This window comes from Cottoperca gobio, chromosome 7, assembly GCF_900634415.1.
Source record: "Cottoperca gobio chromosome 7, fCotGob3.1, whole genome shotgun sequence".
In the NCBI taxonomy this organism is placed as follows: Eukaryota; Metazoa; Chordata; class Actinopteri; order Perciformes; family Bovichtidae; genus Cottoperca; species Cottoperca gobio.
In genome coordinates, this window is record NC_041361.1 from 11,776,678 (window position 1) to 11,919,274 (window position 142,597).

Below are 142,597 nucleotides of genomic sequence, written 5' to 3' on the forward strand. Positions count from 1 at the left end.
GACCAAAAAATATTTTAGATTTCTACCTAAAACAACGAGGTGTTGAGCAAAACTGTTTTCATTAATAACCACTTTCCGTTGAATAAATAGTCTCTATGAAACCTGCTTTGTGGATTGTTCCGAATAATGTAATTCACTTTTATTGTATTAGGGCTGAAGAAAAAATGAAAAGGATATTTTAAAACCTGGCGAAAAAATTTCCTGTCTGCATGACTACCTGTTGAGGGGAGAGAAGATTGGTGAGGTGAGAATATAAGTCACTGTCCCTTGAAATCCTATTGTTGAATGAAAAAGAGCATCCTCCTGTCATCGCCCTGCTTCCATCTGACCAATCAGTATCACAGTCCACATTTAGCTTCTGTATGAACACATGGTGTCTCCTTTCATATTCATGCAACCTTGATGGCTGAGACTCACCTATGACATCTTTCCCCCCTCACCCTTCTTCGCCACAGTGCACTGCACAATACATCCCTGAACATCAAAACGTTCCTCATGAGCAACAACGAGAGAGAGAGAGAGAGAGAGAGAGAGAGAGAGAGAGAGAGAGAGAGAGAGAGGTGTTTCTTTGCCTGTGAAAGACAGGGGGAGGGGGAGACGGAGGCAGCCGAGCAGTAATTAGTGTTGCCTGTCATCCCAATCTCCATGGAGATGTGTTCTGCATGCCATCTACACCTTCGGTACATAATGATGGAGGCACAGGAAAGCAGGAGGCACGGCTGTGACTGCCATTACACCACTTTGAGCAAGCACAAGATCAACCACTAGACACTTGTGTCACCTCTATAAATAGCCGTACAGTAGGTGACACAGCAGCAGCAGAGATCCAACTGTGCAGTTAATGAAAAAAAAAATTGCAGATTCCATATTGCAAGCTTTGAATGAAAATAAAAATGTACAAAGGACACGATTTTATCTTTAACACCAGGAGGGGGAATGGATTTTATTTTTATTTCTGCATAGAAACATGCCTAAATGATACAACATCATGTGCGCACACACATAACATCTGCCAGTTGGACTGTGTAAAAATCCATCACAATTACTTATACAAACCATGATGGGGAGATATGAAACTGATGTGCTGTGTGCTTCTCCATCAAATTTGAGTATAGACACAACAGGGAAATGAGGCTAAAAAAGTGAATTATCAAAGTAATAATCTTTCATTATTGGCTATTTTATGGCGCATGAGCGTGTCCTATACAGAGGCAAAAAGAGTTAAAGGAATGATCCAAAATAATCTACTGTGCTACATACGTACAACTGTGCTTTTTATAATTACAGACCTCAGGGTCAGCGTAGAAATGGAGCAAGAGTCCAATGAAGATGAAATGAACTTTCCCTTTGTTTAATAAACATAAGGCCACTATGGTAGACCAATATAAGTCACGAGTGAAAGAAGCCACTCTCCTCCGCTCTCTGTGGAAACATGTAACAGGGTTCAGACACAGAAGTGTTAAGGAACAAGTCTAATTACATTACTGCACATATTTAAGATCCATTACTCAACATGAGGCACAAGTGGAACTGATGGCTGTATTTATTTTGTAATGATGGTACTAAAAATCTACCATGTAATAGTCTACATTTGGTCCTGCAGTGATGCATTGTATACAGCTGATGTCAAAGGCAGACAATACTGCTCCATTGATTTTTTTTGTTTTGTTTTGTTTAATTATTTTATTGTACAAGGATTTACAAACAATATGTTGCCTGAGCAGCATTCATATCATGCTGTGTTTCGACAAAATATCTGCATGTTGTCGCTGTGGTCAGTGTTAAAAAGCAGTGGCACGACAGAAGGCAGAGACCGGATGATCGACAAAGAATTATGGGTTCATTTTCTAATCCTAGTTCACAGTAACAGTTTTGCTATACAAACCCATATTTACAAGTGTTTGGGTGTTCTTACTTGACAGTTAACAACATTTATGGATTAAAGGTATTAATCCAAATTACAAAGTTGTTCCAAAAACTGACTGTTTATGTACATATATTACTGCAAAGGTGAGATAAAGAAAATCCCGCTAACAAATGCAACATCTCAAGAGCAAACATTTTGCCATATGGTTCAAACAGACTCACTTCAGATTTAAAAAAACAAACAAACATGAAAAGTCGTCCTCTATAACATTAAACATTTATGACTAAATAAGCAACAGTGTTATGACCCACACACTCTGCTAATCTGCTTCATCAGGACTGTGGGATTTGATTGACAGTGACCAAACAACCCACAAACTGTCATCAGACTCAAATGTTGCTAAATGCTGATCGCTGCACGAACATACGTGACATCACATTTTCCCAACTGAGCCCCGCCCACTTCAAACCCATAAGAAAAGTGCAGAGAAGAAAAAAAAAACAGAACTCTGTGATGTGAAATAACCAAAACTGTTCCAACGATGTCAGACAATTGTGTGTTAATGTGCTAATGTCTTTTTACTTTTAGTAAATACTGCAGCTACCCTTACAAAGTACGTACTCTTTCATGCGGTATACATACAATTTAGACATTGCACCTTGAACTTTGACCCTCTTGCTCATATATGTCCTGTGCAAAGGATTGTGGGTCAGAATATCCAGAAAAGCATGCTGGCCTGCATACTACAAAATGCACCAGATTCAGACATCCTGGTATTTTTAGCATACTGCCATTGAGATACTATGTATTGAAACTTACTAAATCTTTTGCCTGGCATACTAAATAGTACAGTAGTATGGGTCATGGAATGCACACTATGTTCTCAGGGCCTTTAACACAGGCTAAGACATGTCCACTACATGATCCACTTCATGATAAGCATATCAAGAACATTATACAATAGTAGATCATGCAACACATGCTAAATGCATTGAAACAATGTGTGTACATACAGTAAATCTGCTATGTAACTGATTTTCTACCACAGGATTTTGGAATGTATGACAGAGACAAAAAAAATCTAATAAAATATTCTGTCTTGAATAAAAAATATCCCCCCTGCAGTTCAATCAGGACGAGAAAGAAGCTCTGCACAGCATGTACTCCACCGAGAGCTCATGCACTTTCTCCTTTTTGTAGCCAATCAGCATCAGGTCAGTGTGGTGACCTCTGGCTGAGCGTAGTTTCCAGTGGCAGCGAGGATGTCTTTACAGCTTTCTGTTAGGAAACACAAAGGACAGGAAAACAATGAAACACAGTGACTTATGATACGAGCATGAAAGACATAGAAAATGGACCTACTGTAGGTCCAATGGAGTATACGAGCTTTTGACGTAGTGTATTTGCATTACAGGCCATTTAGGAGACGCTCTTATCCAGAGCGACTTACAGTGAACTAACTACAGGGACAGTCTCCATGGAGCAACTCAGGTTTAAGTGCCTTGCTCAGGGGCACAATGGTGGCAGCCCTGGTATTGAACTTTAAATATCTCCGATGAATAAAAGCTAATTCTGTCCAGGTTGTGAGCCCGTCACTTTACACTGAAGAATATTCTCCTTATTCAACCTTTTCTTTTTTTAAATTAATTGTTTAATCTATAAAATGTCATGAAATTATATGAAAAAATGCCCACAAAAAGGTGCATCTTAAAATATCCCATTTAAGGAGTGATTCATTACTAATATTTTACCTTCACAGACAGAAATCCTACAGATCTTAACTTCAGAGGCCAGCAGGAGGCTTTTGCTATGACCATCTATGTTGGTAATGGAAACCTATTAGTATCAATCGCCCAGAGGAGTCACTTGGGAATGTGGAGGCTCATCTGAGCTCACAAGCCTTTTCTCTGCTCGTCTGTATATCTGCCTGCTGCTTCCTCTTAGCAGCACACAACGGTTTGCCACACCATTATGCACTCATTGCAAGGAGACGAGCTGGCGGTTGTCACATCGCTGAAGCAATGTGCTTTCCACCAAGATAGTGTTTTCATGTGTAAATTCTGACAACGAGAGCTAACACTGTTGCATGACTACCTGTGACGGCCGTAATCACTTCAAATCCACCAGGCCACTTCAGGCCGGGCGACCATTTCCTGTCGCTGATAAGCATCTGAGCATCTTCAGACCTGCTGCGTGCTCTGGTGAAATATGATCCATACCTTATACCCTGTAACCCTGGAATTAACCGATCACCATCCCCTATGGGCATAGCTATGAAGAGCAGAGCCCCCGTGTCATAATATATCTATCCAGCTCAAAATGGCTGCAATCACAAGGGCAGCCTTTTGCATGTGGAGCAGAAACACTGAGTTTTTGATTTTGAATTCTGCCACAAAAATATTTAACAGCAATAAACAGTAAAAGTCCCCTTTTTGGAGGTAACGTGCATTCAAATGTGTTGTGTACGTGTGATTTCCCCCTGTTATAGACTGGAATATCATTATCCACATACTCACCAGACACAGGGCTCAGGATTGAATTACCCCTCCTCCCTCTCTCAAAGATTAGTTTTGAGGTGTTCTGGCTTTGCTTAGCTTCTCATTGTTTTTTGTCTCAGAGATCAGAAGAAAGCTCACTTGGCAATTTCATGACCTGACCAGATAATTTAGTGTATTATTAGAAAAATCAGCGTGAAAGCAGGCTAGTGACGATTTCTCCGTGTTTGTGTCTTTCCCACTGTGACTGTGAGGGTGTCCCATCTCTATTCTGACAGATTATTGCCTCCCCTGCGCATCACAACATGTCCACAAACATCCCTTCTTCTCCTTTATCTGAAAGATATAACTGAGGCAGTTTATTTTTTCATCTGCATATGACAACATGCTATTAGCCCACACCAATCCACAACACCCAACACATTCAGGGATTCACGAGGCTCTCAACAAACACGCTCAAATACAATTTGCTTGTAATGTGCTGTCAAAAAGAATGGGGGTAGTATAAAGTCTCATAGGAGCAAAGCTACAGTCTCAGAGGAGCAAAGCTACAGTAAGTGCCCCATTTATGTGTTGTTTTTTACCTCGACAGTGATGTGCTAATGAGCTTTGCTAGAAAAATGCATCTCGGTAAAGTGCAGTTTTGCAGGAAAACACCTTCAGTGTCGTTGGGCTGTTTGCAGACAAGAGTCAGGATGTTGACCTGGTGGCATGTGTGCTCAGGATGTCATCAATGAATCCATGACCGCCAAATATAGAGCCTCTTCTCACAAGGGGCTTTCAGGTACTTTGGGAAGCTGAGATGTGAGATCCAGGAGTCATTCAAGCAGAGAGAGATGGCAGACTGACAGTGGATGTCAATTGAGAGACTCAAAAGGAGCTTCTTTGTACCCATGTTACCTGTTTCAGACAGCTTTTTCAAGAGTCAGAATTACAGAAAATTGGTGTTACATGTTAAAAATGTGTAGTTTACGTCGGTATCAAAGGTATATCAATGCAATCTGGATGTCTATTAAATCTAACTTGCACCTGAAGGCATGTAGTATATATGGCCTATTCTTACATATTTAGAAACTGTTTTGCGACTATGACAATCTTTATGCCTCTATCTCTTTAGTATATAGGGCTTTACGTACACATTTAAACACAACAGGTTGTTTGGTACCAAAGTGTAAAAACTACAAGTGTGTCATGTTTTGAACTTCCCTATTTGTAGGAATTGAACAAACGAGATATAAAATGTTAACTGGTGAACTTGACTGGTGCTGGTCGGCAGATTTCTTGTTTTATCTTTGGACAACTAGCTAGGCTAACTGTGCCCTCGCTGTAGCTTCATGTTTAGCAAACGGACATGAGAGTGGCATCAATCTTCTCATCTAAGTCTCTGCAAAGAAAGTAAATAAGTTGATTTCCCAAAAAGTCAATATATCCCTTTAAGTACTTGTAATCTAACTGTCAGGAACTAGGTGCCTCTATGGCTTCATCTGACCTGGTCATGAAAACAATGTTCAATTCCCGCAGAGTAGTGTAATGAAACCACAGTACAGATACAAGCTTGCAGTACAAAGTGCAACGCTACATACAGTTAATGTGAATATTCAGATGTGTACTGTAACTTACCAGTATGGACGTTGGAGTCGCCAGAGGTCAGGAGGAAGCAGGTGACCTCCTTCTTAGTCTTGTCTCGCCCTCGGGAGCACCGCAGAGTCCACTTTTCACTGGGGGACAGCGGCTGGGTCAGGCTGCAGCCTTCCTCCTCTGAAAGGGCCACATTTGCATCTCCATTCTGTTTGGAGTCTGACAGGAAGACAAAAAAACGAGGCGATGTGAATGCCAAAGCTTTTACTGAGACGGCCCCAAGTGCCCAGACAAAGGCAGAGGTGTATAGCATAAAATCCGTATTTTTCTGTGACGAAATTCAATTTGTCTGAGATTTTATAAGGAGTAATTTGATCCTGTTGTGTTACTGTCTATATGACTAATCGTGGTTCATCCGTCAGACAAACTCTGAAAAGCCTCAGGAACTATAAAAGTAGAAAGACAGTGGCTGCTATTTGCTATTAGGCTCAAATATTTCTCATCGGTTAAAGTACAGGATAACTAATAATCTTTTAATTGAATAACTTAATGAATCAATTCAAAGAACAGTAACATTAGCTTAAAAGGTCACTTTAAGGGACACCCAAATGACAAAGAAAGCATTTTCTAACTTACCTCTAATGGTATTTAGCCGTGCAGATTGTTGTGTTGTTAGATTTCTACCTAAGTACAATTAAGGTAAATGGAATTCTGTTTGTGCTGCTAACATACTGAAATTTAAATAATAATTTAAACATGCAAACATCTCTTTCCAGCAACAATGTCCTCATTGCTCTAACAATTTTAAAAGAGAATATTTATGTGGTAAAAATGAAAGCTGTCTGTGAATTATTCCTAGAACACCATTTCTAGAAGGAGACAACCGAACTAACAGGTCGTTTCTCAATGATTGTGAGCACCACAAATATCAACCGGAGAATTCAAACTTGAGCAAATAAAACCAAAACTATCTTCACGGCTAGATAACACAAAAGGTTAGAAAATTATTTTCTGCAATTTGGGTGAACTGACCCTTTAATATTGCATTGCGGGCTGACCTGTGCGGTTCCTGCTGACGCTCTCCTCAGCAGCCAGTGGACACGTGTCACTCTGAGTACTGTCTCTGTGCGAGTTTGTTTCCGACTTCACGAACGAGGCAGAGTCAGTCGGTGCGTCCGGGTTCGGGTTGTGCTTCTTCTTCTTTTTCGGCAGCTTCTGTTTGGCCATAGCCAGCGAGTAGTACATCCCAAAGTTATTGACGATGACTGGGACGGGCATGGCGATGGTCAACACCCCGGCCAGCGCGCACAGCGCCCCGACCATCATGCCGAGCCACGTCTGTGGGTACATGTCTCCGTAGCCCAGCGTCGTCATGGTGACCACCGCCCACCAGAAGCTGATGGGGATGTTCTTGAAGTGTGTATGGTTGGAGCCTGTGGGGTCGTCGGGCTTGGCTCCGATGCGCTCAGCGTAGTATATCATGGTGGCGAAGATGAGTACACCCAGTGCCAAGAAGATGATGAGAAGGAGGAATTCATTGACGCTGGCCCTCAGCGTGTGGCCCAGCACGCGCAGGCCTACGAAGTGCCGTGTCAGCTTGAAGATCCGGAGGATCCGAACAAACCGCACCACGCGGAGGAAGCCCAGCACGTCGTTGGCAGCTTTGGATGACAGACCCTTCAGGCCCATCTCCAGGTAGAAGGGCAGGATGGCCACAAAGTCAATGATGTTGAGCGTGTTCTTGATGAAGATCACTTTGTTTGGGCAGCAGACGATGCGCACCAGGAATTCAAATGTGAACCAGACCACACAGACACCCTCCACCACGGTGAGGATGGGCTTGGTCACCATCTCCCGCCTCTCCACTGTGTGTGTGACGTTGCCCGTGACAACCAGATCTGTCCGGTTCTTTAGTTCATTGAAGGCTTCATGCGTCTCCAGGCAGAAGGTGGTGATGGACACCAGGATGAAAAAGAGAGAGGCAAACGCCACTCCCTGGACAAGACAGATGAAACAATAAATCAACACAATTTAATGCCTTCCCACAAATTAACAAGTAACCAACACTGTGTTTATTATATCATGTGTATATGTATATATAATTATGAAGTATTGTTTTGTGCAAAGTTCTCCATTAAAACCTAAAACCTGCATGGCGTTTCCCTCTGTAAAACCTTTTTACAATTCATGACATTTGCAATTATATTATAAGACTTCTTTTTATCAAACGTTTACAGTATCATCAATAAAAAGATACGGATGTGCCAATCAAGTCTGTAAAACTGCATGTTTTGAGGGATTATTTCCCGTCGGAGGCAGTGAGTGTCAGGTGATTGACAGTAAGCAAAGACTAAAATAATGAACACACTGATATTAGAGCATTTAAGTCAGACACAAAGAAATATGATAAGACACAAACATCGAAGTAGGGACATAAATTCATTGTGATGAATTATTGCCTGTGAAGTTAGTTTTGCACGTATAAGAATGAATAGCTGCTAAAAGCTTCATCTGAAGAGAAATTTGCCCTGATGTCTAACTATGCTGTGACTGTGTGCAGAAACCAGCAGGAATACAGTATAAATATACCAAATAGTAATTATCCAAAAGAGAAGGACCACTGTGACAAACCTTTAGCCACCTACCTGTGACAAATACCAGTATTCCCTGAGTGGGAAAGATAAAATATATATATACCTTCATTTGACTGTGAGGAAATCTAATCAGATAAAAAATGGTGCTCACCAAAGTTCCAATTCATCTTGAATAGTAATAATGTCTAAACAAAATTTCATGGCAATCAAAGTAATATTTGTTCAGAGAGTTCAGTCTGGACCAAAGAGGAGGTCAACTGACAAAGTTCACAATGAGTACAAAGATTAATTGATAATTAAGCAGCTACAAGGCAATTATTTGATAATGTCATTTTATATCCATCATGTGTCCAATGTTGAACCCCCTCATAACATACCTGCCAGGACAACATTATTTGAGAAAACAGACCACTTTCAAACCAATCGCTCCCATGAACACGTAGCCTGAGTCATGAGAAAACGTGATTCCTTTAACATATCGACCCCTGCCAGGCTCGGACAACAGGGGGCACACAAATGGTGCAAACACTTACTAAACCAACCATGGGGCTACTGTGTGAGGTGAGGTGTGTTTCACATATATCACAGCCTCGTGGTTCGAAGGAGGTTTTTGGTCTCCATTCACAAGTGGAGGAGAGGGAAGCGTAGAGACGAGCAGAGCCTGCTGATACGAGACCTACTGTCATCTTCAGTCCTGTTGTTGGGTTTATGTGGGTGAAACACTGCTGTAAGTGTGTCGAACAATAGACAACTATTTATATAATCAATTAATCGTTAAAGTAATTTTTCATGCAACAATGGCAGAAAATGCTATTTTTAGCGTCTCAAATATGACGATGTTCTACTTTTCTCTGTTTTATATATTCATATTAAACTGAATCACAATGGCGAGCGAGTCAAACCACTTTTACAACTCATAGGAGGTAAATGGGACGATGTGGCTGCATGGCTTCCACCTGATCCAGCACAATGGCCATGTCTGTCTGTGTTTGTGTTTACATTGTGTGCTAACTCATACCCGATCTGTCTTCATTGTTTACTAAAGCCCAGACAAATTGCAATGCCTCTCCAACCTTTATCCAATATTTCAGCTGGATAAATATGTACCTGTGCTTTGCATGCACTTTCTACCTCCGGGGGCCTCTCAAATATCAATCTTCTTTATAGTGTTTGGGTCTGTGATTAGAAAAGAAAAAATAATAAAGCATGTGATGTCCAACACTAACTCGCTGTGAAACAAATTAAATATTGTTCGGTACACAGACCTTCATCAGGTTATTTTTGAATTAATCTAAAATAACCTGTTGAAGATCTGTGTACCGAAACGATATTTAATATATCTGACTGCGAGTGAAGAGGACAGTGTGCGGGGCCTTTTGTTCTGTATACTCTCATACGCACCTGTTGATCTACAGTCCTGCTCTTCACTGTGGAACAAATTAAATAAATAAGAACGGGACAGTTTAGAGCAGTGGTCTTCACTATTTTTTACGTGAGAGCCACATTGATAGGACAAAGTCAATAGGAGAGCCACTTTTACAAAGTATGAAAAGCTACATCCAGTCATAAAAAGCCTGTCTGCTTATTAATCTGTCATCTCACCCAGAACATACAATATGCAATATGCAATGCAGCCAACCAATACATTCAATAAAAACAGGATTATCTTAATACTGGGATGATGTTGTCAAACTCTGCTAAGGGTTGTGATGGCCTAGTGGTCTGCCTTCCAAACAAAACACTAGAAGGTCGGGAGTTCAATACCAGGCTCCATTGTACCCCTGAGCAAGGTACTTAACCCTGAGTTGCTCCAGGGAGACTTACATTGAACTAAGTACAATCTACTTAGTTCAATGAATGTCGCTCTTGATAAGAGCGTCTGCTAAATGACCTGTATACACTTGTATGGCTCGTACCTTTCTTTATAACGGGAGCAGCTGCTGTCTGTCCACAAACTCCATCTCCAGCATCTTCCTCTCGAATTGCGGTGGTTGGATGCTCCAAAACCAAATCTTAATTTTCCTCGTTTGTCACGCTTGGTTTCTGTCCACCTGGTGTGCAACCTTTTTAAATAAGAAATCAATCCATTTTATGTCTGTAGAAAGACATGCAAACTAGCATGAAATGGTGAAACGAGTAAACCGGAGCCAAGCTAACGCGAGTATAAAGTGCCAGGTTGGCCGTAGTATCCTCCAATTTAAATGTTCGAATGTAGCGATATAAATTATTTAACATATTTTTAATGAGCTTAAGTTTATTTATTTCTATACTAGTCCACCATGTATCTACCCATCCAAGAGTGCATTCGCCATGTAGTACTGGATAGACTATCTATCTTGTTTCCAGTCTATATTTTAATCTTTTAGCAATTATTTGTATTATTTGCAGGCTAATAAAGCACACACTTTCAGTGTTTTAATGGGTTATATGTAATAGCCCTGCTTGTTTTTAGTGTTTTTATAAAATATCTGTATTGACTGCATAATCATATCTATCACCCCTTTATTTAGCCTACTGTCACGCGAGCCACCAAATAAAGCTTGGCGAGCCGCAGGAGGCTCGCGAGCCGCGCAGTGAGTAACACTGGTTTAGAGAGTTGGAAGCATCTCAGCCCATATTTGAAACTACTGCACACATGTACACATACACTATAAGACATATCTCTGTTGTGCACCCAGATAATGTGCAGCTTTCTACCATGACAACCTTCTTCAGCTTTGTCCCTGCAGAGCTCCGCGGCGTTTACTGTTCTGTTCCCCCGAGAAGATGAGGGCTAAGCCGCAGGACAAGAAGGAAGGCGGTGAAGCGTTGACTCTGCCCCAGGAGGAGCTCACACTTCCCCCGGTCGCATGGACACAGTTTCCCTGAACATCACCGTGGCTGACAGTGGGGCCGAGTCTCAAGGAATATCACAACAAGCCAAACAGTATAAACTAACATAAACAGAAGCACACAGCTGGCTTAGTTACTAATTCAGCACATTACAGTGGCTGACGTTGAGGATTGCAACCAAGTGAAAGTTTTCTATATTTCTTTACCAGTTTACAATCAGCAAATAATCAGTTTTTCTCCTCTGCTAGTGTATTTCAGTCAACTTCTGAGAAGAAATACTTAGATACTTTACTTAAGTATAAACTTAGTTATAACTATTCATTATACAGCAGAATTGTAGTATTATATTAACATATACTGTATTATATTGTATCTGTGACTTTAACGCGCACGTGGGAAACGATGGAGACACCTGGAGAGGCGTGATTGGGAGGAACGGCCTCCCTGATCTAAACCTGAACGGTCATTTGTTGTTGGACTTCTGTGCCAGTCATGGAATGGCCATAACAAACACCATGTTCGAACATAAGGATGCTCATAAGTGTACGTGGTACCAGAACACCCGAGGCCAAAGGTCAATGATCGATTTTGTGATCGTATCATCTGATCTGAGGCCGCATGTTTTGGACACTTGGGTGAAGAGAGGGGCGGCGCTGTCAACTTATCACCATCTGGTGGTGAGTTGGATCAAGGGGTGGGGGAAGACTCTGGACCCAAAACGGGTAGTGCGGGTGAACTGGGAACGTCTGGAGGAAGACCCTGTCCGGGAGATCTTCAACTCACACCTCCAGCGCAGCTTTTCAGACATCCCTGTGGAGGTTGGGGGCATTGAACCTGAGTGAGCGATGTTCAAAACCTCTATTGCTGAAGCTGCGGTGAGGAGCTGTGGTCTCAAGGTCTTAGGTGCCTCAAGGGGCGGTAACCCTCAAACACCGTGGTGGACCCCGGTGGTCAGGGAAGCCGTTCGACTGAAGAAGGAGTCCTTCCGGGTTATGTTATCCGGGAGGACTCTGGAAACAGTTGCAGGGTACCGACGGACTCGAAGGGCGGCAGCTTCTGCCGTGGCATAGGCAAAGCAGCGGGTGTGGGAGAAGTTCGGAGAAGCTATGGAGAAGGACTTTGACCATCGTCAATTTCCATGTTGGAAGTCACTGAGGTAGTCAAACAACTCCACAGTGGCAAAGCCGCAGGGGTTGATGAGATCCGTCCAGAAATGCTGAAGGCTTTGGGTGTTGAGGGGCTGTCTAAGTTGACACGCCTCGTCAACATTGAGTGGAAGGGACGTGGGACAGTGCCTAGGGGGTGGCAGACTAGGGTGGTGGTTCCCCTATTCAAAAAGGGGGACCAAAGAGTGTGTGCCAACTACAGGGGTATCACACTTCTCAGCCTCCCCGGTAAAGTCTACTCCAAGGTGCTGGAAAGGAGGGTTCGGCCGATCGTCGAACCTCTGATTGAAGAGGAACAATGCGGATTCCATCCTGGTCGTGGAACAACGGACCAACTCTTCACTCTCGCAAGGATCCTGGAGGGGGAGTACGTCCAAGCGGTCTACATGTGTTTTGTGGATCTGGAGAAGGCGTATGACCGGGTCCCCCGGGTATTACTGTGGGAGGTGCTGCGGGAGTATGGGGTGAGGGGGTCACTTCTGAGGGCCATCCAAACCCTGTACGCCCAAAGTGAGAGTGAGTAAGTCGGACTCGTTCCCAGTGAATGTTGGCCTCCGCCAGGGCTGCGCTTTATCACCAATCCAGTTTGTAATTTTCATGGACAGGATATCAAGGCGTAGTCGTGGAGGATAGGGGTTTCAGTTCGATGGCCTGAGGATCTCATCGCTGCTCTTTGCATATGATGTGATCCTGATGGCGTCATCGGTCTGTGACCTTCAGCAGTCACTGGATCGGTTCACAGCCAAGTGTGAAGCGGTTGGGATGAGGATCAGCACCTCAAAATCTGAGGCCATGGCTCTCAGCAGTGGATTGCCTACTCCGAGTAGGGAATGAGCCCTTACCCCAAGTGAAGGAGTTCAAGTACCTTGGGGTCTTGTTCGCGAGTGAGGGATTGGCTGGAGAATCAGAGCAGCGGGGGCGGTATTGCATTCGCTTTATCGCACCGTTTTGACGAAAAGAGAGCTGAGCCAGAAGGCAAAGCTCTCGATCTTCCGGGCGATCTTCGTTCCTACCCTCACCTATGGTCATGAAGGCTGGGTCATGACCGAAAGAACGAGATCACGGGTACAAGCGGCCAAAATGGGTTTTCTCAGACGGGTGGCTGGCGTCTCCCTTAGAGATAGGTTGAGAAGCTCAGCCATCCGTGAGAGACTCGGAGTAGAGGCGCTGCTCCTTTGCGTTGAAAGGAGCCAGTTGAGGTGGTTTGGGCATCTAGTAAGGATGCTACCTGGACGCTTCCCTAGGGAGGTGTTCCAGGCACGTCCAGCTGGGAAGAGCCCCCGGGGAAGACCCAGGACTCGGTGGAGAGATTATATCTACTTAGTGGCCTGGGAACGCCTCGGGATCTCCCAGTTGGAGCTGGCGGATGTGGCCCTGACAAGGGAAGTTTGGGGTTCCTTACTGGAGCTGCTGCCCCCGCGACCCGACCCCGAATAAGCGGTAGACGATGGATGGATGGATGGATTATAATGGAATATTTTTACCTGTTCATTAACATTTAATGTTGTAACTGGTCAACCAGACTTAATCTTAACTACTTTGTATGTACTGTTGGGTTGTATAGTCTGTGACAATACATAATTTACTTTATAGGATGATCATGTATTTACATAAAATCTTAATCTACAAGTTAAATAGCTGTCAGATTAATGAGGAGTAAAAAAATATTTGTAGTGGAGTAGAAGTATAAAGTATCAGAAAATTAAAATACTCAAGTAAAGTGACTCAAAATTGTAAATGAGGAGATATAATTGCTCAACACTGCTCAGTTGTCCACATACACATTTAAATTTCATGTATTTTTTGAAACTATTCATTAAGTCTTATTGAATCTTTAAATCCTGCATTACTGAAACAAACAACTGCATTTTTTACCTGCCTCATCTGAAAATTGTATGTGTTTCAGTAAAGCTGAATGTGTTTTAACAGCCGTTATTCAATGAAAATTAATTACTAATTTACATGCACTCACAGTTTCTCCAACACACACTGATGCACAAGATGTTTTCATTGTGTCCATTTATCCAGGATTTCCTGTTGAAAAGCTGCCCAGACAAAAGAGCCAGATATAAAGTCAGCGGCAGATAATTAAAGTGGGCTCCACCAAACGAGAGGGTTCAGCCTCTGTGGAAGCACCTCCGCAAAACAATTTCCAAAATCAATTAATAAAAACATTGCCCCAGCTTTTCATCAATCCTCTCTGAACTTCAAAGTCTTACTGTGGGTTCTTCACTTGTTGCAAAATAGACCTGAATAATAACCTGAATAGTGGAGCCCTGTGTAAACATTAGTAGAAGAAGTGTGAAAAGAGCTTGCAGGAATAAGTTACAGGTGAAATTGACAAATTTAATAATTTTTTTGCAGATTTTCTCCAAATTTGTGCACAATTCCCTGAAGGCACTACAGTCCTTGGCACTGCTATCGTTCTTGGGGACCGTGTAGACAGACAAACACAGCGGTGTAAGCAGCCACACCATGCAACACGTGGGATGTTCATGATACCTTGAACGGGTAATGAGGCCCCGGGTCACTTTCCCACTTGCAAACGCAGCGGATTGTGTTTGATGGAACGCACAACTGTAGGTTCAGTTCACACAAAAGCCTATATAAATGTGTCTATTGTGTCGTTTCTCAAAACTGTCCAGCTGTTTCATTATCGATCAGATCTCGGTTTTGGTTTCATGCATCTATTCATTCCAAGTGACATTAATAATTGTGGAGAGTATAAATGAACATCTTCTTGCAGCTGACAAAAACACATCACACAGAAAGGACTCTTTCGATATGACAACAAACAAGCAGCAACCCAAATAAAAACTGTGAGTCCTGTTGTTCAAATGCTTGTGATGAGCCCAACAGGCCCGGACAGCGTTCAGTTTATTCAAATGCCAAAATGGTTTATGCCAGATGTAAACAGAGCTGGGTATCTGCAGCCATGGGCAGCTCTGCAGGGACGAAGCTGGAGGTCCTGGAACACACAAGGACATTGCTCTGCTCATAAAAGGCTCAATAAGAAGGTCTAACAATAACACAACACCATTTGTTTTTTAAGTGAAATGTCTCAGGCTGTTCGTATTCTTATTATTTGTATGTGTCCAAGTCTGCAAGTCTTGTTCAATAAATCCTGCCGCATTTAGATGTGTCTGTAAGGTTTATTTAAGGCCCGACTCAAAGGGATACCACAACATCATGTTTACCGCTGAATGGTGGAAACTTGAAATACAGTCAGCGTTGGAGTGATTGCCGTAATGTCAATTTGCCATCAGAGAGTGTTTCCATGTTGCTGCTGAGCCTGCTTATGTTTTGATGATTATGTTAGTACAGAGTCTTTTATTTTTCAACCTACAACCTTCCTGAGGTTTAAAGCTGTGTATATATAACATTATCTAATGTGTGTACTGTACATCTTTTTTACTTCCGTTATGTTTGCTGTAATGGTAAATGTCCCTCCTGGGGATTAATAGTTATATTTTATATTTTCTCACAGTTACTTATTACATTTACTGTAATTTTGAGCATTTTTGAGGTGAATGAACTTCACTATGTCTTTGAGTGTTTGCATGTTTTGCTGCTCCACTACATGTCAGTGGATACATTTGTTTGACAGCTATAGCTGAGCATCAGACTGAGTTGCCTTCTCGTTTCACTTTATACTTTCTATTTGAACGTGAGAAGTGGGGGGCGAGGATCGGACGGTCATGTGACTGAACTATCTACATCTGCTGATGAAAACCATGAGATCTGATTGAAAGCTCCAGAAAAAGGGACTTGTAATAAATACTGTTGCTCCACTAACACAAACAACAACAATAAGCTGCTACTGTGTATTAGTAATAATAGCATAAATCAAATCTAATTTATTTATATAGCCCAATATCACAAATTACACATTTGTCTCAGGACAAGAGATCGATTTGGTCGCAGATATAATTACAACGCCATTTTCAAGACAAACTTTTCAAGAAAAGCTAGACATTGTGAGAAGAGAACAGCCAACCCCGATGCTAGCGAGACTATCACAGGGTTTGTCCGCCACTTTCAAATCACTAACTACGAGCGGTACCCCCGGCTCACAGCCTCCGAGAGGCACTGCACATTGTACTGCTGGGAATGCCTGCTATTTACAACTGATCGATTTGGTGTTTGGAGCCACACAGGGTTTGGGAACTTGAGTTGTCTAACCAAGGCAGCAGCGAGACACCAAAGCACGGCTGGGCACTTACAAGCAACGGTGCTTTTGAAAACCTTTGGGACACCCAAGTGGATCTACAGCACAACGAACAAGTGCGCAGGGAAACGGAGCTCCACAACGAAAGGGTGAACCAAAATAGGGAAATGCGGATTTATTGATTAGAAATGCTTCCGAAATATAAATATAACTCTGTTGTACTTAACTATGTTAAGGTGATGCAACGCCCGGTTATACATGGCGTCATAATGATGGTATTAAGAGGTGGAATAATTCAGGTAGGACTGTGTAGGACATCACTGAAGGCCTAGGTGGGAAATGCACGGCCCGCCACTACATAAATGCATACAGATAGAGAGGGAGAGGAGGGGAGAGGGAGGGGAGGAGAGAGGAAGAGAAGGAGGAAAGCAGAGAGGTGTCTCCCGGCAGTCTAAGCCTATAGCAGCATAACTAGGGGCTGATCCCAGGTAAACCTGAGCCAGCCCTAACTATAAGCTTTATCAAAAAGGAAAGTCTTTAGCCTGCTCTTAAATGTGGAGAGGGTGTCTGCCTCCCGTACACAAACTGGAAGCTGGTTCCACTGGAGAGGAGCTTGATAGCTGAAGGCTCTGGCTCCCATTATACATAACTGTCACCAAAGTCCTTTTCTATACATAATAAATACTTTTAATTTTCCTACTTCAAGTAAAGTTTTGCTGATAAAACAGCTTTACTTTTACTTTACTTTGAACACAACACAGACATTTGATCATCTTATATAGTTGTTATGGCGAACTTGTTAGCATACAGCCATCTATTTACACATTCAGCGGACTAAGAGTAAAATCTGCATAAATATGGAATCGTGTTTATTTAGCCAATGTAAGTTCATTATTCACTGCTAAATGGTCCATTACGATCCCCAACTGTGTCTGTCTGCAGGTGTAAAGTAGGGTTTTACAGCTTTACAAGAGTAGAGTCAACCAAAACAGCAAAGTTGTGGACCGGACAATTAAATAAAGAGTTAAAAGATGCTATAAAGCTCTGTAGAGCTGATGGAAACTGCCGAGTTGGTGATAATTATCTGTGAGTTTGTTACTATGACACTTTTCATGGAAATATTTGACCCATTGTTAAAACAAGTATATTGATTTTAGCAGCTTTAAGTAAAAAGGTATGAACACTTCTTCCCTAAATTGCATTCCAATTACATTTCCAGGGAAACGTGTTTTCTCCCGAATAACGGTCGCAGTTTTAAACACGTGGTTGACATTGTAATTGAAACAAAACAAAAATGCAACAAAACTACTTGGTTATGTTTAGGCAACAAAGTTATTTGTTGAGTTTAGTAAAACATCATGGTTTGGCTTAAAATAAATCTTTCTTTAAGATAAGGATTATATTTATTATATTGCCTTATTTATTTAAAATAAGGCAATATTGACTTTTGGTATCACACGGGACACAAACACGACTCTCCTGAGAGAAAGTCCTGTGTGTGGTTTACCAACCATCCACCCCTGCCTTCACAGACAGAATAATTCGGGAGAAAATATAAAGGCTACTCAAACCTAACATACAAACATAATTGACAATGCAGTTTCGTTTTATGGGAATTTAATTTTTAGGAGACCAGGCTGAATAATAAATTATCAACATGAATGATGATACAGATGATGAAGTCTCTGAGCACCTACAGCAGTAATGTATCGTGGAGCCTCTGATAATGCCAAACACTGGTGCCCAAAAGACATCAAATCAAGGTCATCAGGTGTCAGCTCACAGAAAGAGGTTCCCCCGAGGGGACTGACGCACCGGTCCCAGCTGGGAAAATCAGAGCTGGTAGGGAGTGAGACAGGTCGGGCAGCAGGCTGTGCGTCAGCGTGCAGCAGCTGGGGTGTCCCATCACAGCCAACACCTCCAGCTGTTCAGTATTACGCTCTGTTACTAACACTGACACGCAAGAACCACAACAATGAGTCTTCTGAGCAGTCAGCAGCTGCAAAGCCAATAAGAGCAGCCGCTTATGACGTCTTAGAATTCATGTCACACTGATCCACCACCTGAGGATGGAGGAGAATTAATGTCCACTATTGCCTGTTAGCTGTGCTTCCCATGGGTATCTGTTAGGGGGCGTCACTCTCTAGTGGTGTTTACGATGTTTCAAAAATGAATATTGATATCATATTAATATTGCACAAATAATAATATTGTGTAAATAATCCAGCGGCTCTTTAATAATTTCTCTTTCTTTCCATTCTCAATTTGTCTGCCTTCCCCAAAGCCCCACACACAAATGAGTGCAATTCAGAGACATAATACAACATTTAAAATAATTATTTTGACCACGATAATGGTGTAGTTAAAATCTGATATAGTGCAGCCCTAGTATCTGAAGAGAAGTCCTTCATTGTCACACGTTTATATTTCATGGAACAAGAACCAAAAAATGTGTAGGGATGATCTAAACCAGGGGTGAGGAACCTTTTTCCTATCAAGGGCCATTTTCTTTTTACAACATCCTTCGAGGGCCATACTAATTATTGAACTCATAACCTCTGCAAAAAAATTTTTTAAGACACAGCCCATTAATTTCACTTTTCTTTTATGCTTTTCAAAAAAGCAACTTTTTTTATCCATGTATATTTCTGTTTTATCAGAAATCAGCAATCCTTTATTAGTCCCACAACGGGGAAATGTATCTTGTCACAGCAAAATAACATATGAAGTAAAAAGGCAGTACACAATAATTAAATAGAATAAAAAATAATATAAGTACCAAGAGGTTGGTAGAAAATAAAGTGGGTATTGCAGATGGCAGTGATAATTGCACAGCAGTGGTGGAACAGTCTGTTCTTGGTGTGGTGGTCTACCTCTCTATCTCTCCATGTTTGTATGTTACGCTCTGGAGAGAGCCGCTTGTTGGGCCAAACTCCGCCGAAGAGCGTTAACTTTATCCAAACGCACTCGTCCTTTCAGCTCGTGCAGTTCGGTATGTTTCGTGCAGTAATGAGATTATTTTTCATCACCGCAAGTACGTCCACACAAACTACAGGACTGAATATTAGAATATTGTGATAAAGTTCTTTATTTTCTGTAATGCAATTAAAAAAACAAAAATGTCATGCATTCTGGATTCATTACAAATCAACTGAAATATTGCAAGCCTTTTATTATTTTAATATTGCTGATTATGGCTTACAGCTTAAGAAAACTCAAAAATCCTATCTCAAAAAATTAGAATAGTTCCTCAGACCAAGTAAAAAAAAAAGATTTATAACAGCAAAACAAAATCAAACATTTGAAAATGTCCATTAATGCACTCAGTACTTGGTTGGGAATCCTTTTGCACGGATTACTGCATCAATGCGGCGTGGCATGGAGGCAATCAGCCTGTGGCATTGCTGAGGTGTTATGGATGCCCAGGATGCTTCAATAGCGGCCTTTAGCTCATTAGCATTGTTGGGTCTGGTGTCTTTCAGCTTCTTCTTCACAATACCCCACATATTCTCTATGGGGTTCAGGTCAGGGGAATTGGCAGGCCAATCAAGGACAGTAATGCCATGGTCAGTACACCAGTTACTGGTGGTTTTGGCACTGTGGGCAGGTGCCAGATCATGCTGGAAAATGAATTCCTCATCTCCATAGAGCTTTTCAGCAGACGGAAGCATGTAGTGCTCTAAAATCTCTTGGTACACAGCTGCATTTACTCTGGGCTTGATGAAACACAGTGGACCAACACCAGCAGCTGACATGGCTCCCCAAACCATCGCTGACTGTGGGAACTTCACACTGGATTTCAAGCAACTTGGATTTTGCTCCTCTCCAGCCTTTCTCCAGACTCTGGCGCCTTGACTTCCAAATGAAATACAAAACTTGCTTTCGTCTGAAAAGAGGACTTTGGACCACTCTGCAACTGTCCAGTGCTTCTTTTCCATAGCCCAAGTCAGACGCTTCTTCCGTTGTCTTGAGTTCAGAAGTGGCTTGACCATGGGAATACGGCTATTGTAGCCCATTTCCCGGACACGTCTGTGAACAGTGGCTTTTGATACCTGGACTCCAGCTTCAGTCCACTGTCTTTGAAGCTCCCCCAAATTCTGGAAGCGACTCTTCTTCACAATGCTGTTAAGGCTGCGGTCATCTCTCTTGGTTGTGCAGCGTTTCCTGCCACATTTCCCCCTTCCAACAGACTTTTTGTGGATGTGCTTTGAAACTGCACTCTGTGAACAGCTTGCTCTTTGAGACATTTCTTTTTGTGTCTTACCCTCCTGATGGAGGGTGTCAATGATGGTCCTCTGGACAGCAGTCAGATCAGCAGTCTTCCCCATACTTGTGATTTAGTTTACTGAACCAAGCTGAGTGTTGTTCAAGGTTCAGGAAACCCTTGCAGGTGTTTCGAGTTAGACGATTCAAGTGATTCGTTGAACACCCTACTAGTATACTTTTTCAGGATATTCTAATATTTAGAGATAGGATATTTGAGTTTTCTTAAGCTGTATGCCATAATCAGCAATATTAAAATAATAAAAGGCTTGCAATATTTCAGTTGATTTGTAATGAATCCAGAATGCATGACATTTTTGTTTTTTTAATTGCATTACAGAAAATAAAGAACTTTATCACAATATTCTAATTTTCTGAGACAGTCCTGTAGGCTCACTGGCCTTTTACTTCCACAAAGAAATAATCGTTTGTCCAATTTCTCCTGGAAAGTGTGATATTCCACATCCACCTTTATCTGTTCTACACTCGCCACGCTGCGTTCACTGATGTCAACGACTCGTTTAATATTGAAGTTTTTTTACATGACGTGACCACGTGATGCCACGTTCCGCTCGTGTTGTGTTCAAGGACCCTGACCTTGGCCAGGAAAAACAGTTAGTCACCCGTTTTGTTTGCGTGCGTTTTACGAATTACCTCGAGGGCCGGATCAAATGGTCTCGCGGGCCGTATACGGCCCGGAGGCCGGAGGTTCCCCACCCCTGATCTAAACTGAGATACAAACAAGACAACATGCTTGAGGTAAAAACACACTTTTGAAAACACAGGTTTTGACTCCCTGCTATTGAAAGGCTATGAGTCATTTTCAGATTTAACCAGCCGCCATTATCCATCAATGACCTGCAGTAGGCACATGCCAAATCCCAAAACTACCACTTATAACAAAGATCAGAGGTGAAGACCTTCCTACACAGAGCAGAACATCTCATTCATGAGGAGGAGGAACGCTTGAGGGCGACCAGGGAAGGCACTGCTACATCACCGGGGGGGAAACAGAAACATGTCAGTAGGACTCTCTTATGTGGCTTTAACACATAAAGACCTCTGCTGCTACGCTCCAATGAGAGGACTCCCCCTGAGAGGAAGACTGGAGTGGTGTTTGACATCACATGCAACATCAAAGAAACGAGGAGGACTCTGGACAAGAGACAACGTCAGCTGTCTGTGAACACAAGAACAGAGTCTGGCGCATGTTAGACTTTAAAGGTCAAAGGTCATCGACCAGGAGACCATTTTTGAACACGATTTCCCTGCCATATACAACCATGTGTTATGATGTGACTTAAGTTTTATACTTGAGAAGACTTGAGCGTACGCTATCCTAAAGAAGACTGTCAGATTTATTGTAGTATTGCAGAAAATGACTCCAGAGCTGTAACTTTATTTTGTCAAAATCAAAAGTCTACGGTGTGTGTCATGGCTTGCCGAGTCAAAACAAAAGTTGGTTTGTATGTTGACATTTTAACAAGCAGAACATTTTGTCCCAAAAGAAAGTACAGGCTGGAAAGTTTGGCCAGACATCTCAGAATGTAGAAATATAATAATTGACCGTTCAGTATTGATCATCAATCATAGCTGTTCAAATCTATCCGACTACAATCCTGCTGCGGTTATTATGCTGGGCCAATCTTCTACACTGATGAAGAAGATGATATTTGTATATATTATGATGTATTAAATTATTTATTTAAATCAAGGAAAAATCCAAACTTTAAAAAGGGAAAATCACATCGACAGATTGCCAGTTAAATTGCAGCTCAAACAATCCACAACACCGATACAAACTCTCTGGTTTAGTTGGAAGTAAGACGATATTTTCAGTAATGTGTATTTGTTGATTTTATTTTGTCTGCAACTCTGTGTAAACTTTGTGAAGCAGTTGCTGACCTCACAGCAACACAGTGAGCAAATCTATTTTCAGCAAACAGCTTAGAAGCGAGCAGAATAAAAAGACAACATAATCACACAGGATTACTGAGAATTCAGTGTTATAAGAGTCTCCTTGTCGAGGCTGCGCTGCTTTCATGATGTGTGAAAGATCTAATCCTGTGCTCCTCACAGAGCAGCAGAGAAAGGTGTCAGTGCTGTGAAAGCCGAGCCCAGAGGTTCTGCTCAAAAGGCTGCTTTATTATTGCTTTATATACAGGTGGGTGTCGCAATGAGACGAAATGTGGGGTTTAAAGTTTCATATTTAACAATAAGCACTGCAGCTAATTGAAAGATGTCAACCGATAGTTAATATTGATGCGATTCCCTGAAGACAAAGGTGAGATGTCAATATTTAGTTCTTATAGTTGGATCTCCCACCCAATATTATTATTTTACAAATGTATCGATGTCAGTAAAACCTTGGCTCATACGACATGAATACATTTGTATATCGACATCTAATAATGAAACACATATTAATATCTTTAAACATCTCTAATTTGACAATAAATAACTGACAAATTAAAAATCATGCGGTTAATAAATCTGAATGTAAATGCCAATCAATAATAAATGTGCAAAAACTGAACAATTGAAAAGAAACACAGCATTTTATATTGCCAAATAGATCATCAGACCTCAACCACATCAATTAATCTCTTGGTCTCAAAACAAAGACAAATTGATTTCATTCTCTACGTGGGATAAAACACGTTGCTCTTTTCTGTGGGAAAGGCAGTTTTAATTGCTCACCGCTGATAACAAGATGCAGCCCATTACCACAGCGGTGATAAATTACAGGCAGCAGCGCCCTGGAATTAATGAAATATTACATCTGGGAAGATTGAAGTTATCTCTTCTGGGCTTAATGTTAATGTCAAGTCTAATTGTCACATGTAACTAAACTGAGATTACAAAGCCTGGTACTATACCAGTGTCATTTAAACTGAACTAACATGTTTATTAGTATTAGAACAATGATGTGTTTTTTATTGCTTTGGCTCTGTGCTGCAGTAATTAGATTTAAAATTAAAATAGTCACTGAGGTTAATGTTCTTTCATCTTAAAAAGGAGTCTTTACACTGTATGTATCTTACCAACATTTAAAACACATATTGTTACATACATAACGTGAGTGGTTTACTTGTCATTGTCACCTTCTTAGTACTGATGGGACTTTCATTAGTTTTGGAATAATTAAAAGTTTGACTGTTTACCGTTTACTGTTTCTATACTATGTAAAGTAAAATGTTGAGTATTTGCCTATTTTAATTTCATGCTACTTTATACTTCTACAAATGTTGTTAAATAACTGTTACCTGTTACTTAAGTAAAAAGCAGCATTTTAGTCAAATAAATAATAATGATTTAAAAAAGGTTTGACCTGATGATGGCGCTACATGAAAATATAAATGTCAGTTATCCACTCATATGTGGCAACGGCAGTTAATTCAAGAGTTGTTGAGACCTTTCACTCAAAACCACAAATAGCGACCTTATGGAGGCGCTAGAGCAGGGGTGTCCAACATACGGCCCGCGGGATGACTTTGCAAAGTGTTGCAAAAAAGTTGTCACACAGTATTATGACAGCATACACAGTTGAAGCTGACTTGGTGGGAGACACTGTGAAGTGGTGACCCTGCTCATTTTCCTGGTCTAAAGGCCCTGTCACACATATCCGTATGACAGAAACATGCCGGCGTATATGAAAATTAGCTCAAAATTGGTCAAGATTTTCACAGACTCAGCATTCAACAACGCACCCCAGCGTAACACAGCGTGCGCGTAACAAATACGTCTTATGCCTTACCTTATATCAACGTACACCAGCGTGTTGCCGATATTTTGTATACGCCATATTTTTGTATATGTTATGCATTCGTTGGGCATTCGTCCGATACATTTTGTATTAGTAAGTGATGCTCTATCAACAGGTTAGACATGGATATCTGTAAATGTTCACTTTTCTGATCCGATGAAAAGTTGGACGTATTTGGAGCTATTTTACATTTCCGACATACGGATATGTGTGACAGGGCCTTAAAAGATGTGTGTGCGACCGGAGTTAATGCTGAGATGAAGCGGTACAAAGACATAATTATGGGATTGCTGCGGTAGTTTGAGCAACGGTTTCAGGTCTTTGGTGAACTTGAACAGTTTTTCACTCGCCATTCACAGTCAAGGCTTCTGATCCGCTTGTCGACATCCAAAGTGTGATTCAGATTTGAAAGACAAATTTGCCTTGGCAGGCTTGGACACCTTTTATCAGCATCTCTTGCCCACATTGACAGCCCTCGCTGCAAAGGTTTTGTGCATGTTGGGAACTACCTACCTTTGTGAACAACTTTTCTCTGTAATGAGCATCAATAAAACAAAGCTGTGCTCACACAAAAACCACTTAAATTACATCCTGAAATTGGGTGCTACTCAGGATTCGACGCCTCATATTGATGCACTTGTGAAGGCTAAAAGGTTATTATTTATAGGTTATAGGTTATTATGCTATAATTTTACTGGTTCGGCCCACTTGAGATCAAATTGGGATGAACTGAAATGAGTTTGACGCCCCTGTGCTAGAGGAATTGTCAGGGGATCGCCATGAAATTGCATGGCGCCTAGCATGTCCAACGAGGACTACAATATATACACAACGTTTATCTGATGTGAATGTAAACGCTCTCAAATTATAGCTGGGTCAACACTTTAACCTTACAGTCATTGTACTATGGGTTAGTATAATGTGCTGTAAAGAGCTATTACAGTAGTACCTTTTGTATAAGCAGCTGTGTATTATGATCCTCTCGTGTTTATCTGTGAGTGGTGCAATCATCAGAATAGAATGTGCTGAGTTTCACAGAGCGTGTAGTCTTGGTTGATAGTGAGGAGGATGTGGCTGAGATGATGGATAGATTAACTTCCCTCCGGCTTTCAACTATCATATTACCTGAGACGAACTCAGAGGCCTTGTGAAATAAAAAGGCCATAAAAGGTAACGCGAGTCCCTCAAAATGCACTCTTCATCCTCTCAGAATGCACACAGAGCAAACATACGTGAGTCGGCTGGAGAGGAAATGGACAAAGAACATTATGAGCCGGTCAATATGGACCACCCTCACTCGCTCTTATTACAAACTTCCAGATTCACATCTACACTGCTGCGTAGAACTTCAGAGAGCCTGATTCATTTACAAATATTGGGTGGTGAGAGACAGACGTGATGAACTGGCAGGCAGAGCGCGGTCATCTTCAGATGGCAGCTGTGACTCAGAGATGACGGCTGTTCCACAGTGACAGCCTGCAAATTCCACCTGGACGAGAAGCTAAAATAAACACTATTTGTATTGGGACTGGCATGCAATAAGAACACTACACTTCCACTGCGGGACTCTCTGAATACACCATTCAAAATCCAAAAGCAGGCAAACAGAAATTAGAGAATCAGCCCCTCTCTTTCTGGACAAAATGTATTTTTCTCTTTTTGACAGATGAAAGCTCCTGGCCCTTTGCCTGGAAACTCGTGGTGACACTCGATACTTTCTGTCACAATTACTTTATTAAGCACTCTGCTGCTTTTGTTGCGAAGCCATTAGACATAGCCTTTTATCAAACGCTTACAAATGGCTCATATCCCCTTGTGGAAGAAATGAGAGCAAAATGATTTTAATTTACAACATAGAAACATTTACAGAAGTGTATCTTGTTCATCGTGATTAAAATGAGAAACTAAGATCGATTTTATTTTAGGGGGTTTCTATGTTAAAATCATAAATACATGTCAAACACTTAAATTGTGACATGATCTTTGAATAATTTATTATTCACTTAATGAGCACTTTCTCCACATTGTAGGATTCTTAATAGTGTGATGAATGGATGATTTATTTATTTTTGCCCATACATATATTTGGACCCCGTTCTTCAGTTTAATATACAGCATGATTTACTGTATATGGATTTACACACCTGCAACCTTTTAAACACTCGTGTTTTGAGGACCTTTGAGTGCAAACATTGAACAGTGTGTGGGAGCACTTCAGTTCATCAGCACAGCATTTTCTCTATTTTCAGCATTTTGGTACAATTTCACAACATATGTATAAATGAGAAGTGAAAACAAACTGCTTGACTGAAAGAAACATGTATCGACTTTAACTGGGAGCTGAATAAATAAACTACATTTGTTATGGTTTCTAATTCTTAACAACAAAACCAAAGTGTGGAGTAACAGGTAATAAGCTAAATCAACACAAAGATTCACTACATTAACCTATTTTTGTTGTTCATTATCATATTTGTGAACCGATTACATGATTCATAAGGCCTCCACAGAAACATGGTCAAATCTATTGGATTTTCATGAGCTTGTATTTTGTGATTGGTGTTGACTGTACTTTTTAACACAGCATTACTCATCCCAAACCCCACACTGTACATCTATTTGGATTTCTGTTGTTGTGGCTAAGAGTTTAACAGGGATTTAAACCTCTCTGGAGTGACTACATAGGATGAAAAATACTGTATATTCTGGTTTGTGAGTGAGTTTTTGAGAAGACTAAAAGAGGAAAAATATATTTTAAGAAAAGAAAATTGGTTAATTTTCGCAATTATTATTTTTACTACACATACAGTCGTGGGCTTTGTGGGAGCCCAACAATGAGGAAGTAAAGCCAACATTTAAAACATACCTGAATAGTCCCCTCATATGTGATTGTTGAACATCTCATTACCAAATGACAGGTATTAATAAACTGGATTACCAGTCTCCACTGTTCTAGGGAGGATTTTCACAATGTTTGGAACTGAGGTCCCCCACTCACAGTCGGTGTTCCAGGTCACCCCAAAAGTGTTGGATGGGGTTAAGGTCAGGGCTCTGTGTGCTCCCCAACCAGTACCATTGTATGACTCCCCTTGTCCGAACCAAAAGTATACTAAAGTGTGTGGAGAGGGGTGTTCACATACTTCTTGCCATATGGTGCTCTTGTGTTTTAATTTTAATACGTCAGAATTGATGTTGTAACACAATGAAAATAGTTGGGAAACCACTTTGTGACAGTGGTTGCACAGTTTGGTTATTATAGTATCCGTTTGTATTTAGTTCCTTTTGTTTCAGTTGTGTCATCACTTTTCCCACATGTTGTGTTTTTACTGACTATCTGCTTCCTAACCAACTCAAACAAATCAGCACAAAAGCAGCAGTATGTTTGGGGTTTGTATGATTTTCTGTAAGAGGTTAACTGTTGTTTAAAACATGAGCAAGTCAATGTGATATGGAGGATGTTCAATGTGCTTCTCTTTTTAAGATGTTCGGATTCAAGCCCTGGTTGATGCATAGGTGAGTCTACGTCTGTTCCAGTTAACAGTCAATGAAACAGACCATATGAACTCTGGCCAGAAAGCAGACTTGTCCTAAAAAAAAAAACACATTTTCCATATCAACTACATCAAGCCTAAACTCAACCTGCCAAAAAACATACCAGACTGGTTTCAAACTCCAAGAAATCCAATGTTTACTTAACATTAGAAATCAGTCACACGGATATTAGTGTTACTAGATCCAAATGACGTTGGTCGATTATAGTATAGATATATATAGCAGTATAGTTATTGAGTTAATTATCTTAGAGAAATAAAGCTAATTAAAATGTAATTGAGCTGCTGACCCTTCACACACCAGACCAGAAGTTAGACTACAACATCGTGTTTAAAGAAACCCTAATAGTGAGGGTAAAACATAAAAACATCGACAGGCAAAGTGTCAATACAAACGCAGATAGATCACATACAGCACACTTCATGTTAGGCTACCTGTACCTGTTGTAGGCTGATTGGCTGAACTTATAGGGACAACATGTGCGCTCCCCCCCACCACTTGCTGGTTTTATGGTCTTATGTGCCCATTAAAGCGCACAGTTGAGTACACTCACCCTGGCTGCTCTGGACGAGTACGGATCATCAAACAAGGCCCAGACTTTCGGCTGCAAAACTTCGCAGCAGCTCCTCGACCTGTCGGGACAGTCCTCGATGCCGAACCGTCTCGGCGTCTCTCTGTCGTCGTCGGTCTCCGGATCCGGTGGTTCAAATGTCTCCAAAGCTTCCTCTGCGTCCCGGTGCTGCCGGTAGGTCATCCAGCAGCACGGCTCCACGTCGGTCTCGTCAATCCCCCAAAACGCCAGCTCCTCCTCGAAGAGCGGCCCGCAGACGTCGGCCGGGCAGTGCAGCTTGCCGGTTCGGTAGTAGTTCAGCACGTAGGCGAAGATGCCCGGGTGTCTGTCGAAGAATAACTCGGCACTCGGGGGCGCAGCTCCAGAGTCTGAGCTGACCTGCGGGTCCGGGTCTGCTAGCCATGCCAGGCGGGTCCCCGGTAGGGTCCTGAGGGTGCTCTTGTACGTTTCATGTCGAGTGCCGCCAACGTTGATGCTAATTTTGTCCGAGTCTTCCCCTCTGTACATCTCTTCCTTCAGACATGTTTTAGACGGAGGTTTGTTGCCTGACTTGCGCCCCCGGTAAGACGAAACACACACCGAGCTTATCATTTAGAGACAGGGACCTTCTGGCTGCTCGCCCCTCCGTTACAAACTGTTGTCCACTCGTACAAAAATCAGAAAATTATAGCAAAGTGAGCCCTCATTTCAGACCCCAGTCCTATATTCAATACAATTCAATTCAATTCAATACTGACCTGTGTGTGTGTCAGTTACCCAAAAAATATCAGCCTAATGGAGACAGCGCCAAAGTGAGACGCTCAATAAAAACCACCTGTTACAAAACTCCGTCTGCTGTCGCAACAAAACGCAGGTGGCCAGGCTCTGAAGGCTTTAAATGTCGAATAGATTTCACAAATGGAACTTGATTTAATGCTTCCAGATGTTGCACTTATTTCCCGCTCATTTTGCAATAATTACTAATTACGCACAGTCGCCTATGTGCCTGTAGAATGAAACACTTAGCCTGAAGTATTGTGTCACTCGTCACCGCCGTTTTGACTAATATTATCCAAATTCGGCAACGTGAAAATCCCAAACTATTCCTGATAACTTTTCTCTTCTCCACAAAGGATGACAAGGCTTGACAAATGAGCCAGTCGCGCATTTATTCACGAGCGTTGAGATATTCCTCCAGTTCTTTCTGCTCAGCTCGCGTGCCAGATGTGGGGTTGTTTTCCAGCTGGGGATCTGTTGCTTTCTTCACAAGTAGCCTCTCTTCCCTTAGCGACACAGCCCGGATGGATGGTGCGTTCAACAACAGCCTCGACAGTTTAACTCTTTGGCTGCTGCTGGGGGTTGGTGCATAACTGAACCACTCCCTCAGCTCACGCGCGCGCGTGTGTGCGTGTGCGTGTGTGTGTCAACCCTCAATTAAAATAAATTGTAGGCAATAATTGTTTGCATTGCAATAATGTGAAGGTGAACTGGAAGTATCTTTCAGTTGATTTTGCTGTCATTTTCAGGAGTATTATTATTATTGTTATTATCAGGCCTCCAGTGTGTTTAGAGTCCCATGATGTTTCCGACACATATAAAGACTGCCACCTAGTGGCTCCTTCAGTGAACAACATGCTCAGTGAGCCTGTTGAATGAAATAAATAAAGAATTTTTACCTCAGTAGCTTGCTCCTTATGTCTGCCCGAGGCTATATTAGCAGCTACTAGTATAACACACCTGAATCGCCAGATCAACTGTCGGTGGTCGAGTTGCATTGTGGGTAATCTAGGAACCAGGTTTAGGAGGAAGAAGAATGCTGGGGGGGAAAAAAATCTGGATTTGAAGTAGGTGGAATAGCCTACTTTATTTAAAAACATATTTTCACAAACTTTGACGTTCAGTAACCTGTCGAAAGTAAAATAACATGTTATGCAGAGGACCCTCTCAGTGTTATTTCTTTATAGGGCATTATTGATCGTTACCAGTGGTGATATGTAAAACCTAAGATCCTGCACACCACACAGGTCTTTTCACTTATGTTGCCTAATTAGACATCTTCTCAGGACTGTGTGGGTACAAACAAAGTCATATAGAGTTTGGTGGCATTACATAATTCCCAGCAAAGCGCCACCCAATTTACACCTGCAAGAGGTTTAATCAGCCAGATTATTGAAAACACCTGTGTAGGTGTGCAGAGACTTGCATTTGCAAAGTAACTACAGCTATCAAATACATGTAATGGAGTATAAAGTAAAATATATGTAATACTAGTACAGAGTTATATCAACAAATCAGTGGAGACATTTCAACTATGGGCCAGTGCATGAGAAGATCTAGGTTGCTCAGGAGAAAATGGATATTGTGCAGAAATAATCACTGTCATTTAGAACTAAGGACATTCAGTAAAATCTGTTCAATCAGTTCAGTCCTTGGTGTTCTCCAGAAGCCCACTCAGTTTGTGAAAAAAAAACACAAAATCAACTGTCCTACCACCTTCGTAGATAGGTGTAATGTAAAAGTTTCTCTTTCTCTCGCTCTCTCTCTTCTGGTCACTCAAATGGTGGCTCGCCAGACCAAAACACAGCATGGATGAGCAGCCGTGTTGCAAACAATCTAGAATCTTTCAAAACTCACAAAAAGACCCGACCAAGGGTGTCTTTTAAGAGGTGATGCTCTTGGAAACTTGTGGCAAAGGAAATCACATCAATTATGTTTCCCAAATAATTTATACGCAGCTACCTCTGCTAAGTCTCTTGTCCAAAAGAAAGAACTGCACTGTCACTTCCCGTTAGACACAGACACGGGATTGGGGCTAAACTTGGATTGGCTTGTTTTTAATCAGCATTTTAGATGGACAGGTGATTTAACTAATCACACTAGTTTGAGTGCTATCATGAATCTTGTTCTAAATCCCAATATCTTCTTTATCTATTGTGAATATTTAAGTTACTAATGAGTTATTTAATTATTAATAAAACTAATAAGTATTTATATTTGGTTCTTCTTCAGGTAAGTCAGTGTCATTCACGATGGTGTCGTCTTCAACTTGACTGTCCTGTCGTTTAATAGTATTTCTTTTCAGTGAGTTATCAATCTTGATGACTTCAACTTCAGATTCGGTTGATCTTTCTGTGTTTATGAGGACTCCAGGATGAGGAACATCTACTGTTGCTTGAGGGTCTTGTTCAGCTGAGGATTCAAATGAAAGAATCCCAGTAGGACTGCTTAATCCTTCATCCTCCATGTGGTTATTTCCATTCAGCTTGATTTAGTATGGGTACCAAGCACTTCCCCACACACTGAGTTTGCATTCCAGTACACAGGAACATCTTCATCTGACTCATATTGGTTGGTGTCTTCATCTCCTTCTTGTGCAGTAGGGTTCAAGCAAGTGTTCTGCCGGGTCCTTTTGCGTGGGACTGGCTCAGCCAGAGTTGGATGGTCCTCTGTTGCAGGGAGAAATCCGCAGGGCAATAGGAGATCTCTATATAATGTCCTCAGCGGCCCATCTTGTTTCTCGGGTCTCACTGTGTACACTGGAAGATCACCAGCCTGCTTTATCACCACGCGACTTGTCAGCAAGTGTGTGCTTCCCTCGAAGACGAACACTTCTTACCAGCACACGGTCACCAACTTTGAGTGAAGATTCTGTGATGCGTCGATCAAATCTGGCTTTGTTTCTTGCAGCATTTCTAGCAGCATTGCTGGATGCTAGTTGGTAACTCTCCTCCAGATGAGACTTCAAGTTGCGTACATAGTCTGAGTGAGATGTTTGGGTATGTTCACAGAGTGGGATACCAAATGCCAAGTTGATAGGTAACCTAGGTTGCCTCCTGAACATAAACTCATATAGGCTAAACCCAGAGACATCGTTCTTAGTGCAATTGTAGGCATGCACCAATGGTCGTACAAAATCATGCCAATACGCTTTGTCTCCTTCTTTCAAGGTTCCCAACATGCTTAAAAGCGTCCGGTTGAACCTTTCAACTGGGTTTCCCCTTGGATGGTATGGGGTTGTCCGAACCTTCTGAATCCCTGCCACCTCACAAAGCTCTTTGATTGTCTTTGATTCAAAGTCAATCAGCTCTTTGGGTAAAACCAGTTGGAATGTGGTATTTTCCCCTTCTTTCCTCCTTCGATAAACAATTCCCTCTTTCATCTCCAACCGAGGACATTCTCTCAACAGCAACGGAAGTTCAGGGAGCGCTTGTCGTGCAGTAGCTGGGGTTGTTTGCCCAGTCTCTAGTTGGAATAAGACTTCTCGAATACTGGGGTCAGCTGTCTGCTTTTCTTTTAACTCTGCCCTGGACATATGCTGGATAGTGGAAGTTCCCTCAGCATTTTCGTCCTCAAAGATGGAAGGAATGGAGTCTGCGTACATGGCAAGGGATTCAACGAGTGTGATGCAAGGGTCAAGGGATTGGTTTTGTGGATCATGGCGAAGTAGATGACATCCACAGATTGCTTGGACTACTTCTGGTTCCACTTCAGTGACATTCTAACTATAAGGTAAATGGCGTGAGGTGAACTGGTGGATTTGTTCACATTCCTTTTGTGATTCAAGATCATCCATCAGGTCTCCGTGAGGACGTCTGGATAGGCCATCAGCATCCAGATTGTGTTTCCCTGCACGGTAGTGGAGTGTGAATGAGAAGGGCAGACAGCCATCGATAACTGATAGCATCCAACTTCGCTGAAGTGAGTATGTAGGTTAGTGGATTGCCGTCAGTGACGACAGTGAACTGATTTCCATGCAAATAGTCGCTGAATTTTTCTGTCACACTCCACTTAAGGGCTAAAAACTCCAGCTTATGGGCAGGATAGCGAGCTTCGCTGTGAGACAGTCCTCTGCTGGCAAACGCGATTGGTCGCATCTGTCCATCCTGCTCCTGATAGAGTGCAGCTCCCAAGCCAATGGTGCTAGCATCTGTGTGCAAGGTGTAAGGCAGGATGGGGTTTACGAAACCCAATACTGGGGCAGTGGTAAGTTTTTTCATGACTGTGACAAAAGCATGCTGGCATGCAGTAGTCCAACGATCGTTGAGAGGTTCTTTCGGTTTGTGATACTCCCTGCTCTTCTCTTTTGGGTTCTTGGTCTTTCACAGACGTAGGTAGCCAACTGTTAAATGAGTTAATGGTTTAACTACCTTGGAGCAATCTTGAACAAACCGTCGGTAGTATCCTGAGAACCCCAAAAAGGACCTCAGTTCCTTTAGAGTCTTTGGGCTTGGCCAGGTCTTTAAAGTGCTGATCTTTTCAGGATCTGTCTCGACACCATTCCTGGAAACAATGTGTCCTAAGTACCTCACAGATGTCTGAAAGAACTTGCACTTGTCCACTGATAGCTTTAAGCCGTATTCTTTGAGACGGTTGAGTACTTGAAGCATTCTTTTCTCAAGTTCATCTAGAGTCTCTGAGAATATGATGATGTCATCTAAGAACACAATAGCCTCTTTCAGGTTCATGTCTCCCATACACTTCTCCATGAGCCTCTGAAAAGTACTTGGTGCGTTGGTGATTCCTTGCGGCATCCACTGAAATTCCCAGAATCCTAACGGACACACAAAAGCAGTGTTAGCCTTGTCTCTTTCCTCCATTTCGATTTGGTAATATCCAGACTTGAGATCCAACACAGAGAACCATTTAGATCCATGCAGTGCTTTGAAGGTATCCTTCAAGTTTGGCAAGGCATAGGCATCCTTTACTGTCTGCAGGTTCAACCGGCGGTAATCGATGCAGAGATCACACATCACCATTTTTCTTCCGGACTACTACAATAGGAGAGGAAAAATAATATGCAGACTCTCGAATGATTCCTGCATCCAGCAGCTCTTGGAGGTGTCTGCTGACAGCTTGTACGTCATGCGGATGAATGGGACGAGCTCTTTGCTTGACGGGTCTCATCATGAAGGTTGATGTGGTGTTTCACTTTGTCTGTCTTTCCAAGATCCAAGTCATGTTGTGAGAAGACATCTGGCATAGCTCGTAGCTTCTGTTCCACTCTCTCCCTCCATTCTGCAGCGATTGGAGAGTCTGCAAAGTTGAACGTCTGTCTAGAAACTTTGGATGGGTTCAGCTGATGAGCTGTAGGATTTTTGGTCTCAGTTTTTCCTATTCCAGGGAGCACTTGCTGTATGCCGTTGAGCTCAGCCAAGACACTTCTTGGTGGTAGCTGTATGTCATACTGTGTCTCATTGGTCAGCACTACGGGTACTCTGTAGGGCAGTATACGGCCCGCGAGAACATTTGATCCAGCCCTCGAGGTAATTCATAAACGCACGCAAAAACATCCACTAGAAAAAAACCCAAAAAATCTAGACAGCAATAGAATAAATCGGGCGTCTGACTGTTTTTCCTGACAGGGTTTTTGAACGCAACACGAGCGGAACGTGCCATCACGTGGTCACGTCATGTAAAGAAACTTCAATATTAAACGAGTCGTTGACATCAGTGAACGCAGCATGGCGAGTGTAAAACAGAGAAAGGTGGATGCAGAATGTCGCACTTTCCAGGAGAAATGGACGAACGATTATTTCTTTGTGGAAGTAAAAGGCCAGTGCGCGCATGCGGTGATGAAAGATAATCTTGAGCGTCATTACAGCACGAAACATGCCAAACTGCACGAGCTGAAAGGACTAGTGCGTTTGGATAAAGTTACCGCTCTTCGGAGGAGTTTGGCCCAACAAGCAGCTCTCTCCAGAGCGTAACATACAAACATGGAAAGATAGATAGGTAGACCACCACACCAAGAACAGACTATTCCACCACTGCTGTGCAATTATCACTGCCATTTACAATACTGACTTTTTATAATTTGTGCAATTATCACTGCCATCTGCAATATTCACTTTATTTTCTATCAACCACTTGGTACTTATATTATTTTTTATTCTATTTAATTATTGTGTACTGCCTTTTTACTTCATATGTTCTTTTGCTGTGATAAGATACATTTCCCCGTTGTGGGACTAATAAAGGATTTCTAATTTCTGATAAAACACAAATATACATGGATAAAAAAGTTGCTTCTTTGAACAGCATAAAAGAAAGGTGAAATGAATGGGCTGTGTCTTAAACATTTTTTTGCGGAGGTTATGAGTTCAATAATTAGTACAGCCCTCGAAGGATGTTGTAAAAAAAAATGGCCCTTGATAGGAAAAAGGTTCCTCACCCCTGGTCTAAGGGGTAAATAGTCTTTGAGGCCAACTTCTGTTCTTAGAAGGAATGGGTGACAGTAGTCATCTGTGATCCTGTGTCCAACAAAGAGCTGCACTCCTCCCCAGCAAGGAGAATTTGGTTTATTTTGTGATATTGGTGACCACACAAAGGTATCAAAACGACCATGGATGTCATTAAGTCTGCAAATGTAAAAGTTCAAAATGCTATTATCATTAGTGCGTCCCCTAATGTAGAATCTGACAAAGAATGAGATGAACAACTAAAACAATACGGCTTTATTGCTAAAATGGTTAGCATTGATGCTCCTAATACAAAGTTTCATCAACATGTAATAGTTGAATACACTGATGACACAGTGATGCAGACACTCAAATCCCTGTTGCCAGTCACATTCCAGTCCACTGGTGAAGAGAAAACCTGCTATCACCTGAGAGCACTAGTGGATGTGTATGCTCCTGAACTAAGCAGCACTACTACTGAGAACTACCTTGAGCAGTTGCAAGCAGTAGCACAAGTAACTGGCAAGACACTTGAAGAACTCCTTGCAAAAGAACTTGCCAAACTCAAGGCAGCCACCAGTACTGCTCTACACTTCAGATAACTGATGAAGATCTTAAGATGGATTCCACAGTGTTCTACAGTGCCGTCCAAATCTATTGGAACAGCGAGGCCAATTCCTTTATTTTTGCTGTACACTGAAAACAATTGAGTTTGAGAGAAAAAAGAGATCAGCTTCTATGTCCAGGTATTTACATCTAGATCTGATAAACAACTAAGAAGATAGCACCTTTTATTTGAACCCACCCATTTTTCAAGTGAGCAAAGGTATAGGAATATGTGACTGACAGATGTTTTTCATTTGATTATTCGAACAGTAAATAGCACAGAATGTCTACTCTCAGTTTCAGCTTTGGGTTTTGCCTGCGCAGACTGCATTTATAGTTTTAAAGGTTTAACCAACATGAAGCCCAGAGAGCTGTCTATGGGAGAAAAGCAAGCAATTTTGAAACTGAGAGAAGATGGAAAATCAATCAGAGCCATTGCACAAAAATTGGCCATAGCCAGTACAACCATTTTAAATATATTTAAAATAGACGAGATTCTAAGCTTTCCAAAAATCAAAAAAATGTCCATGTACAGGCTCAATAAAACACCTGCTGGGCCCGCCGGTTGGCCCGCACACTCTAAGAGGTCTCTGTTCCTATACTTTTGCTCACCTAAAGATTTGGTGTTCCGTTAAAAACGATGCTATCTTCTAAGTTGTTTATCAGATCTAGATTTAAATACCTGGAAATAGAAGCTGAAAGACTGATCTTTTTTTTTCTCATATTCATCTTTTGATGTCAAACTGAATTGTTTTCAGTGTACAGCAAAAATAAAGGAATTGACCTTGCTGTTCCAATAGTTTTGGAGGGGACTGTACATCCCTCACCAGACAGTCATTTCCATTTGGCTCGAGCTAACTTGATTGAGACAGCACATCCTGCTATTACCAAGGTGAAGATGATTGAATATTCAAGCTTATATAGTGAAGCAGCTAGGCTCTCAAGCTTCTCCAACTGACTAAATAATGGCTAAATTCATGAATATGTTACAGGATGCTGGGGAGAAAACCTCCCACTATTTGAACAGGCTGCAGCCGATTCTAAGCCAGGCTGTGAGAAGAGGTGATGTGGCACCTGCCCAACAGAATGAATATTTACTTAGGCAGTTTTGCAGAGGTTGCTGGGACAGTGATATGCTTACTTCTCTTCAGTTGCAGCATAGAAGATATGACCCACCATCTTTTCCAGAATTTCTGTTACTCTTGCGTACAGAAGACCGGCAGGCTGCAAAAGCAGTTTGAATGAGACAACACCTTGGAGCCCCCAAGCAACGAGTGTCAGCAAATCTCCAATGTGCCTGTGCCTATGAAGAAGAAAATAACATGTCATCGCAGCAGCATAATCCCACGGTTGACACCCTGTGTGAAAACCAGAACTTGAAAAAACAAGTGGCTGGCCTATTAAGTCAAGTGGCAAGCCTAAATACACAGAAACACCACAACCCAAGATCCCAGAGTATTCCCTTTCAGCTTGATCTCTTTTCCAAAATTTAAAGAGGCAAGTAGCAGAGCTTCAGAGTTTGTTACGGCCTACAAATGGTGAAAGCGGCCCTCACCAGGCTGGCTACCCGGGGGCAGGGCTTGTCTCTTGAGCCTGCCTGGTCCAACAGCCTCCAGTTTCCCTGGGACTCATGGATCCCCATGGTAGTGGTGGGCGGATCGATCTAAAATATCGATACCAACGTTGGTATTTAAATCATTGTGGTTATGCATGTGCAAACACTGCTCCTCTCACTGACTTCGCTCATGCTCACTCTGCCCCCCTCCCTCCTCCCCCCTGCTATACTGTGAGTGTTGCCGGCGTGCAGTCACGTGACATCACTCAGCAGCGCACTGCTGGCTGCATGATGGCAGAGAAGAAGAGGAGCACCGCTTGGTGTTATTTTACAGCTGCAGACCAAAATAATACAAGCTGCAATTGCATTGTCCTGACCTCACGTTATGTCTGCAGACCTCTTACACACACCTGGAGGCCCAAAATCAGCTTCGACAGCACATGTCCATAAGACTCCCCACTGGCAAATTAGGAACAGGAAGTATGCTCCATCATCTGAGCCACAGCAGCACTTACTTTACTCAGCCGGCCTTCTCCAAAAGCTTCATATGTTACGACCCGGCTCGGCAAGGGAAAAGGAGTAACATAAAACCAGATGGTCATGGTTTAAATAAGATACATTTATTAATATAGCTGGACACTTGGCAAACAATTGCTTTTAGACAGACAAATGGAACAAGGAGGGCTCCTGTCATAAAGCCATCTTTTAAGACAGTGTGATGTATGGTTAACCCTTTTTATGACTGTTGCATGTTATATATATTGTTGTGATTTTAATGTTGTTGTGCGCTATTATGGCGACGAACTCTTGTTGTGTATAAATATTTGCATGCTTCCTTTAACCTTTTCCACAAACTGTCATAACAAAGACACACAGACGCGTTGCTAATTGACACACCTGAACCCAGCATTGCTAATTGACACAGCTGAACCCAGCATTGCTAATTGACACACCTGAACCCAGCATTGCTAATTGACACACCTGAACCCAGCTAAAATCAGCGATCTCATTCGCCAGTTGCCGACTCCACTCCCCTATAAATATGCCAGATTAACTGCTGAACCAGAACTGACAGGATGTAGACCGTACAGGCTGGAAGGGTGTAGACCTTACAGGATGTTTCACTCACCGCGCACTGATCCTCCTCAGCTCCTCCTCGTCTGGTGAACCAGACCTTGAAGGATGTTTCCCAGGACAGTTGCTGCCTTGCCTCCCTGCAGATCGGACCGGATCGGATCCCTTTTGCTCCTCACCGCGCACTGATCCTCCTCAGCTCCTCCTCGTCTGGTGAACCAGGCCTTACAGGATGTTTCCCTCGCTGCGCACTGATCCTCCTCGTCTGGTGAACCAGGCCTTACAGGATGTTTCCCTCGCTGCGCACTGATCCTCCTCGTCTGGTGAACCAGACCTTGGAGGATGTTGCCCAGGACAGTTGCTGCCTTGCTTCCCCGCAGATCGGACCGGATCCCTTTTGCTCCTCGCCGCGCACTGACGGGAGGATGTTTCCCAGGACAGTTGCTGCCTTACCTCCCCGCAGATCGGACCGGATCCCTTTTGCTCCTCGCCGCGCACTGACGGGAGGATGTTTCCCAGGACAGTTGCTGCCTTGCCTCCCCGCAGATCGGACCGGATCGGATCCCCCTTGCTCCTTGCCGCACTCTATCGACAGTCCGGCTGGAGCACGCCCTTTCCTTGGAGCAATGGAAAACATGGAGCGGTTGTTCCATATTAACTGGACTGGACTTTTTGTATTTTTAAACCTGAACTATTGCTTGATACATTTAACATTATTTGAACTATTTAATAACGAGGTGTTTTAAAAGTAATGTTGCAATAAAAGTCAATTTTATACGTTTCTTGGTGTCATTTTCGCTGTTTGGGTGTGGCCGGGAATCTGAACCGGTTAGATAAATTTGATGTTAGCGGGCTACTCTAGTCCGTTACGCTCTTACACCAGAGCAATGAGGCGTCAAAGCCAAACAAACAGAACAATAAACCCCAATCTAAAAAATTCAAAACAAAGCTTGGGGTGAAAACTGGATCAATACAAACAGAAGTCCTAAATAGCACTGAAGCACCTAGCGATTCCAACACATTTTCTAACTTAACTGATGACATTAAGATACAACCGAATCTAGGATCCACACATGAGTACAATGCATATGGCTAACAACACCAGCAGCCCCGAGTGTCGAGCTGGACAGGCAGTTGTAGCTTCTGGTCTCTCCAGGGTCCCTTGGATTGGTGGGCCGGAACAGGTACACGCCAATCACAACTCTGTCGTCATCAAGGTGGGAGGAGAGGTATCGTTGCAACCAATCAAGGGCCGGGGATCACACATCCTAATCTGCATACCTAATATGGAAACAAGGTGCAGACCTCCACATAACCCCCACAGATACCTAAAGCAGACGGCAGTGGCCGTAACAGTAGATTACACACTGACTCCAAGAGGAGCCGTTGAAGACAGTGTTCGCCACCTACAACGTCTTTGATAAGTGTGCTCAACTGTACTCCTGGCTGGCTCGCCACTTTTCTGTAACACTAGTACAGAGTTATATCAACAAATCAGTGGAGACATTTCATCTATGGGCCAGTGCATGAGAAGATCTAGGTTGAAAATGGATATTCTGCAGAAATGGTGAACAAGACACACAGCAGGTATGTTTAAATGTAAACACAAATGATTTATTATTTATTCTCTAATTTTAGAAACCAGGACTTGTTTCTTCTCAATGTCTTATTTCACTCTTACAGTGGGGGCGAATTTACCTGAAAATACCTACAAACGACATACCCAAAGTAAATTGTAAGCTATTCTTCAACCATTTGCACCAGCTGCATGGTTTTGGTCTCATTAAAAAGATAACTCTCTTATTGTTCTTCCAAAACAGTGAATAATCACTCCAAGTGCTTCTGGCACTGAGTAATAGTGGTCTGAATATACTGAATTTAAAGAAAATACACTCCGCCTGAATTGTTTTGTTGAAAAAGATGCCTGAAGATGGGTATAGCTGGTAGTCCCGAGCTGGAAAACGCAATAGAAACATAGCACCAAGTGTTATCAAGTTCAGCTTCAAATTTCAGATAAAAGGGATAAAAACTTAACGTATTAGACAGGTTTTTCAAAACCAGTCTAATACGTTAATTGTTTCCTCATATTCTTCCTAATACATTGTTTCCTCTGATTGACTCAGCAGTAAGTCGGACTCGTATCCCAGTGAATATTGGCCTCCGCCAGGGCTGCGCTTTATCACCAATCCTGTTCGTGGATTTTCACGGACAGGATATCGAGGCGTAGTCGTGGAGGAGAGGGGTTGTAGTTCAGCGGCCTGAGAATCTCATCGCTGCTCTTTGCAGATAATGTGGTCCTTATGGCATCATCGGTCTGTGACCTTCAACAGTCACTGGATCGGTTCGCAGCCGAGTGTGAAGCGGTTGGGATGAGGATCAGCACCTCAAAATCTGAGGTCATGGATACGCCAGTCATCTGGAGAATCGGTTGCTATTGGCTCAGTCTGTAAACAAAAGAAGAGGGCTGGCACTTCCTTATCAAGTTGACACTCATTGGCTCATGATAGTTGTAAATAATGTATGGAAGCTCTGATTGGCTCAAATGAAGTGTCAATCTAATGCTAAGAGTCCACTCTACATTCAGTGTGACAGGAGTGGTTTTTTGGATTATCGGTGACTACAGGATTATTATGAGGCTTCATAGGTGAGTGGGCTCAAAATTATGATTTTGATTTTGAGTGTGCTTGCTAGTTTGAGGAGCTGATTGTACCTGCTGTTGTGATTTTAATCTCAAAGTCTAACTAGACGAGATTCTAAGCTTTCTAAAAATATATGACATGGGTACCACATCCAGCATGATGGAATGTACACAACACATGGCAAAATAAAACTCCTGCTGGGCCTGCCGGCGGTCTTGCACACGGTAAGAGGTTAAAATGAAAGAAAACTTATCAAAAATGCATAAAAACACTTCTATAACAATTAGAACTCTTCAACATCAATTCAGCATATATACATACAATCAAATAATCACTGTCATTTAGAACTAAGGACATTCAATAAAATCTGTTCAATCAGTTCAGTCCTTGGTGTTCTCCAGAAGCATAGGCTACCTGGCAACCCTCCCGTATTTCCCGGGATTATCCCGTATTTTTCCTTCTATCCCGTTAAAATATTTTCCAGAAATTATCCCGTATTTTTAACCTTTCAAAAAATAAATAAAGGCGTAATTAAAAAAAGTGTACGGTGGCCTCCGGTAGAGCAGATGGCAGTATTATGTTTAACATGAGCTGAAAAACGTTATCCGCCAGTGAACACACAGAAGAAGAAAACAGTAACAATAACACAGAAGGTGAAGACAGAAAGAGATGGATGAGTCACAGTGAACGGGAGATAGATGGAGAAGTAGTTGTACCTGCCAAAAAGGTTAAAACTTTATGTAAGTACCTCGCCAAATGGGAGGAGACTTTCCCTTATTTAATAAAAAGCAGAGTCAGGCAAACTCATGCTTTTTGTAAAGTGTGCCATTCAGATGTTAGCATTGCACACGACGGAATAAGCGATGTTCACCAGCATGAAAAATCGTCCAAGCACAAGCACGCCAAGAGGCACAAAACATACACTGTCAATGATTTAATTTGTGTCAAGAACTGTGTAGGAGGCAGACCAAGTGACCAAAGCTGAGGCCTTCAGCTTCTGTGATGATTTCAGTCGCAGTGTAGCGGACATGTTTCCCGACTCTGCCATCGCAAGGAAGTCCTCGTGGGGGAAACTCATCAAACATCAAATACATTGATGATAATAACTAATAAATAAAATACATAAATCTTATAAACATGTCTGTACAAGTAATACATAATTTAAATAAACATGTATTTCCTGAATGTATATACATGGGGGCTGAGAGCTATGAAGGTATGGACGGAGTCCACCAAAACATTTGCCTTATTTTGGAATTCCAATGTTGACAGGTATGTCCAGAAGCCCACTCAATTTGTGAAAAAAACACAAAATCAACTGTCCTACCACCGTCGTAGATAGGTGTAATGTAAAAGTCTCTCTTTCTCGCTCTCTCTTGTGGTCACTCAAATGGTTGCGTCGCCAGACCAGCACCACAGTAAGGACGAGCAGCCGTGTTGCAGACAATCCAGAATCTTTCAAAACTCACAAAGAAAACCCGACCAAGGATGTTTTTTAAGAGGCGATGCTCTTGGAAACTTGTGGCAAAGGAAATCACATCAATTATGTTTCCCAAATAATTTACATGCAGCTACCTCTGCTAAGTCTCTTGTCCAAAAGAAAGCACTGCACTGTCACTTCCCGCTAGACGCATTTTACCTAGTTAAAGCTTCCTACTTTTAATTGTATTGTGTGTCTAATGCAGTACACACAATTCTAAATTCTAAAATATATTAGAAAACAAGAAAAAGAAACTCTTTCATTTTTGGAATAGAATAGAGAAAATGCAAGCCCATATATAAAGTTAAAACACTTTTGCTAGTTTCAGATTGGAATAAGCTTCACAGTGGGTCACTATGTGCAAAAATCAAAGTCATATTTCTTTCAAATATTTTTATTTGGATAAGTCAAGAAAATAAATGGTGACATTTCATCATTATTGGTACCAAACAACAGTGATACGGCCAAAGGATTTCTGTAAACAAAATGCTGACATCTGTAGTTTTAGTCCACTTCCTCAATAGTGGGGCCCTTGGAGCTGCCTCCTGTCTGGCTGTCGCAGCTTCCCGACGGTGCTGCTCCCTGGTACAACTTGTTCACAACCGGCTTGCACACCTTCTCTAGTTCGTTCTGCTGATGCTCATACTCATCTTTCTCTGCCATCTGGTTGTTCTCCAGCCAGGAGATTGCCTGGTTGCACTTGTCAATGACCATCTTTTTATCGTCCTCGCTAATCTTTCCTTTCATGTTCTCGTCCTCGACACTGCTCTTCATGTGGTAGGCGTATGACTCCAGTGAGTTCTTTGCTGCAACCTTCTCCCTCTGCATTTCGTCTTCAGCTTTGTACTTTTCTGAGTCTTGTACCATCCGCTCTATCTCCTCTTTGCTGAGGCGGCCCTTGTCATTGGTGATAGGTGATTTTGTTTTCTTTGCCGGTGCTTTTGTCGACGGCAGACACATTCAGAATTCCGTTGGCATCGATGTCGAAAGTGACCTCCACCTGTGGTACACCTCGGGGAGCGGGAGGGATACCTGCAAGCTCAAACTTGCCCAGGAGGTTGTTGTCTTTGGTCATGGCTCTCTCACCCTCATAAACCTGAATCAGCACACCTGGCTGATTGTCCGAATATGTAGTGAAGATCTGGGTCTGCTTGGAGGGGATGGTGGTGTTTCGTTTGATGAGAGGTGTCATAACTCCACCTGCAGTCTCAATGCCCAGAGACAGGGGAGCCACGTCCAACAGCAGCAGATCTTGGACATTCTCTGAAGTGTCACCCATGAGTATAGCAGCCTGGACTGCTGCGCCGTACGCGACAGCTTCATCTGGGTTGATGCTCTTGTTCAGTTCTCTGCCATTAAAAAAGTCCTGCAAAAGCTTCTGGATTTTGGGAATTCTAGTGGAGCCACCGACCAGGACAATTTCATGGATCTTGGACTTATCCATCTTGGCATCTTGCAGGGACTTCTCAACTGGCTCCAGTGTTCCCCTGAAGAGCTCCGCGTTGAGCTCCTCAAAGCGCGCTCTTGTGATGGAGGTATAGAAATCGATGCCCTCAAACAGAGAGTCGATCTCAATGCTGGCCTGGGTGCTGGAGGACAGGGTCCTCTTCGCTCTCTCACAAGCTGTACGCAGTCTCCTCACTGCTCTTTTATTTTGGCTGATGTCCTTCTTGTGTTTTCTTTTAAATTCCTCCAGAAAGTGGTTGACCATCCGGTTGTCAAAGTCCTCCCCGCCAAGGTGTGTGTCTCCTGCAGTGGCTTTCACCTCAAAGATGCCGTCCTCAATGGTCAGTACTGGACACGTCGAAGGTGCCTCCGCCGAGATCAAAGATGAGCACATTAGACTCTCCTCTTTTACCTTTATCCAGGCCATAGGCAATGGCTGCTGCTGTGGGCTCGTTGATGATCCTGAGAACATTCAGTCCAGAGATCGCGCCGGCGTCCTTTGTGGCTTGCCTCTGAGAGTCGTTGAAATAAGCTGGAACTGTGATGACTGCATTTGACACCCTCTGTCCCAGGTAGGCCTCAGCGATCTCCTTCATTTTAACCAGGACCATTGAGGAGATTTCCTCTGGGAAGAAGGCCTTGGTCTCACCTTTATACTCCACCTGGAGTTTGGGCTTTCCGTTATCGCTGATCACCTTGAAAGGCCAGAGTTTCATGTCGGACTGGACGACGGCGTCGTTAAATTTTCTCCCGATGAGTCGTTTGGCGTCAAAGACTGTGTTGGTGGGGTTCATGGCGACCTGGTTCTTGGCAGCATCTCCAATGATCCTCTCAGTGTCGGTAAAGGCCACATAGCTGGGAGTGGTCCTGTTGCCCTGGTCATTGGCGATGATCTCCACCTTGCCATGCTGGAAAACCCCGACACAAGAATAGGTGGTGCCGAGATCAATGCCGATAGATAATCCCTTCGCTGAGGACATTTTGTTTGTTGCTTTAGACTTCCTAGAAAAAATGGGAGAACATCATTGTAATTTTCTAATGCTACACATGAGAGCGCTGATCACTGCAACTGAAGATCATAAAAAATGACTGAGATCATTAATGTCAGTAATACTGATTAAATATTTGTGGTGCCACGATTTTTGTCCATCCAATTATTAAACATATGTACGTTAGATGTGTAGTATTAAGATGTGTAAAATTAAGGAAACACTGATGAGAAACTTTATCATATAATTAATTGTGCACTGCAGAGGGCACCATTTTCATGGAACAAGTTTAATCTAATGTACTTGCTCCACAAAGAAAATATAACAAACATTAACTCTTATAAATTTAATATAATTAAAATATCCTATTATTTCCATTTCATTGAAGTATTCTCTAAATTGGTATGTTTTCTATAGTCTTATTCCACTCTTGAACTAATTTGAACACTTTTCTTTATAATTAGAGTCAAATTCAACTGTTTCTCTAATGTACTGTAAAATAAATTCATACAATTGATGCGTTAGTACTGGTTAATTTGAATGTTGTCTTTTAGGGAACAAGAAGTCTGCACTGATGTTTCCATTGAAATTAATTTAACTACAATGGGGTAATCAATTGCTACTTACTTTCAGCGATGAGCACTCTGTTGTTCGAAGGCGTTGAAGAACCTCAGTAGAGTCTCCTCAAGTAGTTTTCTTTGTGGAAGCTTTAGCCTCTGTGCAGTTCTTCTTAAACTAATGCCTGGACTGACTGAGGATCATTGATTTTATAGTTGTAACCAGGTTTCTAGAAGCTACCAGGCCCCCTCCTCCTCCAAGCTCAGTGACTCATCTGTTAATATTAGCAACTAATGCAGCTGGCTTGGTGCGAGAGAGCCGGTGAATATTCCAGAGTGGGACAGCAGTTTGACGCTCGGCCAGCAGGGCTGACAGCGAGGGAACACAATGTAGAGAATGTAGCAGTAAGGCACATAGAGGGGGGCGTGTGGAAGTGTTTGCAGACATGAACACAAGCCTTTTACCCTAAAATAATGGAAAACACGTACCTCAACTACCCAATCACTGACATAAAGAGGCCTCTGTTTCAGTTTTCTTGGAATAAACACATTCTGACTTGTTTAGTTACTTTTCTCTGTTAAAAGAACTTGCTTTATTGCTGATTTAATGCATTCTTTTACACAGTATACACTTGTGCATTTTTATCACATGAAATTTTACTTTAGGTGACCCCGTTGGATCAAATTAAGACAGCAACAATCATATGGCAAACATAAAGGTCTAATATTTTTTCTCAACACAGCTCATACATTAGAGTGACAATTAATACCAGAAGCAGTGGAAGGAAGACATTAAAAAGCACCACTAATAGATGTGGTTTTACAAAGAGGAATGTTCATTTAATTAAGGTCAGTGCTGATATTTACGTGTCGTAAATTATTTAAAAGGCACATTCATACCATGGCCTTTAAGGTATCATCCAGTCAAAACACTTTATAACTGACCACACTGCACATGAGTGAGACGGAATCTCAGCTGGATTTTAAGTGAGTGAATTGAAACTTGGTATTAAATGCGGGAAATAATAGTTTCATAATAATAGTAGTATAATAGTATCAACCTTTTCACTACTTCCTTTATAGGAATGCATACAGCCTGTTATCTTTAACAAAACATCTTTGTTAGTGCCTAAAACATCCCGTTGGTTTGAATGTAATATGTGGGGTTGAATGCCAACACTATGACTCAGGAATTCAAAAAGCACTCAGCCTTTAACAGTGTCTTATAATAAACAACAGGTGCCATATTTCATCACTGTACTTGTAATAAAAAGGGTGACTGGATTATACCTTTTAGGACATGTATGCAGATACCATTCAATGAGATTATTTAACACATGTAAAACAAAACATTTCTATAATAATGTACATAGTAATAAAGAGTTTGTTTTGGCTCAGCCCAAATCTTGGCTCGTGGAATGTACTAATAAAATCTTAATGTCATCGACAGACAAAACATACATGGTATCTGTTCCATTCATACGGCCATCATTTGGCACTATGCGAACAAATCAACAACTTTGTGATCTAATAACAGAAGCGATAACAACTAAATAAGTACATACACATGAAAACATGCAAGCAGGCTTTTCTTTTAAACACGTGACAAGACATGTAAAATGGTAGTTGGTTATACATCGTATGCTTCCTAGACGTCTTATTTTTCATATTTAACACTATGTCTGAAGTGCTATTAATAAGTTACATTCAGCATAATTAAAATAATTCCTCGATTTTGTAGCAATTTAGAAAATAAAATAGATATCTATCTTTATCCCAGGACAACGGTGTGTTGAGGATCACAGCATCAGACACTCATTAATACCTGTGAATGAAATATACAGTGTTATTAGTGTTAAAGTGTTAAAGAAGATGCTCGACAATCAAAGATAGTGAAAGACATTCGGTATATAATGAAACCTACCTGTAATAATTCGGTTTGAAGGGGCCGTTCTTGTTGAGGCCCATGTACTTGGCCTGCTCGTCAGAGAGCTCTGTCAGGTGGGCATCAAAGTTTGGTAGGTGCAAACTGGCCACATACTCATCTGTAGGAAAGAGACAGACAGGAATCTACACGGTCTGGAAAGATATTTGTTCATGTGCACATCATTTTTCGCTCACTGGATGGTGTAAAAGTCACAAGGTGGCAACAATGAGCAGCAAACTGGCCTCAGCTTTTTAAACTAATGTACATGTATATCAGCTATTCTCCTGGTGGGCCTCAGAGCGGCACCTAGGGGGCTGCGGAGGTACTGCCAAATGGTTAGATTAAATAAAAAATTTTTTTAAAACAACTTACAACATACAAAGATTTATCTTTATTTCTTTATCAAAATGCTCTCAAGAATTCAAAGTGCATAAATTCAATGACCAGTTGAAAATGGTGAGTAAATATCACCCTGAATACATTAAACTTGGATTCGTAATGGCCGACAGTGATGAATGAGGGTAAGCAGAAGACATCTTTACGGCCCAGTTTATTTTTTCTCATTTATTTGGGAAGGTGGTCCTCTGAATGTCTTTAACAAATCAGAAGTGGGCATTAAGTTACAAAAGGTTGACAACCCCTGCCGTAAATGATCATTCTTATACTAAATAAAATAACGCAAGAACCTAAAGCAAAACAATTTTCTTTCTTACCCATCTTCTTGGGCAGGAGATACACGTCCTGTTTGTAACGGCCCTCTGGAGCGTTGAACAACTCAATCAGGGCGAGGGCCTGCAGACAACACACAGCACACAACGTCTGTACGACTCACACTGAGTTACAGGAGACTACGTGTTACTACAGAGCAGCACGGTGGGCTCGTGAGAGGGGGAACTGTACTTCAGCTGAAGTGTCAGTGACGGTCTCCACAGAGAGCAAACTACTCACCTGAGTTGTAGCAGTGATGGACAACACAAACGTAGGTACTGTGGAGCAGCTCAAATTTAAGAGGCGGCCCTAAGAAATAACAAAGTACATATATGAACGGCACCGTAGCAATTTACACATAAAGTGGTCCAATAACAGAGAACATGAAAGTATGCAGCTGCTGCGTGAACACTGGGCACAGTGAGACACCTGCAGGCCTCTTTATCCCTCGGTTCAATTGTGAATTTCATTATCAGGATTTTACACTGCATGCTTGAAAACCCATAGTTATCATGGAAATCTGCATATTAATATAATATAAGATGTAAAGGGGGCTGTAGCGGGACCTTACCTCTGCAAGCAGAACGACCCTCTTTCCATCGGGCCAGATGATGTGGTCAACTTGAGAGCGCACCCTCTCCCAGGTCAGCTCAGGGCTGCGCAGACTCGCCTGAGCACATAAAAGACAGGTCAGACCCACAACGGCATGACACATAGAATACATGTCCAAGAACAAGGATGAGAGGATTTTATGCAACACGTTTTTTGAAAGGGTAGCACATCCCAATTTTCAAATTCAAGGAGGACAAAACACATCACAATTAACATACACGGCAATGTGATCTGAGCCAATAAACCAGTGGAATGATGGTATTTTGTCGTCCTTATAAGAAAAGTATATGTACCAAAAAACATCAAGATAATTCAAACAAAGCAGAGCAGAAAATAAAGGAAAAATATGTCAATTTAAAAAAAGGAAATAAATATCCAGTAGCATTCAGTCTAAAATATATAGAGGAACTGAGAAGGCATGTTTGTCACAGAGAGGGGGATATTTAGAGAAGTTGCTCCTTATAAGGAGACATTCTGGTTCTCTAAATTGGGCACTTTAAGCCTGAGAGACTTAAAACAGGAATTTGACATGACGCCATTTTTGCAGTCTACTAAATTATATTTTGTCTCAAAGAACAGGATTTGTTTTGGGGAACAATTGGAGCTGTACATAAGTGTTGAATGTGTTAAGATCAACCATAGACTGACTTGACTAAATACTAAGAGATGGGAGAGATTTTATTATACTGTGTTATATTATTTGATCAATAAGCAATTTTATTTTGTTGCATTGAAGCTCACACTGAAACTAAAAAGACACATTACCACATCAATCTCAGTATTGGAGTGTCCCATATTGCAGACGATGCAGCCATTCTTCATCCGGTCAAGCTGTTCCCTGGTGACCACATTCTTGTTGCCTATAAAAAAAACATCAACAGTAATGTGATGTTTAAACAGAGTCACTGTGAGAGTACAAGTGAGAGTAAGTCATGTTGGCAGACGATTTACAGCTACAAGTAAATTATGATCACGGTCATCTGACAAAGACACGGATCCAAAAAGCGTTTTAGCCGTCAGATGTAAAGTCTGTTTTTGATCAAGAGACCTGAACTGCGATATTTAGATGATATTTGTTGGAAAACTGTGATTATCAAAGCAGAAGTAATGCATGTCACTGCATGGGGCACAGTACCAGTGCAAGTTATCACCACGTCCATCTGCCGGATGACCTCACTCAGCTTGACCACTCGGAAGCCGTCCATACTGTGTAGATATACACATCGAGATGTATTAGTTTAAGCACAAACACAGGTAAAACATACATTATTTTTCATAGAATCACACCACTAATCTGATGCACAACAGAGACAATTGGGCATAACATGGAGCAGTGTTGTTAGTGACTCACCATGCCTGCAGGGCACAGATGGGGTCAATCTCTGTGATGCACACAATGGCTCCAAGGGCCTTTAGAGCAGTGCAGCAGCCTTTCCCCACCTACACACAGGACAGTGCACTAGTTGTAAACAGAAATCTACAATACAAGCAAAACGCGCCGCTACACCAGTGAACATTCAGTCATTCCATTAAAAAAGAAAGAAATGTTTTATATTTAAAATCAAAGAATGATTCACCTCTCCATAACCACACACAACAACTTGTTTGCCTCCAAACATTATATCTGTGGTCCTCTTCAAGCTGGCAGAGACAAAATGACACACACTTTAATTCATCTGTACAACTCGAACACGAAAGAAAAACAAATGCAAACAACAGCTGGCTTTCTGGATGATTTCATTCTCCTCACCCATCCAGGATAGATTCACGGCAGCAGTACAGGTTGTCAAATTTCTGCTTGGTGACGGAGTCGTTCACATTCATGGCAGGGACACACAGCTTTCCGGCCTTAGACAACTGGTACAATCTGACAGGACACACGAGGAAACATGTTCAGGCACAAATGCACATATCCACACACAAACTGAGCTGCAGTCCTGTGTGAACGTTTGCTTTCCAGAGCGCCTAATTGATTCCATGGAGAGTCGTACATGCACAGCTGCTGTGTCTTGCAGTCCAGCTCCGTCGTGTTTCTCAAATAGGCTGCAGTCAAGTCAGGCCAGTGACCTTAGCAATCTACAGTGTCAGGGTGTATTAATACCACTGTGACTTGTATAACTGCTTTTGATGCTGTTTGTGCTGACACAGTATGTATCATTCATCAGGATGCTTGGTTTGCTTCCAGCTCAGATCCAAATAATGTGAAGGCCTCACGGAAAAGGGTTTTAGAAGTTGGTCTAATTAGTTTGAATATCTTAGTTTATTAGCTATAAAAGCAGTCTGGTCATTAGAACTTCAACAAGGCCAAATCATCTGTGCCCAAAGTACATCACTTAAAAAAGCTAAATGATATTATATAGTGAGTGGAACGGTGTTGAACTAACACATACATTATGAAAGAGTTGCATGAAGAGAAGTGGCATGAAACCTAATAATAATAATAATAATAATAATAATAATAATAATAATAATAATAATAATAATAAACAGTTACTCTAAATCTCACATCCTTATTTATGAAGTGTTTACATTGTTTTGTACACCTTCTTTAGTTCAGTGTTATTTGGAAACAAAATGACCATAAAATAACTCCCAGGGTTTGTGGGCCGGCCATATGCTGTGCCACAGATACGTCAATGTTGTGCTTGACTGGTTAAAAGATTAATAAAGATTATTCTAATATTTCCGGCCAGTATTGGCAACAGTCATAGCTTTGGCCACCATCCAAACAAACACACGGTGTACAAAAATATGTTTTAAAATCCCCAAGCTCATAAAATCTAAGCCCCATCCCACCTGTGCACTCCGGTGACACTCTCCTCCACGATGCCCCGGACCTTCTTGAAGACGCTGGGATACTTCTTGTACACCCAGTGGGTTAAGTCTCCGCCATCATCCAAGATCTAAGAAAAAACACCACGTTAACAGTTAACATCATGAATGATAACCACTGCAGTCTATAACACCACAGTAGAGCCCAAACATCTCAGATTTGGTGTTAAATTTGACTTGGGATTGCCAGAGTGATACCATATTAGCCTGCCAGCCCTCCGTATTGACACAGCGATCGATGCACCACCAGAAGTCGTCCTCTGACTCACCCTTCCACGCAAACACAGGTACCCCTGTAGGAACAACAACACACACACACACACACACACACACACACACACACACCACACACACACACACACACACACACACACACACACACACACACACACACACACACACACACACACACACACACACACACACACACACACACACACACACCTAATGGCAAAGACAGACAGAGTAGAGGAGGACTGGCCAGCTGCATGAGCGACAGGTCCATTAAACGGAGCATTACACAGTGACGCACATGCACAGATGGGTTGCTTTTCAAGCAGTAGGGTTCGTCACACAAAATAAAAAATAAATGCATCAACACATTTTAATGTATTGTAGACACCCATTAGTTTAAATGTAAAGATGTATTTCTAATATTTATTATTGATGTAAATTCTGCTTCTATTCAGTTGTTAACTGTGAGCATGAACGCTAATAAACTCAGAATCTTACCTGTTTCAGCGAGAGCAGCGGCCACCTCATTCTGAGTGGAGTAGATGTTGCAGGCAGTCCAGCGACACTGAGCCCCGAGGGCTACCAGAGTCTCGATCAGGACCTACGAGGGAACAACGGATACAACAGATACATGAACAGGTAGCAGAGGTAAAGAAGAGAAGGACAGAATAATCACAGCAAACACAATGAGAGGACGTACTGCGGTCTGAGCAGTGATATGGGTACAGCCTACTATCTTCGCCCCAGCCAGTGGCTTCTCCCCCTGGGCTCGCTTCCTCAAGGAGATCAGGGCAGACATGTCTGGGGAGGAACAGATTGAGCATAAGTTAGTGGAAGCTGAAAGGACGTAAAAGTCAGGTTTTGTTTTGGGAGAGAGAAGAATGATGGGACATTTTGAAGACAAGAATAATCCCTTTCTACAAGGTGGATGTGCAGTAAATGGCTATAAAATGGAGACTGATTAAACAACAATGTCAGCAACAGCTGTTGCCGCACCGGCTTTAAGCCTGAAGAACACTAGTCAAGCATGCACGCCTACGTATCACTAATGAAACAGCCAGAAGACAGATTTGCAGCCTGGGAGTAAACAAAAAGACAAAAACACCTGAGATGGGAGAAGAGGTTAAAGAAGAAAATAGGTAAGAAGAGCCGAATATAGCTGAGGGAAAGAGCTGCGATCATGTTTCCAGAATAATATTGACACCGCCCCGGCCTTGGGTTATACATTTGAAATCAGGAGGAGAGGTGCGTTATCAAATAGTGTCGAAGCAGCAAAACATATGCCATGTGATACGTATCTGGGAACAAAGTAGCAAAAAATTGATAATCTTTGAAACACCGGTGTGCCCGTACAGTCACATATACCTTGTTCTGCAATTTCAATTTCACGGCGGCCGAATTCGGCCTGCTTGATGTTCTTCACACAGAAGTCACTGCTGCCGTGGGTGTTGACCTGGGCTTTGTCCCGGGGGGAGGTTTCATCATCGGAGCTGTCGGTGTAGGACGCAGCTGTGAAATAGAAAACACAAAAGGTCACTTTTGCGGAAAAGCATTCAAAAGAGCCAATTATGAAATATATACTTCAAATCCATTGTGTGCCGGGTGGAGCTTGCATGTCTGTTTCCTGTGTGTGTGTGTGTGTGTGTGTATTTACTGTATGTGTTTAGCCAGACCAAAAAATGAAGTTTTGACCTTACCGATATTGATTTTTGGGAGTTTCAAATATCTGATGAAGTCAATATGTTGAACGATAGTAATTTATTTTAAAGATGAACACAAATAATATAATACCTTAAATCAGTTTTGTTTTTTTAAGAATTGAGACCAAGGTACAAACTAAGAAATATATATTTCACAGTTGGAAAATCAATACTGTTCCTAAATTAAATGAAACCACGTTTGAACATCTATGTACGGCAATCTTTTCTTAGATAAACATATGTATATTGGCCTGATCAATTTATTGGTCTACTTGTGTCTGTATATGTGCTTTTATGAAATGTTTTATTTTTATGGGAATAGAATAAAAAATAGGAGATCAGTCAGTTTTTCAAATGAACAAAACAAACTATTACCATAATGTACTTATGCGAGTAGAGGTCTTACAAAGATCTTTAATCTTAACAGCAATTGTTCACAATCACGGTCAGTCTGTGAAACATCTCATGGAAATGTGAGGACACATTCAGGTGTGCAGTACCTGAGCTGTAGCTGTCTGTGGAGGACTGCGAAATGGACCGAGAGAGGGAGCGGCGGCCTGCCTTGGTGGGGAACTTGCTGAACTCTTGTTTGTCCTCAGTGTTTGCAAACTGGATCTGGAGAGCAACATGGTGCACAACGTAAGCATAAAAGGCAAGCGAAATCCAGATATTACTGACTTAGCGTTCGGACTTTTATTCTGTCAACAATGACATCAGGGGAGCAAGGAAAAGAGAGGAGAAAAAAGTACATTCATCATCATCATCATCATCACACAAACAGTGAACACTCTCAGGTTTACGCTTTAGGTCATTTGTTTGTTCTTTCACTTTATATTTGGCCTCATTTTGCTGTTTCAGCCACTGAAACGGTCCTTTCAAAGGTAAATCACCCGAGTTTGTTACAGTAAATCACAGGTGGATTTGGAAGGGAGCTGATGCCTATTTTTAGATGCTCCCTCCTGCTTTGTTCAAAAGCACAGGCCTCAGTTGTTGGTGTGGTTCATCGTGTCAACCCAACCCTTCAAAAGGGCCCAAGATCAAAGAGCTGGAAACACATAAAGTGAATCAGCACACAGCTATCTCAGCTATATTCTAGCCCTTAACAGAAGATAAAAGTCTCAATTCTCCAGTCTGTGGGGTTACTGTACACAGAAGTTAATAAATGTAAAGATCTTATCATTCAACTGTTAGATAAAAACCAGCGCTTCATGTGGATTTGGCTCTATTTAAGGTTTGGCAGGCTACAATTAGACATAAGGATCTAACAAATCCACTAAGTGTCATTGTAATACCCTGAAACTGTAACAGTCCGGCTACAATAGCAGACAGTCAGCTGTCAACATTAGAAAGCGTAGGGAGACCTGACCCTCGGGTCTTTTAGTAAACTGGGTCACTTAGGACAGTGAGGAACTACAATGATCCTGACAATATTTACAAGTGTAGAGTAGTCAGAAACAATCCCAAACTAAATGCAGAAATACTTTATTTTCACATACGTAGAAGCGCAGCTGGGCTGTAGCTTCTATTTAGCTTACACCTGGCACTGTAAATAAATAGGCCAGTAAGAATGAGACAGGGTCACAGGTAGAGGAGTTACTCAGCATTTTATTTAAAAAGGAAGTCTGCAGGTGAGTTTCAGATGTGAACCTCATAAATGTTCTTTAGGTTCAGACCCCGTGCCTGGCTTTGAATTTCATTGATCTGTTCCAAAACTCAATGTGAGATCTGGCGAACACTGATGCACTTCTGACCGCTGCCGGAAACACCTCCACTACTGCACGTTTAGCAACATTATCATGCGTAAAATACATTTGATAAACGATGTTACCTTGGCTTAAAGCCTAGTTAGGTGTTGCACAGATCTTTCTCTTCCAAGAAATCCAACAGGTTTCTTGGTGGCAAGTGTGTTGGATCGAATCCAAGCTTAAGCTTTGTGTTTCTCACAACACTGTATAATGTCATGCAATGAAGAGGGGTGGACTTTCAACACACATTGTCAGTTCTTCCTGTATTCCTTCCTTGTCATTGCTGTTGAGTGACAATGTCTTGTAGAAAGTTTTCAGAATATGAATGTTTTTATATTGATGTATTGATTATACTTCATGTGCTTTTATGAGTGGAGGATGTTCAAATCCGTTCAAAGGTTTTCCTTTAGCTTAGACTTTCTAATTCCTGATCATTTGACTTAAATGTTTTTTTAATGGTAGTGTTACAGCGCAGAGTTATAGTCCATTTCCTGAGCCATCCTTAAACTTCTACTTGTACTTCCTGTTATACCAATGTCATGCAAATACAATAACGCCATAGTTAATTGTTAAAAAAAGAAAATGCCACGGAATGTCCTTGTGATCTTTTTATCTACATGTATCCTTATCCAAAGAGCACCTCAAACAAACTCTGTTTGAGTCCAAGAAGCACTCCTACTCAAACATATTTTTTATTGCGTTGTTCTCTTCCTTCAACACCCACTTTGTCTCAGTGATAATCCATTTAAATATCTTCAATCATTGTGGTGGGATTTCCTTGTTCTCTTATTTTAAATGTGCATAGAATGTGTTTGGACTACAAACTAACGTGCAGGCCAGCAGAGTTGACACAACACACAGATGATAAATCCGGGAACACACAAATGCCAGACTAACAACAGTGAGTTGGGTAACGTTTGAGTGGGATGTGCACTGCACAGATTATATGGCCATCAGCCCACAGCCATGTCTTACAGGTGAAGCCTAGTGTTAATGATTATGACCTTAAAGAGTAATGACATTGAAGCCATACTAAATGTTGAGAAATGATTTGCACTGTCAAACATAATATTGAGAGGATTGTAAACTCACAGCTGGGTGAAACTAGCATGCATGACATAAGCATAAACATCACTTGTGATCCTTAAGGATAATAGGTTAACGCGACCATACTACTTCTGCCTTATACGAGTCAAAATATAAAGGCAAAATCATGGTTTCTCACATAAAATGAAAGTAACTGTAGCAGAAATGGCTAAAACAGTAGTGACTTCATTCACTGAGTGTTTATACCTCACAATCCCTCTTTCCATGAGCAACGACACCTCCAACATCAACTGTGTCAGTATAACGAAACTCAAGAAGCTTGTGAGACGGTGTGAACTGAGGAGATCTCTGCATGTCTCTGTTTTCACAATTGAGAGTGTGCTCTGTCTCATCCACTTGCAAAATAGTTTTTTTGTTTGCTTTGCATCAGTTTTTGCACAGTCTCTTGAATACCCCCCCGCCCCAACCAAATTCATAGACATCAAAAACAGACACTACTTCTCTTGTGGTTACATGATTAAGGAAAAGAAGAGGTGAATCTGATTAATGATTAAGACATCATTCTGTATCTTCTACTCTTGCACAGTAAACTAAACCAGAGATGAGTTCTATCAATGACCTCAGCCTTTTGAGGAGAAGATTGAACTTCTACATCTGAACATTGTGATGAGAAGCACTTGAGATAACACTACTGTGTGGTCAGCATTATTGCATGAGATAAAGAATCATGCTAAATAACTGCAAAAATAAGAAAACTTATGACATGACACAAGTAACTCTGGCACATCTGTGTTTGGGATATGCACTATCTATAAGTATAAGTGTGCTTGATGAGATCCCGGTGATGCATTAGTAGCGACTCACCCTTTCTCTCCCGTGCCCATGTTTATGTGCCATGGCTGCCAATCACTCTCCCGTTTTCCAGCCTATTTCCCTGTGCCTGTGTGTCCTCTGTGTGATGGTACTAGGTGTCCCTGATGCTATTATCCCTGAACACTCCCAGGCAGAGCCGGGGGGAGGTTCCTACCTATCACTGTGATTTCTAATGGCCAACCTGGAGAGAGAGAGAGAGAGAGACAGAGAGAGACAGAGAGGGGAGGTTGATTCCCACTCTATGTCTCTCCCTCTCTCTCCCCTCCCTCTCTCTCCCCCTCCCTCTCTCCCCCTCTCTCCCTCTAGTTCTACCCTTGACAACCAGCTGCTAAAGTCAGTAGGTTGTATTTTATGTTTTTTTGTGCTTAGAGAGCAAATGTCAGAAGATTCATATATGTTCTTGTACACAAACAGGAAAGAAACAGAAAATATCAAAAAATTATAAATAAAATAAAAACCTGCTGCAGCTTTTACTTTCAGGCTGTACTCCTAAATGAAATGGGATTGACTGGAGGAATTAAACCCTGTTTCCATTAGCCTCCTGCTGCATCAATAAGCGGCCCATGCAGTCCCATCCTAAAGCTAAAAATACCCTTTCTCTCTTAGATAAACGGCCAGGTCACAGACTTAAGCTGTAGTGTGACTGTCAGCCGGTGGTGTAAAGGGTTCAATGTGGGCCTGGCATAAGGTGACATTAACTACTTAGCCAGACACCACTTGTGCTCTACAGCGCCATCTAACTGAGAAGACATACAGTCTAATCCACATACTGTAAATCTTTATATACTGACTGCTCAGTGGTCACGTTCAACAAGTCTAAGACAGATGGCCTGCAGTATTTTTGCTAAGATCTTATTTAGTGCAAATGGTGTACAGACAGTAAGGCATTGAAGTTCATCAGACTGGTGTAGCTCTTCCTTTGGACTGCAAAGGCGCCTGTTTAGATCAATGCATGCATGACGGATTACAGTGTTGTGAAAAAAAACATACAGCCATACTAATCCTTCCTCCAGAACTATGTGACCTTTAGCAGAAACTATAACTTCTACTAATTATCCTACATCTTCAATGAATATGTACAGTATATCAAGATAAACCACAACCATATTTCATAATAAACCATATACAATATCAACATAATTTCGTTCCTAAAATTGTAAAATGAGAAGCCAGAATATTGATAACAAACACTGCAGTTCTTTTTTAAATACTAAAAAGGCTGAGAACACAGGGGGAAAGGATTATGAAACTACTCAGTATGGATGTGTTATATTTCTCAGCTTATGGTGACTTTTCCCTCAATGTTAATATGGGATCCTACAGTACTTTACTTGTGTGGACTATGAACGTTGTCAATGTTCTTTTTTGCTTTATAGCTAGATGGACCTAAAGCCCCACAGTGTAAACATACTGTAGGCTTTACGTTGGAATTATTCTCTGAGTTAGTTTTTAATCTAAAAGGTCTGAGACTGAGGTAAGTCCATTTCTTTTTTTCTTTTTTTTTTATATGTACTGTAAATTTCCACACCTTGTTTAAACCTGCCGGGGGGAAAGCAAATCTGCATTTGACCTTCTCGAAACTCTGACATAATGTTGGCAGACAAACAAGATGAGATAGGGAAAATAAGGCAGGAACATTTTTTTGAGAATCTATGTAAAACAGCCCTCAGGGATCAGATAAAAGTGATGATGATGATGCATGAACACATTCACAGTGAGTGAGTCCTGATCCCAGGGGGGCGTATTGTGTAACTGCTGGATGGATTCAGAGAGAGAGGAGGAAGAGTAGTGGTGTTCTTTGATTCGCCCACTCACACTCACTCATTTCAGCATTGATTGTTTTTGTTCGTGGCACCTCTCAGTAGATTATGTGACAAACAACAGCCTCCTAACTTCCACAGACATCCAACTCTTCTTTTTCCATGTGTGATATTTGCTGGGGCTTTAATTAGTCTTATCTTGTTTCCCAATCATTTGCAGTATTTGTTTTACTCATTCATTTTTTCCATGCTAACAGGTGGCTCTGTTTGACACCGGGCTCTCACATTTATTCATAACACATTGCTTTGTTTTCACAAGCGGAGAGCACATTCCTACCATTCAATATGTTTTCAATCAGGCTCCCTGAGGCGACTCGCAGTCCACACATTATTGCCTCTTCAGACGGGGGTCTGAGCTAATATTCTGAAGTCTGTGAGCCCCGCTGCTGGGAAAATAGATATTTTTTATTATGCCGATTATTTTGTCCATTTTTGTCGACATATTTCTACTTTGATGCAATCAAATCACAAAGACAGCTTCACAAGACATGATTTTGAATAATCTATCTTGTGTTTTTTAGCTGCTCCGTACTCTATTTTATGTACATGTTCTAACTGTCTGTATTACACGTTAAAAACGTCCATTTCATGTAATATAATGTAAAATATAGTTTTCATATCTTATCTATAAACACTACTGACTTGTAACAATTAATGGCACATCTTACTAGTAAAAGCCAGTTTGGTGAAGCTCACATTTTGTAGTTTTTGTTAAGACTGTTTGAGATATAGTAATCTATAGTGATTTTTAAGACTGTGTTTATTGGCTCATTTGCAGGCCCCATTGTTTGTTACTAAGAATTATACTTAAAAAGGACTGTCTTGGTTACAATAGTGCTGGTTTGCTTGTGATTAATCGACTTCCTCTGCCACTGCAGTTTTCCTGTGCGGGGTACATGTCATTGTGAGATTTATCCACTTACCACATTTTCTAATTCTGCAATGCTTGTGACCGATTTATATACAAATAATTCAAACAACCGCTTTTGTTACTCACAACTAATAAGTCCAACGAGTCACATTAATCTGAACACAATTAGCAATGTGTTTAAAAGAGGCATGATGATCACTATATTAAGGCAACATACAGAAGTACAAAGATGTCCCAACATCCCAAACTGTGTAATAAGGCAATGAAATCATTATGGCCTGTATTATATATAAATATTGGTAAGTATACTGGCATATATGTCAGCAAATATCCAGATTTTTTCAAATTCATTTGTGTTTCTTTTTCATTTTATAGATATTTATTTTAATTTTATTTCCACTGAGGCTGTACCAAATGCATTGCTATGTTTACAATTACTGCATTCTTGATACCAGCCTCATGAAATTCAGTATTTGGCTTCATGACACATTAATGTAACTTTTAGATCTCACCTGCAGGAGTGGTCACTTCACCTCTTGATGCTGTGCGCTTTATCAGATCGGTTGTGTCAAACACAAAGTGCACCAGTAAGGAGGACAGGTGGCACAAGTTAAAGGTCACCTTGAAGGAGAGAAAAATGCTCCACAATTGGGTTAGCAAACTTGAGAATATAAAGTCTGAGTAAAAAGAAGCGTTCAGTCCTCTGTCTGTTCCGTGTTTGTCCACGGCCTGCTGCCAGCTGTTACAAACCGTGGTGGATCTGTTATGATACGAGCATCCACCTCAAGGGAGTCTTTCACTCTCATGATTGTTCTGTGCCGTTATGTAACAGCCAAGAAATTCAAGGCCTTTTCTCATAGGTGCACTTTGTGCTGCTAAAACATTTAAATCATGCTTTTCTTATCACTGATAATGATGATGTAACACAAGGACGAGTTCACTAGGTTTAGGCCTGATTATGTTTGGCAAATTTAATTTCCATGACCTTACTACACCTTCAAAAAATTCAAAGCTCTGTGACTGCAATGGCGGTTTGAATCTTTTCAAAAGGCAAAGCCAACACCTCATTAAATACCTCATATGTATCGTGCAGACCCGCTGTCTAAGCTTAGGTAAGTTAGGCCATGTAATACTTCACTTTGCAGAGGCCTTGGATCAGAGGTTTAAGAGCTCAACTTGGCTTTTAGTTGTTTCCTGCCTACAGGATGTTAGCATGATGATCATTGTAATCTAAGTAAACAGGAAGGAATATGTTTTAATAATAATCCAGTCTTGATGAAAGCTCCTATGAAATTACATGGTGTAACCTCAGTAATGACATACAAAAAGAAAGGATTAGACGCGTGTAAAACAGTCATCTTTGTGACTCAACTTCTCAGATTCATGAGTCGAATGGACGAATATAAATGTTAAATGTTTCACTTGGCAGCTTGGCTTGGGATGGAGGGATCCCTCAGTGTGCAGCATCACATGCAACCTCTCTGTGTCTCTCTGGTGCCTTATGAAAGCATAACTCAGCACACAGTACATTTCCTGGCCTTGATGTACAGTAGTACTTCACTGCAGTAAAACGCGTAGCTCCTCGCATGTGCCTGCCTACAGTCCCTCCTGTACCCTGGGTCTATGTGCCCGGTGGCAGTGAGTGATGGCGAGCATCACGTTTCTTACCTTCTTGACGGATTTCAGAGTGGGGACTGCGGTGAACGCTGCGGAAGGCATTTCCCCGACGTTCATATTCACATCACTGCTGTTCTTGCTGACAGTCATTGCTGAATATTTTTCGGCAACGTTTTCGGTCTCTTTGACATATTTCGTGGCTTGTTTCACCTCCGCCTTGCTGTCCACAACCGAGTCGGTCATTGTTGCATCCAGGAGACGTAGAGACTGTTACCGGAGAAAGGAATTGAGTTAGCGTTAGCTTAGTCCGTCGTCTTCTTGCTCTCTTACTTAAGCTTCGTGGTTTCAAATGAACGAACCGTCGCTGAAGCACTTCCACTAGACCTAGAGCAATAATTAGCCTACTTTAAAGAGAGATTGACCTGTTCTCTATCTTCTCTACTTTCTAAAAGAGCGGCGCAGACACTTGTTTCGGTCCTCCAGGTCTGCTGTCATCCACAGACAGCAACATCTCCGGGAGGAGGGGGCGGTTTGTTGAAGCTGTCACCTGAACAAGAAGGCAGTGTGTAGGCGGAGGGAAATGGAGAAGTAACATTTGAGGCTCATTTCTCATATAAAGAGTAGCGCTATCTTGTGTTAATTACATTACATGTACTCGTTACTACTTGTGAGTCGATGCATGTGTAACCTAGATGTTCTGTTTCAATAGCTGCAGTTTTTCAATGGCCCTGGGTTAAGCATAGGAGGCTGAGTACAAGTCCCGCCTCCTTCACTATGATTGGCTGGCTGTGGTACCAACGTCTATTATCTACAGCGTCTGATTGGCGGAGCTTGCTCGGACCTAGTCTAACCTGGGAGGTAGCTCAGGGAAAAGAACATACTATTTTTGTCTAATATCGGAAAATAAATAAATAAAATGAATTACGTTCCAGTTATATTACGTTTTTTATTTTTTTTATCACTATTTAAAATACAAATTTGTATAATGTATTATAACTTAATTGCTCAGAATACTTTTTGACGATACAAAAGGTCTGGAAAGGTTATGAACGTAATGACAACTGTCTGGGGAATAAATATCATGTTTTGTTTGAATGTAAACACACAACCGTTGTTGAGAATAGAAAGAAGCCCCTTGCTGCCAAATTTCTTTCGTAAACCATCCATCTATGTTTAAACGTATTATTGCAGACAGATAAACACAGGCTAGTATGTAAACTAGATGCTTTTTGTATAAAGTTCTTCCTTTGTTTAGATAACTTAGTTTGTGCTGAAGATATATTCTGGTTGTTTACTTTTGTACTGCTGTTTTGTTCAGTTTGCACAGAATTTTGAAGTTTCTGAACTTGCACATTTTCATTGTATGCTACTTCATACTGCCATCACACAATAATTCAAGGGTAGATATTGTAATCGTTTACTCAACTAAATTTTTTGACAGTTATATAGTTACTAAATAATTTGCAGTTAAACATTTTACATACAAACTATATGATTCAATTCAGAAGATATGATACACGTTGATTAAACTACCCAAAAGCGTATACAAATATTGAACTACAGCACCTATGAAGTTTTGACAGGATGCCAATGGACTCACGGATATCTTGGATCAGTGATAAAAAGATGACCAACTCAACTAACCAAAACTGGGAGTGGAAAAGTAACCACAAACAACCTTGAGTCACTTAATAAAATTTAATTGACATTAGGTATCTCTCACCTTTTTTTTCAATTATAAAAAAAAAGAAAGAACATTGCAGTACTGCATTTGATGGGTAAAAACAAATCTATTATCTACAATGAAAAAACGAAACAGACTAATGAAGAAGTAACTACATGGATAGAATGTGTAATGTGATAAAACATTGAGTTATTGTTTTCCAACGAACACTATGTCTAATCACAAAATTGTATAAAATGCATCCACAGAATAGGGCAAATTAGTCAGTACATCCAATACACACGGGGGAAGAAAACTATTTCTGTACAATATCTTCACATTAGTATCACATTTCATTTTTTGCTCAGTGGACAAAGGTTTGACTTATGATGCCGAGTCCATACCCCACAGTACATGGGTTGAAAAAAATGAAATGTCAAAATACAGGGCATCACATAAACAATATAAGACACCAATGCTTAATGAGCGTCTCTAAAAAAAAAGAAAAAAGAATCTGTACCATTTACAAAAAATATTTAAAATCAACAAGTATCCACTGGTGGCAAATTACCATCTTTTTTAACAGACCAGGGTCTAACATGGCTTCACAGCTGCTATTTGATATGTGTGACTAGCCCTGGTTTCCCATTACTTCATGCTTCATTATTGTCTCAACAAATCCTTATGAATATTAAAACCTGGTTGTAAACACTCAACCAGATAAGCTGAGAGTGGGAGCATCCTCCATTTCAGAGAAGAAGACCAGTCCACAAAGCTCAGCTCGCTGGAAGACCAGTGTAGAGTGGAGAGATAACAGAAGAAATATAGTGGTGGTGCTGTGGTTTGATGTATGGCCGCGGGGCAGGAGGGAGTAAAAGTGAGAGGAGAAGGTGTGGCAGATCAGGTTAGCTGGGATGAAGAGTTTCAGGCAGGGTAGAGTTCAGACAGAAGAGATGATGTTGACGACAGTGCTATGAGACTCGGATCATCTGATCCAATGTCTCTTCTCCTCCTGCCTGGGCTGCCTCCTGCTGTTGCTGGAGGAGGAGAAAGGATCAGTGAGGTCAACATAATAAATTATTATTTGTTTCATTCCAAATTTAGATATCACCTATTCGAACAAAGTGACACCTAATTCCATACAAATAATCTTTCAAAAAAGACGGCTTTCAGGTGCATAGTTGACAATTTATAATTTCTTACCTGTGCCAGGGCCAAAGCCATTTCCTCCTTGTCCTTAGGTGAAAAGAAACGTCCTCCATCTCCTCGCTTGCGCTGCATAGCGTGACGGTGGCGAGACTCGTGAAGATATTTCTGCTGGAAAGGGAAAATATGTACTGGAGCATGACTAATTTAACATTGTAAAGAAATTGTGCCAACAGTGCTGATTGACAGGTCCCTTCACTTTTTTTCAGATTCTCCCCCCCGTGGTACCAAGCCATGCAGGTACTCGTTCAGGTTTTGAGATATCCTTCCGTCTAAATACCACTAGAGGGAGGTTTTTTTTCTCTATAATCTGTAACCGTTTATCCTTTACTCATAGCGAAGAAAATAACCTCTTTTAAAAAATGATACAATGAAGTGAAAACACAGCTCTGTTTATTTAAATGTGAAAGTGCAATCAAAAACATGTTGTCCTTAAATCAACTATTAATCGTGATCTCAATATTGATCTAAGTAATCTGTGATTATCATTATGGCCATCATCGTGCCTGTATGTGTGGTGCAAGAGGATCACTAATTGTCCTTACCCTTCTTTCTTTGGGGATCTTGCCCTCAGCCTCCAGCTTGGCCCGCGCCTGTCTTCGCTTCAGGATGCGGTGATACTGTTTGGCATTGACATACAGAGGTTCTTCCTCGAGCATCTCAGCCCCTGGCAGGGGGATACGCTGCATTGTGGGAACTGCACCACCTCCTGGGACCATCTAATAGAGGGAGAGACACAAACAGGGACACAGTGTTTTAAGCTTCTGGCCAATTCACCAATTCAGACAACATTAAGTATCACCAAATTATGAATTAATCATATCACAATATGATTCCACTAAAAACACATAACTACAACACATTTCTACTGTTTCACAATGGATAGAGAAAGGTAGTTATGATTAGCACAAACGTTAAAAAACTACATTTGGTGCTCTTAAAAGTGACCTCCACTACACTGAGTCTAGATTTCAAATAAATTTGAAAACCTAAAATAAAATTGTAATAAGAGTCTGATACCTCTCCACAGGGTCTTACCATGACCATTCCACCTGCATTGACCATGTTACCGGAGACGGGCAGGGTGACGGTCACAGTGCCTTGGCCGCTGTTAGTAGTGTTGGTGTTGGCACCCCCTGCCTGTACAATCTGGGCGCCTGCCAAGCTGGAGGCTGGAATTGTAATCATTCCTAAAAACAGATTATCGTCACAGTTCTAAGTCAAAGTGACAACTCAGCAGTGCTCCTGTTTATAAAGTCTACAAAGCAGAAGGCAAACAGAAAAAGTAGGAGAAAATTGAGTTTACCCTGCTGCAGGACGGTGCCATCTGCATTGACAGGCTGGTAGACGATGGTCTGACCGTCAGCCGTCTGTGCCACCTGTTGGCCCTGCACGCTGATCTGCTGCCCCTGTCGGACCACAAGTAAGGAGAGAAGACACTCAGTAATCATATTAATGGTTTGATTAAATTAATTTGCCATTCAACTGGTCATAATTTAACACCTGGTTCTGTCCAGCTGTGATGGCCGTCTGGGGCTGCTGAATGATGATCTGCTGGGGCTGACCCTGCTGGCCCTGGAGCTGGAGAGTCTGACCGCCCTGCAGCTGGATCTGACCTGGCTGCACCAGCTGGATCTACACATGGACAAAGTACCACCCACAGATTCAGAAACATCCCAGCCTTGTGTCTCATTAATATTTAACTGCAGTGACCTCAAACATCTCCACAAATAAACCCAGTTTCCCCTAAATTCATACATCTAAACTCAGTGTTTTGCCCATATATAATTATTATCCTCTCAATCAGGTCCCCGCGCCTTCGTAAAAATCAAATTCAAAGTCTCTTGGAGGATTTTTTAGGCCTAATACCCTCAGAATCAATGACCAGATTAATCCAGGCAAAGTGTGACTTGCGCACACAGCTCGGTGAAATTCACTGAGCTGTGTGCGCCTCTGGATGATGTTATGAACCTAGCCACAACACATTTGGTTTTCCAACATATCTGGGACATCTACAAAATGTACAAAGCCGCAATTGTGGTTAAGCCAGGGTTGATGAAACGTTATTTGTATAACGTCCTCCTCTCTAGCATTAGGAAAACAGCTATTTTCTGGCACATGACATTGTACAACCTCGCAAGTAAGAAGCATTTTTCAACAGTAATTTGAAATTGATAATGAAATGAAAGCCCAGCAACAATGTGCTTTCATTTGAATACAGATCGTAATGTAATCACCGAGCCTCATCTCTTACCTGCTGTAACCCCTGGGTTCCAGATACAGGGACCTGCATTATGGTTTGACCCTGACCCCCCGACATGGCCTGCACCATTATGGGTTGCCCTGATGATGTGATGAGTTGCCCGCCACTCACCTGGACCATCAGAGGCTGTCCCTGGACCTACAGAGAGATACAGAAAGCCGTTACAGCACCACTGCCCGTGTTTGTTACCTCAATATCACTTACGTGTGACTCACAAGACTGCAAGCAAATGTTGTCAAATCAGGAACATCCAGGATACCACATCATGGATAAAAGTATTTGATGATTTGCTGTGAATTCTGTTTTGGGATATACAAACATGAAACTATCCGGCTCCAAAGTAAATCCAAACTATATACAGTATATTCTCAACTATTTTTTGTAATGAAGTTACAATTGCAAAATACAAAACCTCTGTTTTCAGTGGTTTTGTATTTACTGGTATACTGTTGCTGAATCAAAAGGTTACACGAAGTTCATTTAAACTCAATTTGCTTATTAGCACATTCTTAGACAATATTCTGCCATCAAATTAATTTGCATCCACATATGCAACTTGACAAGTACAGATGGTTCAATTGGCATCCATTAATAAAGTGAGTGACCACAATGGACAACTGGAAGCCTGTGGCCGCAGTTGTTCCATATGGGAAAATGCCAGAGGGAAGGAATCCACTGCCATTTTGCAACTAGACAACAAGAAAAATATAGCTAGATGACGAAAAGTGACAGCGAGAAATGACAATGGATCCATGCTGTTCAATGCTGGTTCTTCAGCTGACTGCAAAACACATCCAGATGACTCATGTTTCAAATGGCTTTCGTCCTCATTGGGAAGAACATCTGATTGCATAACTTGCAAGAGACAAAGACAACTCAAAGAGGAGTCATGAGAGCACGAGAGGAAACCCGAGGCTCACAGACAACAAACTGTGCTGAGGAACATGCAGTTCAGGCAGCTTTAGGACATGCTGGGGAGGGAGGATGAACCAAACAGCACAGAGATGGGTCATGAAAAACAGCCCTGGTTGTAGCATGCAAACTCTTAGGCTGTAACACTGTCGTGACTCTGACACAGGGCGGCGGCGGTGACACCACTACCTGGAGTGTCTGCACCTGCTGGCCTGAGGCCGTCACCACTGGCGCCTCTGTTTGCAGCTGCACAGCCGTCACTGTGCCCTGTGTCTGCAGGCAAGGCAGGATAATACAGGACAATACAGTCTCAGACAAGTAATTATAGGGAAAAGAGACTTCATGTGGAATTCACTGGAACGCTTTAATTCTGGGTACCCTTTACCTGTGATCTTATAGCAGAGGGTGTTATTGTTGCAGACTTTTCTTTATCAAAACCACATTTATCAGAGTAAATCCTGAGCTCACCTGCTGTTGAATCTGTCCATTGGAAGTCTGCACAACTATCTGCTCCCCAGTAGAAGTGGTGGCAGTGGTGTACTGCTCCATAGCTTGTAAATGTCACAACCCTCTAAAAACAAAAGAAAGACACACACAGTATTAGCTAACGTTAGATTTTTGATTCTAAGCAATGTATTTTAAATGCTTATCACAACCTTCTTGATCATACAGAAGGAAAAACTCAAAGTGTTACGAAACGATATCTAACGTTACTGCTGCCAACTCGTTATTTGGTTAGATATTATTCACATAGTGACACATTGGCGGCCCCTTTCATTTCAACTCATTATAATATGTCAAATGCTACGTCTGAAATGTAGATGGTTAGATAAACCCCACTGTGGAGATATAGGTCAGCTGCGGGCTTGCTTTAACGGGGTGTTTTGCTAACAGGATATTGTCGTGGGGGCTAAAGGATAGCATCAGTTAGCTAGCTAAAAGCGTGGTAAATGCTTTTATTAACGGAGGCTAGTTAACAGATACATAGCTAACGACCGTCTCTTGGTGGGTCGTTCATTACAACGTTAGCTGATGATAATTTGCTAGGCGACGTTTGCTGATGGGAGGACATTGGCGTTATCAACCATCCCTTTGTTTGATATTTTAGCTAACGTTAGCTAAGGCTTGTCGACCACCAGAGATCATGTTTCCTCACAGGAGCCAACACCGAGAACAAGTTATTAGCAGCCTAACCAGCCCGGGACGCAACGGTCGAAATCAAACTGCCATTCGATTTTTTTGCATTTATCTGTGATAGTAATTTGGTTGGTCCATGGCAAACCAATCCGTGCTGACAACTACGAATGCCTTCAATCGGGTCTCCCTTACCGTATCTTCACTGTCCGGTTTCCCTCTGATTGGCTCTAGTACAGCTCGCTAAAGCCCAATCAACAAAGTGAGCGGACAAAATGGCGCAAATGAAACAACGGCGCCTGGGAGGAGGTGCGTGACACACGTATACCCGGGGACAGAGCAGGGTGCAGGGCCAGGGGCGCCCGGCAGATGTCACCATTTTATTATATTGTCTGTATTCTTTTACAGCTCCCAGTCCCTTGGGATATATTATTTATTCTCAGTTGAGTTGTAACTAAGTACATTTACTCAAGTGCTGTACATAAGTACAATGTTTGAGGTACTTTCATTTTAGGCTACTTTATACTTTTACTCTAATACTTTTACTAAATATTGTTCTTTTTCAGTTTTTGATAACTTTAGTTACTTTGCAGATTTGAATTATTATTACTAAATATAAATCAACTTATAAAGTATGATGTATTATTATAGGTTAAGCTACCCAGCAGTATTAGGTAATAAAAACTAGCCCCACCTTTACAAGCTGCAACATTAAAGTGATGCTTACACATTAATGCATCCATCATTAAAATCAAGTAATGTAATGTACGTTATTCTGAAATGGGTCATTCTCCATAATGAGTACTTTTACTTTTGATACTTTAAGTATATTCATGCTAATACTTTTGTACTTGTGCCAGAACTTCTTGGTGTGAGAACAGTGCCAAAATAGGTGTTAGGTGAGGCCATTTTATTTATAGAGCACCATTCAGACACAAGGCAATTCAAAGTACTTTGCAGGGGCATAGAAATATATTAAACATGTTAACTATATGACGTTATCAAAACATTAAAGGACAAAAAAAGACAAAAACAGTGAGCAAAAAACAAACAAACAAGCAAAAAAGTAGTCAAAATGAGAAATAAATCTATTTTGGAAAGCAATTACAACAAAATTTTACATCTTTAAAATATGTCAATATCAAAATTATGAAACCTTTTTTTATGATACCCAATGCTATTAATTCTATAACTAATGAAAAGTGTGTCCCACTTGTTGCAGAATACACACAGTACACATGTAGTTTGTGCCAGTGCTGCTTTTGTAGCGGTAATTTGAATTGGCCAACTGTAAATGCTAAATATGCAAAATTCATTTTATTTGCATTGAAAATGTTTTGAAAAGATTAAAGACAAATAATATATTAGTGGAACTCGCATTATGTGGCTGCGTCCATTTCTTTTAGTATAAAGTGCAATGTTTGCTTTTGAAGTAATCCATACGTATTCAAATTAGATAAAAAGTGTAATCAAATATTATACGTTACTAATTACAAAAATTGCCATGTCATTTGTATGCAGTAACTGACTAGCATACATCTCAAACCTGACCCAACCCTGAACTGCACCTCCACTCCGGTAGGGGGCAGCACCGCATTGTCTTTGTGTTGTGAGAGTCATGTTCGAGGAAGTGCATACACGAGTGTCAGGCAGGGCTAGTGACATGACTGTGGAGTAGGTATTTATGATGAAGGTGGCTCGTCTGTTGTGAAATAACGGATTAAAATGTAATTGCTCTTGTTAGCACGACAAGCAGGTTATATTACTCGGTTTGAACAAGTGGACGGTTGAACTATTATACGCTCAAAAAGGGAGCACATACTTTCTGTGAGCATGGCCCGACCTCTGCAGGTCCTCTCCCTCCTCTCCAGGCTTGGTGCTCGGTCTGTGAAGACCTCAGTTTCTATTACCAGCTGTCGATATGCAAGCAAAGGATTCAACAAGGCAGCGATGGGACAGAGCCGTGTGCGCAGAGACAGAGTATCACACAGAGATGCAAGAGACATGGAGGACATGTCTGATGATGAAGTGGAGGAAGTAGAAGACAAGCTCCAGACCTTGTTTAAGTAAGAGTCAACATTGTTCTAGAAAAAATAACTTATTGTAAAATGCTTTGTGCGTGCTGTCTTTACAATCTAACTAAAATCAAGCAACCTCTCCCATGTTTTTCAGTAAGCAGAGAAAAGAGCAGAGGACTGTGAAATATCACATACTGAGAAGGCAGATGACTCCACCAGGAGCTCCCCAGAGGAAGCTAACCTGGGATGCTATCGAGCAGATCAAGTGAGGATCTTTCCATAGGAACCAGTTCATGTCATGGATTTTCTTGAAGTAATGGGAAAACTTCATAGGGAAGTTCCAAAATGCTATAGCTCTACCCCAAATACCTTCTTTGTTATGATTTATTGGAAGATTGTCTGTTCTAAGCCTCGCTCATTTTTAAGCAGGTATTTTCCATTTCATTGGGTTGAAATTTGTACCGAACATCCAAAAAACCCTAAAGATAATTTGCAGCATTTATTCATATAAATAGTTGTTGTTGAAAGTTTCACAGATAATGTTTTACCTGAACACAGAATCTTTCATTTTAAAACAAATTAATATCTCCACTAGTTTTCACTTTCTTGCAGCCACATTTTGATTCTGTGTATAAATGTAGATCTATCACAACTAGAAGTTATTTGGTCCTGCATGGATTGAGTGAGATCTTTCTAAATAAAGCTTTGGAGCTAAAAACTCCCTTTTTAAGATATTCTGACTGCATATAAGAAAGATGATTTTAATATTTAAATTTCCTTGAAACTTATCATGTGGTAGTGTTAATATTCATTGCAGATATATATATTTAAAACTTTTATATTACTCCTTTTTGATAAAGCTTTCACATGATTTTTTTTGAATGACCCCTTTTGTAATCTAAGTTTAACCACTTTTCTGTCTTCAATGTAATTGCATAAAGTGTAACTCAATTTTCAGATATCTGAAGCAAGAGCATCCAGAGGAGTGGACGGTGGAGCGTCTGGCTGAGGGCTACTCTGTCACCCCTGATGTCATCCGGAGAGTCCTCAAGAGCAAGTTTGTCCCCGCTCCTGATAAACAAACCAAACAGGATGCCAAAGTAATGGCTGGACTCGGTCAGCAGGCGCTGCCTTCAGGTGCTGGGGCAGGGCAGGGCAGGCTAAAGCTGCCTGCAAACCGCACACCAGCTTTACTCACACCTGGAAGTTGGGAAGGTGCAGTGGTGCCTGTGGCTGACAAGACTTTGATGCTTCGAGGTGAAGGCTCAGGGTTCCTGGCTATGAGTCCTGCCTCTGTTGCTCTTCTGCCCACCCAGTTCAGAGCTGGTGTTAGTGATGATGTCCCTGAGACGAGATCAATAGAAGAGGACAGCTTTTCTAATACAAGTCCTACAGAGGAGGACGACGAGGAGAGCTGGGATGGACGGCTGTTTACAGAGGAAGAACTGGAAGAGTTTATGGAAATGGAACAATCTTGCCCTGTGGTGCAAGATGGAAATGACTATTTTGATGCAGAGGGCAACTTTCTGTATCGAATCTGAAGACTTCCTGCGTTCAACTGTTGACTAACCATGTGTGATGTTCAGGTTGGCATTATAACATAAAGATTAATTGTTTGGTCTATAAAATATCAGAAACAGTGAAAAATATCCACCCCAGTATCTTGAAGTCCAAGGTGAAGTCTTGTGCTGTCAGTCCACAAGACATTCAGTTTAGTGATGTATAAAACAGAGAAAATAGTAAATCTCTGTATTTGAGAGGCTGAAACTGCATTTTATGCATGAAAATGATGTATTGATAATTATTTTTATCTTCTGTTGATTGATCGACTCATCGTTGCAGCTCTACTAAATAAGCAAAATAAAACGACAATTTCTCTATTAATTTCTTGATTTCTTATTTCCATATATATTCAGGAATAAATATAGTAAACTGAAATAAAACCTGAAATAAATGCAGCTTTTGTAAAGGCAGATGAAACTCAAGTTGTACTTTAAGAATATCTCAATCTGCAGCAGCCGCCCTACAACCAGGAAGTGTTTTGGTAACTGATCCCTTTGTAATCAACATATTTTTACATTGCTGTACAATAAGAATTGGGTTACAAAAATAGAGGAACATATGAATTTATTTGCAAACCAAAGCATAATTGCCTCAAATATACAGAAGAGAAAGATAGCAGATACAAAGATGTAATCTTGTATATTTACAGAACCATCACAATGACTTATTAATTTATACAGCAGTTATAAACCGTAAGAAAAATGAATGCAATAAACCATCATAAAATAACTTACTCAGTGTCTCTCAGTGTATAGCAGCTACAAAATAACCCTGTATCCTCTCTGTGTGTTTTTTTTAACATTGAGTTGACTAGTCAAAGTTTCACTCAGAATGATGTATTGTGCCAAGACATGAAAGAGAGAATAACCAGGTTATTGTAGGCCATTTTCTTTACAAAGCTCTGTGGATTTAAATATCGAGAGTTAACATGCAGATCAATGGGAGCTCGTATGAAACGCGCATGTCTGTCATTGCTTAAGGACTCAACTTAGCCAACAAGTGCAACTTCGGGGTGTCACTGACATACTGGATGGAACTGGGTACACATTAGGTGATATAAATAATAATCAGTAAATAGATGCATCATATCCTAACACCAGGCACTTGTATAACCACATCTAATTTACTGCACTCTGAACCTGCAAGTCACAAATAAATAAAACCTGCATGAAAGCAATGTGTTTAACACAAGACAGACAAATAATTGTGCAAAAAATGTTCAAAAGAAGAAAAAAAGGAAACCCTGTAAGACTTGAAGTGATAGACAGTGGTATCAGGATGATTACAAATAGCAGCAGTTAACTGTGAAATGAGAAACTTTCAATAATCTTGTAATTTGTAAGGTGAATTTGCTCCACCTCAGATGCAAATACTAATAAAAAACACAACCATGTCCATTAACTCTAATAAGTGTTCATTATTCTATACAACATTTACATAGTTGAATGTTTTTTTCTTATTGCTCCTATGCCAAATCATATGGATGTATTCAGTTATCTGAATCTGATGTAAAAAATATCTGTAGATATTTACTATCAAACTATAATTATTCTCAATCATTTCAGCATTTCAGTCATTTCTGAACATCTTTGAACCACAATTTGTTACATAAGTTCAAAAGTTTGCAAGTACAAAAACTGCTCAAATGATTATAAACGAGACTTGTGTATGACTACAGTGATTATTACAGTTATCACGTTAATCATTAGGTCACATTTAGGAAAACTGTTAAATTACAAACTCTAAGCATACAAAGGACCTTGTGCTTTAGGCAGTTACAACTGCAGACATACAGTTTTGAACAAATCCTGTCTTGAAACAGACACTTTACCCCCCTATACATTGATGCGTAATGTGTTTTACGCAGTGACATCTCCATTGATCAAAAGGAGATACATTAGAAATATTGTGCCAATAGGATTATTTAACGTACGTCCAAATATTGTTATTGCTATCAAACCTAATGCCAATGGACATTTCTGTCTTATTACGTCAACCGTGGTTCTAAATGCCGCGGAGGAAAAGTATGCTGGCTTTGTTTTCCAAATCTAGACTACAAACAGGGGATTTCACAAATCAGTGCCCAGAGAGGAGAAAGCTCAAAAACCTCACATTTACATACTCCTGGACGTCCGGGGCACACCTTTGGACCGACAAATACCTTATTAAAAGTAGGGATTAAATGGTTTGGGAGAGTTATTAACCAGCTACCAACAGCAACCTTTTTAACACCTACCAAATTGTCAAAAATGGCAAAGAAAAAACTGATTTATGTACAAGTGCATGAGAAAAAGCACACATATCTTCAACAGAAGTGAGAAGTATTTCCAGGAGAGCTCCCAGGAGATGGGAGGAGCAGGACCCGTAATGCAATGATGGTGGATTTATACAACTAGCTTTGCTTCAAAGCCCATTACTGTGGCTCTGTCAGCAGTTCAAATGACTGAATCAGTCCTTCATTCTTAAAATAAATAAGTTGGAGACTCAAACTCAATCAACAGAATCAATAACTGAAGCACAACACTACCAGACCTCCTTCCTCCTCCACTGTGGCATTAGTCCCAGGAAGCCTCCGTACATTCATTATACTTCATAGATGACAGCAGAGTGACGCAGACTTTTCATGTGGTAGCTGAGGCCAAACTTCATACTAGAAGGTGAAAGGAAGAAGTAGCTCGAGACAAAAGAGTGACAGGAGCAGCAGCTGGAACAGGAAACCTGTTGCTCAGTGGCATGACAGGCTGAGCCTGCTATTCCAGCAGGTCCTGTGTGAAAGCAAGAACATACCAATGAAGTAAGAACCAAGACAGGTGAGTAAACAAGAAGAAACATTGTTACTCAAGTGGCCTTGTTTGCAGTTTAGGGTCATAACTTTGTTATGCTCTCATTTAAGCAACCATGATGTGACTTACTCGTACACTGGACAGATTACTTGTATTTTAACATTCTTTCACTTCTGAGAAACAATATCTCACAAACAGTAGGTAAAACAAAAACGTGGAGTGCAAAGCTGCAAAGCCTGACTGTCCCCTCCCAGCAGTCTGGATTCTGACTGATTATCTGAAAGGATGTATCGGCTAATAATATCTTATCAAAGTGTTTTTTGGTATCGGTGTAAATGTTGGCTGATAAGTAACACGACATTACAGCACAGAACTAGCAAAGAGTTGTTTGAGGTCAGTGTTATTACATTGTTTGTCCACCAGAAGACACTGAAAAGTAGCCTGTAGCCATTGGTTTTCTTTGTCTATGTTATGTGTTTATTAAAGAAAAGTGAATATCCACTTTTATGTCATTATCATTGTGGGCTATATTATGTTACTCTCTTCCCTTCTCCTCCTTCACTACCTATATAAGATTATTCAGTCACAGCAAGGTGGTGGGCCTGTACAGAGTGCACAGTGGCCCATCATGGCTTCATCACTTTAGAGTCCTTAATGTTTAATAGGCTGATGAATGATGCCCATGACATGCAAAGGTTTTCTTTCTACATCAATAAACCCAAACAAAACCATAGTTCATATAGCTGATTTAACTGTAGCAATTATTCAACGGCGTTCAATCAAGAATTAGTTCTAGTTATTTGTTTTCAGCATGAAGTTGTGTTGCAGGTTATTTTTTGTTCTCTGATCTTATACATGACATCCAGCGAGCAAGAAGTGAGATTTAAAGAAACACATACGTTATAGGTTCTACTGCACAACAATGGGCCAATCTTAGAAGAAAACCCTGCTACCATTGTTTCTATCCTGAGTACGAGGGAGGAAAAGGTATTCACACTGTACCTCATCTGAGTCGTCATGAAACTCTATCTTGCCATTCTGAGTGTGGTTGGTCTCCAGCGGGTCGTCCATCCCGTCAACGGCATTGTCCTCAACATGCTGCTGCAGCACCGAGTACCTGTGAACCAAGAACCTGCAGAGCACATTCAAAACATTATCAGGTCTCTAAAAATCATGTGGAAAACAACAACACAGTGAAAGAAGAGTCTCTACAAAGATACAGTTTGCATTCTGGACACGTTCTCCTGTGTGTGTGTGTGTGTGTGTGTGTGTGTGTGTGTGTGTGTGTGTGTGTGTGTGTGTGTGTGTGTGTGTGTATGTGTGTGTGTGTGTGTGTGTGTGGAAAGATCCACTAACCTGCCACCACAGACATATTTCTTGACAAAGACGACTCCAGCTGCAATGCTCAGCAGCATGATGATGATGACTGTTACCACAATGGTTACAGACTTGGAGGAGCGACTGTCCACCTGCAAAAATAAATGTACTTTATAAAAATAAAATAAAAGTCGCAGTGCAGGAACAGATACTGTATAGTGTCGGCAAACATACAGCTAAAAAATTGTTTATATTCATAACATTTATTCAAAGTAGGCAGAGGTACTTACCAGAAATTCAGGGCCGACCAGGTCACTCACACACCTCTTACTGAGGTCGATCTCTTTACGCTCGGGCATCTTCCCCCCCTCACATTTGTCTCCAGGGATTTTCCTATAGCTGTGGACACATAACGAGTGTATGTTAGTTGCAGGTTTGCAACTGTAACTAATTCTGTATACTTGTATTGGTATTTACAAATGCAGATGAATCTAAAACAGTTCATACTAATTAATGATAATTTTGTCATTATCAAAATGATATAATTATACATTCAAGTCCAAAGGAAATTAAACTTTTTAACCCTTTTAGATCACATCCACGGTCAAATTCGACGAAAATACTACAAAATCAATTTCTTCACAGTTTTTTATTCAAATCCAATGATCTTTTCTTACTGTACAACAGAATATGACATGTGCTTACTTAGCTTATGTAAAAGACCAATTTCAATCAATAATATCAATCAACCTGCAACTTGTAGCCACGAGGGAGGGGGTGTGGCCATCTCTGGTATCGAGCTACATTCTAAGCCCACCCACATTTTACTTGCCCAATCATATGCGAAGGACTTGATTGAAATCCCTCTTGTTACTGTATACTCATAGATATAAAACAGGCGATTACGTCACAGTACAGAAGCTTAACAGCGTTTCACTGGGTCTTTAAACTGTATTAATACAAGCGCCTCCCTACTGGCACATAACGGTTTAACTGGATTTTCACGTTCAACTTTAAGGTATTTATCTTATTATTATTTGCACAACAATTACAGAGAAGTAGTCATTGGCAATGAAAATCTTTAGTCTCAGGCTCCCTCCAGCAATAATAATTAAATATGTATAAATAAGAAGTTTGTAACATCAGAATGTAGTAATTGTATCGTCATCAAGTATAAATATATATATATTATATACAGAGGGTTAACGTTACAGTTGTTAAACAGTAAAAGTATATAAAAGGTAAAATGACAATTGATTCGTAACCTTCTGTGTAATGTAAAAATCTTTTTCTTTATTTTTACTCAGCAGCATTAAAGTCCTTAACACAGGATCTTTTTGGTGATCTATCTGTTCTTGTTCTTTCTCTAATGTAATTGGTCCAGCGCTCATTCTATCGGACTCTGGGACGTGCGTGTCCTTCTCACCATCTTTATCAGCGTTCACTCTTCCTCATTGAAAGCATGAGCCTCACTCTCACCCTCGTCTGCTTCCTCTGACTGGTCTCTGCATGACAATAACTTCCTCATTCTCATCATTGGTCACCTCCGACCAGCACTGACAGCAATCCTCTGTCACTCTCTCTTTCATAAAATGTGGCAGTGGTACAATATATGTTTTACACAGTATCTTTTTAACTGTATGTATTCAATATTGTAAATAGAGAAATTGACTCTAATGAAAGAAAATAAATCGAAATAATTACACATTAACCACTTATTAACCTATGACTACTCACACTTAGAGACCAGTTGAAGCTAATCATGTGGCGTCAAGGATGATGGGAGAGGGCGGACACATTCACTTACCCACTGGTCTGCAGTTGTTCCTCTTTGCCGTGCAGACAGAACTCAAGCACTTTGCCTTTCAGGTCCGGCTGCTCCACACACTCCGAGCTGTTCTCTTGACGGTAGTATCCAAAGTCACTGCAAAGAGTCAGAAGATGGTAAGCGAGGGTGGAAGAAACAGTCTACATTTTTCCCCTTGCGTCTGCAATTACCTGTCACAATTCATTTTTACTTAAAAAGGAAAAATCCTCTCCAGGGCACTTTTACGCTGCTATTCAAATACCAGTTTGACATGTTTTAATGTGGACTCTTTCACAAGTTACCGTATTTTATGTTTCAAAGTGCTTCCATTTAGCTTGAGCTGTTTGTCAATCTTTTACCTTTACTTAAGAAAAAACCTTTTACTTTCAATAAAAACAATCGCAGACAGTTAGCAGCACTTCTGTCTCAGAAGGATATTTTGGTAAAAGTGAAGTCTCAAACCAGACAGAACAGAATGCTAAATACAGCTTCCCACAATGCAATGCACAAGGGCAACGGAGGAGTTGCTGACAGCTGGAAAAGATTTCATTAATTGTGTATAGTGGTGAAACTGATCCTAAAAACACTCAAATCTCAAGAAAGATATTTTGCTTCCTATTGCTGACAATCCAAAATCACAGTTTAATGGACATCTGACATTGCATGATTGACAGAATGCATCACTTCCTGTATAAAGCGGTTAAATATGTTTATTTCTTTTGTAAACTACAATATGTAGTTTGGATTTTGGGACACAGAGAATGTCTTACCACAGGAAGTCATCCAGGGTGCACAGACACGGGGTTGGCTGGGTGTTGACCTCGTAATCTCGTCCGTTCCAACAAACAGAGTCCTTCCTGAGACGCAGGAACTTCTCTTTGTAGCCCAGCATGCAACCGTCTTTGGGGTCACTGATGTCATCAGAGTGGGCCAACCACTGCACATAGTCATTATCACCACCTACGTACATACATTTTTTGTTTGTTAATAATCTCAAACAGACCACAAATGATCTTTAAGTGCGTTAAACTCAGTTTGTTGAACATATTCTCACTGTGTCACTCACAGTCTCTGGTGAGAAGCTCCCTGAAGTCAATGGTGATGGAGACCCAGTACTGGCTGAGGATGGCGTCTCTGTAGCCCCAGATACTGACGTTCATGGAGCGAGCTCCCGGCTCTGATGCCAGCCCAGTAAAGTAGATGGGTTTTTCGTCGAAGGTGTAAACACCCCAGCACTGTCCTTCATCAGTAGAAAATCTGTCAGGACGTCCAAGAATGTACAAACATTAGCATAAACCCCAATAATTGTTAAAGTAAAGCTATACATTTTGAGAGGGAGCTGTAAAGCATGCAGTTTAAATAAAATTCAGGATACATATAAATCTGGTAAAGAATCAGCGAATACAAACTCATGCGTATCCTCTGACTGTAACTCACTTGATCTTGTTGATAGGTTGAGTGGGGCTGTGCTCCACGGCGACCAGCAGCCCTCCAGAGTCCAGAATAGCGTAGTAATGGGGACCATCAAGGGCCTTTATCCAGGTGTACCCCCCATCATCAGACACATACACATCAGGCTTCATCACTGAGATGGCATCCCCAACACTCCCTGATGCAACACAAAAGAAAGTAGTTTATATAATTGAATAACGTCTGGTTTGTCTAAAACAAACTTGGACAATTGTTCAGAGAAAGCAGGTTTGAAAGCTCTGTACAGATAATTACCGTGAGCTAAGATGAGACCCACAGCGTTTGGTTCGGTCAGAGGCAGCATGGGGATGTTCAGCTTCATGGCAGTGCTGTAGGCTGCGTGGATGTGGAGACTGCACTGTAGACACAAACACAAGAAGCATTTGGTATCTGACTGTTTATAGTTCAAACACTGTGGAAGTCAAAAATAAACAAATACTGCCGCGATAAATGTGCCGCGTTTAGCCTTTTTAGCACTGCAATACAAAAGTAGGTTCATCAAAACTTCATTATTTAAAGTACACAGTTTCCATCAAGACTGATCTACTTTCTATCTTTGTTTTCTTTCTCCTGTTGTCTCTCGTTACCTTGTCTGGGTCTTTGGCTGTAGCATCACACTTGCTGTTGGCAGGTTTCCTCAGGGGAACCCATTCCCCTCCCTGATCAAAGGACACCACAGACTGCACAGAGTTATCTGGAACAAAGAAAACGAGGACATCATATGTACAGGTAGTCTTAAGCATTTACCTGAATGTGTGGAACATGAAGCTCACAACGCACACATTTAAGAAATAAAAATCTGTACGGTACAAAAAGTCAAAGAAATTCATTTCAAGCCGTTAAAACCTTCAAACATGGTTATTGAGAACCATCCCATTAGAAATAGAGAGGGAAGGAGATAAATATCTATATATATAGATTTATTTCATTAAACACATTTTATCATTTTTTTGAAAGCATTTAGATGATTAGAAAGTTAAATTCAGTTGTCCCAAAATGTAAGTAAAGCCTGGCAATACTCATGGAACCACAGATCGTGTAAAGAGTGGAGGTAAGAGAAAGAGTAAGTTCAACTATAAGGAGAAACAAAGGAGATTTTTAAACTGAAGTTTTAGAGCGCAGCAGCCATGATGGAGTTAAGATTTAGCTGGTGATGTGGTATTACTGGGGAAGTGTCATCCAGCCGCATCAGAAAGACAGCACATCTAACACTGAACAGCTAATTAAATATTTACTTCACGCCCTCACTCCGGTATGTAATGCAGAAGTCATAAGTGTTTGTTTTTCTGAGGGGAATTTGAGTACAGGCATGTGTTTATCTAATCACAGGCACATGAATAGAGCTACCTTCTGCCAGGACGCTGGTGACAAAAACTCCTCGCAGTGAGGTGACGTTAGTGAAGTCTGTATCGCCCCCCGTGGTGGTGTAAAGGTGGCGCTCCAATGATTTGGAGTACACAGTGCCACGGTCATCTGATACATAAATGGTTCCAAATCCTGTATCTGTGGATGGAGGAAAGACAAATGAGTTCACACATACTGGAGAGGAAAAATCATGTCCAGGGATTCAGAGCTGGCCGTTTGAAATAATAAAATACTGGAGTTTCTATGTACAAGTGTTTTTTATTACATTCTCTACACAGGCAAACACGCTGTCTCCTTCTCTTAAATGTTATTGCATTGCTACATAAAAGGAACAAACAGGTGCGTTTTCTGTACGGACTGACCTCCAGGCTCGTCGACATGCATGAAGACCATTTCATCGTTCGCTGACAGGATGGAGTAGAACTGCTCGTGACCAACAGGGGGCAGCTGGGCCATGTTCCACGTCTCACCCTGGTCCACTGACACATGGATCATCCTCAGAGTGCCCTGTAGAGAGAGAGAGAGAGAGAGAGAGAGAGAGAGAGAGAGAGAGAGAGAGAGAGAGATGGGAAAGGTTTTGCCTCTGAATGCCTGACCAGGTTTCTGTGTTTGCTGGTGATTTGGACCTGCTGTATACTGACCTTGCCTGTCATCACAGAGGCGAAGAGGAAGCGTCCACCCAGGCCGAAGGAGTAGATCTTCCTGGCAACAGTCTTGATGGTTTTACCGTAGTCGGTTGACCTCCTCAGATTCAGCATTCCCCGATCAACTGAAAAAAAAAAACCTATAGGATTAGAAATGAAAGTGTACAAATGCTGCTTATCAGTGCATATGCATGTACATACACAAAAGTTGCACATGCTAATTTTTCATTTCAGGTTTTGCAGGGATCACTTACTGCAGGATCCGTTGTGGCTGGATGTAAAGAACATGGTATTTTTCCTTCCCCTAGAATCACAATGGAAAGCACCAAGAATTTCAGATAAGCAGACGCACACATCACGGTCCACAGAGTCGACGACATGTAAGCAACATATATGTACACTGCTTTGTTGATGATAAGTATGGGACAGCTCTCGGTCATTTTAAATTAAATTAAAAGCATGGAAGAAATCAGGTCTTGTGCAGAATTCCTCATGCATTCTCCATTTATTCCCATAACAGGTTTTTCTCCACAGTGAAATTAAGCGTCACATGACATGGCTAATGAAATGCAACCAGCACACAGCCATGCCCTTACTAAATATTTACTGTCTTTTCAGTGTTGTGCTTTGACTTCACAAAGCTCCTGCCCCAGATTAAAATGACCCATTTTCCTGGAGCTTGTTCAAACTAATGTCTTTGGGATGCTAATGCCAGTTCATGTTTCAGGAAGTTTGTCTAGTGCATACAGTTCTCTCTGACACAGTGACCCTAAAAAACACACACTTAAAAGGTGACTAAAAATATATTTAGAGCTGAAAGCAATACAAACCAGGAAGTACTTCTAACACAACAAGAGTGCTGCGAGGGCTTGGCCACAGCAGAGCTAGTCAAACAGTCACCAACGACACTGCAGTTTTACTGCCTATTTTGCAAAGGTGGAGCAACAATAAAAGTCTTGTGAGAAAAACTTGTTTGATTATTTAAGGTAATTCAAATCTACCAGAGTACAATTTAGCATACGTGTCAAAACATGGTGAAACATGCTTTCATCGCCAAGCTGTCTTCAACTACCTGGAATAATTAGCTTGTTGGAGGAACTAAAACTAAAGAAAAGAATGACTGAACAGATACCATATCGTTTCCAGAAATCTTTGCCTCATGCCAGACCGATAAGAATGCTGTTATTCTACTCCTTCCTAGTCTGAATGAATTGAAATATTTCTCTGAGACACTTGGGGATATTTAATTACACTGCTGTTTGTTCTCTGAACACCTGAAAAAGTTGCTAATAGCCTCAGCTGGCCTCGTCTCTTACCATTTCACTAGACACACCATATCGTGGATCTTTTTCCAGTTACTGCCAAAATCATCAGACAGCCAGAGCTCATTCTGAAGACAGGAAAGAAAATGTTTTTATTAAATGCTGAACTCATGGTTCAACTTGAATGACACCACTGTTTACACAGAACTTTGTATACTAAAGCTGTACATAAACACCATAGGCATGTTAATAAATGTACTCTGTGCAAACAAATGGTTGACTATTGGGAGTCTTCTTGCTATGAGGGAGTGAGGTAGAGGTCTTTGCTTAAGGGTTTTACAACAGGTCATGAAGAAGGTTGTTCGCCCTCTCAGATTAGTGACTTCACTAGTACTATTGAGATACTCACGTATAGAACTGGAGCTTCCAAGTTTTATCGACTTGTTAACTTACATCCAAACTTACTTGCTTACATAAGAATGGTGCTGAGCGAGCATGTTACCCCGTGTTTCATTTCTTTGTATACATTTTTCAAAATAGAATAGATTAAGGCTCTGTGAACATTTGTACACCACAGTTGTAAAGCTATTTATTTAATTTGGCTTATAATGAACGTCATTCTTCTTATGTTCTCTCCTAGTTTAGTATCTAGTGTCTTTTTAAGGTCTAATTGTATTACCTGTTTGCCCTTGTTTAAATGTGTTGCATGTGGGTTTGTATTTGTTTGGGAAGCACTTTGAGCTGCATCTCTTGTATGAAAAGTGCTGCATAAAGTCAAGTTTATTATTATTATTATTATTATTTAGCTCTTTAATATTCACTACTTACGCTGTTGCTGAGGACCAGCAGTGCATTGGAATTTTCCGGGTTGTATGTGATCTGCATCAGGGGGATGAAGGGCAGGTCTCGGGGGGTGAAACTCTTTCCGAAGTCTTCTGAGACAAAGATCCGAGACCCGAGACCCCCGGACACTTCTCCTGTCAGGATCACCTACAGGACAGAGTCCAACATTCAGACTGATGAAACCATACAAGATTACGTTAAAGGTTCTTTACAGCAGGCGCGCAGTACAGAAGCGCTACATTTGTTGACGAGGACATGACTTACTCTCCCATTGCTCCCGATAGCAATGCCAAACTCTGATCTGATGAAAGTGTTGTTGATGAGTCCGGTCACATCCTCGAATGATTTTCCGTAGTTCTCACTGGCAGACAAATGGTTGCAACCAAATTAAATGCAAATCAAATGCAAACCATGTTGTTTTTTCCAACAGGTGAGGTGATAAGACTTACCTTCGATAGAGTTTGGACTGTCCAAGTCTTATCATGAAGAAGGGCACCTGAAAAGTCGTCAAAGCCAGGATGACCTGCCAAAAGAAAAGAAGGTTCAGCTTGAGGAAAGTGGAGCATGGATCATTTATTAATGTGCATGAGACCCTGATGTGAGGGAACTTATTATGTAATCTACGAGGTTCTTTGCAGGCAGACTACCCTACTCGCAGCACAGAGGAACAACACTGCATGAGAGAAATGTTAGGTGCATAAATAGAGAAGAAAATAACACTCACCCCTGTGCCATCTCCAACCCAGGCCAGGGACACTGACCCACTCAGGTCATTGAAGGTATACTGAGGATGGATGTAAAGTACATTAAAGATCCACACATTACAAATCATAGCACCAGTTGAGCAGTATGTCTATACAGCTGTGTGAATGATGATAAATCATGAGAGGAGTATGAGTGAAGCTGGCAGAAACACGACTAACACGTATTTAGTTTACTAATCAATAAGTTGATTTGATCGACAGACCTGTACGACTGAGTATCTCCACATAGAAACATGCAAAAGCCCCACTTTAAATCTTGCGTTTACCAGAGATGTGCTCATTCAGCATGAAAACATTACGAGTCGACTAAAGAAATCTTAGTCGACCAAAACAACCAATTAGTCGACTAAGAGGGGGGGAACCCTCCAACTGACCACACGTTTATAAACTGCAGTCAAAACCTATGTGTACGCTTTGCCTCCAGACTTTATTCTTGCTTTGACTGGCAACATGTTTCCCTACGGTATGTGGTCAATCAAACATAACAACTGAAGCACCACTTATCAGACCAAACAACCATTTCAACAAGCACAAGGCTCCACGCCAAATGCTCTCAGCACAGACTGAATACAGCTAATGAATACCACATTAAAAACTGAGGTCCAGGATCAGACTTTCCTTCTTTCAATAGTGGTGTGGAAATCAAGTCGATTTAGCAGTGTGGCACTAACAAAAATACTTATGCTTTCATTATTGGAGATGCCTGATATAAAAGTATTGATTCTCTAAACCCATTTAGTGCCACATTATTCTTCAACCATGTGAACACTCAAAAGGAGTTTAAGGCAGGTCTCTATCAGCAGTTCCTGCTGTAAGCAGCTCCAGTACCAGTGGGACCTGCAACATTAACCTCGAGGGGAATGACGAAGCTGAGCCTCCAGGAATTCTGTCGACTTTAGATTACCGGGGCCAAGTATACAACGACTGCGATGCAAAGTTGATCACATGTCAATGAGGAGCTAGGCAAATAAGCAGCACAAAACTCTGCTGAGATCAGCCTCCTGATTAAATTGTATCAGCTGCATACATTTGGGTGTTTTCACTTCCTGTGTAAAGTCTCTGCTAAAAACATTACACCTCTGGTGAGACCAAATGTAGCCTTCTATCCCATCCAGGATTTAAGTTAAAGAAGAAAACAAAATACTGTAGTCTCTCTGTATCCAAACAGACTTCCTGCTTGCTAACTGCTTTCACTACCACACAAACAGATTTTAATTACAAAATAAGTACCACACAGCCAGTCACATGGATCCCACTGGTCCAATTTCCCAGTTAACATTCAGGCAGATTTACTGTCAGTGAAGCAAAGAAAAGTGGGATCTTCAAATACAGCTGCATCCTTGAGAAGAATAAGATATAGGTCATGGCCATTAATGGAGCATTTGAGAGTTAAACCTGTCTGGCAATGCTTCAGTGGAGCCTATGTAGATCTTAAAGCATGGGGAAAATAGGCGTTGTTACTGTTTCACTACACTGTATTTCACTGCACCAAATATTAAAGAGAAAAAAAATCATAGCAGTGCAAAACTGGTAAGGCAAGATGGTACCTTTAATGGCTGTTTGAGCTTGGGGAAAGGTGAAGGGAAAAGACAGGACTTGGACTCTTCTAGTCATTTTGATGCTTTGCATATGTTTTGTTTAACCACAGAAAAAATAAATCTACAGTGTACAAAACAGCCCATCAGGTTTCTGAGGACACTTGATAGCTGATTAGGCCTATTATTGTTTTACCTGGTTAGCACCTGCGCATCATCTTCTCTAGGCTCATTTAATTATCAGACGTACGAAGAAGGGTAACGGGACCTCAGGTGGTAACTTACACTGTGGGTGTTGTCTGCTAACTTGGTGTCATATCGTTGAATTGCTTTGCAGGAGTCGCCCTGCTCGGCGCTTCTTCGTTTTATCTTGTGGTTTGGTGATGCAGCCAGCCATGCAGGCAGAGACCTCTTTACGATGTTCGCCGCTTTCTCTTCAATGTTTGACTGCCTCAAAAAAAGCGACTGTCCAAAGGGTTTGAATCCTTGCTGAGAATCTAAACCGGCGGTGAAAGTGGAAACAGATAGCAGCAGGATACAGGGCAGCAAAAGTCCCATCCTCGCTTCTGGTGTCACTGGCAAATAAAACAAAAACAAAGACAGAAAAAAAACCACCCAAAAACTAGTCTTTGTTTATCCTGGTCTTGCCTGGAAATTGAAGGTCGCTACAGCTCTGCCGCGGATGACATCAACAATACAGTAGTCCTCCTGACAGCGATTATTTCGGGCTTTGAAAACACGGAGCGCCCTCAAAGCTCCGACTATTTCCCCGCGCAGCAGCAGAAACAAAATCAAAACAGAAATAAAAATCGAAATTTTGAAAATTAACCGGAGTGTTTTACACCAATTATTCGAGCAGCAACTCCTAAACCACACTGTAACGAACAAGCAAATTGTGTCTGCGGGTTGTGGTTGTAACCATGTAATGCTCTATGCAGAGAGACTCAGCTGTGATTGGTTGTTCATATATCCTCGTCCACCTATCAGCTGTTTAGATTCTGAAAAGGCGGGGCCAAACACAGGAGCATAATTAGCTGTCAAAGCCTGTCAAGATAGGTTGAGCAATAATAATATTTAACTCCATACATCCAGATTTAATTTAAAGCTGAATATTTTTCTACTATTGGTTGCATTTGGGGAGACAATACACTACTTAGTTAAATTCAGGTAAAGGTTAACAATACACAGTAATAACAGTTAATAAGAATTATTGTTTAGTGCTGCTTTATAATTAATTGGCTGAGCCCATCAGGCTCTATCATCACAAAGTAATAGTCCTAATTGTTCTTTTTTTTCCCTCAATAAAGATAACATATATATTTAAGCACATGTACGTTTTTTGCCATGTGTCAGTTTTTTGTGTGAAGTTCCCAATGTATTTGTTTCAGAGTCTAAGAATAGTAAAAGCCTTTTCCCCTCATGTTAATGAATTGTAATGTGTCCACCTGCCATATAATAATATTAGTTTATACAGTTTGTTATATATTTTGCAGTTTATTGTTCATTTTACACACAATTCACAGGTGAAAATGTCACTGGGAAAAATCTCACATGTCTACACATATAAACCAACAGATGTCCAAAAAGCATGCAGGCTTTGAATTCAGATTTCCCTAGCCTTTGTTTGTAGGTGTGATGACTATACTACTATGTCTCTGACATTTATTGAGGATGTACAAAATACACATATACAACCATAACATGTGCTAGGTATTAAATTAAATTAATTTCTTTACACTTTGTGCCACAGTTCAGTTGGCCAGGGATTAAACATCCGTGTCTGGTGTGATGTTAAGAGTCTCAAAGAAGAGATGAAACCATACTGAATCTATGTAATTTCAGTCTTGCCATCAATGAATTGAAAAAATACTGGAGGAAAAAAAACAATATAACGTAATATAAGGACATTTCTTTTAACACATGACTAGTGGCCCCTTGTAAATGGCAGATATTTTATATTATTTTATTTAATATTCTTTAATACATAGACATTAGCACATTTTTTTGATTGAGAGGTGAGCTTGTGATTGTCATCAAAACAAACCTTTATATCATACAATCTTAATCTTAAAAGACCGGATGTTTTTGTGTAGCACGCTGCTTTCTAAAATGATATTTATTCATTTTGTTGAACATTAGAAAATGTGTGTTCTTGATTAAATCTGTGCATATGATGAGAAAGTGCAGGTCATAGCAAACTCATGACTACCGGTCATGTGATGCAGGAAAAAACCAGTACTCATAGCCACCATGGACATGACTGAACATATTCATACTACAGAACACAAACTCGAATACATATATGCAGTTTTAGGTTTCTCTTGTAGTGTGCCAGGTCATCTGCTTAAACGTCTAGTTGGGCAGGATGGGATGTTGTTGCCAGGTCACAGCAGGTGAGCTGAAAATGGAAGATGGAAGAATCTAAATCAGATAGTCATGCTGAGTATTTGATTATGCTCATGTTTAGCCTTTGGTGCGGCACTACCTGTTCGACAAGTTTGCAGCCACAACAGAAAGGTGTCTCATCACATCTGAAAATTAAAAGCTGTTGAACAAGTTTCAATGACCCTGAAACCTAGAACTAGAATCCATAACTTCTACACTCAAACTGTGTTTTGGAGCATCAGGAATATTCCTGTGTATATCAAGTCTTGCTCGTGGATTTCTTGATTCCCAGACTCACTCAGTAAACCAAACGATCTGATCTGTAGAGCAGCATTCCTCCACAAAGGGACTCTACAATGGAGTAGCAGCCCCTCCCCCATGGCAGCCCAGTCAACTATTAAAAGGTGGAGAACAAAGCCACTCTTATTCCTTGGAGATGTATTCTGTTAGGATGAGAGCCTGTGCTTTTCTACAAGGAACCAGAATTTAGTTTTTGGCTGCATAGTTTGTTAGGAGGAAAATTAACAGATGGAACCAAGTGTTCCTGTTTACCAAGCATTTCCATTGACCCAAGTAGAGGGGAATAATAAGTCATTTTAATTTTAATTTTAGCATATATGTATAGTCCAATATCACAAATCACAAAATGTCACATGGGCAGCTTGTGAGTGAATACGTTCAGCCTACACTGATGGGAGTCATAAGAAACACATGGCTTGCTTTGTCTAAAAAGGGTTAGTTTAGTTAATGTAGTGTCTGTGGAAATGGCGACCTCTAGTGAAAAGACACCCTGCTAACTCCAAATCAAATAATGTCTCTTTCCTAATCTGTAAAGTAGGGTCCTCTCTTTTATTCCATTTTTAAATAAATAATCTTTTTATAAATAAGAGAGGAAAACATAATCTGCCACCTTGTAGAATATTTGATTTTTTCGGCATTCTGAAAAATACGCAACTCAGCCGAGAATTTTTTTTTTTTTTTACAAGTAATAAATATATATTCCTCGATTTCATTCCACACTTTTTTTCCCAAGCCTGAAGGAATGCACACTGGAGTCTTGAGAGCGACACTTCACTTACATACCAGAGGAATCTGGATACAAATGATCCATTTAGGTGGTGCTGTTTGTTAGATATATTTAGCAATTTGGAAAAATAAGGGTGCACTTTCCCTTTTTGGAAGCAGCATGAAGAGTTTTATTTATTTTTTTACTGTTACCATCCTTGTGTCTTGAGCAAATATATGAGTAAAACAGAAGTTTCCGCAGGTTTGATGTGTGTCAGTTTATGGTAATTTGATTGACCAAAACTCAATTATAAAATCATTAAAGAAGAAATCCCCTCTACAAGACAGGGTGACAACAAGAATAGATAACACTGCAGAGCCCATTTAGTTGATCCTTGTATAGTACTCATTCAAAAGGCAGTCTTCAATCCCTACAATACTGTATAGAAATCATAGTACTGTATATGTAGAGTGTTAAATTAGTCCTGCTTTAATCTACAACATCAAATGCTACTTACATATTAATACATTAGTAATAACAATCAGAGGTGGAAGAAGTATTCAGATATTTCACTCGCGTAAAAGTAGCATTAGTACAGTGTAAAAATACTCTGTTACAAGTAAAAGTGCTCCATTCAAAATGTTACTTAAGTAAAAGTACAAAAGTATTAGCATCAAAATATACTTAAAATACCCAAAGTAACTGTTTCATAATGAACATGCATAATAATAATAATAATAATAATAATAATAATAATAATAATAATAATAATAATAATAATAATAATAATAATGTTATGTTATGTATGTTAGCCTATATTACCTATATTATAATTATTGATGTATTAATGTGTAAATAATTTGAATGATGCAGTTGGTAAAGATGGGGAACATTTGTATTACTTATTATACTGCTGGGTAGCTAAACCTATAATAGTATATCATCATTTATTAGTAAATGTATATTTTGTATGAATAGTCAAAAAATATCCAGTAAATAAAGTTGTCAAATAAATGTTGTAGAGTACAAAGTACAACATTTGTCTTCAAATTGGGGGGAAATTGGATTACTTTACAGTTGCTAACATTCTAGAATATAAATATTTAAAAACATAGAGCAATTATAAGGAAAACCTATGGAAAATGTATGCATAATACTACAATATATAACAACAATAAATATGGAAAAACAGATATAAGGAATATGCTATGTAAACATATGTATGCTAAGCCTACAATAGACCACCACAACAGTGTAAATAATAATAATGCTGAAGTGGGACCTACGATTAAGAGTGTTAAAATGCAAGAATGATATTGATAAGAATATTAGTTGAATTGTAAATAAGTAATAATACCAGAATAAACCAAATTATTGCACAGTTGAATCATTATTTCCCAGAGTATTGCACAGTTTGATATAAGTGATAGGCCTGCATGTATTATCTATGTGTTGAACACATACACACTGTGCAGTCTGCAGACTCTGTCGCTGCAGCAGCGCCCCTGTTGACGCCTGAACGTCAGTGATCACGTGCTATCTACTACGACTCGCTGAAGTTGGAGAAAAGTTTGACAAGCCTGAAGAAGAACTTCGAGAGAGAGCGCGAGCTGCTGAAGACCAAAGCAGACACATTATCGACACCAACTGTTTTAATCTCCGGATACACGATGGAAACCGTCGCCCAGGTAACAGTGCTGACAGAAAGCGTGAAAACTGTTAATGGCGCATTTTTTTTGCCAACACACCTATTTGTGTGGGACTTCTTCAGCAGTGTAACGACGTCTTTCTCACATTGTATGTTTATTTCTCGTCAGAAAGTGATGTCTTCGGGTTTCTCTCTTGACTTGGGACCTCTAAAAGAGCCGTTGGCATTCATCCGTTTGCTACAATGGGTAAGTTTTTCCAAATCTTTTACCATATGGCCTATGGCGGGGTGTCTTCTACAAGAGCTGTCCATCCCTCGTACCAAATTAGTTATGTTGTCTTGTGACCCACTGCACGCTTGGAGAAGCTGTGACACTCATCCTTTGAGTCGTAACACCGTTTCAAATATGGTATGAAAGCAAGTTGAGAGGGTGTCTAGTATCAGCACCATCATAAACCACACGCTATGTGGCATGAACTGATCGCTGATGTGTGTAGGCGTGTTCAATGTAGCACCTGTAGCTAATGGTGTATCTTATAATGTATACAATGTTTACTTACTATGTGTGCTTTCACGTTTAGTTCTTGTATATAATTACTAGTCTTAGCTACTGCTTTTAAACTGAAGAGCGTTTTTACTGTGAACTCTGCACACCATTTTTACAGTGATGGCATCCGGTGATTAAGAGGGTTTCCTGTGAAAAGTGTGTTGCATAATAATAAAGGGAAGTGTTTGACAGTTTGATCAGCATTCGTATGCCAACGTGTCTCCTCTTATCTTGTGTCTGTGGCTGCAGGTGTTCACCATATTTGCCTTTGCTACGACTGGAGGATACAGCGGCACAACCAGCATCAATGTCCAGTGCAAGGGACGTGACAGTGTAGAAATACAGGCAGACTTTAACTACCCATTCAGGTGTGTGTGTGTGTGTGTGTGTGTGTGTGTGTGTGTGTGTGTGTGTGTGTGTGTGTGTGTGTGTGTGTGTGTGTGTGTGTGTGTGTGTGTGTGTGTGTGTGAGCCAAACAGTCTCACACCCCTTCACAGTGAGGAACCAGTTTACTTACTTTTTGATTAACAATTCATATATGTGTTTACACAGGTTGATGCAGCATCCGTATAATGTTCCTGACTGCAAAAACAATCAAACTACCACTGAGTACTTCCTGACTGGAGACCACACATCCTCGGCACAGTTTTACGTCTGCATTGGCGTGTTGGCCTTTCTCTACACCACTGCCACGCTAGTCCTCTACTTGGGCTACCAGCACGTGTACAGAGAATCTAGTCGTGGCCCCACTGTGGTATGTTTTTCTGGGTTGTCCATATTTTGCAGTTGTTTTGGTAAAATGCTTGTGCTCAGCCAGGTCGCTTAGAAATTACACTGCGTGGATTTAAAAGAGCTTCTATTTGAAGCAGGAAAGTGTTGCATGTGTTTTCTTTTAGCTGTTGTGTAAATCCACTGATCTGAATGGATGAAAGTAGTTTTATCTATGCAGGCAACATTTGTATTTATATTTATTTTTGTGTAAAAATGTTGCATCTAACGTCAGCTGCTGGATTTCAATGAGTTCACCTCATCCTGGAATTCAACTGGAGGTCAGAGAAAGTGCATTTAACAGAGTTGTGTAAATGAAACAGGGAAGGGTGAGGTTCCCAAGCAACTACAAAACATACTGCACCTAGGTAGTCTCCGTCCAAGAAAGCTGCTTGAGTGAAGCTACCACTGTGGTCGATTTTAATGGTTTTAAACTCATAATTTTTCTTCACTAAGGACCTTTTGGTGACAGCGGCCTTTGCTTTCTTGTGGTTGGCATCTGCCTCTGCTTGGGCTAAAGGCTTGTCCGATGTGAAGTGGGCCACCAGTCCTTCAAACATTGTGACTATTCTTGATGTTTGCAATGTTGCCGACAACAAGTGCACCCCAGGTGCTATGCCTCACATGGGCCGACTAAACGCCTCTGTGGTAAGTTGTATGAAAACATTATTCATCTCTTTTTTTCAGACATGCTATAACTTGTGTGCCCAACCACAGCCTGTGATATTTGATTTATGTCTTAATCTTTGGCAGATTTTTGGTTTTCTTAACCTAATCCTGTGGAGCGGCAACTGCTGGTTCATTTACAAGGAAACACCTTTCCACAAATCAGCGGACCAGCCTGCAGATGCGGAGGGGGTAGTCGGGCCATCATAACTGCGCAGCTTCCTCATTTAAACATTTTCTAACATTTAGTGTGATTGAATACATTGTGATACTAATTGTTAAAGAAAGAATACTGTAAATTACACTGGTATTTCCAAACCTGACCGCTCCTTTTATGCTAATTATTAATTTTATATTCAGTGTTGTATTATCTCAAATACATCTAGGAGAGGAACTAACTCTTGAGTTGTTCGTAGTTAAATCAATACAGGAAAATGTAGCAGCCAAAAATGTTATTCTCATAGATGCTCAGTTTGCATGTTTTTTAAGATATTTATACCCAGGTATCCAAAACAAAGTGTCCCTTATCTTAAATGGTGCAGCAGATGTGGACTGTTCAGCCTTGTTGGTGATCACTTTTCCAACATGCAAACTGTAAATCATTTGTGCCATCAGCATTTTCTTTACAAAAAAAGACTCAGGGCTGTTGAGTGTATGAGAAGTCCAAATATCTAATAAATATAAAATACTTAAAGTGAATTTATTAATAACACAAGTCTAGACAAATTCAACGTTCAGTCCAATCCTAAAATAATACAGTAGGCATCAAACAATGTAGCTACAATGAATTAATGTTAGATCAATTGAAAAGGAAACCAGTTGCCATTATGAGATTATTTCTAGTGGGTGAAAGCAGTTGCATTGCATATTGTTTGTGTTATGTTGCACCTCATCATCTCACTACGGAAGTATAAATTCAGTATTTTAGCCAGCTGAATATTATGTTTAATGTAGTGGATATATCCGTTTAGAGCATGTTCGCTCTTTTTGAATTTTACATTTAAAACTTTAAAACTTATTATGCAGAATGTTCCCTGGATGTTTATAATGTTGAAATTTAGAAAGGATAGCACTGCAAGGTCCTAAATGACTTCAAAAACAATGTACTGTAAAGTGTTCCACCTTAGCTAGTGGTTAGTAACAATCTAATGATCTCTAACCTGTTAATAATTAACTGTTTTTCTTGCTTTCGCCTGGCTTCTACCTCCACTTTGTTATAAGATGAGCTGTTTTTCCTCTATTTCCTACTTTGATATAGCCATTCTTGATTCAAGATTCGTAGCTTGATCCACCACTGTGTTGATAAAAAGTGTTTCACAGATGAGACTGGGGTTCCTGTGCGTACAGGAGTGGACATTTAATGCTGTGCATCATTAAAAGTAAGAAGTGGACGTGTTGTTACGTGTCTGATTTTACGCCTGATTGTTTCACTGGTGGTAGCGCACACACACTGCACATGTTTTTTTTATTTATTACACAGGTGAATAAGATCTTACACCTCCCACAAACTGAGCATATGATTCACAACTTGGATTGTATTTAGTCACGCCCCACTTCCTGTTTCTCACGCTTTGAAAAGCTAAAAATCTGATTGTTATACATTTGAACTAATTAGGCAGCATTCAGCAAGCAAAGCAAAGCAAAGCCAGGTAGCATGCGATACAGTTTGACACTCACTAGGTGGCAGACATGCTGCTTCTATCAGACATCGTCATCAGGCATCAAAAACATCCTCTCACACACACACACACACTTATAAATGAACCTCCTGATCCTCATCAGTCCAGTATATATACAGTCTATGATCCAATCAAGTGATCACTCTGTCAGTGAGATGTGAAAGCTTCAGTGCCTGATCCATTACTGCTTATACTTCAGGATCGACCGGACAAAATAAGCAACTTGACACCTTAACATAACTAAGTGTTCCTATTTTTGTTAGAACACTTATCTTTCAATATATTAGTTCCCTCAATATAAATATTTTCCTCACAATCTTAAAAGTAGAGTGTTGTAGAAGAGTTAGGACACTAATAGCATCGAAAACAATAGTATACTTAGGTATTTGGAATTTATCAAGAAAGTCTTTATAAGATGATAAACCATTTTGCCCAACTGTCAGTATTTCGTTATTAAACCGTGTGTTTTAGAAGATAGTCCTATTTTATTTATTGACTTCTTGTTCCATATGAAGTACCTATGGGGCCAAAAGTTATGTTTGATCATAAACAAACTGTCAAAGCTTGCCCATGAACATTTGCCAACTCAATGAGGATTTTATAAACAGGTAATTGGGGGAAATATTCCAAATAACCTACAATCCTTAATACATTGTAAGAAACACATATGGACATTATTTTCGCTATGGATAATAGATTTCTTCTTACTTTTTTCGACAATTGGTTTTATAATTCATGATACTTCTCTATTGTTCATCTTTGCATATAATTACTCGCGGGGGCGAGCGTTGTGACGCGAATGTGCTGCGCGTGAACTGACGGTATCACCTCCTGAACGCGCAAGAGCAGCAATGGCCGCTATGGCTCGGCGAAATCCTAATCTCGACGATTTTGTCGGATTAAACTGGAGTTGTTGGGTAGATAGTTCGAATATTTTACCATCTGACGGTGAGTCGCTCTCCCTGTCCCGGACCTTGTCTCCATCATGTCACAGTGCCCATGTCCTGTGATTTATTTGTTGTTACATACACAGAGCGGCATAAAGCGCGACCCAAACAAAAGACCCGCTGGGTCCTAGTGCAGGGTTCGTTTGCTAGGAATGTTAACTGGCTACAAACACAAAACTAATTAAAATAATTGCTTTTTAGGCATTTTGTAATGTAGTAATACAATCATAGCAAGTAAACACAACACGAGCTGTTTACCTGTGTACAGATACACACACCGTTAGCGTTAGCCTGCCAGCTACTGTCACATCAAACAACAACACTAACCTTACTTAAGTGGGATTTGTCCTGCTTGCTAACAGCGCAATGTACTAGCCAACAGCTGCGACTGGACCACATATCAAGGGAGTTTCTGGCAGTGGATGTATGATAGGAAAGGTTTCAAAACGCAAATTATATCTGGATAACTTTTAAATGTATGATTTCAAATATGGTGAAACCGCAGATCTGGAACACGGACTGGTGTGAACGGCCTGTTCTGGGTTTTACTCGGCAAAGCTATCCCAACATCATTAAACCTGCGTCTTGGAAGAAGCTACAGGAATGCTCCCTCACAAAATTTCATGCTGACTTTTTTGCTTTTCATGCAGCTGGGTCAAATGTTGAAGAAAGCAGCAAGCATGGGAGGAACCGCCCTGAGACCATGACCCTCAGGAAAGAAGGTGAAACTCAATCTCTCACTGCATCACCTCAGGTTCATGTATTTCACTTTAACTCTATTTTGTATTCTCCTCCACAGATATGCACACATTTGGCCACTGCCCTGCACACGATGAGATGTATCTGGTGGTGTGCAGCCACTGTGGCCAGGTAGTGAAGCCTCAAGCCTTTGAGAAGCACTGTGAGAGGCGGCATGGTCCTCTCACTAAAATGTGTGGACAGTCTTTGGCTCCAGAGCAGCGACCTCGCTCTGCTCGCTCCTCTTCAAATCCTTCCTTCTCTAGAGAGAGGCAGAAAGATGGCAGATGTCGTGAAGCCAGTGCCCCCTCCTCAGCGGCGTCACCGGCCCACCAGCACCGGCCTGGCAAGGCCCAGAAGGAGGCAGTGAGGTACTTTCTAAGATTGTTTACTTTGTTGGGGAGTAACTAGGTACATGTAACAGTTTTACGTAATGAAATTACAAAGTAAATATATTTATAATCAATTACAGCCTACTGATAAAAAATATATTTTTAAAATTAAATTACAGTTACAACATCAAAGTGTTGGTGATTACAAAGGGGTTACACCTGAATATATTATTTTCAGTAAAAAGCTAATATGTAGAATATAACATTAATTCTGTTGCTCTATATTCCAATCTTAATTTAAGTTATGTTGAGGAATATTTAATAAATGTTTGTCAGTAATCAATGTAGAGTAGTGTTGTGAGGTTTACACTGCCTGATTTAGGTTCATGTTTTTATTTTATTTAGGTTTTATCAGTTTTACTACCCAATTTGAAACCTTTGTTATAAAAGTAATCAAAAGTAATTAAATGTAATAACCCATGTACACAAAGAATTGTTAAAATTCTGACATACATAATACAATCTGATCCCATTTAGAAACTCTTTTGGTCACCCACTGTATCTACATTTCTAGCCTGAATTGCATAAATCTCAGAAGTTAATTTTGAACTTTTCTTCTCCTTTGCAGTTTTCTTCCAGTGGAGAAGTTCCCTCGGGAGAACGCTCCCCTCCCACACTCCTCCTCCTCCTCGCCTCGCCCCAGGGTCCCTCCTGGGCACTCAGGACCTCTGCCCCCTGGCCACTGTTCCTCCTCCACTTCTCCGTCAGAGAGACCCTCAGTGCAGAAACCCACAGCTGGGCAGTCCTGTGTGTCTCTCAGTCCTCAGCAGGGAACGAGGACCTACAGCCGGATTTACAAAAACATCAATAGTAAGTGTGCTGTTTATACATCTGTTGTGTCTTCCCCTAGTGCTTTTCTACCATGTATCTGAACGGTGTATTAGCCTCGGTAAAGTATGTTGTATACAGCAGTATTTACATTATAGTATAATTAGATAGTCATTGAAAAATGACCATATGGTGGTGTGTTATCTCTCCCCCAGCATGGATCATGCTGACTGTCTGTGTCCTGCTGCTGCTCACTGACTACTGTGTTTGCTTTCTTTCCCATAGAGAAAGAATGTGACCTGAACAAGCAGTGTGGAGTTCTGGTCCCAGAGAGGAAGAAGCTGTGCAGCCGGGAGCTTATATACAATGTAAACTCTCAATGCCTTGTCATGGCCTTTTGTCCAATATTGTTACCAGTATCTTTATTGTTGTTCAATATTGTCATGGCATTTATTACTTGAAACAGAAACGTAGAAGATTCTTTGATCTGATTTATCATTTGTTTGGGATGGGATGTAATGCATATTTTTTTCTCCTCCTGTGTGGTTCTCTCTGCACAGACTGATTCCATCCACCAGCAGCAGCAGAAAGCATTGGGAAGGACTAAGACCTTTGATCCGTTGGCAGAGGAGCAGGAAGCAGCCTCCGCAGCTCAAGATATAGAGCGGCTTCTTGTCACACCAAAAGACAGAGAGCAACACCTGGAAGCTTTTGAAGAGAAAATACCAACTCAGAGCTGTAAAACCTTCAACAGCAACTGTCTTCTCAGGTATAAAAGTGTTTTTATTTTGCATCATGAGGTGACACAACACGTAGTGAACGTGGCAAACATGACGAGCATACAAAATAAACAATTATTTTGTTGATCAGACAAAACGTTCGATTGGAAAAATACATGTTCTGAATGGTAATGTTGATGTTCAATCTTGATGTTAATGTGTTTCTATCCGAGTCATTTCTTTTGTGTTGCTTTTTTCTCTAGCGTGTATCGTTCACATATTTTGTATTTTCTTGCCTTCAAAGCAGGTCCGTTCCATCAGTCAGCATTCCGGAGGAGGATGGCGACAGCGCTGTGGAAGTGGAGGTACAGCCTCAATATGCCTTCAACCAGAGCCCGCTGTCAGCCGAGGAGAGTGAAGACGATGAGCAGGAGGAAGCCACAGACCTGCCTGCAACACCCTGTCACCCCAAACCTCTCGGGGTGAGTGCAGAAATAGCAGTATAGTGCAAAATATGTTTTGTATGATTGTTTTAAGAGGGAAAAAAAGTCATTTCAAGCAGTTGTGATGTATGAATTTAGAGTGTGAAAAGCACTGGGCTAATTTAATTAACTTTTCACAAGTAACGGGTGGGGCTCAGTGGATTTGACAGAATTATCTTTAAAGTCACTGTTTACACCTCTCAAAAGGACACACAAGTGTTTCTGTGTACGTGAAACTGTTTCTGTTCTGTTCTCCAGCTATGCACTTTTGGATGCCGCACATTGGGTTGCAACATCTTCACCTTCAACCGGCGTTTGCACCACCTGCGGTTTGCCCTCAGTGCCATGTTGGAGCACCATGTCAGCACACACCTGTGGAAGTGAGTGTCACGACTCTACACTATAGAAATGTTACCTAACAGTTGCTCAGTGAGTCGGGAGACACCCAGACAGGATCCAGTTTTTAATTATTTTTAAAGTATAGTGCGTTGACAATTAATTAGTTTGTAATTATCTGATGAGAAAAGGACAGACGTTGATCTGATACTTTTAAAATAAAACATCTGAAGAGGATTGTTAAGTTACGTGGGTTTCACGATATCAACAAACAGACGTTTGTGTATTTACCGGCTTCAAGTGTATTCATGGAGTCAGACATTAGAACTTAAGCAGGCAGATGTGCAGACTGAAGCGCAGGGAAGTTATCTTACATTTGAGAGGATCAGCCACTGGATAATACGTCTCATAACCAAATGACACCACAGATGATCCAACAGAACCACATCAGGGGAAGTGAATATATCTTGGTTTTTCTTTTTTAACCCGACTTGACATAAAGAAAACATCACTTTTATGTTTTAATAGACACAGACAGGAACAAACAATATGTATACAAGTAAAACACTTAAAACCCACAGTTAGCCGTACATGTTACAGCACAACAGAACACTCAAACATCAAACCTACACAGTAGAACAGTTGATGCCGCCTTATATACAATGAACTATATCATTGTTAGCTATATATTTCTCACATACATTAATTTAAGATTTTTTTAAAGCTATTCCTAACTATTACCATAGTGCTGTCAGTTATTCCACCTTTGACAAGCCTGATAAGATAATGCTCACCAAATCAAGTCGGTCGTAAATAACTTGGTTTCTTCTCGATGCTTGGATGTTTTGCTTTCTTTTCATTTAAATGAAAAACAGGAATCCTAATCAGCTTCATGTTTTTCCTTTTAATTTACAGGAAAATGCCTCAAGTATCATCAGGTCTCAGGTCACGTCACGTCACGCCACCAGCTGTAGGATCACCTGTCAGGACAGAGCCTCAACCCTCCAAATCCACTGGCTCCGTCAACCTTGAGTCTACCTCACTGGGACAACTGGGAACCAAAACCAGTCCGCACAACTCCCCCAGTATGAAAGCACCTTCTTCCACCACACCTGCGAGACTTGGACCTGGCCGACGGCGAACCAGCAAGGCTCGGCTGCGGGAGGAGGAGCTTATGCAAGATGCAAGTGCAGCACAGAAAGCTGCCAAGCTGTCACACAGCGGTGAAGACAAATCCTCCAAATACATCAGGGATCCCCCCCTCAATGAGAAGGGCCAGCCACACGTCCCCTCCTCTCAAGGTGCAGTAAACGGTACCTTCTCAAACGGAACGAAGCCATGCCCTCCTCTCCACCGCTCCCCCCGCAGCAAAGGGAGGACCCCAGGGATTCAGGAGAAGGGGGTGGGCTACGACCCCAGGGGTCTTGCCCAAAAGCGCAAAGGCAGCAATGAGTCACCGCCCCTCAGCTCCTCACTGTCCAGAACCTCCAAGTGTCAACGTTTGTCCTCCCCTTCCCAGTAGAGGAGACAGAATGGAGAGAATATCTGGGCCGTGAGTAGACCAGCGAGCTGAGGCATAAAATACTGTAGGTCGCATAATACCATCAATGTCTCTTGATGATGTGGATCTATCATATTAGGGTTAAAATGACATGAATAATAACTTGATTGTATGTTTCAACAACAATGAAAGCATTTGTAGGTGATAGTTGTTGTTTACCTCCTATCTTCACAGCCAATAAAGAGGCCAGCCTTAAAAAGACCATTTGGAGGCGTGTGTGTGTGTGTGTGTGTGTGTGTGTGTGTGTGTGTGTGTGTGTGTGTGTGTGTGTGTGTGTGTGTGTGTGTGTGTGTGTGTGTGTGTGTGTGTGTGTGTGTTTCTGTCCAAATTTGTTTATGTGTTCAATTTTTTATGCACAGATATCAGGAATAAATATGTGTCTGCATGTAGCTGTATGTGTGTATTTGTGTGTATTTTTGCTAATTATCAATTTTTTACGTGTCCAAAAGTCTCAGTTTGTTACCTGTGTGAGTGTAAGAATGTCAAAATACCTCAATCTACTCATCATGCTGCTAAAGTGAAAAGTAATTTCATGGCACAACAATAAAACATTCTTGAATCTTTAACAGGCCTGTATCTTCTGTTGTTTTACTGTGGTTCCGTAATAATGGAGCATTAAAGATGGTAAAATTGCAATTTGGTGAGTTTTGTTTATTCAATATTCATTTACTCAAATTATGAAAAGTTTTTCTCTTATTTATTTAATTATTTTCTAACTCCAGATGGTTGCTATCTGGTATTTTCAAAATAATCTGTAGAGTAGTTTGACAATTTCATCCCTGTTTAACCAAGTAGGCATTATTAAGATATAGACTTCTTTTCTTTTGTACAAGTTGTCCTGACCCGTCATACATACAGGTTATTAACATATACCTAACATAAATATGTATAATGCTCATGTTTCTAGTTAAGATCAAAAGTAGTAACTGTATTTTCTACTATTCATACAGTTTTATAAAACAAAGGCAAAACAATTTGTTGAAGTTTGTCGACTCCTCCCTGGACTGTTATTGACTATATTGGTTTGTAATAGAAGTGTCCAGTAAACGTTAACAGACAGTAGTGCACTACACGGTTTTAACACTAGGTGGTGTTACGCCATCACTGTTGCACCTCAGAAAAAGCAGCACGATGAACCTTTAGCCATTTCCACCAAGTTACATAAGCACACATTGTTGATGAATTTACTTAGTCTGTTATATTGTGGTCATGTGACAGGTCATAAAAATAAATCAAATCTGTTCATGATAAACAGTTATCACTCGCAGGGAGTTTATACCAACACAATCCATTTATATAGGTCAGACTTAATGAAATGTGGCTAAAATTCAGTTACTTACTAATATAGCCTCCAGGCTTCTCTATATTTAGAGTTAGCAACTCTACATAAGGCATAGTCATTTTGGCAAAATGTCACAGCTTTGTCCTCAGAATACTCCATGAGATATCAGCCGCAAAGATTTAGAAGCAAATGAATACAGGAACATTTCTGGAAGTAAAAATGGACTCCGCAAAAAGTGTAGATCTTTTTATTAAGTCAAATGATCAGTATGCCTACTAAGTTGCACCTATCTTGCACTCAGAGAAGCTCTTAAGCAAACCATGCAAAGCCATTCCACTTTAGCTGCGAGACCTTTCAGATTTTATGGCAGTGTCCAACCAGCTCATGTTTGAAGCAGTGGTCAATGAACTCAGTGCTTTTAATGCTGTTAAAAGCTCCTTCCGTGTCCTGTGGAAGCTTGTAGTTGCACACTCTTAAAGCAGCGAGCTTTTAGCCCCACCACCTCAAGGATGTTTCCATAATTGCTACCACATAGTCAGATTAACAGAGATAGATGTTTGTCGGGTAGAGACCACTCCCTTCCCCGATCTATGATAAACGATCATTAAGGAAAGAGTTAATGTCCCATTACTGCACATAGCAAAGGGCCTGTGAACTGCACAGATCTCAAACCAAAGATATTGTTCTATTGATGCAGAAAATGTGAAAACATTCATGCATCGTATTACATTAGAACTTAAAACTGAAATAGTCCTGAGAAGATTTATTTACCCTTTGTCTTCAAATCCATTCAAAACCCAGTGTGGTTCAGGAATTCATTGGTGTGGGTGAAGAGATCTCTTGATTTTCCTACATTCCTGGCTTTTTATAAAAAATATTCTTTCTCTTTTCTTATAGACAGAAAAGTCGGGCTTTAATTGTTATAAAGTATCCATTTGAGAACTCGCCTCCAACTCCGTACATCACCTGACATAGCCACCAATCTGATAAAGCGCTCCTGTTTCTTGAACTCCCTATGGCTTTGTGACACTGACTGAAAATAACTGGCGGCTACATACTCACTGACCGTTAGGATGTGTCAACAATTTCAAAACTGGCACTCCTCCTACGCATGTTCAATATATATTTTCTGTTTAACCATATTGTTAGCAGAGTCAAGTGTAAAATACATCCTGTCATTAAAAAACTAATCCCCACCCCGCTTAAAAAATAAACATTTATGATCCAGACTTGAATGTTGAAACAACTAACAGTAGCACAGCGACAGACAAAATGCAAAAATGATCAACGACATCAGAATATACAAGAATACAGTCAGTACACTGGTAGAACATAGCAGTACACAACTAATCAATACTGAACACAGAAAAGTGAGTCTTAATACAGTATATATATATATATATATATATATATATATATATATAGATATATATATACTGTATATATAGATATATATAGGAAGGCAAATATGCTTTGGAGAGAAAGCCACTCTTCTCCTCTTTGTTAGTACCTTTCCAATAGCACTTAGTTTTTCTCTGTACAGAACTGCGACTTGTGTTCTCAGTGACATTAGCCACGGCAGATTTAACTCGATTGACATTGGGTTTGTGCGGGGCTATTCCATGACGGTCTGCCAGTTCAATGCGTGCTATTCAACAGCCGTAATATCTGTATGATTTTAGTTTCTCTTTTCAGATTCTGTGATTGGCATTTAGTAGCTTCTCATGGTGCCTTGAGTGGCTTGAAATCCAACAGGTTTTTATATTGATTCCAGGATGGAAAATGTCAATGCTTGAGGGCCACTCTTTGGGGTTTGATCCCTAAAAGCCAGAGAGATTCTTGCAGCCAGTCAGCACTAGTGCTAAATGTGGCTTTATTTTATTGCGTCTTGTGGTATTTTTGATATTTTTCCACCTGGTGTGCGAGAGTGCCGTGATTCACACACCACCTCTCTGATAAGTGTGATTTCCTTTTCTCACCCACACACAGAAGATGCTGCTCATGTTGCACACTGCAACTGTGAATATAACATCAATTTTGCGTAAAAACCTATTGCACTCAGAAATTTGTACATCTTAACATTTGAGAGCTATTCTGACATTTATTCGTAAGATATATGGGAATTTACATACCCGTCTGTTCTCATTTGTGCCGTGGTGTTGAAGTGGAAAACTAAAAAGCATTGAGCAATTATTTCTAACATTATTTTTTCCAACTTCTTATACTTTCAAATGATATGACTCAGTGTGGGAGAGAAAATGTTTAATGAAAGCTCCAGGCGTTTTCCTCATAACCAAATTAGAGACTACTTAAAGGGCACCCCATTCATTGCCTGGTTGAATGATTGCTTTTGAACTTCAGCGAGGGCAGCCTCGTAATGACAGAGGTACACAAACAAAGCAAACACATTCTGGGCTGAATTGAGGCTGTCAGTGTACAGGGAGCCAGAGAGAATGGCTTTGTGTCGCTGTGACTCATGATAACACACCTTTCCCCTCCTGCTCAGAGAGACAAAGATATGGAAAGCGGAGGGAAACTGCATCCCATCAAAAGATGCAATTAGCATTTACGCCGGGCTTTGTTGTATTATGACACAAACGCCGCACAGTTTAATGAAATCACTCTTTCTTGTTAATACCTGTTTTAAACCTTGTTAAAGTAATATGCACAGCATACAAGGTGACTCGCCTGGGAAATTCAATTCACAATAGATTCAATTATAATTGTAAGTTATCTTCTGAAGGATCATGTGTCTCCAGTTTTACAACAGGTTTTCCTTGTCAGCAGCTACAAACTCTAAACTCCGCTCTCTCCTGTCAAATAATGTACAGCCTCATCAGCATTACTCCTAATCTTCTGGAGGAATTATTATGTGGCATCTTTACCTGCTTATACAATGTACAGTTTTTTCTACCTATCACAGGACAAAACAGCGTGACACTTGTAATTGTCCATCTGAGCAAAATGCAAGACCAAATACTTATTATGTCTACTACATAATTCATGAGATATGAATACACCAAGCCTATTTTATATGCAAATCACTTATAAGCAATGATCTGCCTCGAGCTTGTTAGCTATTGTATACCATACCTCTATGTAAATTGATCCCTTACAATAGCTTTCTCCTATATCGCTACACATATGACTATGAATACGCATAATGATCAGTCTGAAGAACTATATCTGAGTATTAAATAGAGTGGAAAGGACCTGCAATGGCCTCTTAATATAATGTTTGTGCTACTGCTTTCTCAATATAAATGACTAAACGTCCGATGAATGCACATTTTCTTTACCCACTTATACAGATCAGCCTGAGACCTATAATATGGGTCTATGGCATGCAGTTTCTCTATAGATGACTCAAGGTTATTGACAGATTTATTAATAGCCTGGTGCCTGTCTATCTAAGTCTCTGTCCCTGTGTTGATAGAGGAGGGGTAAATGTATCTAAGCTCTAATTTAGGTAAGAGGCAATCTATTCTAGTCCTAAATATAATTATGAGCCAGCCATGGGTTAAATACATACTACGTTTTTTTCCAATCTAATTTCAACCTGCGCATTGTATCATATGTATTTCCCACACTTTAGCAGTTTAATGGATCACTTCCTGAGTGCTGATATCGACAATATATCATCTACATTTTACTCTCATAAGACTTCAGTAGTTTCCAATGTGCACTGCCATTCCTTCACAGTATGAATATTAGGTGCTACAGATTAAAATGCTGGAAAAGTCCTGCTCATTGTCCTTGTCGACAAAAAGACAGTTTGTTTTTTTTACTCCCTTTGGGATCCTTCTTTCCACTTGCCAACAACTACAGATGAACGTCCTTCCTCCGTTTCATCCTACAAAGTCACAGTCACAGTTAATATTAACTAAAACATGGCTCATGTTGTACCATATACGTCCAGACGTGTGGCATCCATCGCCTCTGCCGGTTTTACCTCAGACCACCATGGGAGTGTCTGAGAAGACGGAGCTGATGGACTCTGCTACTGACTTCTTCCTCTTTCCCTTCATAAGAGAACCAGCCTCTGCATCCAGATCATCGTCATCCTCATCCCCATTGGGATTCAGCTTGCCGTTCTGGCCCTGTAAGTTCTTGGAGTCTATGAACGCCACGTGCCTGTTTAGATTGGCCTTTAGCGCTGGGTCCTCATGAGTCGGTGTCACGCTAAGCATGGACGAGTGGATGCTGTCCTCACCCCGAGCCTTACCTTTATTGGGACAGCAGAAGCAGCGACACGGCGTCAGGTAAAGATACATGAGCACCAGTACCACACTAGACAGACAGCCCACCAAGGTGGTGTATGCTGTGTTCAGGGTCTCTCCAGCCTCGTTCATGGTGAAGTTGTGAACCTTCAGCACCACGTACATCGTCTCATTGAAAGCCTCGCTGGTCGCAAAGCAAGTGTATGTCCCAGAGTCCTCAGTCCTCACCGGATTAATCTGCAGTCTGCCATCTGGCAAGACTCTGGCTGTCTGGTTGCTTCCTGGCGTCACCACCACATTCCCAGGCATCATCCAGGTCTTTAACATGTTTCTGTGTTTAGTGTCACAGCCGAGGATCAGCCTCTGCTCCAGAAAAGCCTCTTCATCTTCCTCCTTGAATGTGCTGCAGTTCATGTTGTCACCGCTGAGACCAAAAACACCCACTTTGTTTTTTTGCGGGCCAGGCATAATACACGTGTAGTCATCTTTGAAGTCCACCGCGGAGTTGAGCTTACGAATGTACCAATGGGCGAGAAGTGTGTAGAGATCACAGTGACACAGCAGAGGGTTATTGTGGAAGTAAAGGCCATTTCTTATCCAACCAGGCAACACCTGGAGCTCATCAATGGGTAATATCTTGATCTTGTTGGAGGACACATCCAGCAGACTAATTTTCTCCAGGCGGGACTTTTCCTTGACCAGCTCATCGGGGAAGCGGGAGATTTGATTCTGACTAAGGTAGAGCTTCTGAAGGTTGATCATGCCAATAAAAGCTGCGCGGTTAATCTGGGAAATGTGGTTATTGTACAGCAAGAGGACCTCCAGGTTGACCAAAGGCTCAAAGATGAACTCGTCAAGCAGTTCCAAGTTGTTGGAGGACAGGTCCAAGTAACGCAGGGGCTTCACATAGAGGAATGCCTCTATTGACAGGAAGTTGAGACCATTATGGCTGAGGAGGAGGTTATGGAGCTTTGGGAGCTTGCCCGGGGTCCAGTCAGATCGCAGCCGCTCTATCTCATTGTAGCTGAGATCCAGCACAGCAGTGTAGAGCGGTAGACCAGTCGGGACGGTGGTCAGATTCATCTTGGAGCAGCTCACTATGTTTGAGGCGCAGATGCATGTCTTATGGCAGTTTAGAGTAGATGCCGCCGCCTCTGGAAGCCAGAGGAGAGCCATGCAGAGGGAGAGGGAGAGGACCCATCTTGGACGCTCACTCCAATGAGGTAATGTTTCCAACAGGCTGTCACCTGTTCTGGTGGAAGGCTGCAAACATGCTAGCAGTTGATCTAAATCCCAGAGAGCTTTACTACGATCCCATTCTCAGAGAACAGCAGGGAAGAGATGTTGGAGGATTCCCAGGCATTGCTGATTGAAGGCTGAAAAAAAGAAGAAACAAAAGCCATAAACAGATATTATTAGTAGACAGAAGTACATATTGTACTTTGTATAAGCCTATGTATATATACTATCTATGTATTCATAGATATAGATAGATAGATGATAGATAGATAGATAGATAGATGATAGATAGATAGATAGATAGATAGAAGATAGATAGATAGTAGATAGATAGAAGATAGATAGATAGATAGATAGATAGATAGATAGATAGAAGATAGATAGATATATAGATAGAAGATAGATAGATAGATAGATAGATAGATAGATAGATAGATAGATAGAAGATAGATAGATAGATAGGATAGATAGATAGATAGATAGATAGATGATAGATAGATAGATAGATAGATAGATAGATAGATAGATAGATGATAGATAGATAGATAGATGATAGATAGATAGATAGCTAGATAGATAGATAGAAAGATAGATAGATAGATAGATAGATAGATAGATAGATAGATAGATAGATAGATAAATAGATGATAGATAGATAGATAGATAGATAGATAGATAGATAGATAGATAGAAAGATAGATAGATAGATAGATAGATAGATAGAAAGATAGATAGATAGATAGATAGATAGATAGATAGATAGATAGATAGATGATAGATAGATAGAAAGATAGATAGATAGACAGACAGACAGACAGATAGATAGACAGATAGATAGATAGATAGATAGATAGATAGATGATAGATAGATAGATAGATAGATAGACAGAAAGAAAGAAGTGAATATCATGCTTTGTACAAACATATAGTATAGACACATTTATGTACATTCATGCCACGGAGGGAAAGTATTCAAACACCAACAGTACCACCATTTAAATCTGTGTCACAAATGTAAACAGTGAACACATGAACTTGCTGTCACTCCCACATTGGGCTAGTCTTTTAATATCAGACAGGGGAAAACATTAGATAAGTGATGCTGCTGTTTCAGACACTGTTAACTGTTTGTTTACATCAGTAACATCTGTTAACACAGGTATAAAACATGTGTTCAATTATGATCCCTTGAACCTAACATAAATGCTTATTTATCATCTATAGGTAACATTCTTCTAAATATACCTGATAAACATTTATTTATTTGAGCATTAAAAGTAATTGAATTCATTGAGAAGAATAGTTAATTGTTTACCCGTGTTGTTGTTGCGCTTGGTATAACTGCTTTATATAGGTGTTGAGTAGTTAAAACTCTAGAAATGCATCATATTTTATGAGGTTATCTACTGTTTTGATAAATAAAGAAGTTTGCAACCACACACTGGAATGAATGCAAAGCAAGGAATGCAATATCTCTCTGTCAAATGTCACCCAAAAGTAAAATATTTAAGTAAAGTAGGCGTATCTGTATTGTGCATACTGCACAGTAGTTGAGTAAATGTCCTTAGTCACTTCTCACCTCTGCACCCATGCGGACATGCAGTATAACATGTAGATATACAATGTCTCTCTAGCCCCCTCACGCATATATTGTATACAAAGCAAAGTTTCCCCTGCTGATTCCTTTAACACAAATACGCACGCACACCGGATACTCACGCTAACCCATGTGCATTCACAGTCCTGGAAGACATGCATTGATTTTCTTCCTCTTAGCATTTCCATCTCTCTCTCTCTCTCGCTCTCTCTCTCTCTCTCTCTCTCTCTCTCTCTCTCTCTCTCTCTCTCTCTCTCTCTCTCTGAGACACAGACAAAGACTATTCTACAATAAAACATAACAAAGAACAAATAATAAAACACATGAAAATATGAAATCATGCAAATATTAGTCTCCGCAATGTCATATTCTGAAGTATCCTCATCCATTTGTGGAAGAGCTGTGCAAACGTTGCATTGCACCATTCTGCTCAAAAACAAACGAGCACAACATGGAAACGTGAGCCGAGAGATGGAGAAGGAAACCGAGAGAGACACCTACCTTCAACCGGGATGCAGCGATGTGCATTTTGTGTGTTTACAACGTCGCTCCAGACAAATAGTCCCCGTCTGAATGAGTCCGTGTATCCCCTGTTGAGGACAACGGCGGATGCAGGGAGGAGGAGAGACCGCTAGAGATATCCTCGCCAAAATAATCCTGGTCCACGCGGCATCAAAATTACGCAAAAAAAAAAAAAAAAGATTACGTAAAGAGCAGACAACGCACGTCCTTTTAACTACTGACAACACCCCATGAGCAACTCTGTACTAATCAGCTGTTTAAACATATTGCTCTGTACACTCACAAACGCACATCCGTCATTTGCACACAATTGGTCCGGCTCCTGTCGGCTCTCATCAGCAGCCATGGAGATAATGAGCTGTCTGCAGCCGACGAGCTTCCCTGTGGCTCCCCGTAGGCCTGCTGCTGCTGCTGCTGCTGCTGCAGTGTTAAACGGAGACATCACTAACATGTGGCTGAATGTGGCGATACTAAGCAGTCACACATTTTCTACGACTACATGGTCTGACTACTGCCACTATTTTTATTTTGTCATCACATACGTAGGAACCCGTTCATAAACTGAACAATCTTTGGTTGATTAATTATCCTGGGGCTTAGAATGAGTAATGCATGTGGTATTTGTTATTTGATTGATACATTGGTGATTCAGCTGCAGTGAAGTCATTCTGTATTTAGGCCTTGTAACTGAAACACAAAAAGCAACCAACTTGTATCCACTCTTATACAAGAGTTAAAACTGAAGAGACACTCCTTAAATTAAACAATTTCTGTCAGTATTTAGTTGTTGATTAGCCCAGGTAACATGCTGGTTCATTATTTTATGCCTGTCCAGCTTTCCAATGATTTCCTCTCATTGTCCATTCTCCCTAAATGTGCATACTATTTACACCGACTGAGCGGGGAAAACCGTGTCATTTTTTACTCAAGTGAATCCGCCTACACGCTGCCTGTTGAGATTTTTTCGGGTTTTCCTCAATTCACAGATCTGCTGCAGAGAGCCTGTCTTTGGCAAAGCTGTGAGAGGCTGTGAATTGCCAATAAGCTGCTACACCAATGTAGCCTCCTACTCAAAATGTCACTAGAACGCATTTAATAAATGAATATTAACAGGGGAAACAGGATCATTTTAATGCCGTGTGAATTAATACCTCATTAAAAGATGATATATGAATGGTGGGACCCTCGTCTGAGAAATGACATAGAGATATATCAGGATAACGCAGCAGGTGCACAGCACTGTGGCACTCCTGTAATTGGAATGATTTAATTATCATCATTTTATTATTATTATTTAAATATCGTTCAACCCTGAGATTCATTCCTTCAGTCATTTTTAATTGCTCCTATTCGACTCCAGAAACAAGAATACTCCTAATCCAATGTCATATCGCTGATATGAGCCAAAGTTCAAACTCATTTGACCAAGAGCAGAGTTATCCATAGGGAAAAGCAGACCAGGTGGGATACTGTGAACTTTTGTGCCTTGCTGTGCTTCGAATGTTGCTTGGATTTCACTCGTTTCACAGACATTGCAATCATTTTTGTCTTGGTGCAAGTGTGGATCCCACCCTTGTGAGACACACAAGCATGGCAGAGTAGATATGATTTCAGAAACTCTGCTGGAGCTGGAGTTGCATTCAAAAGCTGTACTTTGGCAGGTGATACAAACAGATTTGAAGCAGACTGAAATGCAGGCAGACATCCCTCATGCTTTGTTTTCAGGAAACAGGAAATTCAGTGCCAAATAAATTCTCCAAGCACAAGATAAATCATTTGAAACAGATTTAACTTGTTTCCCTCAGAAAACAAATAGTGTTCAGACAGTCATGTGTTGGACTGAGACTTAATAAAGTGGGACACAAGTGGACTGATATGATAATACTTCTCAGAAATGTTTAGGCCTCCAATAAAATGCCAGGAAATACATGTACCGACCAGTGTGCCTGGACATAGTGAGAAACCTCTGCATTGTGACTCGTGAGATGGAGCTGAAAGTGATTAATGTTCGACTCCACTTCCTGCTGTGACAGGGATAGTGTTGCCTGGCAACTGCCTGCGGCCTTTCGTTGACTGTTTTGGCTCCGTGGCAAATCTGAGGTGGCCTTGCCTTCTCTTGTTTATCCGCGTGTACCTGCTCAGATGGGGTTTCTAGCACAGATCAATGTCTCGATCTCGGATTAAAAAAAGAACGCAGTGCCTCTCCTTGAACACACAAACAAACATCTGCGACTACGTTTACTTTCCTGCTCCAGAATTCATCAGCATATATTGCAATATTTAAAAATGTGACAGAACCTCTTTCTGTGCAAAGCTGCCGGTGAAGTCAGGCAGAAATCCCTGACTCCACCACTTATTAATCATTAAGTGGTGGCAGCGTTGCTATTCGATTATGGCTTGTGTAACCAGCACTTTAGCGGCTATTTCTTCTCCTGAGATGACCCGATCATATTTCACAAATGATGACAAATGGAGTTACAAGAGGGTCTGCATTCTGAAAGCTATTAACCTCGTGCTACGCCTGGGAGGATTATCAGCACGATCTCCTGATCACACCGATGTAAAGGATGTTTACATACAGCCGCTCTCTGTGCTCTACCTGGCTCCTCTGCTGACATGGTAAACACACACTCTTGTCTCCAAGCCAACTGGTTTACACAACATAGCCTACACAACTGGATGCAAATAGACCTGCAGCTGCGTTCACAACACGACGTAAAATACAAAGGTCTATTTTTGCGTACGGTTATGATTACTCTTGTTGTCTCATTTTCAGAATCTGCAATAACAACAACACTTGCATATCACCAATGTTTAGGTAGATATGGTGACATTGTTAGCAAACAGTTGCATCCAGCAGATACAAAGCAACGTCGTCATTCATTTGGAGTCGTGTTTCTGTAAGTCCAAGTGAACCAAAACTCTAAACAGCTACAGGGAAGCTACATAATGAGCTGAAACTTGCTACAAAGCTCATTAACGGCGAATAAACAAATCACTCATTGCTTGCGAACACGCAGGTAGCCTGCTTGTTCGCAAACGTTGCGTGAAAAGCAAACCTACAACATTTTACATTAAAGTATGTCACTTTGGCACTGTTTTCTGTTTGTATATGCAATCTTGTCTGCGAGGCACATAGAAAAGAAGAATCTTAGAAACAATCCTCCACAGACATCTTATTTCTTTATCAATAGCAAGTAAAAACCAGTTTGAAAAACGAAGTTCCCAGGAACACTTTGCCCTTATTTCGGTTCAGTTTGTTGGTCAGCAGGATTAAGTAAAAATGACTGGCCCGATTTTCATGAAATTTTGGTGGAAGGGTGTAGCATGGGCCAAGTAAAAATCCATACAGTTTTGGAATGGCTCAGAATCATGGGGCGGATAGACACAATATTTGTCATCGTTGTTAACATTGCGAGATAGGGCTCGACCAGTACCTTTCACATGACTGGTCCGCACCACGTCACTTGAAATCCAGCAATGCCTTGTGGAGCAAATCACTTGCGTCCCATAGCAAATGAATAAGTTAAGGTTACTTGTATTGTCTCCCATGGGAGAAAATGGTCTTGGAGAAAGGGAAATATCTGCATCAAGACCATACATAACAATAAGCAACATATAACATATATACTATAGATCAAAGGCATACATCTCAAGAACGTAGACACTTCAGTACATAGATTAAACACAACCAATCACGTCTGTTTACAAGCCGTGAGTTGCTTCTTGAATGGGGGTGAACTTCACCTCACGCTGCGTAAAGCGGGTCACATTGTCATTTGATAAATGTTTTATTATATATATAGATTTCAGGTAAAGAATGATTTGAAATAGATCAAGTCATTGAAATGTAAAATACCAAATGTTTTGTAAGCATACATGATGATGATGATGATGATGATGATGATGATGATGATGATGATGATGATGATGATGGTCCACATTACAAACTGCTTCCAGGTGAATTTATGCTTCATTTTCTCACTTAAAGGTGTAAATTGGCTCAAGTGTCTTTCTTTAACATCTGATTTGGTTATGCAGGTCAACACAACGACAGCTTGCACCAGAGACATTGTAAATAATGTAAATAGGTTCTAAATAAAACAGTGGCATGATGCAGGAGGGAGGAGTTTTGCTCATCAGGAGTCAGTATCACTTCCCTGTGGCTAGAAAAAAGATCTGAGACATGCGGATGCAGGAATGGCCTCCAGAGAAAACAGCAAAAAAACGAAACACAAAGGTAACCGGAGTCTTTGTTTGGCCTACGTATGGACTGCTCCTGGTTTCCATGGCAACACTTTCACTTTTTCTGTTCGATCAGAAGAGCAGCGATGAAACGAGGTCGCTCAACAATCATATCTCAGAGAAAAAGCCCACATGGACAGCACATACTTCAATAAAAGACCACTGCTCTAAATGTGGAGAAAGAGCTGCGGGTGTCAGCCTACACTGTGAGCATTAACAATGGATGTAATCAAGAGGCCGGGCGCACGTTGTTTTCACTTGCTAATTAAAGCTGTCACTAAAGCAGTTACAAGCTTTGCTGTAATAACTGGGCATAATTACCCCTGTCAGGTGAGTCTGTCGAGCCAAGGACCAGTTGCTTAATCAATTTAAAGTCGGGGAAATATTACATCTGCAATCACGTGTATTGTAGAGACAGGCAAAGCAGAGGAAGTAATTTAGATGTTGATATTCTGAGTAGAGAGAGAATGACAGAGATATTAGAGGACTAGGCATTTCCCAGTGTCTATCTCTAATACCTGTTAATCCCTTCCTCAGGGCAAAGATAAAAGAGTTGATGCATGCTAGCTGTTCCCAGAGGAAACAGATGATTCTCTTCTAATTAACTATGTGGGAAAACAACGCTGATCCCCTGTCTTTGCAATAAGAGCTGTGCCCCCTGCACTCGGCCAATAAGATGAGGCCCCCTGGAGAAGGCAGGGAAAGACTCTGAATAGTGATTGACTCACTGCCTTGAAAAGAAACAAGAATTAAAACATGGATTGTTGATTATAATAAGGATGTATGTGCTGCTGGTTTTCACTGCACTACATCTTTTATTCAGCACTCAGCCTCACGTTCCTCAAATTCAGTTTGTCTCTCAGCGTCTCTTATAACGCCCTGCTCGGTTGGAGATTTTGGGAGTGTGTCAGAGAGGTGCAGCAGCAGTCAATACAGAGCTCATTACTTGGCAGAGAGGACTTTCCGTCCCTCGCAAATGACTGATACTGTGCACGACCCGGAGTCCCTCTCGTTGTCTTTGCTAAGAGCCCATCACGTCTTAGTGGACAGGTTAAAACGCTAACCTGCAGTTCTTGTTTGCTGAGCAGTTAGCTTTTCTTTTTCCTTTTCCTCCTCCTCACTTTTCACTTCTCAGTGCCTGTGGCCACTAATGGCACATCAAGCCTGGGCGAAGAGGTCTTCTCTACAGCTCTCCAGTCAACTGGCAATGATTGTGCTCCAGGGAAGGCAGTGCTGAAATGAGGCTGAGAGGAAAGCATGCACGGAAGTAAAGGGTGCAGACCTGGATATCTTTTTAATACCGGGAGATGGTAGTGCCATGTTGATATCCACAACAGAGTGATTATCAATAATAATACAGTTTGAATTGTGAATACACTGCTGCAATATCAAAATGGAATAAGGATGCTTTTTCACAATGTGCGTTAATGAAATCTTAGGCCTGCTTAATGCCGGATCATTTTCTCCAAAACAAATGCGAGTTATATATGAAAACATTTCATTATATTGGGGTGAGTGTTACACAATAAAGGAAGGGAGTGTTAGTGAGAGGCTGAGATTAAGGAGCCTGAAAACCTAAATCTGCTGCATGAAATGCTGATGAAATGTCCTCCAAACTATAAAGCAAGTGGCAGGGCGGAGGGAGGCGTTTGCCAGGCCTTGATGGAGCACAAGAGGAGCCACATGGCTGAAAGGGGAGATCGTTGATGGGAGGAGAAGGGAGGGTGGCGGAGCGAGAAAGAGCTGTACGGAATATCCTTTGGCTTTTTTAAAACAAGTGTCCTGTTGCATCATTAGATCAGGCCGAGGAGTTTACTGTGTGCCTTTATTTATTGGGCTGTGAATAATGGAGCGCACACTGAAGAGGTTCCTTGTCAGCGGAGGTTAAGACACAGCCAGCTGAGGGGAATCATAAGTATGTGCGTCCACTTGACGACTCACTTGTGTGTTTGCTAATGTAATTGAGTGTACACCTCTTCGATTAGTTGACACGTCGATGCTCTCTGCTGCTTCTACATTTAGACATTATCCTCAGAGCGCTCCGGCGCTCACCTTCTCGATTCCCATTATTAGCTGCTTGACTGTTACCTGATACTGGGATGTGTACTTCCTCTCATTCCCCCTGAACTCTGGCGTTCACAGTGCCAGCCAAAACAAAACTAGTCTGCTCTGATTGCACAAGACACACCCCTCAGGCATGAATGCACTGCAGTGACTCCATTACGAGTAAGACAATTTTATAATCGGATTTTAAACAATCAGCAACCCTCATTCATAGCTCTGTCCTGGTGGTTTGTTCAATCCCACTATGCACTAATGGGAAGTCAGCCCAAAGAGCAAATTCAGCAGCAGCCGCTCCAGACAGACAGACGGACCTTGTTAAGCTGCAACTGGGCTTTGCAGTCTTTATATAATGTCTGCTGATGCTGATGGCCCTGTATGACGAGGAAGTGAATGAGTCAGATGCTTTGGTGCAGGGGGGGGGGGGGGGGGCTATTCAGGTGCGGGTTCGCCCTCGGGTGCTCTCCCATGTGTCCGTCTTCCAGCCAAGACTGGACGATCACTTAGGTACAGATAGTTTTTATAGACAATCACAACATTGAGTTACATTTTTTTTAGCAGAAAATATATATTATTATATGTTATAGGCTTTTTCACAGCAGACATTTAGACTTTTTGTCATTGTGAGAAAAGTACATTAACGATGGCTGCATTGTATTCAAATATCCCAGTAAGCCATGACAGTGAGCTAAATGGAATTCAGTCGTCATTCATTGTATTCTTTGCACCTGTGCCCTTGACATGTCACAATGTCTTCTTTTAAAAGGCCTATTAGTTTGCTATTTCTTTATTTCAACAGTCTTAGGATCTCTTTTCCAAGAGAGACCTACAGTATAAAGATAAAGAGAAGCAAACAAAGCTCAAACACACCTGCAGCACTTTCCATGACTCCAGTTTATTGTCAGCTAACAACTACTGTACCTAACATGGTAGATTAAGAAACAAGACACGTGCTCCTAAACTCGCCTTTCTGATTTTCTAAATGTTGGCTTTAATTCTGAGAAGGTTGAAAGTGACGCTGTCCCAGGGTGGCAGCCATATATGTGAAATGTAGTTGTGTGTGATTTACACTGTAATAGTTAAATAAGATGTGCATACAAGTCCTGCATCCAGTGAGAGTGAGCTTTCTTGATGTGTTCCTGTCGTTCTAAGAGACTATGTTGTGAACTAATGTATAATATATGTATTTTCACCCCAGTGTGGTGGTAAATAACTACTCTAAGTACTTCCACTCAAGTACTGTACTTATGTACATCACCCTCCTGCTGAAACACATTTCAGAGGAACATATTTCACTTTGTACTCCAACATATTTATTTGACATCTTTACAGATTAGTTAGCAGATCAATAATTGACATATAAAACACATGATCAGCATGTTAAGCAGTTGACATTAGCTACTTATATGATATAGTTATATAGTTACTTATATAGTTTTGTCAAAACTAAAGAAATACATTTTTAAAATGTCTTTCAAGCGACACCTTTCACTCTACATAAAGTCATTTGATCCATTATTGAAATAGAAATATCAATGAGAGCAGCTTTAACTCATATTTTAAATGCAGAACTTTAGCTTGTAACTGAATATTTGTACACCATGGTATTACAAATTGTACTCTCTGTAATTGTACTCTGAATACTTTTCATTCCACTCTCTTTTACTTTCCCCAGTAATTAAATTAGGGTTTATTTGGCCTTCAGAGGCATTTGGAAAGCTACAATTCTACCGCAGCCCTGGTACCATCAGATTTGGTGTCATCGGTGTCATGTTAACGGGTATCTAGGGTCCAGGGGCGTCCTACAAGCAAGAGAAAACCCCCAGTGCTCCGGGGATCACCAGTGATAGAGCGATGCTGTAAATTAAACAGATTTGTTTGGTGTTTGTGTCAGTCTGTAATAATCTTTAGCTTTGGAAACAGCCCTGTGGCGAGCTCTAAGGGATTTAAAAGGCTCTACTTCTTGCCTCTATTAATCACAGCCCTCTGCTCTCTGTAGTGTGCGGACGTTTTCTGGGAAGCAGGGGTTTAATGCAGGGTCATTATTACAATTCCATCCTGCTTCTGCTGTCATTACCTCGGAGCTAAGTGCTCAGTGACAAGTGCTAAAAAACTCTTCCTCTTACACAAACACAGTATAAACATTGTGATTGTTTGAAGATATGCGGCCCTTCAGCACTTAACTGTCCTCTTAACCTCATTAATGGATTTCCACTTCTGAGTTTATTTTTGAATCTGATTCGGCTGTAAACACAGAAAAGAAAACATCCAGTTGTCAGAAATAGAAATCCTGTAGTCTAAAAGATTTGGCCTTTTTGTCTCATCTGCCCACAAGCAGATACTTGTATCATTATTCTTGCAATTTCTGTTCAAGCATGAATCATATTTGAAACACTTTGGGTGAAGCTCCTTATTTTTTGTTGTTTGATATTGAGCATAATACACATGGTGACCCTGCAGGGTATTACTTGCTAATTCGAAAGAATCCTACTTAGCCATTTTATTTTGATGAAAAAGAAGAGATAATGTCATGTGCAATAGAGGTCAATAAGCCAGAAGGAAGCAGCTGTAATTACACAGGCGACATTTGGTCCAGGTATAATTGAACTGCAGCCAATTATAGCATGGAGATTACTGTCAGAAATCTTTTGTTTGATCAGTACCAAAACCGTTAATTCACAGACAAACCGCAGAACCTTTAGCTAACTGTTTCCCCTATTTGTGTGCTAAGCTAAGCTAACCAGCTGTAGCTTTATATTTAACAGACAAACATGACAGTGATATCAATCTTCTCATCAAACTCTTGGCAAGAAAGCAAATACGTGTATTGCCCAAAATGTCGAAGCTTTTTTCCAGGTTTTTGTATTTTGCAGTCGGCAGGTTAAAAGAAACGATAGCCTTCTGTAAACTTGTGTGTGTGTTGCTGTGATAGAAAGTCTAAATGTGTTTTAGGTGGTTGAACTGCTGTGTCTGAGTGCCCGAAGAGCTTGAAGGCTGCTTGGCTGATTTCCAGTTTCTCACCCTTCTGAAGGGTGACAGCTGGCTTGTATTATTAACTGAGCAGCATCTGTCTGGATTTCACAACATCCCTCCGCCTGCAGGACTCTGCTCTCTCTGGCTCTAATGAGGACAGAAGACATGGAAGATGGCAGTGGAGAGAAAACATGAGGGTGGAGAGTAAGAAATCTACTGTACCTACTGCATTGGTGTGTGACTGCAGGCCTCACCCGATGATTTTCATTTCAGTTGTCTCATAGCAGCTGATTTGTTTCGGAAAGGCCAACAGCGGCACTGAGGCAACAGTGAAAAGCTCACAAACCATACTAATGGCAAGTTTTTGAGTCAGTATTTCACTTTTGCAGACCTCTGGCATTTCTAATGTTCTCATAAATATGCATGACTATTTCTGTCACCTAATGTTCATTTGGACAGTTAGAGTGAGTAATGCTTTTTCATCAGCTGTCAAACCGGAGAGGTGGTGCAGTGTGAGCCAGTGTGATATTAACACACAATAACTTTGTATTTCACTAATCACTCTGTGGCCTTTCAGCTGTTTAAAACTGACGTGCATCAAAAACATATTACCATATAACATGTAATTAGTTATGTTTTCATCAAAACAAGTGAAACATGTGACATTGAGATTGAAATAATGTAATTCCAGTTGTTGTCAACGCAGTTTCTCAGATGTATACTAGAAAGCAATATTTGTAACATTTTCAATAATGTTTCTCTTGAGGTTTGAACCCTTCTTTGCTCCTCTGCTATATGGATGGAAATGTCAGTTTGTCAATCTCAACATCTATTGGATAGATTGCCATGAAACTGTTTACAGACCTTTCATCAGGTCAATTATTTTATTTTGTCTTTGGTTTGTTATTACTTGCAAAACTAATGACATCTACATTTGTCACTGTTTTCACTTTTATTATTAATTATTATTATTCAAGTACTCCGCTGTACTCAGATCAGAAAATGTTAGCAAGCTAATGTAAGATGGCAAACATGTTAAACATTATACCTGCCTGCCAAACATTGAGCTCAAAGTACAGAATCAGAAAGCTGCTATGTCGCCGTAGACTTTTAGGGTGCGTTCAAATACCCATAATACCATACTATGTAGTATGCCAGCAAAATATTTAGTATGTCCCTATACATAGTATGTTAAATGCAGTAATCCAAAAATACCAGGATATCCTACTGCATCTGGTCGCATTTTGCAGTATGCGAGCCAGCGTGCTTCTCTGGATATTCTGACCAACAATCGTCTGCATAGTGGACATATTTGCAAAAAGGGTCAAAGTTCAAGCTGCAAATGTTATGATGAAGTACTGTGATCCTGCATGCAACAGTAGGTACTTTGTAAGGGCAGCTGCAGTACATACTAAAAGTAAATAGTATGCAGTCTTAGTCTTGTTTTACTGCAGCTAATGTAATAATACTCCCATCCACCCTCCACCCCTGCATCCACCTGCACACTCTGAGCCTAAGCGCTCTTGTTTGTATTCCCCAAAGAGAGGTCAAGAGTCCACATGCAAACATCATATTCTGTGTCCACATAATGTATTGTTTAATGAGTTGGCAGACTGAAATGATTTGTTGGACCGCCACTGTTTAAAATAATGTTGGATTTCCATGTTACGTTTTACAAATGATAAAATAATCTTATAAAAATAAAGGGATTTATGGTATTTATTTTTATAAAATAAACTCATTTGTTATGTAACTACACAAAGAGAATAATCCTCTTATGAAAAACTAAAAGTTAGAGATTAAACACACTATCATTATATCCAAATGGATAAACCAAGAAGTGAATGGTGAGCTAAGTGAAAATACATCCGGGCTCCACCGTGCAGATGCTCACTGACAGGAAATGCACTTCTGCCAAAAGGCTGTGAGTGCTCATATTTATGGTGGATATTGATGTTACGTCTAATACTGCTGAGTTCAAGCTTCTTGGTGTGAGCGAGGATTGGAAAGATAGTCCAGAATATAAATAAGATGTACGATGGGTAACGAGGGGATGTGAAGGCCTCGGCCTTGGCTCTGCCTGATGATGCAGCCGTTCATCAACTGATGAGTTGATGAACTGAACACTGCGGCTCTGGCACCTCCTTTGAGTTGTCTGTTTGTATTTTGAATCATAATGTGAGTGTTGCTCTCACAAGAGGTTGCTACAGAAATAAATATCCACCTACAGAGGATTTGTTACTACATGTAGGATTAAGAGTACAATTATAAATGCATGTTAATGTGCTACTCAAGACTGAGAGAGTGAAGTGCAGAGTGTGATGCACCATGGATTGGCTTTAAAGGAATAGTTCAACATTTTGGGAAATACCCTTATTCACCCTTATTGAGGACAATGATTAAATGAGTGATACCGAGACAATTATCTCAGTTTAGCACAACGACTGGAAACAGCTAGCCTGGCTCTGTCCAAAAGTAACACAATCCACCTACCAGCACAGACTAACATGTTCTGTCTCATTTGTTTGAGCAAAACACAAAATGGAAATTGTAGTTTTACGGGGTTATGCCTGACCAAGAAGTAGTCCAGCACATAACCCTCCGTAAAACTACAGCTTGATCTTTTTATTGTACTTTTTTTCCAGTCTTCATGCAAAGCTAAGATAACCAGCTGCTGGCTATATATTTGTCTTTACTGTACAGACATGTCTTTTAAATGTGACCCAACTTCTATGCTGATGAAGACTTGCTTATAAAACACAATATATTGGTTTCTGGCCATGTTTCAATGAAGACGTTTTAAGTTAATAGTGCCTGAGATGATAACCAGCAGCCACACTGCTATTGTATTCACCTTGTGAGTCTGTGTGTGTTATCGGTGCAAAATGTGCTCCTTGAAACACCTACAGCAGCAGGAACCACCACAGAACACTTTGCCAAAGTAATATAATTCTGTCTGCCTCTCAGATTTTGTCACCGCATTAGCGTCACAATCGTCCATAATGCAGTCACAAAGCTTTAAAGGTGTGTAGTTGGGATCGAAAATGAAAGCTGAGTCCAAAGATGGGTGTAGACCGGGCAAGGACGCCGGAAGAACATTAGCATAAAGCAGTGAAGGAGCCACTTTACAGACCCTGGCCTGATTTAGAGACGCGGCTGGTGTGATCCCATCGTAACATGGTCTCTCGTTTTAAACAAATGTAGGTGGGTTTAAAAGGTATTTATTTAATGGCAGGAGAATCATTGTTATTTTGTTCACCCCATGTGTTGTACAAACAGGGGATGGACAAAATAACAGAAATACTTGATATAATGCACTCCAACACACTACAGCATCAGAAATCACTGTAGAGAAGAATCTCACCTCTGTGACTCAACCAGGGACACCTCACCTCACTGCATCCCCCGCCAAAAGGTCATTAGTATGTAAGTTTACAGGAAAGACACACTTTTACAATAACCAGAAGTTAACAAATGAATCAGTCCAATGACATGAAATCAGTCACAGTCGGTAAGTGAATAAAAAACAGTAACTCGAAGGGGAGTCATGTTCTCACAATATAAAGTGTGACACTGAAAAGAGTCATCGAGCATCTGTGGGCTTGAGGTGGTGCGTTGTATTTTTCCAGTCAGTAATAGAGTGATAAAGTTTGTTTCAATCACTACAAATCTGAAACATGCTGGAAAAGAGAAAATATGGTATACCATATTATAGCAGTGATATTGTAGAATCAGCAGCAACAACTCAAACGCCTGCTAGAGGCCATATTATCTTCAGTTTTTTATTTTCATTACAGTCTTGGCTCCTTTTTTGAGGTTCAGTGTTATTGTGCGTCCCCAGACAGACAGCGGCCCGGAGCGTCGACGCTCATCGGTGACTCAGTGTGTGCAGAGGATGACAGTGCCAACCTGGAGCCGACAGAGAGTGCTTGTGTCTGTTTGGACTCCAATGCATTAGTCTGGGATATCAAACGACACAAACCAGTTTCTGTCACTAAATTCTCTGGCTGTCCCAGGACTCCCAGCTAGCTTATGATTTTTATTGTTCAGCTCTAAATAAGTATTTTTTAGTTATGCAGTGTATTCATCAAACTCAAATATTTAATTAATTATAATTAAAATACAATGTGTTATTGGATTTGTTATGTGTCTGAAAGCATCAGGTGCAATATGTTAAGATTCACATGCTCTAATAACTCTAAAGGAGTTAGTGGAGCAAGTAGAGCAACATTTGGTGACACTCTTTCTTTCCATCTCTGCAGATTTAAACAGACTAAACACACTCATTTTGAATCCCTGCTCTTTTCCTTGCAGCTCCACTATTTCAATACAATGTATCATAATTAGTGATTAGCAGGGAAGCTATGATGCACAATGTTGCTCCGAGGGTTTTATCAGCTCGATATGAGTGTGTGCGCTCTCCCCCGTCTGCATGATGGGGTGTTAGTAATCAGTCTGAAGTGACCCTCCAGGTGGATGTTGTTCTCTCGGGCACCCTCAGTTGCTGGTATGTCGGTTATGGGGGAAATGAAGCCTTGTGCGAAACTCTGTATGAAATAATGCAAAATTATATTTGCAGATCAAGTCTTCCCTGGGGGTTTTGATGTCAGTTCAAACATGATCTTTTCTACTAGAACAGTGATTGTTTGGGCCTGCTTGACTGCATCCTACGTCAAACTGCAGAACTGACGCACAAATACTTGTTTTTTCTCAACCTTTTGGCTTATCTTAAATTGATTTCCTTATTTCTAGTGTTCAATGCATTTTGCCTGCAGTGTGTGCGCATGAAAGAGGCCAAAAAGGTCAGTGTGAAACATTAATTTAATGTCCATGATGATGACACGGCGGTGAAACCATATACAGAACTAAACGTCATTTGAAATCTCTGCTCTGAACATTAGTCAGTGGGCTTTTTAAGTGTTGATGTGCCTGATAGGAAGGATATTTTCTGGGTTCAGGTGTTGCAGTTACTTGGTAAATGTAAGAGCTCCCCCTACTGATGAGCTCTGAGATTACAGGTAAGAACAATATTAGATCAGCAGCTGTAATTGAGCATGTTTCAGCCCACCTGGGTTTGGTTAAAAAGGGAAAAAGGAAGCCGAGAATAATCCCCGACCCAACATGGCTTCACTCCTCCTAATGCCTGGCAATGCATGCAGTGTGGATGACAGTGTGAGTATTTGTGCTGTGAGGTTGATGCACTTTTCTTATCTGCTGTTGGAGGACTGGATTTGGGAGGGGGGGGGGGGGGGGTAGGATGAAGGGCGGATACTCTAGGTTGCCACAGAAACCATTGTATTTCCCTCCACTGTGATTGGAGCTGCTGGCATGAGCAAGCGTCTGCTATTTTTGTCTTTATTCAACACCTCAGACACGAGCACAGTCACAGGACCAACACACACACACACACACACACACACACACGCACGCACGCACGCACACACGCACACGCACACGCACACGCACACGCACACACACACACACACACACACACACACACACACTCACACAGAATACATAGAAGTTGAAGAGTGGAGCATTAAGAAACAAAAACAAAGACTCCTCTATACTGCATATCCTTCTTCAAAACGCCTCAGTAATATTCTCTATCATCGCATCTTATACATAAAAACTCTCAGGGCATTATTTATAATCAATCGTCTTCTAAAAAACACATTTCAGGGGAAAATGTATATCTGATACTGCCTTCTTCCTACAGATCACACGGTCACACAGCAGCAGCACAAACTCACCATCACACCCCTGCAACACATCCAGCCGTAGACAACAGCAGCCGGTTCGTGTCAGGTAACCTTTGTGGAACGGTAAGACAGCACTTGGATCAACAACTGAAAATGTGTCCAATTTACCAATTGATTTATCAGTAACAACAAGCAATGACTCATAAACTAATCAGCGTTTGTGGAGCTGCACTTCACTGATGAATGAATCCCTCAGGAAATACACTGCATGAAAGAGAGATGTCACGTACTGATGTGTAAGACAGTCCATTCATGCAAATCCTGAGGGAGGAATAAAACATTTTCAGAGCAAGACAAGAAAACCTCAAAATAAGGTCCATGCGCTGTAGGCTGGATAACAAAGGGGATATATACAGACAGTAAAATACAGTAACATGAAGAAATGATTAGAGTTGACAGATACAACAGCCACCTCCATACATCAGAAGGTTACTTCTTGTGTCCAAAGCACATTGTTTTTAAATCATCTCATTTGGCATGTTTACTAAAAGTATGATTCACAGAGAAAACAACAGAGGATATGAGCCAGAGGCGGCAACAGTGGGCCAACCTGTTTACAGCGGTTTAATCCCAAAATAAGATACTCAAGCTCATGAGATATCCCCAAACACGACAACATTTAAAGGATCATCTCACGATATTCATAAAGTTCTACTGTAAAAGCTACTACCTTAAATCTCTTCTATTATTCAAACAGTGGGGCGCGGATCGATCCAAACATCACTTAATGTTAGATATTTTTGTCGGATATTATTTTTGAGGTTGTGCACTGTAAGAGGAGTAGTAATAACAAGCTGCACAGCTTCAGCCTACACATTTTTGGTCTGTGGAAAATCTAATATCTTGTTCTATGGGATTGTTTTAAGCTCGACTGTGTTGTTTCGTTTGAGGTAGTTGCATATTTTCTTGTCTTTTTTGCAAAATGACACCATATATACGTACATGTGAATGGAATTAAGTATTATTCACCTTTTAACTGAAATTAATTGTAAACAGCTCTTAATCTTGCTTCAATCTTGTCAAAGTCTCCGACTAACACTTATTTCCATAACGGATTAATTATTTTTTATTAGTCTATGAAATATCCAAAAACTAAGGTAACCTTCAGCCTTGTTTTGTTCAACTAACGGTCCAAAACTCAAAGAAATTATAAGCAGAAAAATATAAACCACAAGCATTTACTACTTTTGCAACTGTACGATTCAGATAAATGATCCGTCAATCAACAAATCAATTAATAAACTAACTGTTTCAGCTCTCTTGTCATTGTTGTTGTGCTTTTCTGTTGGTTGCCTGACGTTACATTTGTTATTTCTCGTGTGCTGGTTGTCTGACTGTCAACGGTGTTCGTTCTCTTCATCTCAATGAGTCTACCTGATTAATTAACAACAAACTGAAAACTATTATTGCTCTCTATTATCATTATTATTATTGCACAATCTCACACTCATGGTGGTAAACAAAGTCATTCCTCAGGGCAGGAAATAGTTCAGTAAGTGTAATATGTATGTTGTGGTGGCCGGGCTTTTGTTAATGTTAATCTCAGCTCATTAACATAAACCACTGGGATTCCTTTCCTCTCTGCTAATCAATAATCCGGCCTCGTGAGAGGGCTTTCGGCGGATTGTGAATGGAGGGAGATCTTGGCGAGCTGCGCACAAGGAGACAGAGAATCAGAGAAATACAGATTGAGAAATGTGATTTTCTCTCCTTATTGTTGGCAACTTGGCGACTGCACCTGTTAGTGGGACCTGGTGGGACCTGATGTGACCTGTGATGAGGTTAGTTAAAGGGTTGAAAAGCAGAGCCATCCCTCCATGAGGAGCCCAGATGCAGTGAGGCACTAAGACCCAGTGGAGAGCTGGGAGGCTTGGTTCTGCCTGCCCACCCGCCGCCTGCCTGTCTGCTCGGCACGGCTCTGCAGTTGCCCTGGGCGCGTGCCGGAGACAGTACAAGTGTGTGTGAAAGTGTGTGTGTGTCCACTCTCTGTGCATCACAGGCTGGAAGACAGGAGCCCTCTCCTCATTTTTTTTCTACCATCACTCCCTTCTGCTCCTGCCCTCCCACCTGAATCGAAGACCTGGCTAGAAGAGACCAGAGGGAGGTGTGTGTGTGTGTGTGTGTGTGTGTGTGTGTGTGTGTGTGTGTGTGTGTGTGTTTGAAAGGATGGGGAGGGGGGCGGTCAGCGTGGTTGGGTGGGAGGTGATGACGAGATAAAAGGGGCCAGGTGAGGAGGAGACACAGGAGCGCCCCCCTCTCTCTCTCTCTCTCTCTCTCTCTCTCCCTCGCTCTGTGACGTGCTGTGTGTTTGCTGTGTGTGTGGGGGAGAGAAAACAAAACAGGTCGTCTCTCCTTCAGTAGACTGTGAACCTGCACAGGAGGAAGCAGCCCTCTCCAGACTGAGGTATGTCACCGACTTCACACACATCTCCACACACACCTGCCCTGTTAACGGAGTGTGTGTGTGTGTGTGTGTGTGTGTGTGTGTGTGTGTGTGTGTGTGTGTGTGTGTGTGTGTGTGTGTGTGTGTGTGTGTGTGTGTGTGTGTGTGTGTGTTTAATGTATGGAAGTTAGGATGCTGGAAAGGTGGGTCAAGAGTAAATCTGACTCAAGAGCATACTAGAGCCAGTGTTTTATTTCATCACACATCACTTTGTCTTTTTGTATCCATGTAACAGGACAACATTTCTGACAAGAGATTTCACGATGTTAGTTTAAAATCCTGGTTGTTACTGGTATCTTTTTGCTAAGGAGTGAAAGGGACACTTGAAAACAGGCTAGTTTTCAAGTGTCCCTTTCACTCCTTAGCAAAAAGACAACGTGTCATGTGCATATTATTGGGTCATACGGTTATGAGAGATTCTGCTGCAACCTTGAATTCTAGCTTTGTGTGAGTTAGTTTGGAGCTTCTCAGGCAGTTTGACTCTAAATTGTACTTCTCTCATTGATTCGATTACATTCAATGGGAGGATGTGATGCGTGTGAGGCACCAAGCCCCTATTTGTCCTTTTTATTTTTGAAATAGTTCTGTTTGTGTGGTTTGGAGCTGTTCATTTAACTTTAAAACAGACTAATTTCTCGACATTTGGATGTGTTTTTCTTTGGGTGATAAAAGGCCCTTTGAAGGACTAGAACATTTCACCTCACATAGTTGTGGTGATAATTTCCTTTGCGGCAAGAATTTCAATGTTGATGGTTCTTAAGGCACTAAAGTGACCAGGGACACCAAAGAGCAATAAAACAATCAATGCTGATTAGACTAAGAAGCTCCAGAGGGCTGCTCCACAGTTGTTGCTACATGATAGCTGAGTGGTTGTTTATTGGGTATTTTAATGGGCTGAAGGTGACTGTAACCCTTTGACCTATTCAGCAAAGGCCACCTACGTACATCTGCGTCTGCCAGTTGATTGTCGTGCTCAATGTGTGTACGTGTGCAGGAAAACAACAGGCGCCTTGCAGGGATGAAGCCTGTCACACTTGTGAAATGGAAAACTAGCACATGCAGGTGTGCAGCACATGGAAATGTACCAAAGCCCTGGTGCTCGTTCCACAGCTTTTACAGTGTGTGGGGTCGTGTCCAGGTGAGGTTATGACAGTAAACACAGCGCAGGGCCTCTCCATGAATACTCACTGCTGAAGGTGCTCTGCCACCATTTACATGGATTTTAGATTATATTTTGATGTAGCTACTTAGGTTTTTTAAGAGTGTATACAGTCTTTCAAAATGTATTTTCCCGTGTATCAGAAAATCATATGAAGTTTAACATTTTATATTTTTCATGTCATGATTGTAATAATAAGAAGAGTATGTATCGATCCCCTGCCATCACTTCAGACAGCAGGGAGCTCTGTAATGCTGAGTTTCGCAGTTTATTCACTCATCCAGTTTGCTCCTAGACCCTGTGAAGGTTGGACATATGGTCCACTCTGCGCTTTTAGCTTCTCCCCGAGGCACCGGCTGCCCTGAAAACACACATCTACGGATGCAGATGTCAAATATGTAGTAAATTATGACCCAGGTTGAGTGAAGAAGAAAGTGAAGACTGCATCAAGTCTGACAGCTTCACAGCTATAGCACAAGAGCAACACGTCTCACTGGATCACAGCAACAGAAATAATGTCATGTTTTTACAAATTGACTGCATTTAAAGACGTTCTCTGCTTTTTTAGCTTGCTTTAGAATTCATCTAAGTCTGCTTTGATTAGTCTTTTTTTTTACAGGATTATAATATGAGCATTTGCATTACCAGATTAGATTGATGGTTTTCAGGGATTTTTTCTCCAACGTTTGCATCCTGTATTTATAAACTGAGCAAAGAAGGATTTAGGTGATTTCAAATCTATCAGATTTGTCATATTTCCAGACTACAACCTGCTACCACATATTTCATACAGTATTCTTAGAAATATATTGTCTCAAATGTAGTTTTTTCATTATTCAGTGACCTACATATATTATCCACCTTTCAAACTATTATATGTTATATGTTAGATGTTATATGTCATGAAGACACCGTGAGCATGTTGTGAAAACTAACACAAAACCTTCAGTTGTGCCCACTGCTAAACAAGCCTTTCTCTTTTGTTTCAGATCTTTCCATCTGAAGGTCATATTGGAGAGAGAAGGACAGCTTCAATAAAAGTTAAAAGGAATTGAGTGAAAACTACGGTAATCGTCTGCAGAGTTCCCGGCTAAAGTCTCAGGGCTCAGGGCCTTTAGAGCTCCAGCTGCCACCACCGCCTGAGCTTCTCAGTGACACCCTATGACAGGGGAGGATGGGTGATGGGCCCGTGAAATTCTGCGGACTCTCTCCTCCTTATCCCATCCTCTCATGGAGCGTCTTGTCTCACCGAGCCCCTCCTGGAACAATTCTCTCTCCGGCCTCCCCATACTTCAAGCCTCGCTGCTCTCGAATATCTCTAATGGGACCTCGCCCGTCGCAAGCCTCCGAGGTGGGGTAGATCTGAGCCAGTCCTTGGCACTGTGTGCTATGCTCCTCATCGATGTGCTGGCTGTGGTGGGGAACTTGGCCGTGATGATTGTCATCTCTAAAACGCCACAGCTGCGCAAGTTTGCCTTTGTGTTCCACCTGTGTCTAGTGGACCTGCTGGCAGCGCTGGTGTTGATGCCTCTGGGGATGCTGTCAGACCGAATCCTGGTGGACGAGGCGCTGTGTCGGAGTTACCTTTGCTTGAGCGTGTGTCTCGTGAGTGCTGCCATCCTCACCATCTGTGCCATCAATGTGGAGCGCTACTACTACATCGTCCACCCCATGCGTCATGAGGTGAAGATGACAGTGGGGGTGGTGGTGATGGTGCTAGTGGGAATCTGGATTAAAGCCGTTGTCATGTCGGTGCTGCCTCTCCTGGGATGGCTGCTCCAGGGGAACCAGGGTGTGGGGACTCCTTTGGTCCTCATTCACGGTCAGAGACACTGCTCCCTCCACTGGCCGGGAGGCAGGAACACACGGCTGCTCTTCATGGTCTTCTTTACGTTCATCTATTTTCTGTGCCCCATGCTGATCATCCTGGTGGTCTACTGCAACATGTTCAAGGTGGCGCGAGTAGCAGCCATGCAGCACGGCCCCCTTCCCACTTGGATGGACACGCCGCGACAACGGTCCGAGTCCATCAGCAGCCACTCCACCATGGGGGCCAGCCTCGGTGGAACTGGCGCCCGCACCACCCCTCAAAGGACCTTTAGCGGCGGGAAGGCTGCAGTGGTCCTGGTGGCGGTGGGAGGCCAGTTCCTCTGCTGCTGGCTGCCATATTTCTCCTTCCATCTCTACTCGGCTTCGGCGTCTACCTCTCCCGCCACGCTGGCCCAGCTGGAGGATGTGGTCACATGGATTGGCTATTTTTGCTTCACCTCCAACCCCTTCTTCTACGGCTTCCTGAACCGACAGATTCGCGAGGAGCTGGGCCGCCACCTGACTTGCCTCTTCAAGCGGGCCGGGCCCATTGAAGAGGAGCAGCTGCCCAGCCGTGAGGCCTCTATTGAGGAGAACTTTTTGCAGTTCCTTCAGGGCACTGGATGCAATCTGGAGCCCTGCAACTCTCACAGCAGAGCCAGCCCAGAGGAGACCGAGGGCCTTCAGGAATCAGCTGTTCAGCAGAACACGCCAGCTGATTTCCACATCCCAGGGCAGATCCTTGAGGAAACCTCAGAGTTCATACAGCGGCAACAGCTGAACAATGAGCTACATGTATCAGAGAACTGCTGCAAAACTGTACCCGAGCTGTAGCCGCCTCTCATGTACTCACTTTTGCCATCTATAATCCAATAAATATACTTAGTTTTATTCATATTTTCAAAAATGTGTAAAATTAATACATCTTTTGTTCATGCTACAACAGTGCTTTTAAGCTAAAAACCAAGTGAACTGCAAAACACCGTGTCTTCTTTGAAGAACTTAAGCTGTGCAGCTTTTCAGAGAAAGAAAAAAAACGGATTTATCATGTGCATCGTCTCACTCGTATCATGGAGAATTACATGCTTTGAGAGCCATACTGTACAGAGTCGGGCTTTTTCTATGCGATGTTAGCAGATGGACACTAAACCCTTATTGTGTTAATCACAGGTCAGCGGTGTGACAAACATCACATTGAAATAAAAAGTGCTGAAACTCTGTGAGAGCAAAACTTCAGGGGGGGACACCGTTTTCACAGTTAATGGAAAAAGAGCCATTAAATGACAATTTTGAGACAAATGCTCATTGAAATGTGACTTTGCATGCATGCATTCATTCCTTTTTAAAAGTTGTGTTCTCCATCAGACATTAGAATATAATGTTCACTGTGAAATTAATCATAACACATCACTGCCATTACATCTGCATCTTCCTCCTGTGGGATCCTTTTTTATTTTTACTACAGGGCAAAATGTTCCCTCAGTTTAGTTTTTAAAGACTTTAAGAAGCCCCTTGACAATCAGTTCAAATTGACTCAGTGACTCAACTCAGTGATACAGCAGGTTCTCTATGAACAGACGTTTTATTATGATTATTTATGATCTAACAATAAAACCTACTCTTCTGCACCAACAAAGTGTTATTTTGTAGAACTGTCTGTTGGAAGAAAAACTAAAGTAAAAGGTAAAGGTTGTGAGTTATTGTTTAGAATCTGTTTCCATCAAAGTGTATTTATTCCACTTGCACATCTCATAACACCAAGAAAATAATGCAAAAATGTAGTTGTTTTCCCAGTAGAGATGCATGAATATTCAGATTCATTTTAAAAATTGTCTTTCCACTTGAAATATTCATCGTGTTGAACAGGATCATTTCACAGCTGGTGCTGCTGCTGGTATTTATAATAAACAGGCTGACACACCAACGTATTTTTAGTAATTTTCCAGGAACATCATTATCATGTTTATCTAGTCTTGTGATTATCACCTCCTCACCAAAATCATCTCACATTGGTACACTCGTGATTTCACCCTCTTCCACTCAAAGAAAAACATTGTGACTGCTTTAATTTGTATGACACTGGTGGTGTTAGGGATTTAAGCTTTGTAAACATCATAGGCTAACGGCACAGTTAAACTGTCACTTTGTTGAAACGAGGCGGCATGTGGACAGATTCGGACATCGCGACCGGTCCCCATTAACCCCTGATGTCTGTGCTGTTTACAGGTAAACACCAGAGCAGTGGGAGTGCGCCTGTGTTTGTGCTCTAAACAACCAGGCTTGTTGTGGCTACACAGCACACAGGTGAGACAGTGCTTACACATGGCAAGCTTTGCCTTTCGCCTCATTTAGCAACAAATGGAAGACTCTTGTGATACTTTCTCTGATCTCAGGTGGAATACAAACAGTTTGCACAAGTCACACGAGCAGTGACAAATGTTCCAAAGAAAATGACAAGGCACAAAAACACAATTTTGTCTATTTTTATACTTGCTCATTCTTGTTGCCTTCATCTATTTTGGACTGCCTCACACTGGACTGTTAGAAGGATCACAAGACGTACAGGAGGTTCATATTTTGCTGGGAGTCAGAACAAAAAAAAGGCCCCTTTGTAAGGAGGAGGCCAACTGTTCTTAATTTTCCTGCGATATGACGTTGTTGCTGACTGTTTTTCAGATGGGGTCGTCATGTCACCTTGTTTTAAAATGTTTCTTTTGTGTGCAGTAATGTGAGGGCCCAAAAAACAGTGAGCTCAAGACGAAATCACTGCCATGATCCTCAATGTTCTACAGTATGTATGCATTTTTTAAATTAGTAATGTAAAAAAATAGATTATTATAAGAATTATTAATATACAATTTTATGCAACAAAATAACAATAAAACTACCTTGATTGATTCCACCAGCATACAGGAAAAAGAGTTTGTTTCTCTTTAGATAATCTTCCTCATTGAGCCTTATTGATCATCTCCTCTTCATGGTACAATGTTGTAATAAATTCAGAGATATTTCATATAGTCTGGGGTCATTAAAAAACCCCTTATGTTGATTGAATCTATTCAATCAGCTGGATTTCCATTACCCTAGCAGCAAAATTGCCCCGACCAATCTGATTAAATGCTTTAAGCTCTATTTCTGCCACCATCTGTTGATTACGAGGGCAGAGAAATATGCTGTTCTGAAGGTGAACAGCAGATAATATTCCCAGCCTCAGGAATATTCACGGACATTTGTCAGCCACAGTTTTGTTCATTGTAAATCATCAATACAGTCAAAATATTCATTTCTCTCTCAGTCGTTTTTTGTTTTTTGTACCTGAGCTGAAAAGACTGTTCTGATTCTTCATTATTAGGCTTTGTGTGTCCCTTGTTAAGATTTCCCTGTGTATCAGTTGAAATGATTAAAGACACAGCACAAGTTTAACTCGAGTGTTTTGGTTGTTGTCGTTGTTACCAGACATTTTCAGATCAATAACCCCATCTATCACGTGATCAACCCCGTCAATCATCTCTTTCTCTCCTGCTCTCTAGCTCCCTCTATCTTCTATGTATTCTCTGTGTGTGTGTGTGTGTGTGTGTGTGTGTGTGTGTGTGTGTGTGTGTGTGTGTGTGTGTGTGTGTGTGTGTGTGTGTTGCAGGCAGGGGATGCAGCGTCACATAGGTGAAATGAAGCATGCTAGAAACAGGATGAAAGAGAAGTGACGGCAGGATGATAAAGCTCGTCATTGGGGGGACGTTAACATTATTCTCAATAACTGAACTAACACCTAAAAACACTGACCACCTTATATCACAGCTTCAGCTCCTACATAATGTCATTAACACACCAACTCCTGCACTAAATGCTCAAAACATTGGGGACGCTCACTCTTTTCAATAAGTGCATTGATGGGTGAATCAAAGACATCATCCCTTAATGATTTCAAGAAAAGATCCTAAATCTAGTGATGAAAAAGGCAGAGTAATACAGATTGAGGTAATAGGAAAGGATAGAGGATTATTTATTATTTTGTGGCTTGTGCAAATTAATGCCAGAAAGATTCCCTTAATATTTTGTATATTCAGTATTTCTAGATTATGATACACTTTCCATTTCGGCATGTCATTTCAGTTGTTTTTCACCAGAAAAATACAAACCCAGATTCCAACCGTGCGCCCAGCAGCACCCGGAGCTCGTCTTTTATTTTCTGATTATCCTAATGTTCTTACCCTCTCCTGTGCTGCTCCCCATCGGACAGAGTGACTCATAGCTTTCATGTTGAGCCGTGGAGGGCGCCTCCCGCAGCACAGAGAAACAGTTCAAACGGCCTGACCTTTGAAATGGGCTACAACACACCCAGTGAAAATGCTCAAGGACAGCTGCCACCGCCATGTCACCCTGGGGGGCCCCTGGGTGCAGAGTTATTCAGAGGATGAGTTTGGTGTTTTTCTTATTAACTGAACGCTAAACAGAGAGCTGGGATCTTCTGAGAGGCCACAAACGGGTTTGAAGCTCCCACAGATAGAAATCATTTGGTAACAGTTTTACATTAAGATCTTTATAAGCGTTGGTTAAAAACATTAATAAAAGCCTTCTGAGTATCTCGTAGTTGTTAATAATAACAGGCCTTTGAAAAAGCAGAAAGTACAATATTAGTACAATTACATTATCTTTCAACATTGAGGATAAATTGTGAAAGACATTCTGAAAATGTGATATAAAACATCACTAATTACATCAACAACAACACAAAATACAATTGTACACATTTTGTCTTTTAAAATATACAATTTACCTAACTTTTGAAAGATACTTACCGTGACCTTGTTTGGAGGAGACTGGAGCAAAAATACAGATTATTGTTACATTTGAAGACATAAACAATAAATAAGACATACTGTATCGTGGTTACAACAGTGAGGACTTTGGAATTGAACACACTGTATGTCATTTCACTAGGGGTCTCTCAATAGAAACCATAACAAAAGATGGACTTCAGATGTTGTGAAGCAGCTGGGATCATGGAAGTTGTTGTCTTCTTTGTTAAACTAACATCTAAGCCGATACAAATCTATCTGACTCTGACTGGATGACGTCATGTATTAAAGTTTAAAGTAGCCACAAGTAATGTTAGCTAACATCCGTTAACATCTGGTGTTTCCTGTGTTTTCGCAGAAGTAAGAGCAACTAGAGGGGCTAAAGGGGATATGAGCCATCCACAGATGTAAAGGTCACCTGATTACGAAGAGGTACCATGATATTTCATATCATGAACCATCAACAAGGCTATCATTTGTAAACATGACTCGGAAGTTTAGATGGTGGATAAAAACAATGCATGTTGGGAAAATACAATGACATTAAAGCCAGTGTGGAGAGAACTAAAAAATATAATTCCCAGTTGCGATAGTTTCCTTACCATAGCAACATGATGTGAAATGAAATGTGCCTTTTAACATAAAGTTCACTGTCTGACAGAAACACTGTCAAATTCAGAGTGAGATACTCATAGATATCACATGAAACCCAGTAACCTGGTCTTTTGTTGACATTGCTAAGTGTTTGCATTAAGTTGATTTAAAGATGCCACTCGATCCAGTAGAAGTTCTCATTTGAAATGAGGCAACCAGGAACAAAAGAGCTTTGAAAGTAAGACAAACTTTTAAACTGAACCTGACCTGAGCCTGTTGTCATTTAGCAGAACAGTGTAGATTGGATAGATTGATCAAATCCACACCTGCAGTTCCGCTGTAGATCCACTGGGGGCGCTCTCACACCACACAAAGCTCCTGCTACACTCCGCTCACTGGAAATGAAAGTGAACTGTCGAGAAAACCTGCGCGTGTGTCTTCATCTTGTTTTAAACGACATAACACCTACATTCAAGAAGGTTTATGTGGAACATATCGATTTGTATCCTGATTTGATCAATATATAAGCTACACAAGCATAATTCACATATATGGTAGTATAGAAGCGACTACATTTCCCATCAGCCCCGCGGGACGCACCGATTTTCCTTTTTCAGTGCCGTTTTCTTAGTTTGCAGCTGGATCCGCTGGATGAACGCGCGTCTGCGCAGCAGTAAAAGTCTTGAGGGGAAACTCGGTGATTTGTATTGAGATTTCTTTAGTTATTGGATTGGATTATACGCGTTATTTTTCATTCAAGTCTCTATTTTAAGTATTTCGATTTCTCCTTTTTCTAATTTCTATATTGTTCTGTAGGTTTAAACTTCGGATAATTCGGATAAAAATATTTTAAAACATATATTTGGGGAGTTTTCTTCCCTTAAAACCTCGTATTCGACCCCCAGTACAGAGTGTGTGGACTGAGGCAGTGTGAGCTCAGCAGCATCAGACTGTGGATTTAGTTGCACAGAAGAGCCTCCAGTGCCAACGCCTTTTCCCTGTCTCCGCTTCTGCTCCTCGGCTGGTGAACTTCAGCTCGCACCGACCCAAGGGCTCGTTTGACGGCATCTCCCTTCAACTCATGAGCTGCTGAAACCACAATCCGACACTAAAGAAGTTGTTTGAGAGTGAAAATGGGCTGCACGATCAGCGCCGAGGACAAAGCTGCGGTGGAGAGGAGTAAAATGATTGATAAAAACATCAGAGAAGACAGAGAGAAATCCTCCAGAGAAGTGAAGCTGCTCCTGCTCGGTAAGAACTGTGTTACTGTCTCTTAAAGCATGAAATCAGTTTTCTCATCATGAATGTTTGCGTACTTTTATTATTCACTTTTCCAGTGCAGTCTCTAGTTTATGACCTTAAACACTCCTCCTCCTCGTCCTTCTGTTGGTTTAATGCAGCTGTGTCTCATCATGTCTCCACTGACAGAACTTGTAGAAGTAAACCAGATGTTGGTGGTGAGAGGGAAACTACACGTCCTCAGCTGCCTCAGAGCTTTCCTTTCAGCTATGAATTGTTGCTCAGAGGACACTATTTGTTGACTAAGTGTTGTTACTTGTCAAAAAGCACGTTGTAGGCTAAGTCACGCAGGCCTGTTTTACCTCAGTGCCTGTGGTAGATTTCATTCATTTGATTGTTCCACATCATTTTGGTGTCTAAGCTAATAAAACTAAACAATGTCTGAGTCAGATTTGTCCCTTTATGACTTCTGAAACAGTTGAGCTTCACATTATCACAAGTTCAATGTGAGGAGTGTCAACCGGATAACTAACGTGTGCTTTTTCTGGTTGTATCTCAACATCAAGATACAGCCTGTGCTGATTTTAGGGCTGCAGCTGATGATTCTGTGTTAATCTGACAATTACAATTCTAAGTAGCGTGTTAATCATTTGGTACATAAAATGTCAGGAAATGGCATAAAATCTATTTCCCTTACGCCCTAGTTGATCTCTTCATATTGCTTAATTTGTCCTTGCAACAGTTCAAAACTGAAGCCACAATATAGAAGCTAGAGCCGGGGTAATGTTTGACATTTGTGCTCAAAAAATGACTTAAGTTGTTAGTCGGCTTAATCGGTTAATCGTTGGCTGTTTGTAACTGCACTACCTGCTGCTGGTGACAGTGCTGACACACACTCGGTGGTGCTGACACTGTGGGTGTGGACTGCACGGCCGTGCCAGGAGGATTAAATGCCCCCAGTCCACCAGCACTCAACATTGTTATGCTCTGTGGGTTCTAGCAGGGACGTTCTAGCTGCAAACATATATGTATATCCTCAGCGTTTCAGTTTGTGACCCCTAAAATGAAGCAGTGTCTACTTCTGACCCCTCATCGTCACAGGTTATGGTCTTAGTGGTCGGGGACTTTTCATCTAAGATTTGTCTTATTTGAAAAACTTCTGGAGAAGTGAAAGTATTCAGTATTTCATAAGAAGAAAAGCTTGAATTCGAGAAAAGAAGGAAAACAGTTTTTTTAAATCATGTGATGACCCCTCAGATGCATCTTTGCAGTGTCTCAACTTCCAGTTTGGGAACCACTGCTCTCTATACAATTTATATGTGGTGAAACATTTCCTGCACAATGTCACACCTCGTCAGATGAACTGCTGTTTGACAGACAGCTGTGTGTGTAGTGACATGATAAGAATAATAACAAATTCACACCACAAATATTTCTTAATTGTCCCTCTTTTACCTTCTAGCAATCAATGATTGTGCAGGATGTGTAAGTTCGTGGCGTTGGCATGCTGACACACTTTATTTATAAGACAGTTTGTATCTACCTGACAAGGCGCAGAACAAACAGACAAAAGTCTCTTACGCTTCTTGTAGCATTGAAAGGTCGCTCTCTTGAATCAGTTACATTATGCTGATCCACAAAACAGTCAACATTACGCAAGACTATACTTCCTTCAAAGATTATGAATATGTGTCGACCGTGTTACAGTTACATATTTACACATCCAGCAGATACAGAGAGACATTAGCCTTTATTATGAGCCTTTTTCTTCTTCTGGCTAACAGACAAGTGTAAGTCCAATATCCACTCTCTTTTAGCTCTATTCTCCAACATCTCCGGGGGGTTATCTGGCTCTAAAGCTGCTAAATGCTCCATGTTCACCAACTAGTTGCCAGCTTGGTCTTGTGGTAGTGTACAGTGAGGCTTTTCAAGCTCTTTTTTTAAAACTGAAAACAGCTGCCTACTGCAGCTTGAAATGATGCTAAGAGCATTTTTTAACCAAAACAGTAAATTTGTGGGCTATAGAAAACCAAAACAGAGATGACAAACACTAACACGCTCAGTAGAGATGAGGGGAAATGCAGAGCTTGGTAATAATTGTCTGTGGGTTCATCACAAATGACCACTTTCATATACACATAGTCATTTTATCCATTGTTAATGTAAAGTGATTGATGAGAGCAGCTTTGACTAAAGCTTTGACTAAAGCACTTTTGAAAAATAAATAGTTTCCCACATATCAGCTTCACTGAAGTACAAAAAGGATAAAAAGGTTGAACATACAGCATTAGCTATGTGTTGCCTCCATTATGTTTTGCACTTTGATGAAGTGTGCACTACCCGAGCACATTGTACTGATGCAATACTCTTGACCTTTTGATTGTGACATTGCTTTTTTTCTCTTAAAAGATTATGCAAGACACTTTCCTGTAACTTGATCTCACTTAAACTGAATAAATGAAGGATTTAATTCACGGAAACCAAAGATTTAATTAAATGGATGTTTCTGATTACAGATGCAGCTATTAAATTAGTCAGAGAAATTAAATCATTAGTACATTCGTTAATGCAGCAGGACTTCCTGAAGACATTGCACTAATGACATATGATGCCCACAGAGAGCTGCGTCTCAACACGTTGCATTTCTTTATTGATTGTGAAAAATCTCCTCATGAGACACTTGTTTCCTCGCAGTGGATGATGTTTATTAACCCTAAACTAGATGTTATAATAAGAATCACGCGATGTCAAATCAATTTGCTGAAGTTATTAAAGATAGTATCAAGTACAAAGTATTATCCCTTTTTAGAATAGAGAAACACAATTTACAGTTTTAAATCTTATTTAGGTTTGAAATTCCATGGATTAAAAATAAATCCCGCTTAACTGATTCATGTCACCGTAACAGGGACTATATTATGTCAACACCAACACGATATCCATGTTTTCTCCGGATCAATGAATTTATTCTTCAAGTGTTTTCCTAATTTCTTCCTTATTGTTTGAGTCCTGGATCACATTCTTGACAGCGGCATTATTCTCTCAAAGAAAGCCAGTTGTCCCTTTAGGTGTTGACCTTTTGTTGCCCCTTGATCTGGAAGATATGGCAGAACAAAATCAGGCCAGTAAATCTACAGTACAGTACAATTACAGCCTGATCTGAGACGTTTTGTTGCGTTGAAGACGAGCTATTTTAGGTAGTCGATCCCCGAGCGTAATGACAGAAGTCAAACCTGAGGTCAAATAGATGTGGTTGTTGGATCAGTTCGTCGAGGGTACAGATGAAGCAACTAACTGATCTGTGAGGAATAACTTCAGGCCGATAGGTGTGGTGGTGCAACATTACAATGAAGTTTCAGTGTATGGACACATTCATTTTCAAGTTCTGACCACAGAGTCGGGGGGAGAAGCGATTCTTTCCAGTCAGTGCCCTCCACTCCCTGTCTGTGCTGGAACAAGAGAGTTATAGGAGGATCGGCTGCTGCTCTTTGTACAAAACCACAAAGCTGCAGAGCCAACGCACCCCTCCAATGAAAATGCTCTCCTGTGACCACGAACAGTAATTCCTAAAAAATCTGCATTTCAGATTCTTGTTAAATGAGGCTTGGTTTGGAGTCTGACTCCTGCACGACTCAGTAAATGTCTGTGTAAAGTTGGTTTGTGATCTGGCAGGTCGCCACGGTTGATGACCAGCCAAACAATGCCATGAATGAGAGAATTGGTGAGTGACAGAACCGAGGAAAGGGATCAACACAATTTGTCCTCCCCTCCCCGTCTCTGTGAGCGGGCGTAAATCTCTTCTGCTGGTGACAGTTTAACCAAAGAATTTGTGGATTTAAAACTTGTTTGCCGGCCATCTGAACATATTACTGTACTGTAAGCCTCCTTGACAAAATTCATCTGCGAAGGATTCCTAACTGGCAGTTGGAACGTGTTTATAACAATGCATATCCTTATTTGACAAAAAGTCTCACATTTAACTTTTTCCTGGCTGCTTTGGAAAAAGAAGTAGGTATCCATATTTCAAATTCCAGTGGCTGAAAACGTCTTCATCCTGCGGTTGCTGATAATTTTTGTGGTTATTTTAAGCAAAAGGAGGCTCAACTGCCAGTGTAAACTCACCCCAGATGTTTAAGGAAGTAATTTCTCACTGGTTGTGCGAGTTTGAGATATAATGTTTCATGTCCACACATGTTTTCATGCCTTTAGTCCATTTAATCAAACTTCAGCTATGAAAAAGTGTTGATTCTGGAGTGAGTCAACGTGTGGCACAGATGCAAAGCACAGACACCTAACTGTGACTTTCCAAACCAGACTTTGAAAAAGCCTTTCCTAAATTTTAAGCAATGATTAAAAAACAGGTTATGTGCAGGCAAGCTCCCGCCAGTCAATCGTGCTGCCAACTTGTGCCAGAGGCCACCTATGGTACTACAGCAGTATGTATGAAACTGGAGCCAGAAAATGATTAGCTTAACTTAGCATAGCATAAAATGAAAATTGCCCATGGGTCTTTCAAAAGGAAACTAAATCTGCCTACCAGCACATCTAAAGCTCACTAATTAGCACTGCATCTGCTTTATTGACTCCTAATGGTCGTTGTAGCCATCTTTACAGAAGAGTTAGGATAGTGTGAATCAAGTGGCAACATCATGAACATCTCCATTATCATTAAAGACTTCAATCCATTTGATTCTTTTAAAGAGGAATAAGAGATCATGAAAAGAAGAATCTTTTAATAGGGCTTTATCGAATGTCATTCAAAGCTTCTATTGTGTTTTTTGAATGTAGCTTTGAATGTCTGTCATCATATTTTATGATTGAAAAAATAGATTTTTCTGTTATATAAATGCAACTAATGGTGCTGTGAGGTTGCTGCTAGATCGCCCCGTTAATACAGGTGCTGCCTCCCTTTGTGTGCGGCAAGCAGGAGAGCAGGCAGTGTTTTGACGTCAGTGATAATAGTGTTTTTGAAAGACTAAACGCCAACAAATATGGATTGAATCAGAACATTTTGTTAGATAAAAACGTTGGACTTTAAAGGTTATTACACCTATCTTTTTTCAATAAATGTTGACTTCTGGACTTAAAAACGCTCTGGAGTTCTTTTAATAAAGACATTCTTTG

General features: G+C 41.0%; 11 protein-coding genes across 29 annotated transcripts in view; 5 read left to right on the top strand and 6 right to left on the bottom strand.

Annotated features, from left to right (window-relative positions):
* Positions 1-910: 910 nt before the first annotated feature.
* kcnc4 (potassium voltage-gated channel, Shaw-related subfamily, member 4) lies at positions 911-30,164 on the bottom strand. Of its 2 annotated transcripts, XM_029436245.1 has the most exons (5): positions 29,590-30,164; positions 28,835-29,486; positions 6,999-7,935; positions 5,983-6,159; positions 911-3,145 (listed from the first exon to the last, which is right to left on the bottom strand). In XM_029436245.1, exons 2-5 carry the CDS (start codon positions 29,441-29,443, stop codon positions 3,078-3,080), a joined length of 1,791 nt encoding a protein of 596 aa, XP_029292105.1. In that variant the 5' UTR covers positions 29,444-29,486; positions 29,590-30,164; the 3' UTR covers positions 911-3,077. The 2 variants fall into 2 exon arrangements, with proteins under 2 accessions (XP_029292105.1, XP_029292104.1); XM_029436244.1 differs by having other exon boundaries at positions 28,835-30,164.
* A 13,577-nt stretch (positions 30,165-43,741) lies between these two features.
* hspa1b (heat shock protein family A (Hsp70) member 1B) lies at positions 43,742-46,579 on the bottom strand. The gene is given in 4 exon segments (XM_029435072.1): positions 43,742-44,275; positions 44,277-45,158; positions 45,160-45,811; positions 46,426-46,579. Coding segments are annotated over 3 exon segments (1,920 nt in total). The 5' UTR covers positions 45,790-45,811; positions 46,426-46,579; the 3' UTR covers positions 43,742-43,867.
* Positions 46,580-47,417: 838 nt separating this feature from the next.
* On the bottom strand, positions 47,418-63,052 carry ahcyl1 (adenosylhomocysteinase-like 1). 4 transcript variants are annotated; one of them, XM_029435114.1, is made up of 18 exons: positions 62,701-63,052; positions 62,393-62,608; positions 54,869-54,983; positions 54,034-54,177; positions 53,369-53,469; positions 53,167-53,269; positions 52,633-52,727; positions 52,399-52,505; positions 51,353-51,469; positions 51,180-51,243; positions 50,954-51,042; positions 50,738-50,808; positions 50,368-50,462; positions 49,562-49,660; positions 49,231-49,299; positions 48,996-49,074; positions 48,280-48,400; positions 47,418-48,180 (listed from the first exon to the last, which is right to left on the bottom strand). In XM_029435114.1, the coding sequence occupies exons 2-18, from the start codon at positions 62,582-62,584 to the stop codon at positions 48,174-48,176; spliced, it is 1,668 nt and encodes a 555-aa protein (XP_029290974.1). In that variant the 5' UTR covers positions 62,585-62,608; positions 62,701-63,052; the 3' UTR covers positions 47,418-48,173. The 4 variants fall into 4 exon arrangements, with proteins under 4 accessions (XP_029290974.1, XP_029290973.1, XP_029290976.1 ...); XM_029435113.1 differs by having other exon boundaries at positions 62,393-63,051; XM_029435116.1 differs by lacking the exons at positions 62,393-62,608; positions 62,701-63,052 and adding an exon at positions 58,025-58,208.
* A 692-nt stretch (positions 63,053-63,744) lies between these two features.
* Positions 63,745-69,868, bottom strand: nfyal (nuclear transcription factor Y, alpha, like). Of its 13 annotated transcripts, none has more exons than XM_029436530.1 (10): positions 69,715-69,868; positions 68,854-68,956; positions 68,575-68,658; positions 67,465-67,611; positions 66,714-66,845; positions 66,517-66,619; positions 66,231-66,400; positions 65,756-65,929; positions 65,208-65,321; positions 63,745-65,041 (listed from the first exon to the last, which is right to left on the bottom strand). In XM_029436530.1, exons 2-10 carry the CDS (start codon positions 68,932-68,934, stop codon positions 64,976-64,978), a joined length of 1,071 nt encoding a protein of 356 aa, XP_029292390.1. In that variant the 5' UTR covers positions 68,935-68,956; positions 69,715-69,868; the 3' UTR covers positions 63,745-64,975. The 13 variants fall into 13 exon arrangements, with proteins under 13 accessions (XP_029292390.1, XP_029292385.1, XP_029292386.1 ...); XM_029436525.1 differs by having other exon boundaries at positions 68,572-68,658; XM_029436526.1 differs by lacking the exon at positions 69,715-69,868 and adding an exon at positions 69,580-69,703 and having other exon boundaries at positions 68,572-68,658.
* Positions 69,869-71,026: 1,158 nt separating this feature from the next.
* ngrn (neugrin, neurite outgrowth associated) lies at positions 71,027-74,301 on the top strand. The gene is made up of 3 exons (XM_029435774.1): positions 71,027-71,585; positions 71,692-71,802; positions 72,496-74,301. The coding sequence occupies exons 1-3, from the start codon at positions 71,353-71,355 to the stop codon at positions 73,076-73,078; spliced, it is 927 nt and encodes a 308-aa protein (XP_029291634.1). The 5' UTR covers positions 71,027-71,352; the 3' UTR covers positions 73,079-74,301.
* On the bottom strand, positions 73,648-87,802 carry sort1b (sortilin 1b). The gene is made up of 20 exons (XM_029435773.1): positions 87,176-87,802; positions 85,316-85,375; positions 85,041-85,114; positions 84,856-84,952; positions 84,577-84,738; positions 83,803-83,876; positions 82,741-82,790; positions 82,484-82,611; positions 82,205-82,349; positions 81,825-81,980; positions 81,065-81,171; positions 80,733-80,835; positions 80,445-80,616; positions 80,074-80,264; positions 79,778-79,967; positions 79,008-79,124; positions 77,491-77,599; positions 77,240-77,352; positions 76,886-77,015; positions 73,648-75,865 (listed from the first exon to the last, which is right to left on the bottom strand). Exons 1-20 carry the CDS (start codon positions 87,446-87,448, stop codon positions 75,851-75,853), a joined length of 2,466 nt encoding a protein of 821 aa, XP_029291633.1. The 5' UTR covers positions 87,449-87,802; the 3' UTR covers positions 73,648-75,850.
* Positions 87,803-91,749: 3,947 nt separating this feature from the next.
* sypl2b (synaptophysin-like 2b) lies at positions 91,750-95,301 on the top strand. 2 transcript variants are annotated; one of them, XM_029436524.1, is made up of 6 exons: positions 91,750-91,969; positions 92,103-92,176; positions 92,726-92,844; positions 93,029-93,230; positions 93,701-93,892; positions 93,998-95,301. In XM_029436524.1, the coding sequence occupies exons 2-6, from the start codon at positions 92,105-92,107 to the stop codon at positions 94,118-94,120; spliced, it is 708 nt and encodes a 235-aa protein (XP_029292384.1). In that variant the 5' UTR covers positions 91,750-91,969; positions 92,103-92,104; the 3' UTR covers positions 94,121-95,301. The 2 variants fall into 2 exon arrangements, with proteins under 2 accessions (XP_029292384.1, XP_029292383.1); XM_029436523.1 differs by having other exon boundaries at positions 91,752-91,969; positions 92,099-92,176.
* A 1,110-nt stretch (positions 95,302-96,411) lies between these two features.
* atxn7l2b (ataxin 7-like 2b) lies at positions 96,412-102,136 on the top strand. 2 transcript variants are annotated; one of them, XM_029436010.1, is made up of 9 exons: positions 96,412-96,537; positions 97,187-97,258; positions 97,336-97,645; positions 98,235-98,476; positions 98,720-98,802; positions 98,995-99,203; positions 99,458-99,635; positions 99,894-100,015; positions 100,887-102,136. In XM_029436010.1, the coding sequence occupies exons 1-9, from the start codon at positions 96,441-96,443 to the stop codon at positions 101,491-101,493; spliced, it is 1,920 nt and encodes a 639-aa protein (XP_029291870.1). In that variant the 5' UTR covers positions 96,412-96,440; the 3' UTR covers positions 101,494-102,136. The 2 variants fall into 2 exon arrangements, with proteins under 2 accessions (XP_029291870.1, XP_029291871.1); XM_029436011.1 differs by having other exon boundaries at positions 99,461-99,635.
* A 678-nt stretch (positions 102,137-102,814) lies between these two features.
* Positions 102,815-110,542, bottom strand: amigo1 (adhesion molecule with Ig-like domain 1). Its single transcript, XM_029436571.1, has 2 exons — positions 110,372-110,542; positions 102,815-108,410 (listed from the first exon to the last, which is right to left on the bottom strand). The coding sequence occupies exon 2, from the start codon at positions 108,208-108,210 to the stop codon at positions 106,768-106,770; it is 1,443 nt and encodes a 480-aa protein (XP_029292431.1). The 5' UTR covers positions 108,211-108,410; positions 110,372-110,542; the 3' UTR covers positions 102,815-106,767.
* A 19,723-nt stretch (positions 110,543-130,265) lies between these two features.
* gpr61 (G protein-coupled receptor 61) lies at positions 130,266-134,272 on the top strand. The gene has a single exon (XM_029436063.1). It carries the CDS (start codon positions 130,266-130,268, stop codon positions 131,676-131,678), a length of 1,413 nt encoding a protein of 470 aa, XP_029291923.1. The 3' UTR covers positions 131,679-134,272.
* A 2,425-nt stretch (positions 134,273-136,697) lies between these two features.
* gnai3 (guanine nucleotide binding protein (G protein), alpha inhibiting activity polypeptide 3) overlaps positions 136,698-142,597 on the top strand; it is an 18,156-nt gene continuing 12,256 nt past the window's right edge. Inside the window, exon 1 of the mRNA XM_029436269.1 lies at positions 136,698-137,485. Within this exon, the coding sequence (XP_029292129.1) occupies positions 137,368-137,485 (118 nt within the window). The 5' untranslated portion in view covers positions 136,698-137,367. The remainder of the gene's footprint in view (positions 137,486-142,597) is intronic.

Coding starts and splice junctions, on each gene's coding strand:
- kcnc4 (XM_029436245.1), bottom strand. CDS start 29,443: ATGATAAGCTCGGTGTGTGTTTCGTCTTACCGGGGGCGCAAGTCAGGC. Junction 7,936..28,834: donor ACTCGTCCAGAGCAGCCAGG/GTGAGTGTACTC, acceptor TGTCTTGTCCAG/GGAGTGGCGTTTGCCTCTCT. Junction 3,146..5,982: donor CGACTCCAACGTCCATACTG/GTAAGTTACAGT, acceptor GTTTCCTAACAG/AAAGCTGTAAAGACATCCTC.
- ahcyl1 (XM_029435114.1), bottom strand. CDS start 62,584: ATGACCGACTCGGTTGTGGACAGCAAGGCGGAGGTGAAACAAGCCACG. Junction 54,984..62,392: donor CTCTGAAATCCGTCAAGAAG/GTAAGAAACGTG, acceptor GTTGCTCTCCAG/ATCCAGTTTGCAAACACTGA. Junction 48,401..48,995: donor TCTCCTGCCCAAGAAGATGG/GTAAGAAAGAAA, acceptor TCTTTCCTACAG/ATGAGTATGTGGCCAGTTTG.
- nfyal (XM_029436525.1), bottom strand. CDS start 68,934: ATGGAGCAGTACACCACTGCCACCACTTCTACTGGGGAGCAGATAGTT. Junction 66,620..66,713: donor TCACAGCTGGACAGAACCAG/GTGTTAAATTAT, acceptor GTGGTCCGACAG/GGGCAGCAGATCAGCGTGCA. Junction 65,322..65,755: donor AGATCCCCAAAGAAAGAAGG/GTAAGGACAATT, acceptor TTCCCTTTCCAG/CAGAAATATCTTCACGAGTC.
- ngrn (XM_029435774.1), top strand. CDS start 71,353: ATGGCCCGACCTCTGCAGGTCCTCTCCCTCCTCTCCAGGCTTGGTGCT. Junction 71,586..71,691: donor AAGCTCCAGACCTTGTTTAA/GTAAGAGTCAAC, acceptor CATGTTTTTCAG/TAAGCAGAGAAAAGAGCAGA. Junction 71,803..72,495: donor GATGCTATCGAGCAGATCAA/GTGAGGATCTTT, acceptor CTCAATTTTCAG/ATATCTGAAGCAAGAGCATC.
- sort1b (XM_029435773.1), bottom strand. CDS start 87,448: ATGGGACTTTTGCTGCCCTGTATCCTGCTGCTATCTGTTTCCACTTTC. Junction 80,617..80,732: donor GGGTCTCATCTTAGCTCACG/GTAATTATCTGT, acceptor GTGTTGCATCAG/GGAGTGTTGGGGATGCCATC. Junction 77,600..79,007: donor GAACAACTGCAGACCAGTGG/GTAAGTGAATGT, acceptor ATGTGTCCACAG/CTATAGGAAAATCCCTGGAG.
- sypl2b (XM_029436523.1), top strand. Junction 92,177..92,725: donor TCATCCGTTTGCTACAATGG/GTAAGTTTTTCC, acceptor CTGTGGCTGCAG/GTGTTCACCATATTTGCCTT. Junction 93,231..93,700: donor CTAGTCGTGGCCCCACTGTG/GTATGTTTTTCT, acceptor TTCTTCACTAAG/GACCTTTTGGTGACAGCGGC.
- atxn7l2b (XM_029436010.1), top strand. CDS start 96,441: ATGGCCGCTATGGCTCGGCGAAATCCTAATCTCGACGATTTTGTCGGA. Junction 97,646..98,234: donor GCCCAGAAGGAGGCAGTGAG/GTACTTTCTAAG, acceptor TCTCCTTTGCAG/TTTTCTTCCAGTGGAGAAGT. Junction 100,016..100,886: donor GTCAGCACACACCTGTGGAA/GTGAGTGTCACG, acceptor TTTAATTTACAG/GAAAATGCCTCAAGTATCAT.
- amigo1 (XM_029436571.1), bottom strand. CDS start 108,210: ATGGCTCTCCTCTGGCTTCCAGAGGCGGCGGCATCTACTCTAAACTGC.
- gpr61 (XM_029436063.1), top strand. CDS start 130,266: ATGGAGCGTCTTGTCTCACCGAGCCCCTCCTGGAACAATTCTCTCTCC.